Source organism: Pseudophryne corroboree, chromosome 1 (assembly GCF_028390025.1).
Source record: "Pseudophryne corroboree isolate aPseCor3 chromosome 1, aPseCor3.hap2, whole genome shotgun sequence".
Taxonomy (NCBI): domain Eukaryota; kingdom Metazoa; phylum Chordata; class Amphibia; order Anura; family Myobatrachidae; genus Pseudophryne; species Pseudophryne corroboree.
In genome coordinates this window covers 488,418,506-488,562,684 of record NC_086444.1, presented here as the reverse complement: position 1 = coordinate 488,562,684, position 144,179 = coordinate 488,418,506, and positions in this window count along the sequence as shown.

The window sequence follows — 144,179 nt, the reverse complement described above, 5'->3', positions numbered from 1 at the left end:
CTTGTCTGTGTTGAAGCGCATTCTCCATTTGGCTGCCCATGCTTCTAATTTAACTAAGTCGTTCTGAAGAGACTCGGCATCCTCCTCTGTATTTATAGCCTGTACTCCTCCTATATAATACAGCTGCTCCCCAATCCCCACAATTAAGCAGTGTGAGCACAGATATATGCAGCACACTGAGCACAGATATGGAGTGTTTTTCAGGCAAACAACGTATACTGGTGGTCACTGGTCAGCAAAACTCTGCACTGTACTCCTCCTATATAATACAGCTGCTCCCCAGTCCCCACAATTAAGCAGTGTGAGCACAGATATATGCAGCACACTGAGCACAGATATGGAGTGTTTTTCAGGCAGACAACGTATACTGGTGGTCACTGGTCAGCAAAACTCTGCACTGTACTCCTCCTATATAATACAGCTGCTCCCCAATCCCCACAATTAAGCAGTGTGAGCACAGATATATGCAGCACACTGAGCACAGATATGGAGTGTTTTTCAGGCAGACAACGTATACTGGTGGTCACTAGTCAGCAAAATTCTGCACTGTACTCCTCCTATATAATACAGCTGCTCCCCAATCCCCACAATTAAGCAGTGTGAGCACAGATATATGCAGCACACTGAGCACAGATATGGAGTGTTTTTCAGGCAGACAACGTATACTGGTGGTCACTGGTCAGCAAAACTCTGCACTGTAACATAGTAACATAGTATCTGAGGTGGAAAAAAAGACAATTGTCCATCGAGTTCAACCTATTTGTGGTCTCCTATGCATGATGATTTGACTAAAATTTCTGACTGATGCTGCTGTCAGCCGTTACATTTTATCCCTATTTATAGTAACTATAATGCATGACTATGCACCATACCCCTGGATATCCTTATCCATTAGGAATTTATGTAACCCATTCTTAAAGGTGTTGACAGATTCCGCCATTACAACTCCCTTGGGCAGGGAATTCCAAACATGTATTGTCCTTACCGTGAAAAAGCCTTTACGCCGTATTGTGCGGAATCTCCTCTCCTCTAACCTGAGCGAGTGTCCACGAGTCCTCTGTGTTGATCTAACCAAAAACAGGTCCCGCGCAAGCTCTGTGTATTGTCCCCTTATATATTTGTAGATGTTGATCATATCCCCTCTTAGTCTCCGCTTTTCCAATGTAAACATGCCTAGTCTTTCAAGCCTTTCCTTGTATTCCATCGTCTCCATGCCCTTAATTAGTTTGGTCGCCCTCCTCTGTACCTTTTCAAGCTCCAGGATATCCTTTTTGTAGTACGGTGCCCAAAATTGTACACAGTATTCAAGGTGTGGCCTCACTAGTGATTTATATAACGGGAGTATAATACTCTCGTCCCTAGCATCAATACCCCGTTTTATGCATGCTAATATCTTATTAGCCTTCTTTGCTGCAGTCCTACTTTGGGTACTACTGCTTAGCTTGCTATCTATGAGGACACCTAAGTCCTTTTCCAGTACAGAATCCCCTAATTTTACCCCATTTAGTAGGTAGGTGTAATTTATGTTCTTGTTACCACAGTGCATTACCTTACACTTGTCTGTGTTGAAGCGCATTCTCCATTTGGCTGCCCATGCTTCTAATTTAACTAAGTCGTTCTGAAGAGACTCGGCATCCTCCTCTGTATTTATAGCCTGTACTCCTCCTATATAATACAGCTGCTCCCCAATCCCCACAATTAAGCAGTGTGAGCACAGATATATGCAGCACACTGAGCACAGATATGGAGTGTTTTTCAGGCAGACAATGTATACTGGTGGTCACTGGTCAGCAAAACTCTGCACTGTACTCCTCCTATATAATACAGCTGCTCCCCAGTCCCCACAATTAAGCAGTGTGAGCACAGATATATGCAGCACACTGAGCACAGATATGGAGTGTTTTTCAGGCAGACAACGTATACTGGTGGTCACTGGTCAGCAAAACTCTGCACTGTACTCCTCCTATATAATACAGCTGCTCCCCAGTCCCCACAATTAAGCAGTGTGAGCACAGATATATGCAGCAAACTGAGCACAGATATGGAGTGTTTTTCAGGCAGACAACGTATACTGGTGGTCACTGGTCAGCAAAACTCTGCACTGTACTCCTCCTATATAATACAGCTGCTCCCCAGTCCCCACAATTAAGCAGTGTGAGCACAGATATATGCAGCACACTGAGCACAGATATGGAGTGTTTTTCAGGCAGACAACGTATACTGGTGGTCACTGGTCAGCAAAACGCTGCACTGTACTCCTCCTATATAATACAGCTGCTCCCCAGTCCCCACAATTAAGCAGTGTGAGCACAGATATATGCAGCACACTGAGCACAGATATGGAGTGTTTTTCAGGCAGACAACGTATACTGGTGGTCACTGGTCAGCAAAACTCTGCACTGTACTCCTCCTATATAATACAGCTGCTACCCAGTCCCCACAATTAAGCAGTGTGAGCACAGATATATGCAGCACACTGAGTACAGATATGGAGTGTTTTTCAGGCAGACAACGTATACTGGTGGTCACTGGTCAGCAAAACTCTGCACTGTACTCCTCCTATATAATACAGCTGCTCCCCAGTCCCCACAATTAAGCAGTGTGAGCACAGATATATGCAGCACACTGAGCACAGATATGGAGTGTTTTTCAGGCAGACAACGTATACTGGTGGTCACTGGTCAGCAAAACTCTGCACTGTACTCCTCCTATATAATACAGCTGCTCCCCAGTCCCCACAATTAAGCAGTGTGAGCACAGATATATGCAGCAAACTGAGCACAGATATGGAGTGTTTTTTCAGGCAGACAACGTATACTGGTGGTCACTGGTCAGCAAAACTCTGCACTGTACTCCTCCTATATAATACAGCTGCTCCCCAGTCCCCACAATTAAGCAGTGTGAGCACAGATATATGCAGCACACTGAGCACAGATATGGAGTGTTTTTCAGGCAGACAACGTATACTGGTGGTCACTGGTCAGCAAAACGCTGCACTGTACTCCTCCTATATAATACAGCTGCTCCCCAGTCCCCACAATTAAGCAGTGTGAGCACAGATAAGTGCAGCACACTGAGCACAGATATGGAGTGTTTTTCAGGCAGACAACGTATACTGGTGGTCACTGGTCAGCAAAACTCTGCACTGTACTCCTCCTATATAATACAGCTGCTCCCCAGTCCCCACAATTAAGCAGTGTGAGCACAGATATATGCAGCACACTGAGCACAGATATGGAGTGTTTTTCAGGCAGACAACGTATACTGGTGGTCACTGGTCAGCAAAACGCTGCACTGTACTCCTCCTATATAATACAGCTGCTCCCCAGTCCCCACAATTAAGCAGTGTGAGCACAGATATATGCAGCACACTGAGCACAGATATGGAGTGTTTTTCAGGCAGACAACGTATACTGGTGGTCACTGGTCAGCAAAACTCTGCATTGTACTCCTCCTATATAATACAGCTGCTCCCCAGTCCCCACAATTAAGCAGTGTGAGCACAGATATATCCAGCACACTGAGCACAGATATGGAGTGTTTTTCAGGCAGACAACGTATACTGGTGGTCACTGGTCAGCAAAACTCTGCACTGTAACATTGTAACATAGTATCTGAGGTTGAAAAAAAGACAATTGTCCATCGAGTTCAACCTATTTGTGGTCTCCTATGCATGATGATTTGACTAAAATTTCTGACTGATGCTGCTGTCAGCCGTTACATTTTATCCCTATTTATAGTAACTATAATGCATGACTATGCACCATACCCCTGGATATCCTTATCCATTAGGAATTTATGTAACCCATTCTTAAAGGTGTTGACAGATTCCGCCATTACAACTCCCTCGGGCAGGGAATTCCAAACATGCATTGTCCTTACCGTGAAAAAGCCTTTACGCCGTATTGTGCGGAATCTCCTCTCCTCTAACCTGAGCGAGTGTCCACGAGTCCTCTGTGTTGATCTAACCAAAAACAGGTCCCGCGCAAGCTCTGTGTATTGTCCCCTTATATATTTGTAGATGTTGATCATATCCCCTCTTAGTCTCCGCTTTTCCAATGTAAACATGCCTAGTCTTTCAAGCCTTTCCTTGTATTCCATCGTATCCATGCCCTTAATTAGTTTGGTCGCCCTCCTCTGTACCTTTTCAAGCTCCAGGATATCCTTTTTGTAGTACGGTGCCCAAAATTGTACACAGTATTCAAGGTGTGGCCTCACTAGTGATTTATATAATGGGAGTATAATACTCTCGTCCCTAGCATCAATACCCCGTTTTATGCATGCTAATATCTTATTAGCCTTCTTTGCTGCAGTCCTACTTTGGGTACTACTGCTTAGCTTGCTATCTATGAGGACACCTAAGTCCTTTTCCAGTACAGAATCCCCTAATTTTACCCCATTTAGTAGGTAGGTGTAATTTATGTTCTTGTTACCACAGTGCATTACCTTACACTTGTCTGTGTTGAAGCGCATTCTCCATTTGGCTGCCCATGCTTCTAATTTAACTAAGTCGTTCTGAAGAGACTCGGCATCCTCCTCTGTATTTATAGCCTGTACTCCTCCTATATAATACAGCTGCTCCCCAATCCCCACAATTAAGCAGTGTGAGCACAGATATATGCAGCACACTGAGCACAGATATGGAGTGTTTTTCAGGCAGACAACGTATACTGGTGGTCACTGGTCAGCAAAACTCTGCACTGTACTCCTCCTATATAATACAGCTGCTCCCCAGTCCCCACAATTAAGCAGTGTGAGCACAGATATATGCAGCACACTGAGCACAGATATGGAGTGTTTTTAAGGCAGACAATGTGTACTGGTGGTCACTGGTCAGCAAAACTCTGCACTGTACTCCTCCTATATAATACAGCTGCTCCCCAGTCCCCACAATTAAGCAGTGTTAGCACAGATATATGCAGCACACTGAGCACAGATATGTTGTGTTTTTCAAGCAGACAACGTATACTGGTGGTCACTGGTCAGCAAAACTCTGCACTGTACTCCTCCTATATAATACAGCTACTCCCCAGTCCCCACAATTAAGCAGTGTGAGCACAGATATATGCAGCACACTGAGCACAGATATGGAGTGCTTTTCAGGCAGACAACGTATACTGGTGGTCACTGGTCAGCAAAACTCTGCACTGTACTCCTCCTATATAATACAGCTGCTCCCCAGTCCCCACAATTAAGCAGTGTGAGCACAGATATATGCAGCACACTGAGCACAGATATGGAGTGTTTTTCAGGCAGACAACGTTTACTGGTGGTCACTGGTCAGCAAAACTCTGCACTGTACTCCTCCTATATAATACAGCTGCTCCCCAGTCCCCACAATTAAGCAATAAGCAGCACAAATATTTTTAATAAATGGAGAGGACGCCAGCCACGTCCTATCCCTAACATTTCCAATGCACGAGTGAAAATGGCGGCGACGCGCGGCTGCTTATACAGAATCCGAATCTCGCGAGAATCCGACAGCGAGATGATGAAGTTCTGGCGCGCTCGGATTAACCGAGCCATACGGGAGAATCCGAGTATGCCTCGGACCCGTGTAAAATGGGTGAAGTTCGGGGGGGGTTCGGTTTCCGAGGAACCGAACCCGCTCATCACTAATTTTAGGAAGCTAAGGAATACAGGTTGAGTATCTCATATCCAAATATTCCGAAATACAGAATATTCCGAAATACAGAATTTTTTAAGTGAGACTGAGATAGTGAAACCTTTGTTTTCTGATGGCTCAATGTACACAAACTTTGTTTAATACACACAGTTATTAAAAATATTGTATTAAATGACCTTCAGGCTGTGTGTATAAGGTGTATATGAAACATAAATTAATTTTGTGAATGTACACAAACTTTGTTTAATGAACAAAATTATTAAAAATATTGCCTAAAATTACCTTCAGGCTATGTGTATAAGATCATGTATATAAAACATAAATGTATTCTGTCCTTAGACTTGGGTCACATCACCGTGATATCTCATTATGGTATGCAATTATTCCAAAATACGGAAAAATCTGATATCCAAAATTCCTACTGGTCCCAAGCAATTTGGATATGGGATACTCAACCTGTATGACCATTTTGTGGAAATATAATTGAATTATGGGGGTTATAATAATGTTACATTTTTTGATTGGGCTTTATTGCTGTCATAGATATGACAGAGATATATGGGTAAGAATGTACAGTGGTAAAAGAAAGTGTGACCATCAACTGGATTGTGGATCCCTGATGCTGAGCTGTTGCCTATTGTCTGAGCTGCAGGAAATCACAAAATCCAACTCCTCCGGTAGCATTTCCTTCTAGTCGTTAGTGCTAAGTTTACTTACTGTATCAGCATCCCTATAAATGCCTGTATTCTAGATCCTGATTGGCTGCTGTATAATGTTTTATGTCTATAGACTTTTTCATGCTGATGAGCCTGTGAGCATATTTGAGTAGTACCTCTTCCTCTGAACCTGTTTTCTGGATTATTTTATTTTTATATATAGTTTTATAGTTACTATATTGCATCATGCTTAAGGGTATATTGTATTTTACGTTCTGCAGGAATACATATGGTTTATGTCACAAAACTCATGCACTTGATAAATTATCAGAAGCAACCTTAGTGAGGCTTTCACCTATAGCAACCTCCTTCCCTATATAACACTATGAAGTACATTTACTGAACAGTGCTTTTCATCTTCAGCTGTTTAATCATCTGGATTTAAAGGGACAATCATATTATATACAAAGCATGCTTGGCCTAAACAATTTTACTAGGTAGTCTATGAAAACAGAAAATGTGTTTCCCAAAAATTGGAGCCAAGGTTTTAGCAGAAGGAAATTTGTATAAAAGAGCAACATTTGCTATTTTACCAAATTGTTCTACTACTATTACAATTATAACCTCTAGCTACTGTAAGATATGTGTCCAATGACTGCTAGGAATAAATTAAATGGTCCAGCGGGTATCTAGATGTGTATATTGATTCTCAAAGAAGTCTTAAAGGCATGGTTAAACTTTGACATGTGACTTTAAATAAGACCACCAGACTGTACAGCACAATAACTTTATAGTTCTGTTGATATACCGCAGTTTATTATCATGAAATGCAATGAATACAAAATTTTTGTTGCGCTTAAGTAAAATATAGCAGCCTATAATAACCAAACAGGGGAAACACCTTATTGGCCAAAATAGAATTGCTTCAATAAAATGTGGTAAATACACTTGGCGCAGAATATCTTAAACAGAGATGGTAACAATGATCTATTATCAAAGATCACTCAGTGTCTGATACCCAGTGCAGTACTGGGGCATGAAGGGCTATGAAATATAACTAGAGATGTGCACTGGACGCTTTTCGGGTTTTGTGTTTTGGTTTTGGATCTGGATCTCCTTTCATGTTTTGGATCTGGATTGGTTTTGCCAAAACTACCCTTTTTGGTTTTGGTTTTGAATGTTTTTTTTTTTTTAAACCATAATTTTTTTTTGTTCCTACAGTATTGTTAACCTCAATAACATTAATTTCTACTCATTTCCAATCAATTTTGACCACCTCACTGCTCACAATATTGTTCACCAACATAGTCCAAAGCCTGGCTGGCTAAACTAAGCAACAGAGCAGCGGCACAAACACACAGCAGTAATTTAAACATTTGTTCTGTATTAGCAATAACCAATCAAACCAACTCACAAGGACTATCAATAGAAAACAATCAAACACAGAACTTTCCTGAGAATCATGTGTACAATATCATTGCTCTAAAGTAGTTACCAAACTGAAAAAAAAACCCTGAAACCATGTGTAAATAAGCAACAGCAGACATTGATGCCCCCTACACAAGTGCACATGCCCCCAGCACATGCCTCCCTCTTGGTGGCCCTGGGTCACTGATAACTGGCACTTTGTGCCCATGTAAAGCCCTGATAAATCAGCCTTTTGTCCAGCAGCTCCCCAAAATCTCCCCAATCACAAAAAACAGCATTCTGTACCTGCGCAGTACAGTGCGGAATACTTTGGGACACACAGTTAAATATTGACCAGGTTACAGTGCTGGTTGGAAACAGTGCGGTTCAGACACAGTGTGGGTTACAGTCCAGGGCCAGTATTTACTAAAAATCCGAGTTTGTCTGATTTGTGTTTATTTTTCTAAGTCCCAATCCGGGAATTCACTAAGCACCAATCTCGGCAGCGTTTGGATTATTCGTAATGGTTTGATTTGCAAAGTTCCGAAATACGAATGAATAGACCATCGGTCAAACATGGCTGTTATTTCATACAATACGGGCATTCACTATTCATTCGTATTTGGGTGTTAGTTTCTGAGTGCTCAAGTGCGGGTCTGTTTTTTTTAGATTCGTTAAAAAAAGCAGCAAAAAATAGACCTGCTTTTTCCAGTCGAGTTTGGATAACCATGCACGGATCAGTGAGATCTGTGCATGGTTATCTATGGGAAAGGGTCTGTTTAGTGTAAAAACTGAAAAAAAAATTGTGTGGGGTCCCCCCTCCTAAGCATAACCAGCCTCGGGCTCTTTAAGCCGGTCCTGGTTGGAAAAATATGGGGGGGGAAATGACAGGGGTTCCCCCATATTTAATCAACCAGCACCGGGCTCTGCGCCTGGTCCCAAAAATACGGGGGACAAAAAGCGTAGGGGTCCCCCGTATTTTTGAAACCAGCACCGGGCTCCACTAGCCAGGTACATAATGCCACAGCCGGGGGACACTTTTATACTGGTCCCTGCGGCCCTGGCATTACATACCCAACTAGTCACCCCTGGCCGGGGTATGCTGGAGGAGTGGTAACCCCTTAAATCAAGGGGTCCCCCCCATCCAGCCACCCAAGGGCCAGGGGTGAAGCCCGAGGATGTCCCCCCCATCCAAGGGCGGCGGATGGGGGGCTGATAGCCTTTTGAAAAAAATGTGAATATTGTTTTTAGTAGCAGTACTACAAGTCCCAGCAAGCCTCCCCCGCAGGCTGGTACTTGGAGAACCACAAGTACCAGCATGCGGTGGAAAATCGGGCCCGCTGGTACCTGTAGTACTACTACTAAAAAAATACCCCCCAAAAAAACAGGACACACACACCGTGAAAGTATAAGTTTATTACATACATGCACACCTCCATACATACATACTTACCTATGTTCCCACGAGGCTCGGTCCTCTTCTCCATGTAGAATCCTTGGGGTACCTGTGAATAAAATTATACTCACATAATCCAGTGTAGAATCAGACCTTTGTATAATCCACGTACTTGGCAAAATAATAAAACGGAAACCCGACCACGCACTGAAAGGGGTCCCATGTTTACACATGGGACCCCTTTCCCCGACTGCCAGGACCCCCCCTGACTCCTGTCAAAGAGGGTCCCTTCAGCCAATCAGGGAGCGCCACGTCGTGGCACTCTCCTGATTGGCTGTGTCCTCCTGTAGTGTCTGTCAGGCTGCACACGGCAGAGATACAATGTAGCGCCTATGCGCTCCATTGTAGCCAATGGTGGGAACTTTGCGGTCAGCGGTTGACCGAAAGTAACCTCACCGCTGACCGCAAAGTTCCCACCATTGGCTACAATGGAGCGCATAGGCGCTACATTGTATCTGTGCCGTGTGCTGCCTCACAGACAATACAGGAGCACACAGCCAATCAGGAGAGTGCCACGACGTGGTGCTCCCTGATTGGCTGAAGGGACCCTCTTTGACAGGAGTCAGGGGGGTCCTGGCAGTCGGTGAAAGGGGTCCCATGTGTAAACATGGGACCCCTTTCAGTGTGTGGTCGGGTTTCCGTTTTATTATTTTTCCAAGTATGTGGATTACACAAAGGTCTGATTCTACACTGGATTATGTGAGTATAATTTTATTCACAGGTACCCCAAGGATTCTACATGGAGAAGAGGACCGAGCCTCGTGGGAACATAGGTAAGTATGTATGTATGTATGGAGGTGTGCATGTATGTAATAAACTTATACTGTCACGGTGTGTGTGTCCTGTTTTTTTGGGGGTATTTTTTTAGTAGTAGTACTACAGGTACCAGCGGGCCCAGATTTCCACCACATGCTGGTACTTGTGGTTCTCCAAGTACCAGCTTGTGGGGGAGGCTTGCTGGGACTTGTAGTACTGCTACTAAAAACAATATTCACATTTTTTCAAAAGGCTATCAGCCCCCCATCCACCGCCCTTGGATGGGGGGGACATCCTTGGGCTTCACCCCTGGCCCTTGGGTGGCTGGAGGGGGGGACCCCTTGATTTAAGGGGTTCCCACTCCTCCAGGGTACCCCGGCCAGGGGTGACTAGTTGGGTATGTAATGCCAGGGCCGCAGGGACCAGTATAAAAGTGTCCCCCGGCTGTGGCATTATGTACCTGGCTAGTGGAGCCCGGTGCTGGTTTCAAAAATACGGGGGACCCCTACGCTTTTTGTCCCCCGTATTTTTGGAACCAGGACCAGGCGCAGAGCCCGGTGCTGGTTGATTAAATATGGGGGAACCCCTGTAATTTCCCCCCTATATTTTTTCAACCAGGACCGGCTCAAAGAGCCCGAGGCTGGTTGTGCTTAGGAGGGGGGACCCCATGCAATTTTTTTTTTGATTTTTTAAGACTTTAATCAACTTTTTAAGGTACACAATGAAGCCCTGCACAGATCTGACAGATCCGGCCGGGACTCCTTGTGTTTTGTCAGGCAGTGTTTTACTCATCACTCCTGTAAAACACTGCCTGATATTACGAATCACATCGACATCGTAAAAAACGATTGTGCAAAACTCGGCACACTTAGTGAATGATCGTGTCAGGATTCAAAAAGTTGCAGTAAAATGCACCCGATACCATTCGAGTTCAAACATCCTTCAAAACGGCCAAAACACGAATCTTTGTAAATATACCCCCAGGTTGGATACAAAGCGGGTCAGATACAATGCAGGTTACAATGTGGGTCAGATACAGGGCATGTCGGATACAGTGTAGGTGGAATTCATTGCGGGTTGTACACAGTGCAAATCGCATACAGTGCGGATCTGATACAGTGTGGGTTGGATACAGTATGGGATGGATACAGTGCAGGTTACAGTGTGGGTTGGATACAGTGCAGGTCGAAGTGCAGGTTGGATACAGCGCACGTTGGCTACAGTGCAAGATCGGATACAGTGTGAGATACAGTGCAGTTCAGATACAGTGTGAGACAGAGTGCAGGTCGGAGAGCGGGTTGGATATAGTTCATGTTGGCTACAGTACAAGGTCAGATACAGTGTGAGATACAGTGCAGGTCAGATACAGTGTGGGATACAGTTCAGGACGGATACAGTGCAAGTCAGAGTGCGGGTTGGATACAGTGTGGGTTGGATACAGTGTAGGCTACAGTGCAGGTTGGATACAGTGTGTGTCGCATACAGTAAGGATTGGCTACAATGCAAGGTCAGATACAGTGCACATAAGATACAGTGCAAGATACAGTGCAGGTCAGATACAGTACTGGTCTCCTACACTGTGAGTTGTATATATTGTGGGTCAGATACAGCGTGGGCCAGATAAAGTGCAGGTTACAGTGTGGGTCAAATACAGTGTGGGTTGGATACAGTGTGGGTTGGATACAGTGTGGGTTGGATACAGCACAGGTAAAATACAGTGTGGGTTGGATACAGTGCACGTCAAATACAATGTGGGTCAGATACAATGTCCATCAGATACAGCACGGGTTACAGTATAGGTCGGGTACAGTGCAGCTTAGATACATCAATAGTGCACTTACTGTGAGAGAAGGTCCTCAGTGCAGGGGTGTCCGCGGTGTCTTCAGTGCGGTGGTGCCAGCAGTGTTGGTAGTGCAGAGGTGCCAGCGATGTCCTTAGAGCAGTAGTGTCGGCAATGCAAAGGTATCAGTGGTGTCCTCAGTGCGGTAGTGTCAGCAGTGCAGGGCTGTCAGTGGTGTCCTCAGTGTGATAGTGCCAGCAGTGTTGGCAGTGCAGGGATGCCAGCAGTGTCCTCAGTGTAGTGGTGCCGGCAGTGTTAGCAGTGCAGGGATGTCAGCTGTGTGGTGGTGCCAGCAGTGTCCTCAGGGCAGGTTTGCCAGCAGTGTCGGTAGTGCAGGGGTGTCCTCAGTGCTGTTGTGCCGGCAGTGTCAGCAGTGTGGGAGTGCTGGTGGTGTCCTCAGTGCAGGAGTGCCAGCAGTGTCCTCAGTGTGGTGGTGCCTGCAATGTTGGCATTGCAGGGGTGCCAGCGGTGTCCTCAGTGCAGTGGTGCCGGCAGTGTGGGCAGAATGGCAGTGTTGGAGGTGTCCTCAGTGGAGGAGTGCCGGCAGTGTTCTCACTTTGGTAGTGTCAGCAGTGCAGGGGTGCCAGCGGTCTCCTCAGTGTGGTGGTGTCAACAGTGTGGGAGTGCTGGAGGTGTCCTCAGTGCAGGGGTGCAGGCAGTGTCTTCAGTGCAGGGTGCCAGCAGCGTCCCCAGTGCAGGGGTGCCGGCAGTGTGGGTGGCGATGTAGGCACTTGTCCACAGTAGCTTATGGGGAGATGCTGATTGGCTGAGAGTTGTGCCAGACAGCTCTCTCAGCCAAATAGCGGTCTTCAATAGGTTACTGTGGAGACCGTCATCTGAGGCAATACCTCAGGATCCGACAACGGCATCCTGAGGTCTTGCCTCGAATGGGGATCCAATTCAGGCAGGGAGATCTGAGCCTGACTCGGACCCGGGCTGAAATCCCCAAGTTTGGGCGGGTTCAGTTCCCAGGGAACCGAACCCGTCTCATCCCTAAATATAACCTGTTTTCTAATGTGTTGCAGTGTAGATGACAAGCTTAACACATATGAAAGTTAGTGAGGAGCTAAACAGAACTTGCTACTGCTGAATTAAGGGACTAATTCATAGCCAAACACAATGGAGATGTTCATGAAGTTGAGTGATTTTTTATTTATTTTTTGCAACTGGGAATGCATCTGCAAAAATTCCTAATAATGTGTGCGGTGCATGTGTTACACAGTGTCTATGCATAAAGTTGTTGTTGCGATTAAGACTAACAGTATTAGAAATGTTGTTTAAAAGCGATAGGCATTCCTGGACAGTGAATGGGAGGTGGCTAGAAACAGTGTCAGACTGGAGCACGAAGGGCCCACCGGGGGTATGCAGTGGTAGGGGCCAATGATTAGAGAAGTGGCCAGCCTCCAAAGGGGGTGTGGCCAGCCACCGCAGAGGATTGGCTAACCATTATAGAGTACCTGGTCTGGACTCCTTGATAATTTATATAGTAATTAATGCTATTGAATGCATGATAATGTGCCAGATTGATGACAGCAATGTACTGTAGAGAATTCATCATAATCCTGTGCAATATAAGGTAAGATATGTATAATATATAATTCAAGTGCACAGTCTAGAACCTGATCCCTAGAGGAGGAGGGCTCCCCAGGCAGTGGGGCCTACCGGTGGTTTCCCCTGTACCCCTGTGGAACAGTCTGAGACTGTCTAGAAATGCATGCAATAATGATCTGGTTATTGGTCATGTTATGGGAGTGTAATGGGTGTGTCATTGAAAGTGGCAGTGTACACAGATGCACAGCCACAGGCATAGGAGGCCATAGTCAGATGAAGAAACTGGACCTGCCATAGGGCTGGTACACGTTTTAATTGTGTGCCAGATGGTGACGTCTAAGGATGCACTATTCGGTATTACTGTATGTGAGTATGTGTGGACACTGACAGTGAGCGTGCCCACAATTGAACTGCTGATATACTGTATCGATCAGTGTGTATTCAGCAATACAGTGCTATAAGCAGAAACAGTGCAAAAGAAACAATACAGAAATAGAAATAGAAATACAAAAGACAATTAGTGCATAAGCAGTCATAATACCCAAAAGCAGCACAGGCCAAAAACCAAAGAATCAGTGCTATTGTTGGCAGTGGGGAGGAGATTATGATATAAGTGAGGGAGGGAAACATGAGGGAAATGGGCCCTTATCGTGAGACCCTATAATCTAAAGAGCAGAGAAAGTGAGCAAGGAGCATAGAGTGATGGGCTAGGATGAGAGATGGAAAAGTTTTAAAAAGCAGGTTTTAGAAAAGCTTATTTGAAATTTTGTAGGGAAATTGAGAGTTAGATAGATAGTTAGATAGATAGATAGATAAAGAGAGAGAGAGAGAGAGAGAGAGAGAGAGAGAGAGAGAGAGAGCATTCCAGTGGTGGGAAAAGGTATTCATCTGGGAGGAGAGGTGGCAGCTATTGGTGGGTAAGCAAATTGGATAGAGATGTAATGGGAAGAGGATTGGATGAGGGCTTTATAGGTTAAGTGTGATGAGTCACTGTAGGGGCTGGTGGAGAAGGAAGGCAGAGCTAATATGTTTGGAAAGGAAGATGAGCTAAGCAGTAACACTGAGGATACACTGAAGTGTAGAGAGGTGAGAGTCAGGTAGGCCAGATAAGAGAAGGTTATAGTCTGTTGATGACCATTGAGTATACAAGGGCCCTCATTGCCTTCAGGGCAAGGAAGGGTTTGATTCTGGAGATATTTCAAAGGTGTAAGCATCAAGAATGAATGGAACTAATTATGGGGTTGAAGGAGAGAGCAAAGTCAAGAATAACTCCAGGACAGTATACTTGTGAGATTAAGATGATGGTGAGGTTGTCAATAGATAGTGAAATCAATCGAGATGAGGGGACTCTAATGTGGGAAGATTATTAACTCAGTCTTAGACATGTGAAGTTTAAGAAAGTGCTGGGACATCTCGGAGGAAATAGCAGAGAAACAGCTGGAGACATGAGTGATGAGAGAGGGGGTAGGTCAGTAGTGGAGAGGTAGATCTAATTATCATTAGCATAGAGATGATATTGTGAGCCAAAAGAACTGATAGACTCTCCTATGGAGGATGTATTGGATAGCATGAGAGGATAGCATCATGCAGTCCAAGGGAGTGAAGGATTTGCAGTAGGAGAGTGGTGACCACAGTGTAATAAAGGTCAAGAATGAGCAGAGAGAAGTGGCTCTTGGATTTGACACCAAGAAAGTCATTATCGACTTTAGTAAAATTTATAATGATAATAATAATAATAACAACAACAACAACAACAACAACAACAACAACAACAACACTTATACAAAGAGTAATAACAGTATGAGAATAATGTGAACATGTGTAAATAGCCATAGATATTCCCATGTCTTGTGGAAAAACAATATTTATTACTACTCTCTACCTAGAGATAAAGCTCTGTAGGACAGTATTTCCTTATAGTGATTTCTAGTGCACAATGCTAATTTAATAGCCTTTTGTGTTAATTAACTTTTCAGTCTATAGAAAAATCAAGTTAATTAAATTAAATTTCTCTGTAACACATCTATGCATACAATTCTTACGTATATAACTGCATTTTTACATCGCTATATATAAGTAAAACACATTTCATTTATGTAGTCATCTCTTGTAAAAGAAAAGGTTAATATGAATTTTTCTCAAGTATGAAAGTACCTTAATGATGAAGTGAAAACTTGTAACATTTGGTTTGGAGGTTGAGCTCGACTAATCTTCCCATATTTTGCTTGGCGCTTCATGATTGGTTTGGTGGGTTAGTGGCTGAATGGTTAGCAGACTGTGAAACACAAGCCATGTTTAAAGGTTTAGTTTGGCTGCATGTAAAAAATTTACAAAAACCATGATATACTTTCATTCTTCTTCCTTAAATAAACACTTCTACCTACTTAGCCACTTATGGTTTGGCAATAATATTTACACAATCTAAATAATTATGAAACTCTGACCGCCAGCAATCTTATGTGGCCAAAGAACAAATCCATATAAAAACATATTCAGAAAAAAAATCTTGCAGCTCTTTACACTGTTCAATTTTAATATTTGTATAGCTGCACATATTTCATAATTGTATTGTTAACATTTTATTCTGACAGAGCAGTATTCAGAATAAAGCCTCATTCATACTTGCTGAAAGAGCATAAATCTGTGTTTTATAAATACCAAAGAAGTATGTGCGAATGGGCTGACGTGCAGACCTAAAGCTAGCTGTGTTTTTATAAATCTAGAATAGTAAGTGACCAAATTCTACCTTTAGAAGGACACATTTTGAAAATGCAGATGTGCATAAAACTTTATATTGGAATATTTCCCCACCATTACAAATACAAATGTTTTACAATGCAGAAAATGAAATTAAAAGTCAATACTAGAAAACAGTATATTGAACATAACCAATAAAACCAAAACCAAAGCTATAATAAATATGCAAAATAAACTCAAAACACATTATATGAAAGAATACAAATCAAATTGTGTTTGACTGTTTGAGAACTACAGTATATTGCTTATATAAAATCTTGGACCAAAATTAATTAAGAAAGCTTGAATGAACTTCAGTAATTGTTTTTTTTAGCAAAGGTATTGTTTTAATTAGTTTAATTTAGTATGTAATAAATGTTAAGATTATTTATTTAGCAGTGAAATAAATGTAAAGTGTCACTTATAATAAAGATGGCTACCCATAGACTTAACAGCAGTAGCACAGCATTCTTGACTGAAGAGGGTGTTCCTTATGTGAATCTGAGCCGATCTCCAAATCTTCTAAGTAATGTACTTTGGTTGTAGGAGTCCATCCCCGAAAGTTTCACAAAAAGTCCCATTGTGCTATTTCATTTTCTAGATTTGCATATATTTATATTAAAATCTGATCACAGTTCCTGAATGCAATGTTACTGTAGTAATATTCAACTGATGCCATTTAAAATAAGAAATAGACTTTAATTCCACTAGACAATGCACTATAATGCCTAAAATGGATTGTTATGTTTTCTATTTCTAAAATATGAATGTTTATCATTAGACTCATTGGATTGAATGTTCTACCTGCATATCTAAAGTGCTTTTCACACACATCTTTTTACAGCAAACCCATTTTTATTTATTATTAATGAAGCAATATCTATGCATACAAATGTACAAATACAAAAGCACAATTCATTGCATGATTACCTGCAGAAAATGTGCTGGATCACACTTGATTACCCTTGCCTCCTCACATTATGATGTTTCAAGATTCTTTCATGGTCTTAGCATAAGGTCAAAACATTTTAGGGAATCGACTTTCAGATCAGTATATGGTGCCTTCTAGTAAAACATCTTTGGGTCTCATATGACAAGTAATTCCTTAGTTCTAGTGTAAGGACATGCATGACTTGCAATTTTTATTGAACAATACACTAAACATGGTACTGTATATTGTATATGAAGGTTGTCTAATCCGAATGTAGTTAACATCTTAAATGCATGGATAGAGCATCAAAATGGACATTTTGGAAGTGGCTAATATACACAGAGCTGTAATTTACCAGAGAGAGGGGTTTTGTTTGTTATATTTGCTGTTTTTCTTCTTTTATGTTTATCTTCTTTAAACTCCACAACAACAGCAGCAGGGGATTGTGCAATAGGGCTTTATGTTTATATCAACTGCCTGCTGATGGGGGAAGGAGCATTGCAGATCCTGTTCAGCTGTCCCCTATAGTTCTGCATTAGTAGATCACTGATTATAACAGAGGTTCCCAAACTGTGTGCCGTGGCTCCCTGGGGTGCCTTGGGACACTTGCAGGGGTGCCCTGGGTTGGTGGTCCAGGACCAATTCAAATTATTCATGGTCAATATAATAGGCAAAACCAGTGCTGGTGGCTGCAAGTCATAAAATAAGTGGCCAAACAGAAGCAAATCTTGTCCCTCACCACATAACTGACCCTAAGGATGACATATAAACGCAATCTACTTAATGTAATATTTCTTTATAAATTTTTGGACTAGGGGTGCCGTTAAAAAAAATTCTGATATTCTAGGGCGCCGTGATTCAAAAAAGTTTAGAAACCACTGGATTATAATGATCTATTGCTAGCTGACATACAGGGCCATATTTAGGGACACATGGGCCTATGGATGAAAATTATCAATGGTCTATATACCCCTTTCATATCTCCAATGCCAGATCCCACCCGGGAATTGGAAACGGGTCCTTCCCGGGTGGGCTAAGGCATTGGAGACTATTTGCTGGCTTCCCGACCCAGCAAATTTCCGTGTCGGTTGCCATGGCGGCAGGGAGCGGAGCTGTCAGCGGGGGGTGGAGGTGACGTTGGGAGATGAGCTCATCTCCGCGCTGCCTCTCCCTATCTAGTAAACAGGTCCCGTCGGCCCGGGAATCCATTTACGCTGCCACTGACCTGGTATTCAACCCAGGAATAACCCTTCTTATTACTCAGGTTGAATTACCGGGTCAGGCAACCCGGGAATTCTCATGGGTCTCTTTCACATAGCACACTGACCCGTGTCGAACCAGCAATATGCCGGGTCGATACCGGGTTACTTTTGCAATGCGAAAAGGGTATAGATGGAAGGGGAAGAGCTGTGACAAGGGCTGTGTGGGTGTGGCCAGAGCCATGTGGATGTGTACGCCCCCTACACTCCATGTGGGTGTCTACACCCCCTACATTATCAGCCCCAGTGTCTCCCTAAATGTGTAAAAGCAGAACAATTGCATCACTTTGTTAGGAAAATAGAGATAAAAGTTTAATACTATGATTTATGGCCAACTGTGTGGCAAGCTGGACATCTGGTCATCATCCAAAACCAAACAAGAAACCACTAGCCAAAATCAACACACATCGAATTCAATGTCAAAATTGTTTCCAAATCAAATGTTTTATAAATGAACAATTTGGATGGTGAAAAAGAATATTGATTTGATTAGATTTAAGTCAATTTAATTCGACCTTAAAATCAAATACAAAATCAAACATTAATAAATATACCCCAAATCTGTATATGAAATGCTATGATGCAGCTACCACTGCTTTTTTCTCAGGTTCCGTTGTGCATCATCTGCGACATTGTACGTGCTTAAAACGAATTCCTGTGTAGCTAAAGTCACAAAACAGTGTCTGTAGTAGTTTGAGGGTGTGTTGCTGCTTCTGTGATGCGAATAAAACAGAATTAAAAGAAAAAGCTGAATAATTGCATAATTTTGTGAGGAAAATAGAAATACTAGTTTAAGATTCTGATTTATAGCGGTTCGTGTGTCAAGCTGGGTAGGTGGTCATCATCTTGCTATCATGATGATGGGCATATTTTTATGTGCAGGCCTAGAGCTTTAGTCCCATCCCATGGTTGCTGACATGTCTACATTGATCTACTGTATTACCAATTAATAGTACAGAGGAAATATGCAAAGGTTCCAACCATGTGTATAGCTATAGTTGGTGTAATGAGTACCCATGCAAATGGGCCCAGAGACTTAGGGGGCCTATCTCTGGGGCGGGTGTAGTATGGTATGCCGGCAGCCGGGCTCCCGGCGGACAGCATACCGGTGCCGGAATCCCGACTGCCGGCATACCAACAGGTGGGCAAGCGCAAGTGAGCCCCTTGCCGGCTCGCTGTTGGCACGGTGGCACGCTATGTGTGCCACGCTCTCTATTCTACCTCCAGGCGGGTCGTGGACCCTCAAGAGGGAGAAAAGGTGTCAGTATGCCGGGTGTCGGGATTCCGGCGCCGGTATACTGTGCACCGGGATCCCAACAACCGGCAACCTAAATACCACCCCTCTGGGGCATGACTCAACTGCACCCAAGTTCCCGGAAGTGCGCACTAAACACTGTGTGGCATAATGTGAACTGTGGGAACGTGTACTGGAGGCAGTGCAATGTGGCATATTGCTGACTTGGGGCACTACAATTTAACATTAAAAGAACTGTGAGCACTACGTGGTACAATGTGAGCTACTGTAAAGTGCTATTATACTGTAGGTCACTAAATTAACTAGTGTACTAATATTGAGCATAAAATGAATAAATGCTGTGAAGAGAGGTGTCTCTCTAGAAGGCGGAAGGGGCCTCTTTATAATGTTGCAATGAGACTTACAAAGTTCTGGATATACCCCTGGTTCAAACTGCACTGTAATATGAAAAGAGTCTAAGCTACAACAATAATAAAAAATCATATAAAAACACAAGCATAAAAATGGTTCCAATTTCCTTTCCCAGCCCACCGAAATGATGACCTAATAACTGTGTCACTGACGAAATTTGCTTAAGTGTTACATTAACATTTAAAACTGTGTGACTGTCACACAGAATCTGTGTAATTCAAAAACTTACTATACATCAGCACAACTGTTAACAACTCAGTCCGGGCCATATACCTATTTACTGTGGGCCTTAAGATTTAGATGCAGATTCCTTTAGCTATGGTGCTTACCATAGGCTTATAGTCTTGAGCTTTGATGCCTGGATATATTTAATTAAGAACCCATCTCCTCACTTGGTGGCTAAAGCATGTTAACCAATAGATTCCAAATGAAGTACCCATAGCTATGGGTTCAAACACTCGCAGCAGCAGTGGTAAGGGCAATAAGACCTACTTATTGTGAATTTCTGTTTTCACCTCAGGAGGGTGCAAACAGAAACACAGTGCATCCTGTAAGCTTACTGCTGGCTCCAAGTGAATAGCCCTGGCACTATATTTACACACAGAATCATAAGTATCATGGAAATTTTTTTTTTTTTTTTACATTTTCCACAATTTTCCTTTCTAAAGCTTGTAAAATTAAAATATATTTATTGCAATATGTTACACATGCTTGGCTAGACTTATATAATGTGGAAGTTATTCCCTACAAAACCAACTCATATGCAAAGCATAAAAGAATTGATCTATTAATGAAGCGACCGACATCTTCTCGTCATTAAGTAGCTAAATATTGTAAATAAAACATTATTGGTTAAAGAAAATTTTGATGGAAAACATATTTTTTTCCCATAAAAAATCTATTACAGTATTATGAAATTCCTGAACTCATGTTAATAAAATATTTGTTTCTATGTCACAAAGGTGAACTGAAAAGAAGTTGTTATTTTCACTCTTTAGATGTCCATCTGCAGCTATGTACTTAAAAGGTTTTTCACTTTAGATTATATAAAAGCTTTTCTACATTCCATGCAAACTACCATGCAAATCTCTTCATATTTGACCCTGTAATTAAGAATTAAGGGGGAAATGTATCAGACCTTCTAAAGAGTGGAAAAATAGGACAAATGGAGAGGTGCCCATAGAAACCAATCAACTTCTATCTACCATTTTATAGCATGTACTTGATAAGTGCAAGATAGAGGCTGATTGGCTGATATGGACAAATTCTCCATCCAACGTCTTCTCCACTCTTTAGAATGTTTGATACATCTCCCCATAGCTGGTACCAGTGATGGCTCCAGAGGTAGGGCAGTAGCACAGTCCAAAATTCAAATAAGGGAGCCATACCTAAGCACTTCCCCCCTTAATACACTTGTAGTAGATTTGGTTTTCAGTACAATCTCTATGTCAATGGCACCCAATGCAATATAATACATTTACTATAACATATATTATTATTATTATTATTATTATTATAAATTGTGCAATTAATTGATCACACTGATTCACACTGTATCACATATTAGTGTCTCCACTAGTAATGATCACATCTTTGAAAGTCTAGAACCGTGGTGATGTTATAATGAATGTTTACTAACATTCAACTAATATTTAGTCTTTAGAACTTTGGGCCTAATTCAGACCTGATCGCAGCAGCAATTTTTTTCTCTAATAGACAAAACCATGTGCACTGCAGGGGAGGCAGATATAACATGTGCAGAGAGACCTAGATTTGGGTGTGGTGTGTTCAAACTGAAATCTAAATTGCAGTGAAAAAATAAAGCAGACAGTATTTACCCTGCACAGAAACAAAATAACCCACCCAAATGTAACTCTCTATGCACATGTTACATTTGCCCCCACTGCACTGCACATGGTTTTGCCCATTAGAGGAAAATGTTGCTGCTGCGATCAGGTCTGAATTAGGCCCTTTATACAGTGCTTTAAGTTCTGAACTAACTTATCCTAGGTTATTCCAAGATGTGTTGTCTTGTCAGTGCCTTGACATTCATATTGACATTCATGCATTTAAGAGCAATATTATCAAGGCCTGCAGTCAGGACTTGGCCTGCTTGCAATTGTGAAGATTGCAATTGTTAAGAATGTGATTTAAGAATGGAGTTAGAACCGGAGTTTGAACTGGATTTGGACTACGCTAAAATCTCGAATAATACAATTTCCCCAAACACTGCAACTCAGGACCATCATGTGGCCTCTCCTCACCTCTGCCTTGAGAACACCAGGACCAATGCCTACTACTTCTCTGTCCAAGAACATCATGACTGCCCCCAAGACTACCCCTCAAGCTGAGCAGGGAACTGAGGGGCGTGCGCATCAGGACCAGATTTTGCTGGGTCAGTTCCATTGGACATTAGTGTGCACTCCACATTCTTACACCCACCCGCACTGCTCCCCACACTCTCACACCCACCCGCACTGCTCTCATGAGACCAGGACATTTATCATTTTCACAAATTAATGTTTTCCTGCAAATGTGTCTTTCTCTTCTTTCTTCTTACAGGGTACTTTCCCCCCACTGTGTGCTATTCCTGTAATGTGTACCTCCATTGGTTGCACACCCTGCCAGCAGTAACCTACACAGTGCGGCGCCTCACATGGCTGCCTCGGATGGTTCCTCCATGGGCAGGGTGTGCTTCATTTGGATCTTTCCATGCAGGGTATAGCATACTCCTACACTCGTGTCAGTTTTCCCGTGAATGCATTTGGCCCTTGTATGGCTCATCTCCCACTGTGTAACCTTCGTAGTGCGCCCAACATGGCTGCCTTATCTGGTAAACTTGTGGATGGGATGAAAAATACATGGACCTGATGGTTTTATTGGAACCCTACTCTGAACCTAAGGACTCTGCAATCTCCCCGTTTTGTGTTCTCTTCTAGGGGTGGACTATTCCACCCTGGGTAATCCTACGCAGAGCGCCTAAGATGGCTGCCGCACCTGGCACCTTGTGAGGGTGGAATACACAACCCCTGGAGGTTATTACCCAAAATGCTTACACCAACCCTGCATTATGCTTTCTGTCTTTATTGTCTGTGTGGTTTATCTTTTGATGTAATACTTAAATCTTCTGTATTATGTGCATTGTTTGAGTTCTAGTTGGCGCCGCGGATGGCTGCCTCGGTGCTGCTCTGCCAAGCAGCCTTTGTGTTTAGTCCTACGTGTATAATATGTCTAATATGTTGAGTCTATTGTACAGTTGCAATGTGCAGTATCAACTCATACGTGTAATGTGTGTAATGTATGCTATGTTCTTCCCCCTTCGTATGCTATGTATTCCCCCTTCATGTTGCTGCTTGGCGATGCATTGTACCACAAAGAATTCCTAGTGTACGTGAGTACACCTGGCCAATAAAGCTGATTCTGATTCTGATTCTGATATGGATATTAAAGATTGCAATGTAAATGTATCCACCTATTTGTAACATTCTATTGGCATCAAGCCCAATTTTGCAAAGTACAGTATGACTTGCTACTGCTGAGCATCATAATATTGACATGACAGAAACAGAATTGTTGATTTTACAGGGAAGTGCAAGGGGTGTGAAGGCATGATGTCACATCTGCACAGTCTTTAAGCAGGCACCCAAAGGAGAGCAATAAAAGCAGCACATTACAGTTATCTCTAAGGAAGTCTATGCTGCTGTAGCTTACTTTATAAGACATTCAGAAACGCATATGTTCATGGAGCATTTAAAATTTTCATGTGTTGTTTTCATACAGTGTCTGTAATAAATAATGATAATAATAATAATAATGTTCAATCTAGTAGAATTCTTAGTATGGAAAAACTGGATTCTGTTTGACAATAGAACTCTGATCCCCAACTCTTAGGCATACAGAATTGTTATGTGATATGGCCAAATCTCCAATGGACTGTTTCACCAATCTTAACACAAATAAGAGTATTCAGATTTTTTGACAACATTCTTATTTATTTATTAACAGTTTCTTATATAGCGCAGCAAATTCCGTTGCACTTTACAATTGGAAATAACAATTATTTAACAAAACTGGGTAATAACAAACAGTCATAGAGGTAGGAGGGCCCTGCTCACAAGCTTACAATCTATAGGGAAATAGACATGCATACACAAGGATAGGTGCTATCTATTGCATAGTTGTCCACCAGATTGCAAACGTTCTTGGTGGGCTGTATGATATCGTCACACAGCAATGATGAACTGGGGTCGGGATGAAGGGAAAGTAAAGAATGAGAAGACATGTGAGGATATGTGTGGACTGTGCAGAGTGGATGCAATTTGAAAGGAAAGTTTCTGAAAGTTATGTGGGCGGTTCTGGAATTTGATACGCTTGCCTGATGAGGTGAGTTTTCAGGGAACGCTTGGAGGTTTGGAGACTAGAGGAGAGTCTTATTGTGTGTGGTAGGGCATTCCACAGAGTGGGTGCAGCTCCAAGAAAGTCCTGCAGTCATTAGTGGGAGCGAGTAATGAGTGTGGATGAGAGACGCAGATCTTGTGAAGAGCGAAGAGGTCGGGTTGGGAGATATTTTGAGATAGGCGAAGTGATGTACGTTGGTGTAGTTTGGTTAATGGCCTTGTATGTGAGTAAAAGTATTTTATATTGAATACGGTAGAATACAGGTAACCAATGGAGGGACTGACAGAGTGGATCTGCAGACGATGAACACCTAGCGAGGAAGATTATCCTCACAGCTGCATTCAGAATGGATTGTAGTAGTGAGAGTCTCGTTTTGGGAAGACCAGTTAGGAGACTATTGCAATAATCAATGCGGGAGATAATGAGAGCATGGATTAGAGTTTTAGCAGTGTGTTGTGTAAGGTATGGTCATATTTTGGATATGTTTTTTAGATGCATGTAACATGATTTTGAGACAGATTGAATGTGGGAAATAAAGGACAGATCAGAGTCGAGGATGACACCTAGGCAGCAAGCTTATGGGGTAGGGTTGATTGTTGAGTTTTCAACAGTGATAGAGATATCAAGTTGGTGCCTACTATTGGCCGGTGGAAATATAATTAACTCTGTTTTTGAAATATTAAGTTTGAGGTGGCGAGATATCCAAGATGAAATGGCAGAAAGGCATTCCGTGAAACTGCCCAGTACAGATAGAGACAAATCAAGGGAGGATAGGTAGATTTGAGTATCATCTGTGTACAGATGATACTGAAATCCAAAAGAGCTGATTAGTTTACCAAGAGATGAGGTATAGATTGAGAAAAGCAGAGGACCTAAGACTGAGGCTTGCAGTACTCCAACTGAAAGAGGTAGCAACATTCTGAAAATAAGTGTCTGAAAATCAATATTGATACTTCTGAATTGATACTTTAATTAATTCAGCTGTTGCCCAAGTTCCTGTTCACACAGGAAGGACCTTTCACAAGACTATTTAAGACTCCCATAGAGGAAGGGATTTTTGTATTATTGTTTTTGCTACTCTGATGCTTACAGGAAGTTCCTAAATAGAAGTGAGTTAGATATTGATTAGCAGTAGTATAATATGTAATGACATCAACATCTGCCTGGGTAAGATGCCAGCTGGTATAATTGTGATCTAATATCTCACATTGCAGGGAGCAGGATGACAATCATTCAAAAGATATTAAAGGTACAACTAATTAAAACAACATATAGGACCAGTGGTGGCTCCTACCTGTATTTTTGAGGGGGGCTGCCGCAGCTCTGTCTGCCTAAGCAGCACTGTGAGTGTAGGGTAAGAAAAAAAAAAGGGTTGAGTATGCTCACAACACCATCAGTGAAGTGTAGCGGCTTCTAGGGACTGCAATGGATGCAGTCCTTAGAAGCATTTAGAGCTGCCAGAAAGGTAGCCCATTGGAAGCACTGTTTGCCAATCACAGTATAGACTGCCTTTCTGGCATGTGATTAGCAGATGGGGCTTCCAAACACATGGCTGAAACTAGAATTTTCATCACCCGGGACAATGCCTTCATTTAGCACTCCCCCATCTGTCACACACTGTCCCCCCAAACATACAAATTGTGCCCCCATACATATACATACACTGTGCCCCCAAATAATGTACACACACATTGTGACCCCCATATACATAGCTGGACTCACCCTCCCTGTATGGTGGAGCTGACTTTTCCTGGTCATGACCGCTCAGTTCCAGGCAGTCGCCATAGATGGCCATGCTCCTTCCCACTGCTGGTCTTGCTCATCCTCCAGCCCTTTCAAGTCTTTCTCTGCCTCCTCATCTCCCTGCTGCTCTTCTGTCCCAGAGTGAGCTCTTTGAAACTGAGCCTGGTTAGGAAATTCCCCATCGTGCGGCCACAATGGTGTGCTGCTACTGCTCAGGATGGGAGCAGAGCCCCTGAGCTCTCCTACTAGTGCTGCAGCTGCCTGTGCCTGGGGACAAGAGGAATACTGTAATCCCAAATCCCAGAGCTCTCCTGCTAGTGCTGCAGCTGCCTCTGCCTGGGGACAAGGTTGCCCCTCTAATCCCATGCCCCCCTCGAATCCGGCAGTTGAGTTGTGTGCCCCCTTAGCCCACTCCCCCCAGCTGCAGCCCTGCTAATGGGAAGCCACAGCAATCAATGGGGATCACTGGTGGTGGCCGATTTTTTACAAGTGGACTACCACCCTTAAACCCCTAGGTAAAATCTAACACTGGTCTTGTTGTAATGCAAAATATGTTTTTATTTATTATTGTATTGATGTAGTGGCAGTGATGTATAGTATCTTTGGAGATTTATATAGCTCTCCCTGATTGGTCTAGTTGAAGCTGTAATGGGATTCACCGGCACTTCACTTTAGTGTCTTTGAAAGTGTACCTAATGGTTCAAAATATGCCGGCATGGAGTGCTTAGTTTGTTCCTGTAGTTCTTGTTATCCTTTCTCTGGTTAAGTTGTGGCTGCTATAATTTTACACACACACACACACACACACACACACACACACACACACACACACACACACACACACATATATCCAGCATAGGGTTACCAATACTAAAAAAAAAATTCATCTTATGATACCTAATGGCAATGAGATATATGGGATATACAGTATTCTGCCCTCTTCCTTGCTGTGGCTGTGAGCTGGGATTATAGGAATTACTTCGATGAGACTCATGTGCCCTATCAAACAAGTGTGCAATATTAGGGTAGAGAACCAACCATAAGTCTGTAATGAGCTGCTATTGCCTAAGACTTATATAGACATAAACCATTTTGTGTGAGCCACAAAGTAATCAGTTGGGAGTTTCTGAGACTTCTGTAATTGTACCAGCATTGTGGATAATTCTAGTGGTAGTTATATTCATTTGGCTTAATATTTCTCATTTGAGTTGATGAGGGGATATGGTTTTAATTTTTTGTGGACATCAAAACTTATTGTAGGTGCCAATTATACGTACAAGTCTGCCCACATGCTGGCATAAGTGTTTTTTTTACAATTAAGTTTAGGACATGTGCAGATCAGGAGGTGTTTGTGATTCCCTCTGACTGCTTGTGGCATTGTTTTTGGTAATATGTCTCCATTGCATAATCATGAGATTTAGACTATATAGAGTTTCTGTTTCCAACTGCTCAAGAATATTACTGAAACAACTTGGGCTTTATTGTCCTATGGCATATTTATAAAAAAATGTTAGCGGGATATCACCCAAAACCACTTTTTTTTTGTACATAGTACTCGCAAATTTTAAGTACATCTGAGATGTATCTAGGAAGGACAGGAGCAGAAATCAGATATATTTTTCACTGCAAAATAAGCCAAGTCTGCTAAATGTCAAATTTACCAAGCTGCATTCTGGAGCTTTGTCCTCTGTAGCTAATGCCATCTTTAAACAGCATTACCATTGTAGCCTTGCTACACTGCACATTATTTGCAGAGAAAGGCAGTGGCTGCTCGCACATGTATGGTCTGATGATCGCGCATGCAGGGTTGATGACAAGCAGGCATGGGCCCGGGTATTGGGGGCGTAACCAAATAAGGGGAGGCATGACAGCTTTCTTCACTGCTGTTCTGACTGCATCATACAGATCAGTAAAAAAGCAACACAATCTAAATTTATTATGTAGATATAGGTATATCTAAATCTATATAAGAAACCTATAAATAAATTTACCGTACATGATTTAGGGGCCTGTTCATCATTGCATATGGGCTTGTTAAACATGAGGAATAAATAGTTTCTGCATTTTTCTTTGTAACTGGCATATCCATTATTAGGGGCCGCCTAATATTCGGCAAAGTACGAAAACTGAAAGTTGATGGACTTTGCTTTTAGGGAATCAATGTCATCTTCAGATAATGCTGACTCCAGGAGCCCCGGCTTGAGAAGAAGGTCCAAGGTTGCAAAGAGGGAGCCATTGCACTGTCATGCCTGCGGACATGTGCATGAGTGACCTCAGGTCACCAGTCCCTCCATGGTAAGTAACACTGCTCCTTCGGTAGCAGTGTTGCTGATCATGGGGACAGATTCCCGACCCCTGATAATGAGTAGGCCCCATAGTATGCTGCAGCATGTTTGATGTGATGTTAACATAAAGTCATACAAGCTGCTAACTACTAACATATCAATGCCAAGCAGAATGTTTATTACTGTTGAGGTTTTTTTTTTTGTGAATTACTATTTTTTATTTATTGCACCTGAAGGTTTTTATAATGAGTGAGATCAGGACATTGTAGGAGTGTGAAATTGTTTAAATATGAATGTCCTAGTCACTTTATATAGGAAGCATCACCAAGGCACAGTACACAGCATTGTGGGCCTGATTCTGAGTCATGAAAAAAACATGAAAAAAGGTCACAACTGAATCAGTACCTATGAGAAGGGAGTTTCCCACCCGACTCAACAGACTGCACCCCCATTAGGTCTGCTTCCAGACTTTTCCTAGGCTGATTTTGAATCCTAGCCTGCCCCTGGTAACAGGTTGGGGCTGGAAGATGGCGCTGGGGATCCCGACGGTCAGCATACCGACCCTGGGATCCTAGCAGCAGAATGCCAGTGGTGGGGGGGGAGCAGAACAGGGCCCCTTTCGGGCTTGGTTGCTTGCTGCGCTCGCCACAGGTTGGCGAGTGCAGATCGCAGACACACATGAGTAGGAATAGTCCCTGTTAGTTGGCATGCCGACTGTCGGGCTGGTAAGCGGGCATGATCCTGGCATCGGCATGGGGACCGCTGGGATCCCAAGCGCTGGTCACATGACCGGATCCTCTGGTAACATGTGCTATCCCAGGAACATAGCCCAGTCACAACTAATGGTGGGTACACACTGGAAAGACATATCTGCAGATCAATTGATCTGTAGATATATCTATGGACGGATCGGGCAGTGTGTTGAGCATACACACTGCCCGATCCGTCGGGGACTCACGCCACGAACTGGGCGGGCGTGTACACACGCCCACCCAGTTCAGCTGTCAATCACCGCCGGCCGCCGCAGCATGTGTACGGGCGGTCGGCCGAGCACCGTACACACACAGCGACACGCCAATATATCATTATATATATTGGCCGTCGGCTGTGCTGCGGGGCCGACGCGATACGTCTGTGAACGACGGAGTTCACAGACGTATCGGCCGTACACACTGGCCGACGGACCCGCGATATATCAGCCGTTCAAGAGAACGGCCGATATATCGGCCAATGTGTACGGGCCTCAACTCTCTTGTGCTTGGTGCTAGCCAAGAACATGTTTTCCGATATTAAAATTCCCAAACTATGCAGGTGAAAATTGTTTAAAGGATTATAATAGGTGACTGTTAGGGATTTATCCCCATAATATGCATCTTCATTTTTTTTTTAATGTCAGAAAACCCCACATTTCCAGCTCATTTCCTGTAGCAAGGTTATAGACCTCATTTTTTCTAGGAGCAAAGACCATCACATTGAACTACCTGTCCCTTGGTGCCAGTCACCCATTATTCCTATTTCTTATGAAAACTTACATGAAGGTGAATCACAAATTTGTACCTGATTGTAGCATTTGAACACTTTACATCCATATGCAACAGACACAAGCACATACATATTCATGTAATGTATACATTTGACTGTATATTTGAGTATGCAAATCAAGCTATGAACTGGTCTTTTATGTTCTAGCTTTGTTTATTGATTATGTTTTTGCAAAAGTTGAACTTATTTGGTCATAATATAATTTCCAGCACTTTGAAATATACCTGCAGTTGCACTTTATTAATTTTTGTGCTTCCTTTTTACTTTTTAGCACTTTATTATTATGTAAACATTGATCCTGGTGGAACATTCTGTTTTTGTTGCTTATTTTTTATATGGGAAAATATGTTATACATTTTTAAATATTTAAACACAGGTTAACTATAGTGACTTTGTTATTACATCTTTAACTTTAGTATTGATACAAACTGTACCACTATATGTTCCCAGTTAAAATCTTGTTTTCTGTACTATTTCTTTGTCAAAGTTGTTTCATATCATTTTATTGATTTTGGTCATGTCACGGTCACGAGATTGAACTTGGATTTTCCTGTACAGCAAAGCTTATGAACTCAGTGTGTTAGATCACAACACAAACTGGCAAAAGGAGGTCAATGCCCCTGGTCAAAGAAGTAATGAAAGTCAGGCGATAAAGGAAAACAAACCTTGTAAATTAACCCTGCTAGTTTACTGTCAAACTGAAAGAATCTAAGTAAATAATGACATGATTTGGACTACAAGTGCTCTAGTTTTCTGTGTGATGGGTAAATAAATATACTGTTTGAACTTGAAGTGAGTACAAAAGGTTAGTGGCTGCTGTGTTTATCTTTTTTGCCATCTACAGTATTTTTCCAAGATAATCATATCTCTTTTTTTTTATCTGTGGTAATACAACATTGTTGCAACATAAACGGTACTTTTTGTTCAGATTCTTTACTTATAATGTGCGTTTAGGTCAAAAGAGTTATCTACTAGAAATGGGTGAATCAATTTAGGCGATACTGAATTGAGACAAATTTCAAAGAATTGCCTGCAGAGAATTAATCATCACATCAGTCCCAAGTTGACAAAAACGTACAGAATAAATAGAGCAACAAAGCTCTTCCATTACTTTAACATTATCACTTGTATCGGATCGGTGCAGTTTAAAGTGGAGAACATATTAAATTTGTATTATTTTTTTGTGTCATACAGGAATCCTGCCCCAAAATAAAATTCTCAACCACTCTCAATACTAGGGAGACATAGGAGGGAATTCAGTTACCGGCAGGGAATGTGAATTGCTGTTGTCGCAGCATTTAAATGTCGGCTATGGTACCCCATCTTGCACCGTTCACCCAACTGATTCACACCTCCATTCACACAGAAGTGCCCGCTACCCTATAAGGGCAGGCGCTGTAAAGATCTGGCAAGGAGAAAAATGTGCAGACGACACTAAACTGTGTCGAGTAATTAATTCAGACAAGGATGTTGAGTTTCTATGGAATGATTTATCCATACTGGAGGTCTGGGCAGACAAATGGAGAATGAAGTTCAATATCGAAAAATGTAAAGTTATGTACTTTGGGACTAAGGGCCTAATTCAGCAAGGATAGCAAATTCTGCTAATCAGCAGAATTTGCTATCCTTTGGATCATATGCTGGGGGCCGCCTATCGCTGGACAAGGCCACCCAGCATGCTGACCGGAGCCTCCCCCATTGAACAAGCAGAAATTGCAATGCGTTCACAATTTCTGCTTGTTAGCAGAAACTAAGGTAACCTCCTGCTGGCGCAGCTTAGCTGCGGCTGCAGGAAACTCGCCGCCATCTTCCTGATCGCAGCGGCTGTGTGTGACGTTGCACCGGCCCCATTCGTCCGCCTCCACCCCCGCAATGCTCCATTTCCTCCATAGAAATGGAGTGTTGCCCCCCCCCCGCCACACGTCCACCTCATCTTTTTCTCACAAATTGCGGTTTGATCGCTTATTGTGATCCAACCGGAAGTAGGCCCTAAGAACAATCGGGCAGCCTATGGGCTGTATTCAATAACTGTCGGAAGCTGCCGTCTTGTCAGAAAGATGGCAGCTTCCGACAGAAATAGGTTGGAAGGGGTTCCGACCTATTCAATAAGGGCTGATTTTTTCCGACAAGTCAGGAATTCCCGACTTGTGTACACATGTACAGATGTGTACACATGTGTACACATGGGTATAAATGTATGTGTCAAATGCCTTGTGTGAACCAGGTGCACGTGCTCTTGTGGGGTTGGTTGCTGCTTTGCATATACTGTACACACAATTCTGACTGATTTTTTTTAGCCAACAAAGTTTACGCCTGCCTTTCGGTTTACAATTGTGGCCAAAAACAATCAAAAGTAAATAACATAACTTGATGAGAAATTATGAATTGTAGATATTGATTTATTATACTTCTGTCCATTTTTTATTTCATAAACAAAGACCAGACATTCTTTATGACAAGGAATGTATACTTTAGTTTCTATCTAGAAGAGCTGGAATATTTCACCCAATTAAAAGCAGAACAGTTTGATTCTATTGGCAAAAATTGGTTTCACCAATGTAATATTTAAAAAAATATATCTCAGAGGTTGAGAGCCTCTGTTTAAGCCAGGTGGGGTATAACGGATCTATATAAAACAGATAGTCAATAGGCCGACCCCATATATTCGACATGCAAAAGGTCAACAGAGCCAAAAGGGCGATAGGTACAAAAGTTCGACCGGGTTAAAAAGTCGACATGAAATGGTTGACACAAAAAAAAGGTTGCCACAAGTTTATTTGGGTTTTTTGTGTCCAAATTGTGTCCATTTCACAGTGTGTGACCACGATTAGTAAAAACGTATGCCCTTGCAGGCTCGCTTTGCTTGCCACACTTTGAGCAAAGTTACTCTATTCCCATTGTAATCCACATGGATGATAAACAAAACAAAGGTTGAATTTAAAAAAAAAAAAAAAACTAGTGTCAACCATTTGTGTGTAGACCATTGTCATATAGACCTTTGACCCTGTTGGCCTTAGACACAGTCGACCTTGTAATCATTAATCTTTTGACCATGTGGACCATATTGGGTTGACCTATTGATTGCCTAAATAGAGACACTGTTTATCCATTGACTGGAGCCCGTTTAAGCCACATATCAAGAGTGCATTTGCTTCTATGTGATCTATTCTTCCAGCTATTGATGTTTTAGATTGTCTTTAGGAGTAGAAGATATAACACATCATATACTTTTGTTATAAAATATATTTTTCACTTGGTCAAAAAACAAGAATTGCGCTCCATACACACACACACACACACACACACACACACACACACACACACACACACACACACACACACACGTATATCAGTGACGAGCGGTGAGGTAAATGGCTGAGAAGGCACTGGCTAGTACCAAAGCCAGATTTACACACAATGTTTGAGCCCAAGGGTACATGTTGGCATTATACACAGGTGCAGCAGTATATACTGCTGGAAATTTGGTGCATCTTGGACAAAGATGTGTGGACAAGGTAGGCAGGGGATTCACCTGTCATAGACTTTTTACTCCAGAGTTTTTTACTATAAAAATGATTATAATTATACAAAGAAGATATTTGTAATACATTCTCTGTATTTTTAATATAATCAAAACTCAGGCATATACTTTAGTACGACAAGAAAGGCTCTGCCTCACCTCACCGCACATCACTGATAGATATATATATATATATATATATATATCAGGGCTGGTTCCGGGGCTTCTGGTGCCCCGGGCGGCATTAGGGGGTGTGGCTTCATACAGTGGGCGTGGTCAGTTACGCCACCTGTACTGTTGTAGGATGTGCGGTGCGCGATGACGTCATCGCGCACCGCACAGCAAAGGTCCTCTCCACAAAGGTAAACTAGACGCTAAGTGTCTAGTTCCCTTCGTGGAGAGGACCTTTGCTGTGCGGTGCGCGATGACGTCAATGCGCACCGCACATCATTACAGTGAAGGTCCTCTCCAGGAAGGGAAATTAGATGCGTTGCGTCTAGCTTCCCTTCACAGCGGGCAGCCCACGAAGGGAAACTAGACGCGTAGCGTCTAGTTTCCCTTCACAACGGACAGCGGGACAGCGGGCCGTGGCAGCGGGGGGCACCACAGCAACAGCGGATCTTGCCATGGTGCAGCGCCCTCCGGATGGCGCCGGCGCCCTCCGGAAGGCGGCGCCCCAGGCAAAAGTCCTGCTTGCCCGTGGCAAGATCCGCTACTGAGATATATATATATATATATATATATATATATATATACAATATCCTTGAGACAGGCGGCACTCAGAGACTTAAACACTGATCTCCTTGGAGAAAAAAAGCCCCACAGGGCAAATTTATTGTGACGTTTCGGGGTGCTGAGGAAGGGGCCAAGCACCCCAAAACGTCACAATAAGGAGATCAGTGTTTAAGTCTCTGTCTTAAGGATATTATTTACAGATGCAAATCTGAAAGGAGGGCACCGGAGCAGGTTATGCCTAAGCCCGGAGTGCCAGGGACATTGTTTGCATTGATATATATATATATTAGCCTAGAAAATTATATCAAGTGTAAAAGGGTTCCAAGAGGCCTCAGATTCAGCAAAAATCCGATTGGATATACAGAGAATGAGAATTTTCTGAAAGAATGGTTTCGCATCCAGGATGAATGTTCATTAGAATGAATGAGACTACTAGTGTCTGAAAAGAAAAAATGCCTGGATGCAATAGAAAATGAGCTTAAAGATATAGATCAGAAAGTTATTTCCATTAAGGACACAGAGAATTTTGTCTCTATTAAAAAAAAAGCATAGATCTTAAAGTGACAGCTATAGAGGAGAAAGTAATAGCTACCAAATCTAAAAAATTCTCTAGGGATAAAGCAGATTATGAAAAGGGACAGGTTAGAACATGGAATGAGTATAGAAGACCACCCAGAAATTTTTTTTCATCCACTGCCCGTACACCGGTCAGAAGGGCCAGCCCAATAAGACGTGACCAAAAGAGAAGGAACCACCTAGAATATAGAGAACAGTATACAGAGAAAAGAACCCCTATCCATGAATCTAGATGGCAATTTCCTAAAAAAACAGCACCATATAAGAGATATGCTGATGATCGTTCTGATCTCACAGAGTTGAGGCATACTAATAGGTTTGATAACCTCCGTCGCACTGGAGATAGAGATCATTTTTTAGGGGTCAGATCACATCAAAATCAGGAAAACATGTAACACGAGAGGTTTCACAAAGAATAGCGGACACCATTGGGAATAAAGCGAAGATTAGGGGAAAGAGAGGAAAGGGACTTACCAGGAAGAGAGTCCAAGTTGAGGACCCTCCAGCGAGTGATTTAGATAAGGGAATATTTAACCTATCTAAACTAAATCTAAACCCCCTAGAAAAAAGGGTTTTGCAGAAGGGCATGTCTTATGCACCTTCATGCAGTTTGGATAAAGTGAATACATATATTGATTTAAACTTGTATGTGAGGAACATCACACTTAAAATACACTTTCTGCATAAAAATTATGCCCCACTAAGAGACTGGGAACAAATCCCCAATGATTCTGGCTTGAAACTTAAGTCCACCTTCTATCCCCTTGAGTCGAGGGGACCCTACATTGAGATGTTTAATAATATAATGAAGAAAGATTTAGATACCCTATCAGTTGGTAAGAGAACTTCTAATCTAACTATGGCTGAAAATCAGACTCTTAGAAAGTTGGCTTCGAATACTGACGTGGTCATTAAGAATGCTGACAAGGGGGGTGGATAGTGCTTATGGATCGGGAATATTATGTTGGAGAGGCACATAGATTGCTTAAGGATGAAGAATCATATATTAAACTTCAGGGAGATCCTACAGTGGGTTTCATTGTCATTCTTGAAAATCTGCTAAAAGAAGGTTTAGTCTCTAAAAGTATCTCCTTGAATGAATTCAATTATTTGTTTAATCAACATCCACGTATAGCTACGTTTTATCATATTCCCAAGATCCATAAGAGTCTATCCCATCCCCCAGGAAGACCCATCATTAGTGGGATTGGATCACTCACCTCGAGGATTTCTGAGCTTGTTGACAGCTACATTTAGAAATATGTTTCAAATTTACAGTCATATATCCAAGACTCTACAGCAGTTTTGCAAGTCTTGAAGGATATACAGTGGCTAGAGTCATACAAATGGTGTTCAATAGACGTGCAATCACTATATACGTCTATACCACATGACAAAGGGATCCTATCCGTTGAACTTAAACTCAAGGAGGATTTAAGTATAAGTGAGACTAAATGTAGGTTCATTTGTCAATGTTTGGGTTTCGTGCTTAAATACAATTATTTTACATTCCTGGATGACTGGTATCAACAGATATGTGGCTCAGCGATGGGCAGTATCTGTGCTCCAAGCCTTGCCAACATCTATATGGGACAGTGGGAGACTGAGACTCATTCATGAGCTCAGGTCTAACATTGTCCTATATAAAGATATATAGATGATTTACTGATTGTGTGGAATGGAAGTGAACAGGAGTGGAACGAGTTCCTCGCCAAAATTAATGTAAATACCTTCAATCTAAAATTTACTGGCACTTTTCATCCTAACCGACTGGAGTTTTTAGATCTAGTACTGTCTACTGAGAACTTTGACAACACAGGGGGGATTGAAACATCTACATTCTTCAAGCAAGTAGATTCTAATAGTTATCTTGAGTTTAGTAGCTGCCACCTTTCTAGGTGGAAGGAAAATATTCCTTACTCTCAATATATAAGGCTAAGGAGAAACTGTACCAGTTTGACGAAGTTTGACGAACAGGCAGAAATCTATATTAATAGATTTCTACAGAGAGGGTACCCTGAGGAATTAACACATAAAGCAATGGTAAGGGCCAGGAATAAGGAGAGAGATGAACTTGTGAATTATAAGAAAAAGGATGAACAGGGCAAAAAAAAGTTCTGCCCACTAGTTACACAGTTCAGTACTGGCTTCAGAGAATTAGAAAAAATTGCCAAGAAGAACTGGCATATCCTGCAGTTAGATCCGATTCTTGGTCCAGAACTTCCCAATAAACCAGACATTATTTATAGGAAAGCTAGGACTGTCAAATCGATCATTTCTAAAAGCAAACTAACCACAGCACAGAGTGAGAAGACCAACCACTTTTTGACCCCACCTAAAGGGTTTTATCACTGTGGAAATTGTAAGATATGTACTCTGGCAGAAATAAATGTAAAATCTTTTATTGGTTGTAATAACCCACGTCCTAATATCATTCGATCCTTCATCAATTGCAATACAAATTTCTGTATATATATTCTAACATGCCCTTGTGGCTTAAGATACGTCGGAAAAACTAAAAGGGTGCTGAAAATTAGAAATCTAGAGCACACTCATAACATAAAAAATCGGGTTATGAATCATAGTATCCCACGTCACTTTTCTGAGCTACATAATGCGGATCCCTCTCTCCTGAAGTTTGTGGGAATAGAACATGTTACAGTGCCTACTAATGGTGGAAATAGGGAAGAACAACTCCTTTGAAGAGAAACTTTCTGGATACTCTCTCTTAATACACTTATGCCCCATGGGCTTAATAAGAACTATGAGATCACCCCCTTTATTAAGGAGAGATGAGTGGGGGTCTCATACTATTCGTTCTGAGCTAATGTAGAATCCCTGTGTAACTTTTACATACTTGAGGATCGTTCTTTTCTCTGTGAAGATGGTTATATAAATACATAGGGTACTGGAGGTTTTCTTATATGCTCATGTCACTTTAGTGCTTGTAGCATTTATGGTATGACATGGACTTTATAGTTAATGCTTTATGCATGTTATTAAGTATGTGTATTAATGTTCTGTATATCGGATGTATTACCGCTGAGATGATACTACATTGCTGTTTTCTAAAAAAAAATTCTATATCGGTGCTTTTTAAACAAAATGCTTATATCGGTGTGCATTAATTAATTTTTTATTGCATTTTTAAATAAGTCTATTTGTATTCTGTATTTATGTATTGTGTTAAATTGTGTGTGCTTATTAGCTTTGAAAATTGCCGCTGACGAGCCACTAGTTTTGTAGCTCTAGCGTAGTTTTTATTAAATTAGCCGTCTAGTTACTGATTTTTTTTATCAGATTGTATTAATGATTGCTGTCTAGCACTTTTAAGTGAGGCTGCTGCTGCTGAGAATTAGAGCAGCTGATGGTAATTAACAATTAATGGTACCATTATTGATATGTGACTGCTATATAAAGCTCGTGCTGACGTCTGGTAAGCCAACCTCCTGACGAAGTGATTACGAAATGCATTGAGGTGTGGCTTACCAGGCGATACCTGTTTCACATGAGCTGTCATCCCCGACTTCACCCGGTACAGGTGTCCTGACGGAACGGTCGCTGAAGCTGGTGCGGTGCGTGGTCCCAGATCCAGGTGCAGCGGACTGCAGCTTTTGTCTTGTGGTTTTACTTTTCATGTGATACACAGCCCACAGAGTGGGCTATCAGGGTACGAGTCCACTGCTATTCATTTGACCTATCCTGTGTATATATGTGGTTTATGAATTAAATTGATTTGCACTATGAGCGCATTCTCCTTCTTTTGATATTTCCATATATACATATATATATATATATATATATATATATATATATACACTGCTCAAAAAAATAAAGGAAACACTTAAACAACACATCCTAGATCTGAATGAATGAAATATTCTTATTGAATACTTTGTTCTTTACATAGTTGAATGTGCTGACATCAAAATCACACAAAAATTATCAATGGAAATCAAATTTATTAACCCATGAAGGTCTGGATTTGGAATCACACTCAAAATTAAAGTGGAAAAACACAATACAGGCTGATCCAACTTTGATGTAATGTCCTTAAAACAAGTCAAAATGAGGCTCAGTAGTGTGTGTGGCCTCCACGTGCCTGTATGACCTCCCTACAATGCCTGGGCATGCTCCTGATGAGGTGGCGGATGGTCTCCTGAGGGATCTCCTCCCAGACCTGGACTAAAGCATCCGCCAACTCCTGGACAGTCTGTGGTGCAACGTGGTGGATGGAGCGAGACATGATGTCCCAGATGTGCTCAATTGGATTCAGGTCTGGGGAACGGGCGGGCCAGTCCATAGCATCAATGCCTTCGTCTTGCAGGAACTGCTGATACACTCCAGCCACATGAGGTCTAGCATTGTCTTGCATTAGGTGGAACCCAGGGCCAACCGCACCAGCATATGGTCTCACAAGGGGTCTGAGGATCTCATCTCGGTACCTAATGGCAGTCAGGCTACCTCTGGCGAGCACATGGAGGGCTGTGCGGCCCCCCAAAGAAATGCCACCCCACACCATTACTGACCCACTGCCAAACCGGTCATGCTGGAGGATGTTGCAGGCAGCAGAACATTCTCCTTGGCGTCTCCAGACTCTGTCACATCTATCACATGTGCTCAAGGAGAACCTGCTTTCATCTGTGAAGAGCACAGGGCGCCAGTGGCGAATTTGCCAATCTTGATGTTCTCTGGCAAATGCCAAATGTCCTGCACGGTGTTGGGCTGTAAGCACAACCCCCACCTGTGGACGTCGGGCCCTCATACCACCCTCATGGAGTCTGTTTCTGATCGTTTGAGTAGACACATGCACATTTGTGGCTTGCTGGAGGTCATTTTTTCAGGGCTCTGGCAGTGCTCCTCCTGTTCCTCCTTGCACAAAGGCGGAGGTAGCGGTCCTGCTGCTGGGTTGTTGCCCTCCTACGGCCTCCTCCACGTCTCCTGATGTACTGGCCTGTCTCCTGGTAGCGCCTCCATGCTCTGGACACTACGCTGACAGACACAGCAAACCTTCTTGCCACAGCTCGCATTGATGTGCCATCCTGGATGAGCTGCACTACCTGAGCCACTTGTGTGGGTTGTAGGGAGATCATACAGGCATGTGGAAGCCACACACACTACTGAGCCTCATTTTGACTTGTTTTAAGGACATTACATCAAAGTTGAATCAGCATGTAGTGTGTTTTTCCACTTTAATTTTGAGTGTGACTCCAAATCCAGACCTCCATGGGTTAATAAATTTGATTTCCATTGATAATTTCTGTGTGATTTTGTTGTTAGCACATTCAACTATGTTAAGAACAAAGTATTTAATAAGAATATTTCATTCATTCAGATCTAGGATGTGTTATTTTAGTGTTCCCTTTATTTTTTTGAGCAGTGTATATACATACATACAATTCCATAGGTCCGGCACGCCAACTCATTATATTAACTGACCAAAATAGTCACTACAACTCCTCCATAGGCGCGACACTAAGGGCACATTGAATAAATACACAGAGCTTGTCAACGTTTCAGTTTATAGACAACTGTTTATAGACAACTGTTTTCAAGACATAGATACATACATACATATACACACACACACACACACACACACACACACACACACACACACACACACGTCCAATGGTATGAGCTCTGCAGATACACATGTGCAGATCTTGTTCTATGAGATCACTCATAGGGCCTTGATACCAGAACCTGATTCACAGGCTGTGACCATTTGGGGGAGGAGCAGGGGTGGTGACAGGCAGCATTAAGGAAAATGGGGTACATGTCAGCCCCATTCTCTGGGCGTGCTGAAGCCAGTGGCTGCATCCTTGGATTTCACTTTACTGGCTTCAGCGTCATGAAAACCCAGCTATCCTGAGTAACTTGAAGGTTGCTCTGAATACCAATGTTCACACAGATGATCCGATGCTGCATCTATGCATGCAGCAGTGGATCAGAGGACCCAGAAGGAGCCGTCTATTTCCACATGACACCTCCTGCGGCATTAGAATATTATTGTGCCACAGCTGCTTTAAAAAATGCAGAGGCTGTGTGATCTGCATAAATCTCTTAATAAGGCTCATATTTATTTGTGATTGTTACTGCTAAATCTTTCATATAATAAATGAGTATGTTAGGATTAGCAGTAAAATTGCTTTTATATTTTCTGCTAACAGCATTAGTGCAAGTGGACACTACGCCGCATTCTATTTCATTCAGTACAGTACCTAGAAAATCAGGAGCTTAGCCGTGTTAAATGACGTAGACACTGCACAGACCCCAGCAACAAGACAACTGTTGTTGTTTCTGTGAGGCAGGATAAAAATAAGGTCAGCACAAGCTTGGAGGGCTTGGTAAGGTTTAGCCTGCTTGAATTATTTCATGCTTGTGAAAGCTAAGCAGATGAGAAGCACATTAAATAAGATGACAGCATTCAGATTATACTTTTTTTTCCCTTCTTCTCATTCCTGGTCTTTAGCTCGCTAGATGAATTCTCCCTTTTTTCAATTTGCTAAGATGGTGAAATCTGCTTTGTGTGATTTATGAAGGAACTTGAAGCGATTAGTTTCATAGTGCATAAAAATTCCTCAGGTTCAGAGGGATGTCCAATCTGTTACACCGTGAGCTGTTGACTGGATGAGAACATGAGCAGCTCGGAGCCATAAGGAGATTGTGTTGAGTTATTAAACACTTGTGCTAAAGCTGCTTATTGTTAATTCCTCAATGTCCTGCTGAAGCGATTGGATAAGATCAGATCGGATTAGATCAAAGAGCCTGGGAACCGGTCTTTTGAGCAGATTCATTTAATCAATAAAGAGGGTTGAGAGAGAGAAAGGGAGAGGGGGATAGATGGAAATACAATGTAAATAGAGACTAAATAAATATACAGTATAAATAAGAATGTTCAGTGAATGATCTACCAATTTAAATATGATATGGAGTACAGACTTTTTATTTGATGATTTACAAAGTGAGAATGTGTAAGAGAGAGAAAAAATTAGGTAAGAAACCATGCACAATAGAGATAGCATGAATAAAAATTAGATGTGTCTTGTTCCATTATGGCATTCTCAAATAGGCATTACTACATTAAGCACACCTTCTCATGATGAAGCTTCACAGTATTAACCGTCAATGTGCTGTGCAATTAGTGACTGTGGAACAAAGTGCAGAGAATTGCACATCCTCTAGCACAGTGACACTGACACCACAAGTAGAGAAAGACAACAGAAGGAGATGTCATTGAGTTTGCAATATCCTGACATTGTAAAGCCTGGTAGCTTCACAGTTCAATATTCTTAATTAGGATATGTTAGACTTAATCTGTGGATTCCTGCTTAATCTTTGTGTTAAATAACAGTTCTCGTAAACATTATAATGATACAGTTGAACAACACTGTAATAACCAAATATATTTGAAAATGTACTTTGTATAAAAAACACAAAACATAAATGTCTTTCAAAATGTCAACTAGACCCTAAAATATGTGATTCTGTATCCCATCATGCTATTTGCACACCACATACTGCTGAAATATTATACTACTGACGTGCTTGGTTTTTATGGTAGCTGCACTTCACTAATTATTAAGTGGTACAGACCATCCACAGAGTGATTTGTAAAGGTTAATATGAGAATGTCTTAAATAGCTGGACCTTTTCACTAATTAATACATTACTACTTTTACTAATGTCATTTGCTGGCTTCTAGCACTATTTTAATACATATTGTAGCACTTTGCCCTACATTTATAGCATGTTTTAAATAACCATTAAAGCTGAAAAGTAAGCCAAGTAAAATTCTGTTTGGCATTCGAAACTGATGGTTTTAATAGAATATTAAAATGTATGCTTAGAAAGTTTTTCTATTCATTGATGTGGTATGTGATGTTACTATTTTTTGTTTTGTTCTCTGGGAGGTGCCCTGGGTTTCTACAGCCTTTTTCCTAGAAATTTATATGCAAGAAGAATTTAGGGAGTTACAGTATGTAAATTGCATTCATCTATGGATGAAAATGTACTTCAGTATGTCTTTCAAAGGAGAAAAAGTTTTCATTTGCTCGGGCCTTAAGATAGGATAATTTAACAAAGGCACAACAATCCCATTCAAAATCTTACCATACTGATCAGTTAATGGTTTTTTCCCTGGTGATGTGATGCTGATGCTCCCAGACCCTGATTTCCTATTGTGATTTAGGTTGCAAAGTTGAAAAGTGAGTCTAAAGCTGATTTCATGAATGGGAAGCATCTTTATCATGTTCATACATATATATGTCTCCTAGGGAGTTGGTCTGTTCCAGGCCTTGTAGGTTGCCTGAATATCAAAGGATATCAGAAAGTCTGGTAATTACTGGTATTACAAATTTATACTGTGATGATATGCATAGACTATTGAAAGATCAGTTCATTTTCCCACTTTAATGCATATTTCATAATTGAGCTGCAACAAAATTAAATTCAAATAGGGGACCCTAACTGCCAGTTAGTCCAGGCTGGTGATGTTTGGCAACATTTGGGGTGGCAGTTGGTGTGGCTACCCTATTTGAATTTTGGACTGTGCTGTAGCCCCATCTCTGGAGGCACCACTGCATCCAAGATTGAGTTTTAAAAAGGTGGTTATGAAAAACACTATGGGATTGACCATACTCAGTCCCCCTTCTTCCCTCAATCTGTAGGTGATACATGTTTTGAATAAATTCATCCAATTTTCTAATAATAACAGAAATAACTGAGAATTTAACCTGGACCACATAGACTGAAACAGAAAAAACACATAACGGACAAAAAAAGAAAATTGGAATCAAGAAGATTTTGCACAAGTCAACCCTTTTCTTGAGAGACAATTTCCATTTTCTCCAACACTTTACTTTCAGGGTTGAGTTACCCAGTTGTCTTTCCCAATTTAGGGTAGCATAATCACCAAGACTGAATTGAATGTCTAGAACTTTAATCTGCATACTTGCACTGAGGAGGCTATCCAGAAGGCTGAACTCATCAACTTCTTCTTCAGATATGTTGGTCTACATCACATGCCTCGTCCACTGATGACCAAACCACTGTGATGTCATCTGCATAGGGGACAATGGGCCCAGCTTCCCCCCTTTCTTGCACTGCCACTCTCTATCATTTTGATGAAGGGGTCAAGTGCAAACACATACCAGGAAGGGCTCAGGGAACACCCCTGGTGAACCCTGCAAAAGTAGGCCCTACTCAACTATTTACAAGTTGGAAGTTCTAGGCCCAACGGTAAATTACACGTAGCCAATTCACCACCCGCTCTGGGAACCCATACCTTTCCAGCAAAGTCCATAAGTACTCATGGTTCACGCGCTCAAAAGCCTTGGATTGATCCAATGGCTGTAAGTATTTTTCCCACCTCTCAGCATGGCATTGTTCAATGGCCTCCCAGATATCAAGGACTGCACTAAAGGTGCTATGGCCAGTCACTGTGCAGAGACAGGGAAAGCAGCTAATTGGAAATCTCACACTGTTAAAAAGTATTTTTGTTAAGATCTTCCTGTCTTTATTAAGAGCTAAGGACTGCCAGTTCCAAATATGGAAAAGGTCCTTACCTTTGGATAGTAGTATATGATAGTAGTATAAGGGCAGATAACCTCTCGGAGGGAAGGAGCTAGCACTCTCCCATGCGCACATTAAACACATCCATCAGGTGTAGAATCAGGATTTCAGAAAAGGTTTTTAAATATTTAGATGTTAACCCATCTGGGCCAGGGGATTTCTTGAAGAATAAGCCATAAATGCCTCTACTGACTTCCCCTGCTGTTATATCATTATTCAAAGCTTCAAAGAGGCATCAGGGTTGTCAAGGTCTCTGATAAGTGGCTTCTCAGATAAGAGATTAGAGTAATAGGATCTAATGAAACCCAAGATGCCCTCCTTCTCCTTTTGGAAGACACCCTGATCATCATACAGACCCCTAACCTCCCTCACCTCAAATGTATTCCTACAGCTCTGGTAAGTATCTGGTGAGTTGTACTTCCCAAATTCCTTTCCAGAACCAAGGAAGCCAATGGGCTATACTGAAATTCTTTCATTTGAACCTTCACCTGGGATATTTTCCCATCATCTCCATGCTCAAAAAACAAGAAATCTAATTATCTTTTAGAGAATGGTAGGCACTCTGTTTTTTAAGTTATTCTTAGCTATTAGTCTCAGAAAATGATTCAGAGTCCTTATCTTAATTTTACGCCACCACTTGGATCTACTCCAGCCCACCCCCAGAAGTGTCTCCTGTGCTTGAAAGAAATCCCTAAGACTGTCTGAAACTCTCTTCATTTAGGAGTTCATAATTCAAAAGCCGTAGGCCCCTTCCTTTCTGAAGACATTGAAAGTAATACCCAGAAACCCATGGTCAGAGAACTGTACTAACCTTATGTCCAAAGGCACAGATTTCAAGGACTTACAAAAAAAACTATCTATTCTTGATCTATGACTACCAGCAAAAGTGCATGAGCCCAGTAAGGTCTGGATAATAGTGAACATGCACATCAACTGTCACTGCCTTTCTAATCTACTAAAAAAATGGAATCATAGCCCAGGGTCATCTTTGAACCTTCTTCTGCCGTTGGGCCTATTAATGGTGTTAAAATCCCCTCAAAAGATGATCTGCTAGGCTATAAAAAGGAATGGTTTTATTTCCCTGAAAAGTCATGTCCTGTCCCATGTTGACTGGCGCCTGTAGATCTTACTCAGCCTCAGGTCATGCCCCCTCAGGTTAAAATCTAAAATCATACTGTACATCTTCCTATCTGTAACTCTATAACCTTGTGCATGGTTACCATATCAGTAAAAAGTACTGCCACTCCACTGTACGACTTAGCCACAAGAGACCAGTGAGATGGGATGTGTCTCCACTTGCCACATAGAGTAAATGATGTCCGCATTTGTGCCATGGAAAATGACATACTGTACACCACCAGATCACTTGATGATGGGAACAGGTGAGTAGTCCCTCTGTCCCACAATCGGCATCTACTCACAGTCTCAGGGGGATTTTTCCATTTCTTTGACCTGATGGTTAACTTGAAAAAAGGTTTTCATTTTCAAAGCAAGGCACCTAAGGCCTAATTCAGATCTGATCACAGCAGCAAATTTGTTAGCTAATAGGCAAAACCATGTGCACTGCAGGGGAAGGGGGGCAGATATAACATGTACAGAGAGCGTTAGATTTTGGTGGGGTGTGTTCAAACTGAAATCTAAATTGAAGTGTAAAAATAGAGCAGCCAGTATTTATCCTGCACAGAAACAAAATAACCCACCCAAATCTAACTCTCTCTGCACATTATATCTGCCCTCCCCTGCAGTGCACATAGTTTTGCCCATTAGCTAACAAATTTGCTGCTATGATCAGATCTGAATTAGGCCCCTAATTGCAATGAGCAGTGCAGTCATGTATTGTAAAAGTGGGAAAATATACAGTTACAGTTAGTTCTGGTATGATTCTTATTGCTATTGTGTACCTGATTTCATAAGAACATCACCCTTAACTGACCTAATTTTTGGTTTTGTTATTTTTTTCAACTTAATTTGTCAAATTTTGTCTTGGGTTTCAGGAGACATTTAATTATTAAATCTGATCTGACTTTGTATCCTGCTTTGGGGAGGCCTGATTTCTTTTACAGCATTTTTTTTGCAGACAAATTGCTTTTATTGTGGGAATAGGAGTGGTCTTGTCCAAGATTCGGTCAAATATTGAACACCCATGGCTCTTTAATATTAAGAAATTATTTGTTGGGAAGACAAAATATTTAGTAATTGAGAGGGAACATTTGGCAATAAAATGGACTTTACAATCTTGGAAATATTATTTGAATTGGGTTAATTTTTAGTTGGTAACTAGCCATGCCTTCTTGAAATGTTTAAAGTCCATGTAAAATTGAGGTGCTATTTGTACACAATAAGAACTGTATGTGTGTTGCCTCTTTTTGGCACTTTTGTTAAAGATAAGATGGTGGTCCCTTGTTAGTGTTGTCCAGTGTCTGACCTGACCAACACGGTTACAGGGGAAACACCCGGTGGGCCACACTGCCTGGGGCCCCACCTCTTCCTCTAGTGATCAGGCTCCACGCTGTGCACTTAAATTATACATTATTCATGTGTTACCTTATACTGCACAGGACTGTGGTGTATTCTCTACAGTACATTGCTGTTATTAATCTGGTACATTATCATGCATCTACTAGCAATATGCTCTCTAATAGTTAGCCAAATCGCTGAAGACTGGCCACACCCCTAAACATGGGCCCCTACAACTGTATTCCCCTGGTGGGCACTTCATGCCACAGCCCGACGCTGGTGCTGCCTTTGGAAGGATTCTGGATTTTGCTTATGGTATGGCATCTATATATTAGCCTGTGGCTTTTTCTTTTACTCTGCTTTTTCATCGTTTGGTGGTCAGTAAATGACAGTTTTAAAACTGTTTTATGCAATGCCTTTTGACACAGGTGTAGAGCTGGTTCAGTAGTGTGTAGTTGGTTCTAAGTTGGCAAAAGACAGTAGGTTGGGGCAGTACGGATGGTGTAATGGTTAGCATTACTGCCTCACAGCACTGAGGTCATGAATTCGATTCCCACCATGGCCCTAACTGTGCGGAGTTTGTATATTCTCCCCGTACTTGCGTGGGTTTCCTCCGGGTACTCCGGTTTCCTCCCACAATCCAAAAATATACTGGTAGGTTAATTGGCTCCCAACAAAAATTAACCCTAGTGTGAATGTGCCTGTATGTACATGTGATAGGAATATAGATTGTAAGCTCCACTGGGGCAGGGACTGATGTTAATGGCCAAATATTCTCTGTAAAGCGCTGCGGAATACGTGTGTGCTATATAAATAACTGGTAATAAATAAATAAATAAAAAACAGATGTTGAGTTTGTTACAGTACATACTGTATGTTCTTATTGCATCATTGTGTTGTTGTGGGGATTTTTTTGTGCATTACTCTCTACAGAAGCAAACTTTTTGGATTGTGTGCTTTTTCATTTTTTCACTACTGCTGTGACTTTTGTGGGTCATAATCCTTCAAAGTAGATTCAAATTTGTAGGCCACTTTGAGAAGCTGATGAAATATTTTGAAGTTTCTGTGATATCTGATAAGATGGATATCCTATCTAGTTTTTGAAGTAATTAATTGTCTAGATTGGCACTTGTATTCCAGCTTCCAATCACCTAATTATAGAAATTAAAGTAGCTAACTGTGTTGTCATTGACTGAAAGAAGGAATGTTTGCAGGAGTTCCAGTCTATATATGTCTGAAACTTTGCCATTACAGGCCCATTACAGGCCCACGTAATGCCCATGTACAGGATTTGTGGACAAGTTTTTGCATTGATGTCTAGGGAAGCTGTTGCAGTTCTTGATCAATCAATTGGAGTTGCATCCATCAATGCAATAATGTAATTATGGGCATTGGGAGAAAATCCTTGGTCTGTAGGTTATGTGAGGTTAAATAGAATTCTTTACGTTCTATACCTTTGGGCACTGTGCTCTATTTCAATGTAGAAAATGATATCATATGCGCTAACACACTTGATGAGTATGAACAGTGTTCCAAACCGGTTTGTTTCCAAATGTCCCAGAGTTCGTGATACCGGACTTGGCTGATTTTCTCCAATGGTCAGTACATGTAGAAAGAGAACAAAGATCTCCAATGTGTAGTAATTCTTTTGAACCTTATAATAAGAGGTAGTGGGGGTCTAGGAATATGAAGTATCCTCTCCTCTATGTGTTTATACGATTCTATGGGACCACCCAAAAGATGTGATGATCGTAAATGTGATGTGCTCACTTTTTTGCTTACATCAAAACAGGCAGGTGGACACCTATAAAGGTATCTTTTGAACTCTTAGGAAACACCAGGTCTATTGGATTTCTCGCTTTCTAGGTTTTCTCCAATAGTTAGTACATGTAGAGAAGAGAACAAAGAACTCCAATGTGTAGTAATTCTTTTGAACCTTATAATAAGAGATAGTGGGGGTCTAGAAATATGAAGTATTCTCTCCTCTGTGTCTTTATACGATTCTATGGGATATTTCATATTCCTAGAACCCTACTATCTCTTATTATAAGGTTCAAAATAATTACTACACATTGGCATTCTTTGTTCTCTTCCCTACATGTAATCAAAAAAGTGAGCACATCACATTTACGATCATCACATCTTTTGGGTGGTCCCATAGAATCGTTTAAAGACACAGAGGAGAGGATACTTCATATTCCTAGACCCCCACTATCTCTTATTATAAGGTTCAAAAGAATTACTACACAATGGAGTTCTTTGTTCTCTTTCTACATGTACTGACCATTGGAGAAAATCAGCCAAGACCGGTATCACGAACTCTGGGACATTTGGAAACAAACCGGTTTGGAACATTGTCCATACTCATCAAAGTGTGTTAGCGCATATGATATCATTTTCTAGATTGTGGTATTTTGTTGTTTCCGGTAGATAACTCCGGAATATATCAATTGTTGCAGCTTTCACACGTCCAGCGCAGGGAAGTACTATTCTATTTTACTGTGCTCTATTTGTATTCAGCTCTTACATGGGAGGGTATGTTTGGTTAAGATCTGGAGGTATCTTCTCTGCATTTGTGTTCTATGGGGGGTGATTCAGAGTTGATCGTAGCTGTGATAAATTTACCACAGCTATGATTAGGCACATTGACATGCAGGGGGACACCCAGCACAGGGCTAGCCCACCCCGCATGTCTGTCCCTGCCCCGTTGCAGAAGTACAAAAGCATCATACAGCGGCGATGCTTTTTTACTTCAGGGGTAGCTCCTGGCCAGGGTAGCTCCTGCTCGCTGGCCGGGAGCTACTTGTCACTGCCCGGGTCGCAGTGGCTGCGTATGACATCACGCAGCCACCGCGGCCTGCCCCGACACGGTCCGGCCACGTCTGCGTTGACCGGACCGCGGCCCTCAAATGGTGGCTTAATGCCGCCGCCCCGCCCCCTCCCGCCCAGCGACCACCTCTGCCTGTCACTCAGGCAAAGGCGATCACTAGCTAAAGACAGCCAGCGGCTGTCTGGCATGCGCTGGCGCACTGCGGCGCTGGTGCATGCGCATTTCAGACCTGATTGTTGCTGTGTGAATACGCACAGCACCGATCAGGTCTGAATTAGCCCCTATGGGCATTAGCTGCAATTAAGATGAGGAGCACTAAGCTATGAATATATGCTTACTTTAGTGCGATCGTGTATGAAGTTGCAAATATTGATTTAACTGTTTTATTTTACATCACAGAGAGTGTGCACTCATAATAGGCTTGCTCACATGTTTAGACTTGATATCAGTTTGGAAACATACCTGCGACTAGTGAATATAGATGTCTCTTGCACTAAAATTATTTGTCTCATTTAGAGTTGAGCATATGTTGACTTTGTTTGAGTAAGATACAGATGTGTACTCATACTTTTAGCCTCAATGGGGGCAGATGTATTAACCTGGAGAAGGTATAAGGAAGTGATAAACCAGTGATAAATGCAAGGTGATACACGCACCAGCCAATCAGCTCCAATATGTAAATTAACAGTTAGGAGGTGATTGGCTGGTTCGTGTATCACCTTGCATTTATCACTGGTTTATCACTTCCTTATTCCATCTCCAGGTTAATACATCTGCCCCAATATGCCATGCAGTGCAAGAAGCTTGGCACCAGTGAGCCAACAGGTGCCATACAACTCTACTAGCATCAGGCATCTTTTTTGCTGGAAATGCATCTTAGGGGTCTATTTATTAAGCCTTGGATGGAGATAAAGTTGCTGGAGATAAAGTACCAGCCAGCCGGATCTTAACTGCTATGCCACAGTCTGTGTTTGAAAAATGACAGTTAGGAGCCAATTGGCTGGTACTTTATCTCCAGCGACTTTATCTCCATCCGAAGCTTAGTAAATAGACCCCTAAGTCACAAAGCTGTTTGCAAATGATACACCAGGAAACTGTGGTGATTACTATGATACATGACACTTGTATATCTATATGTGTCTGAGTCTGTATATGAAGCACAATGTACTGTAACTTTGCATTGAAAAAAAGACATGGCCACTAAGAAAACACTGTAGCATAGCATTTCATATGCAGATGCGCACCGAGAATGTAGGCATGCCACATATAATGTTTTATAAGCAAAAGCTGCTTGTGCATCATTTTGCGAATACGAAGAAAAAGTTGCTTGGCGCTACCAAGGCATGCCAAAGCATGACGTAACTAGAAAGACTGTTTAACATGCAGGTATAATAGATGTACTGTAAGTGGTCACATCTGGTATAAAGCATAATGATGCATGATGCAGGTTACTCGTATCAGACTTTTTTTTTTTCCTTTTTATACAGACTGCATACTTTTTCTACAATTTTGCATTCCATTCTACTTTTTCATCAACTACGTTTCCATCCATTGTGCTACTTTTTTTCTCATTTTTGTGTCTTAGTTTGCATATAGGTGGTTATTCAGAGTTGGTCACAGATTTAGCAATCTTAGCAAAATTTGCTATCACTAAAATCACAAGCTGGGGGCCGCCTAGCACATGGCAAGGTGGCCCACCATGTGTGGATCCGCCCCATGATGCGATTGAAATACAATTGCGATATTGCAAAAACCTCAAATAGAGGTTTACCCCCTCTTACGCAGAATGGCTGTGGATGCAAATGGTCCTGCAGCATGTTTCCTATAGTAGGAAATGCAGGCAACATCATTGGTCTGCCCTGAAAACGGTCATGACATGCCTGCATTTCCTGCTCTCCTCCCCCCACCCCCAATGCTGCGTTGCCTCCCCCAATGCCTGTCACATCTCAATCACTATGTGACTGCATCCTTCCGGGATGCGATCACATAGTTAAGGGCCATGCACTAGCACTGTAGCAACTATGTGTGCGCAGATGCATGGAATGCCGCCAAGCATGCGAACGCATCGGCTGCGTCCCACTCTGTTTAAGGCCCATAGTGTAATACATACCATTGTTTTGGGGTGGATAACTAGCAAGTCTGTGGCATGCTAAATTGGGCTATTTGATGCAATTTGAGGACAGGTGTATTTGGACAGATATGTATATAATTTTTAGCCTCTTAGGCTACATCAATACATCTGCAAATATTCCTTTTCAGTGGTGTAGCATGTGTGGGTAACGCAGGCCTGGTGCAATTATATGCAAAGATAGGCAATTGCTATCTTAGTAAAATCTGCGACCACTAAAATTACATGATGGAGGGCACCCAGCACAGGGCATGAATCATTTGTTACAACTACAATAATGCAGTATTCCAATTATAGGAAAACTGCACATGTACATGACCGGTACTGCGCATGTTTGGGTCCTTTGTCCTCAAACGCAGTAAGGCTACATATGTCAGGTGATTGACAGCCTGCAGCCATTTGAAGGGGTGGCAATGGTCTCCAATTCACAAAATAGAGGTATGTCATCTCCATTTTGTGGGAGTATGAAGGCCAGGGTTTCAGTTTTCCAATGGAGATTTCCTGGCCACAGGAATAGAACTGCGGCAGCTGGTCTGCATAACCTCAGGGTTACTCAGCTGACCAATGGTGTTGCAGAGTGATATGGTGCTGCGTCCTCAGATACAGCAGTGAATCACATATGAATGCATGAGGCATCTATACCAGATACTTCCTGTTACATTACCATATCTAAGCATCGCTCTGCTTCCCATCACTATGCTAAATCCAACCAAACCTAAATCAGGCCGCAGTGCTTTGTAGTCCCACAACACTGAAGAGCCAGAGGCACAAGTATCACTGATTGATGGTCCACCTACTTTTAAACTTGTGCAATATTCTGTTCTGTCTGCTTTGCATCATCAGCTTCTCTGGGACATTGGAGGGTAGTGGTGTCCATTTGTTTGGGAAGCTAACATTGCAAGACAAAGTAAAAATGCTATATTATAGGAAGTCAGATATTTTAAGACCCCTGACACAAAAACAAAAAAAACTTTTATACAAATAAAATGTTTTCAATTCTTTTAATTTGTTATCGCTATTTTGAGATGCCAATAACAGAAAACATATTGTGGCAATACAGTTTCTAAAAAATATTTTTTTTACATTTACATTGAGATTCAATCACTGGTGAAAGATGACCGATCTTCATAAGCAGGGTTGGATTGTAGGCAGGGCAGATTGGGGGGTCATCAAGGGCCCCCCGCACATTGGGGCCACCACACTCCAACAAACATTGCCCCGGTCTGGCTCCACCTGCACCCTTCCTGGCTATTTCCAAGTCCCAGCAGCACAGGATGGTTTTTATCTTTGAAATGGAGACAGTTTTGTCTCTTCAGTAAGCCCCACCGCTCTGCAGACATAATGATGCAATTTGCGGGTGTATAGATAAGGGGGTAGGGTCTAATGCAATGAAATGCCCACCCTCATCAATGACCTGATGCTGCAGCCTAACAGGTAGTGTTTTTCCTGCTCTATTCCACCCACTCCCCCCTCACTGGCAACGTCACTCCTTTCTCTCTCCCTGACAGCCTCTTTGTCTCCTCTCTCTTTTGCTCCCTTTTCTCTCTGTCTCTCTCTCTCTGTCTCTCTCTCTCTCCTGACACCATCTTTATGTCCCTCTCTCTTGTTTTCCTCACTCTCTGTCTCTTTCTTTTCCTGACACCCCCCTCCCTGCCCCTGTCACCCTATTTCTCTCCTGCTCTCTCTTGCTCCCCTCTTTCTCTCTCCTCCTCTTTGTATCTCCCTTAATTCTCTCCCTGACACTATATTTCATTCTCCCCTTTCTTTCTCCCACTCACCCCCCCCCCCTCTCTCCTCTCTTCCTGACTATCTCCCTCTCTCTTGCTTCCGTCTCGGTCTTTCTCTCTCTCTTTCTGACACCATTTTCCCCTCACCCTTTCATATGCCCTTATCTTCCCCTGTCTCTTTCTCTCTCCCTGTCAACCTTTTTCTCTCTCTCTCTCTCTCTCTACCTCTCTCTCTTTTTCTTCCTCAACCTCTTTCTCTCTCCTTGACATCTTCTCTTTCTCCTCGTTCTCCACCTCTATCTCTTGCCCCCTCTCTTTATCCCTCCCTGACACCCTCTTTCTCTCTCCATCTCTCTCTTGCTCCCCTCTTTCTCTCTCCTCCTCTTTGTATCTCCCTTAATTCTCTCCCTGACACTATATTTCATTCTCCCCTTTCTTTCTCCCACTCACCCCCCCCCTCCTCTCTTCCTGACTATCTCCCTCTCTCTTGCTCCCCTCTCTGTCTTCTCTCTCTCTTTCTGACACCATTTTCCCCTCACCCTTTCATCTGCCCCTATCTTCCCCTGTCTTTTTCTCTCTCCCTGTCAACCTTTTTCTTTCTCTCTACCTCTCTCTCTTTCTCTCCCTCAATCTCTTTCTCTCTCCTTGACATCTTCTCTTTCTCCTCGTTCTCCACCTCTATCTCTTGCCCCCTCTCTTTATCCCTCCCTGACACCCTCTTTCTCTCTCCATCTCTCTCTTGTTCCTCTCTGTCTCTCTCTCACTGACACCTTCTCTATCACCCTCTCCCTGACACCCTCTCTCTTTCTGTCATTCCCTCTTTCCCTGGCTCCCTTTCTTTCTCTCTCTTTCTCTCTCTCTCTCTGTCGTTCCGGCACTCTCTCTCTCTCCCTGACACCCTCTCTTTTTCTGACACCCCTTTCCTCTCACTCATATCTCTCTTTCTAATAGAGACATACAGTAGAGACATATAGTAGTGACAGTGGTGGGTGCAGTCAATTTTATTTGTGGGGGACCCCCCCACACCTTTTTTGCCTGGGGCTGTTACTAGCCTTAATCCAGCCCTGTTTATCAGGTTTATTACTGGTGATAGCAGGATTATCACTTATAGTAAACATTTGGGCAAAACAAAGACCTTTTCATTGCAAAAGCCCCAGCAAGAAATAATAAATTAGAAGATGCTTAACTGTGCTTAACTGCCATTTTCAGGTTATATGGTGTTGGAAATAATTGTCCCTTCATTCATCCACTTTGTTTACGATTACAGCCACCAAGTCTCCATAGACCTCAGCAAAAGATGGGGCGGGTGAAGGGTGATGAGGTGATAAGCAGAAGAGGGAAAGTTGGCTGTGACTGACACAGGAAAAGTAGGTGATGGAGCAAATGATATAAAACATGGAGTATAAGAGTGGCAATTTGAGACAGATAGAAACATAAAGAGTAGATAGAAAGTACAGGCCCCACAATACAAAGACGGACAAACACATGGGGCATTGGGCAAATAGAGACCTACAACAATTTTAGACAGATACACTAATAGAGGCACAGAGTTAGAGAGACATAGTGGAGACAGATGAAGGAATTGGGGAATAGAGAGGTAGACATACAAAATTAGAGACCGAGAGCCCAACACAGGTGGACAGAGAAAGGGAGATGAAAGTTAGAGATATAAATAAGTTAATGAGGAGGAATGTGTACATTTTATTCATTAAGAAAATGGTAGAGCATGTAATGTGCTCAATACTGTGTGCTGAGAGGAGAAGAAGCAGTGGTTAAGGGAGCATGCATGCATGTGCTCTGTGCTCTAGAATAGGCTGCGCCCCTTTTGTACACAGAGTGGCTGTATGTTGCCTCAGTATGACTCAGAGAATGCAGTCTATTGTGCAGATGAATGGGAGTTGTCCCACTGACAATCTGAGCATGCTGGGTCCCATGGAGCACACCAATCCAAAATGCAAATCCAGAGTGCACATAAGACATGAACTGTAGGATTGCAATAAAGATTAATATAAGGAAGGTAACCCACCAACCTAGCTGAAGGCAGCCAATATGATAATGACCAGGTAAATCCTGTATCTACACTTACATTATGCTATCATGAGGAGTAAATATAGAATTAGGCCCCAAGACCCATTTTTTAAGAAAAAGTTGCATAGGACAGCTAAGTCACTAAGTCAGAGCTATTTGGTGTGATTTGAGGATAGGAGTATATAGACACATCTATACTGTTTCCTACATTGTATTATACCAAATCTGAACTAAGCACTTTTATGGTCTGTAGACACTTGTTCAACCTTAATAATGTAACTATCCATGTCCTTGAACTTGAACAAGCGAATCAGTATACGTATGTATGTTTATTATTCCAGCAAATTCTCTTTGGGTAGCATGCTAGATGCTCTCAGGTGACATAACTGCTAAGAACTATGGGGTTGCTAGTCCTTTAGTTTTCTTATTTTTCCAAAGGGCCTAATTCAGAGATGTATGCAAACCTGATGTTTTACATATATTCCTGATGTTTATTGAACTGCGCATGCGCAGGACCTGTAGTGTACATGTGCAGATCAGGCCCTACACTGTCGGATGCAGTGCGGCTGCAGACATCAGATGAGTGACAGTCTGCAGCTGTTTGGTGGCAAGGAAGGGGCGGCAACAGGGAGCATTTTTATAAAACAGGTCAAGCCTAGGTATCCACCTGATACCTGCTGCTCTCCACTACCCACCTAGACCTGCAAGATTCAGAATTAATATTTACTAAAACACAAATAAACATATAACCGATCATGTTTTATTGTGACTACTCCACCATCACTATAAGATAGAGGAGGAGGTGAATAGTCAGACACTAATTTAATTATCTTGTGTGTCATCCTGAGTGTGAAGCACACCAGAGAGGTTTAAAATACAGTTAGAAGGGAAGGAGTTCCTCCCCAGTACTTTTAGCTCCACCTTTACCAGTGTATTTCCTAGACTGATCCAGAAGAAGTCACACTGGGCCTGATTCGGATGTGGTTGGAGGTGCAATCGCTGCTGGATACATGCAAGCAGTAACTTAGCAATGCACTAGTATGGTAATGTAGCAGATGTCTTACATAAGTAGACACCTCCTGCTTTCATAAGTGATCCGTGTTGCATTCAGGGTTGCAGCATTGGATCATTTGTAAGACCAGCAGCCAGCTGCGTATCCCATGATGTCACACAAGCTGGCTACTGCAGATCCAACAAAGAGGCAAGGAAATCTCTGTCTTCCGATGGAGATCCTGACCGTGTAATTTCCCTCAAAGAGAGGCAACACACCCTCAATGCCCCCAAATGTCAATCACTGAGAGTCTGCAGCCAAGCAGTTTCCAACATTGCAGACCCATACGGCACAAGCGCAGTATGGGTCCAGCACATGTGCAAAGTACTGAACATCAGTACTTTGGGACCTGAATCAGGCCCATTGTGATTTTGTCATTCATTGACTAGTCACTGTTGATAGAGTAAAATGGTTTGTTCAAATTCATGATGACTTGTAGAAACAGGAATTTGACCTTCAGGTTCATATCCTCAGATATTTTGTCAGAATTGCTCAATTTTGATTCCCATGAGCTTAGCAGGTGCGAGGATATACAATGTTGTACTGAAACTTATCTATGTGTTCTCAGAGATAGCAGAATAGTCTAGAAAAGTAGTAATTATTGCTTATTAATAATAATGATTTAGGCAATACTGTCCCCTGCTGCTAATATAAAATACAGCTTATAGTGTGTACATGACTTGTTTACATTTTTGGCAAAGCTACATACATGCTTAAATTATGATATGATGCCTCTATAAAAAGGTATATAAAAGTCATCCATGTTTAATAAAGATAGAGTACTGCTAGAATATCATAAGTGTGTGTGTGTGTGTGTGTGTGTGTGTGTGTGTGTGTGTGTGTGTGTGTGTGTTCTGTTACTCTCCGGTTGTTAACCCTTTCTTTTACAGATAAGCCTTGTTATATAACAACTTGTCACTGTCACTGTTCACCCCTTTTTACCTCAGAGTGACAGACAGCGAAGGGCACCAGAAAGGTAGCCGAGTGCCCCGTCATGGATACTCAGCCAATATAAAATAGGCATGACCCATTCAAAAACTAAAATCATTTATAATTAATAGTAAAATATATACTGTCCACAACAAACATGCTTCCACCTGAAGCAGAGTAGAAACCTCCTGATTAAATTTTGATACAACTTTCTGGAAAGTGCTGACATCCAGTTAAGAAACAAAAACAAAAAAACTTGAAGTCTCCATCACATTAAATACAGTACCATCCTCTTCCCTGATAAGGTTTATTTAATTGCCCCACCATGAAGCACTGAAGGGCATTCCAGACATCTGCTATCCATGTGTCAGGAAATAATGTATATAGTGAATACCTGTGACATTTCTCTAAAATATGCTATACAATATACAATCTAAATAAATTGTGTTCATCTGCTTATTCAGACTGTTTTCAAAATGCAAGCATTTATATTTAAAAGGGCAGAAGTTAGGGTTGCCATCTCATCTCTTTAATTCTGGACACATATTAATTACATGGGTTCTGTGTCTGATTAAAACCAGGTGAAATGGAGTCTTGAAGTCAGCCAGCCACAGAACCTGTGTAATTAATATGTGTTCAGAATTAAAGGAATGAGGTAGCAACCCTAGCAGAAGCACATGTACAGTATTTTCTTCTGTAAAAATATATGATAAACATCCCTTGCAATGGTACAAAATAGGAGGGCCTAGATATCTTCATTATACTCTTCTTATATACCTTTGCTGGTAGTTAATTGCAAGAGGCTGGTTTAATATCATTTTCTGAAGCATCATGCATGCAGAAAATGACTGCAATCAAATTTGACACATTATTAGTGATGATTATTGTTATAGATAAATTAGATTGAACAGAAAAGAACCTTCATCTTTAGCATGTTTTAGCTCTCAGAATTAATGTGATTTGGTGAACACATATAAATAAAAATGTGATGAGTCCCTACTGACTGTGAGGTCTGCTGGAGCTGAAGTGTATTAATTTCATGCAGATGATGAATTCCTCACGCATTCAATGATAATCATGCTTGATTTGACAAGACTTTCTCATGCTATTTTAGGGCCTTAATTTTGTGTGAAGTTCTGTCAAGTGCTCATCAAGCACCCACTTATCTCCCTATATTAACCTGGCATCCAATCACAAGGTTGCCTAACAGTGTTTCTGCCAAGTACTGAGCCATTATTATTCTGGTCATGTGATTGTCCAACAAGAGAAGCCAATCAATGGCTGATTAATATTCAGATCACATGACTTCCAAGGAGAGTAAATGAGTTACACAGTAAGACATCAAACAAATTTTTTATCTTGAAAGAGTGATTGCTTTTCCTGCTGCTGTGATGTTTGTCAAATTCGCTCTAGCCTTGTCCAATTAAGCTTCATGAGCTGAATTAATAATGAAAAGATGTGAGCTCTGTGCCAGGACAATAGCTAGCAGAAGCATTTCGGCTGAAAAACATTGACAAAATGATTGAAACACATCTGTATAACTGAAATAATTGCTTTCACAATTCTGTTTCCTGTGTTGTAATCTCTAGTGCAAAGTGTGAATTGATGTTAGCAGTTAGTGAGTACTTTGTGAAGCACTTAAAATATCGAGAGCTGTTGTCTGTTTGCTCACAGACTTGTAATCAGCCTAAATAAATTAAACAAATATAGGTTAATTGAGACATTCAGAAAAAGTACTTTAATAAATGAGTTCCCATTGTTAATGACCTGCCAGGAGTTAACCACACATTTCTGATTCACTATAATACTGAATGTTGATTAAAAAATAATTTCACATAGTAAATACCATAAATAACAAAGCAATTCAGGCTCTAATCACCAAATCTTTAAGCACCATTTATCTATCAGGGTAGACAACAAATACGTGACAGATAAATGCTGACGCAGCTGAATTGTATTTCTAAATGATGCTAGTAGGTTAATATCTTTAGTTATCGGAGATAAATAAATGAACATGTTCAAATGATTACAAAAAGAAAGATAGAAAAGACATGCGGTACATAACTTAAAGCAGAGGTTGCCGTTTCGGGTTTTAAGGATATCCATGCATAAGCACAGGTAAATGAGGGCCTGATTCAGAGATGGTCACAATGTTTTCACAAATGGGTGGTTGTTTTGTAGTGCACATGGGCCCTCATTCCGAGTTGTTCGCTCGCTAGCTGCTTTTAGCAGCATTGCACACGCTAGGCCGCCGCCCTCTGGGAGTGTATCTTAGTTTAGCAGAATAGCGAACGAAAGATTAGCAGAACTGCTATTAAATAATTCCTAGCAGTTTCTGAGTAGCTCCAGACCTACTCCTAGACTGCGATCACCTCAGTCCGTTTAGTTCCTGGTTTGACGTCACAAACACGCCCTGCGTTTGGCCGGCCACTCCCCCGTTTCTCCAGACACTCCTGCGTTTTTAGCTGGCACGCCTGCGTTTTTTAGCACACTCCCTGAAAACGGCCAGTTTCCACCCAGAAACACCCACTTCCTGTCAATCACACTACGATCACTCGAGCGTTGAAAAAACGTTGCTCGAGCTTGTGCAAATCTCCAAAGTTTTGTGTTAAATTACTTAGCACATGCACGCTGCGTACCATGCACATGCGCATTTTTGCCGTTTTTCTCTTGATCACTGCACTGCGAAAATCGGCAGCGAGCGAACAACTCGGAATGACCACCATGGATTGGAGTCGCACAGAGGTCATTCAGGTTCGGTTGGAGGTGCTATCACTGCAGCTTCCTTGGAAATCGCAATGATAGCGCTGTATGGTAATGCAGAAGGAGGCGTTTATTACAAGCATACATCTTCTACTGCTGTAGTGATCTGAGCTCTGTCCTAGGACGCAGCATTGGATCAGAGCACCCACCATTAGATGGCTAGCAGCACCCATGGTGCACGCAATCCTCCTATTGCAGGGGCCAGGAGATCTCTGTCCTACAACGGTGATCCCTGGCCTCTTCCCACCCCCTAAATGGCGGCAACACGCTTCCATTTTTCCAAATGGAGCCCGTCTCTGTCCCCTTCTTGCTCCCGAAACAGCATCAGATCCTCAATAAATGAAAATATGATGCCTTCCTGCATCCTGTGCCACAGGACCCATTCGTGCATGCGCAGATTGGGTCCTGCGCATGTGCAAAATACTGAAAATAGGTACATCACAATAATGGGTGCAGGTGACCTCCACTGTGCATGTGCCATGATGGTCTTGCAACGGTGGTGGCAGTGAAGATTTAATCTCAAAATGATTGACAGTCTGGGACCATTTGTGAGTGGTAACAGGGAGGGTGGCTATAAAAACACAGAACAGTTGTGACTATTTTGGGGGAGTGTGACAGCTTGTTATTGTGATCCTGAATGAGTTAAAATGGCTCCAGCATCTTTGTTCCAACAGCCATTCTGCGAAACCATAGGTTCACTCGGAACTTTGATGATCGACCGATGGTGTGTCTTTGTACATAAGCACGCAGATCTGAGATGAGGATTGTGGACAGATCTCGGTAACTGTGACATTTGCATATATTCGCACAGCTGCATAAGCATGGTGCTTTACCATCATATTTAAAAGTATAATCTCAACACGGTTACAATGCTTTAAATCGCATAACTGGAGCAAATGACACATCACTGTCCTAATAGCATACAAGAAGCCTACAAAAATCTTCCCTCAGGTCATGTCTGGTATGCATGTTTGCTAGATACCAAGAGCCAATGGTGGTCATTCCGAGTTGATTGCACGTAGCAACTTTGTGCTGCTCATGCGATCAACTTGACGCTGCCTATGGGGGGACTGTATTTTAGCATAGCAGGGCTGCGATCGCTTGTGCAGCCCTGCTATGCTAAAAAAGTTTCCTGCAAAACAAGACCAGGGTCAGACCTACTTACCCTGTGTGACAGATCCAGCGACGAAGGTCCCGGGATTAACGTCAGACATCCACCCTCCAAACGCCTAGACACCCCTGCGTTCGGATCTCCATGCAAAGAAAACGGCGAGTAGACGCCCCGGAATGCCTCCCCACTGTCAATCTTCTTGTGATCGCGCCAGCGATCACTTTCTTCTTTGCTGTAGCCGTTGCCTGGCGACGGCCATCGCCGGGCAACGACACGCATGCGCAGTTCTGACCCATTCGCACCGCAGCAAAGAACTGCTGCGTGCGAACTGATTGGAATGACCCCCAATATGCCTTATGCAGCTAAACCCACTGAGCAATGAGGAGGAAGCTTACAAGTATAGTCAAGGGGACCAGATTTGGTAGAATTAATCTTTTAGTTTTTTTCTATATATATAATTTGTATTGAGACATCATGAATCAGTTATACAGCAATACTTTGTATACATTTCTGTCACAGCAAGACATGTACATTATCTAGTAAATGTATCTTTTTTATTGTGATTTTTTCCCCACCTGTTCTAAGAACCAAATAAAGTATTTCAGAAAGGTAATTATAGGAGGGTCAGCCTATTTCCAGGATTTGGTAATTAAGCACTTGGCTGCTGCCAAGATGTGAGAGGCTGGATTACCAGAGTGTGAGTCAGTGTCTGGGATAGGGTGACAAAGTAAGAATGACTATGGGTCCTTTTGTATAGGGCATGGGATATAAGAGGAAATATTGTAAAGACTCGAACTTTGTCCCAAAAGAGGGAGATTATCAGTCACAACCACAATATATGAATAAAGGTACATTTTTTTTTACCACAGCCACACCAGCTTAGGTGGAGGAAGAGGGATACATTTTGTTAAGTCTGTGGGGAGAGGGCAAGGGTACCATCAATAATAAACCTTTTATGTGTTTTCTTTCGTAATGATGGATCCAACTAGATTGCACAGCAGCCCGAACAACTTCCCATGAATCTTCATCCAGGAGTGGGCCTAAGTCTTGTTCAAGTTTGTTAGTGTTAAGACCATGCCTTTGCACAAAGGAGTAGAAGGGCAGGGTTGTTTCAATGGAGATGACACTGGGAGGGCATTCCCAGACAGGAGGGACTCCAAGAAAGTCCTCAGTTGGATGTATTTGTAGAACTTTTGAAACAAAGCAGGAAATCAAGTATGGGACTCTTCAAATAAAAGCGTTGTCCCATGGTTAATCAGACTATAAGCAATCTATTACTAGATTCACATCATCTCTTAGAGAAGGCAGTAGAAAAACCTGGGAGATAGTGTAGATTACACCACAGGGAAAGGATAGCCAAAAATGTGGGAGAAATTGACAGGTGGCACTTATACTGTAGCTCTCCCAGATGCTTACTTAGAAAGCTAAAGTAGGGGAAAGCTTGGTAAGGGAGTGCCTAAGGAGTTTAGATAGATAGCAGACATATGATAGGGAGGTACTATTAAGAAGTGTGGTCTCAATGTCAACCCATGGTAGAAAGTTTGGTGGAGTTGGTGATAGTAGCAGCTACTGTAGGAGCTCAATTACCAGTGTAAAAATGAAATGTGACGATGGAGCCATTTGAAATATGTATGTGATTAGAGGGGGAGCCATTCACCATGAATGTCACAGAGGGGTATGAACAGAGAGCCCAGATACAGGTGAGAAAGTGTCCTGACAAAATGAAGTGGGCTAGAGTTGGCTTAGCGGTGTGGGATAAAGCCAACCTGGTTGTAATGAACTAGGAAAGGCAGAACCAAATTGAGCTGATTAGCATGCCTCTTGGGAAAGAGTTTATCATCATTACTGAGTAAGGAAATAGGGTGATAGCAAACATAGCTGAAAGTATCTTTCCCTTTGTTGCTACAACTATCCAGCAAGAATTGCTAATTTGTTTATGTTTGCGCTGTAGTTACAGGGTATAATATTTATAACACAATAGGGGGATGTACTAAGATTTGAAAAGTGATACATTTCACGGTGATAAAGTACCAGCCAATCAGCTCCTGACAGCCATGTTACAGGCTGGGTTTTAAAAATGACAGGAGCTGGTTGGTTGGTACTTTATCACCGTGCAATTTACTACTTTTCAAGCCTTAGTACCATCTGGCCCTTTAAGAGTAGTTTATCTCTTGAGTAACATAACATTTCTTTGTATTGCCAGGGAACCACAAAATGTTAAAGTTATAATGAAACAGATATGAAGACATAATTTGCACTAAAATGAAAGTTACGTTTTTAAAGGGTTGCTAGTGGCAACAGCCAAGCTAAAGTGTTTTATTCAGATAATGTAATGTTCTCCATATTGTGACTAATTACTTGATGCTTTTGGCCTTTTGCATGTTGTGTTAACCTTTGACTTGAACAGATACAAAGTGATGGAGTAACTATGTTGATTAAAACCGAGGTCACTTCACCCATAGGTTTCGTCACTGCATGGGGAACCAGGGTAGTGTCCTATGTCTCTGCTGTGGTGGCAAAGTACGATCCACACCAATACACAACAACACCACTAGGGATGTTAAATTTATATGATACATTTTACAATGTCAGTGTTCCTTTTGGAGTTCAAGCAATATGCCCATAAGCTGTCAGACATGAGCCAGAGGGGATTCTGTGAAGCCTCTATGCAGTTCCACCAATGAAAAGTAATGTGTACCGCCATCACCAGATGGCATTAACTAGCAGTGTAAATCACTGATCTCTATGAAGTCAGTATCCCTCTTCTCAAATAGGATTCAGTAGTGATAACCTCTTCCTCCAGCAAAAAAAAGCTTAATAAAATGGGATACTGTTGCTTCATAAATAAACCTGCTGCAGTGTGGTTGGGTATGAGAAAACTTAAGGCCTAATTCCACCTGTCAACTGTGTCAAATGTCTAAATCAAATACAGAATAACTAAATTGAAAATTCCAAAGAACAGTTTTGGCAAGTGATTTTTTTGTGCCATTGTAGGCAAGTGAATTTGGATTTAGTTTACCACAACCTAAATCTTACTAAAACCCAATAGGATTAGCCTGAATCTCTGGACAAATCCTGGAATCATTGAGTCCTTATTATTCTAAATATGACATATGAAGACTTTTGGGTATACATGAACACCATTGTATATTGTATCCATAACAGTAGATGGTATTGACAAGATTTAGACGAGTAACTGGGCGATGATTATAGTTTGGAAACTGTTCTTAGAATGGAATTAGTATGTTTTACTGACAGATGGGATGACCGCTGTCAGTATACAGACAGTGGCATCCCGTCTGCCGGAATCCCGGCAGTGAGGCATCAAGTCCCCTCGTGGGCTCGCTTCACTCACCACAGGTTATATTGGATACACGCCACCAACCGAGTGGGAATACCCTGTGGAAGTCGGGATTCTGTCTAGCGGTATTTCAACGGCTGTCAGGATTCCGGCGTCAGTCTCCTGAATGCCAGGATCCTGACAGCCAGTATTTTAACTGCATCCTCTTAGAATCAAGCATGTGGAAAACTTACATACAGTATGTGCTTTACAATTTTTAACAAATTCAGTGCTATTTAACCAATGAAAAAGAAAAATGAATGAAAAAAACCTTTACTGTGCTTGTATGGATTTGTTGTTTATCATTTCTACCTTGCTCTTGTGAAAAACCTCCGCTGAAATTCCAATAACACAAGAGTTTATGAAGTGCATTAAGTGACTGAATCTTGTTTATTAATGAGAAGGTCAGATTTGACAAAAATGTACTTTGTATTAGACAGTTCCATGTAAGTAAAACAGTATATTCCAGTCTGATCTCATTAAACAAATAACACAGTTATGTACTCATGCTGTCAGATTCTGAATAATTCCTAAGTAAAGTCATGTTATGAAGGGTAATAATTATGCTGTAATAACATAATTGAGAAAGGTTTAAACCCAGCCTTACATGGGAAGCTTTTTCTTTAAGTGCATTGCTAACTAACTGGAAAACACTACAGTACATATAATATACATACATACAATATCAGAGGCGTTTCTAGAGAGGAGGGGACCCATGTGCAGACTCCGTATGTGTAGCTGTTACCGCTGCTGTTAGCGCTCTCAGCACTGAGACTATGGCACAGTGCCAGAGTCTACAGCGCATGCCGTCACGCCATTTCTTTGGAGTCCTGCGCATACGCTGTAGACTCGGGCACTGTGCCACAGTCTCTAGTACTCAGTGCGCCAGCAGCGGCGGTGATGGCTACGGGAGAGGAGGAGGCAACACACAGTCACGATGGATGCCGGAAAGGTAAGTATAGAAGAAATGGGTGCAGTGTGTGCGGTGTGGGCTCCCTCTGGACCCAGGGGCCCATGTGCACCGCACATACTGCACCCATTATAGATACGCCAGTGTACAATATGCTTTAACCCACAGCACTCATACATCCGCAGTGCCATTGGTATGTGACCACAATATTTAAATAACGAAATCATACAAACTCAGCAATCACCCAATTACATTACAAACTGTAATTCATCTGAATTCAGGGAATTTTAGTTCCAAAATATTGCACTAGTTTGTTACGCTGACCTGCCCCTTCATGGCCATTCTCTTTTGGTCAGTCCCTGCACCGACTTTCAACAATATGAACATTGCTCTCAGGCATCAGATGATTTTAAATACACAGTATGCTTCTATCATGGGGTTAGGCCCTGTCCCACTCACTTAAAGAGACAGGACCACACCCAAGCATATCCGTTAATGAACACCTGGAGAATATCTGACATCATTTGACTTACATATGGAAAATAGGGGTGCAGGAGAAAGTATGACCACAAAAATGTTTTACAATCTTGACGCCATAGAGGTTGAGTTATTTTCATTGGTTTTAGTGCATTTGTGGTCTCCAGAAAAATGTCTACCTCCTGTACAACTCAGTTGATAATTGAGACATTCTGTAAGGTGGAAGTTAATTCACCTGACACTGATGTGCGAAAGAATCTATTTAACAACTGCTATTTTGCAGAATTAACAAGCCAGGAGTGCTACAGATAGGTACATTATGAGCAATATTTCTGCATAATGGATGCCATTCTCTGTCTACTTTCTATGTCTGTGTCATTATGCAGTCATGATGTCAACATTCAGAATGTTGTCATGGACAAAATGTCAACAGTGAAAATGTTGACAATGACAATGGCAACATTGTCATAATGCTGACATTGTGAATGTTGACAGGCACAAGATTTACAATTCATGCTAGTGTTACATGTAGGATTCGATAAGGGCAAGGGCGTAGCTACTATAGGTGCAGGGAGTGCAGCTGCTATTGGGCCCAGAGCTGAGAGGGGCCACCTTCCCAGTCCACATTACATGGGTTATATGTATTTATTATTCACAGTTTCTTATATTGCGCAGCAAATTCTGTTGCACTTTACAATTGGACACAATGATAAAACAAAACTGGGTAAAAACAGACAGACATAGAGGTAGGAAGGCACTGCTCGCAAGCTTACATTCTATAGGGATCTATTTCACCCTTGGGGCCTGCGATATATATCTAATTATGCCCCTGGACCTGTTCATTTTAATGTGGTATAAAATTAACTTAAGGGCATTATAATGTTTCATAATATGAACTAGGGCACTGTAATGTGGTACAATATGAAGTGGAGGCACTATAGTGTGGCATAATATGACCAGGGTGCACTGTAAAGTGGCATAACATGAACTCAGAGCACTGTAATGTGGCATAATATGAACTGGGGGGCACTGTATGTCATAATGTGAATTAGGGGTATCGTATTGCATAATGTGTACTGGCAGCTCTATAATGTGAATTAGGGCACTACTATGGTTCAGAAAATTAACTAGGGCACTATTATGGGGCATCAAATTAACAACAGCTGCGGAGTAGTGTTTCTCTAGAAGCATTAGGACAGAGGTCCCTTCCAAATGTTGCTTTGGGGCCCACAAAGTTTTGGCTCCACCCCTGGGTAAGGGTTAGGTTTCGGCTTACAGTTAGGATAGGATTAGGGCTCAAATACCTGACAAACACTATGTCAAAATGCTGACTGTAAACATGCACAATGTGTAAATCATTTGTACACATTCTGCATGTCAACATAAAGTGCATGTTGACATTCTGGTGCTGACATTCTGAATGTCAACATGTTGGCCACACACATCTGTGTCAGTGTGTTTATCTGTTTCCCATGATAGTTTGGGACATGGGAGAGGTTGGGGACACAGAGGGTTTAGTATTGGTTTCATGTTTCATTTGTACAGTACTATGGGGGTAATTCCAAGTTGATCGCAGCAGGACATTTTTTAGCTGTTGGGCAAAACCATGTGCACTGCAGGGGAGGCAGATATAACATGTGCAGAGAGAGATAGATTTGGGTGTGGTGAGTTCAATCTGCAATCTAATTTGCAGTGTAAAAATAAAGCAGCCAGTATTTACCCTGCACAGAAACAAAATAACCCACCCAAATCTAACTCTCTCTGCAAATGTTATATCTGCCCCCCCCCCCCTGCAGTGCACATGGTTTTGCCCAACTGCTAAAAAATTTCCTGCTGCGATCAACTTGGAATTCCCCCCTATGCTCTACAATTTCTGATGGCAGCCCTGATACCATGCAGTTGTATGAGTCAAAAATAGAGCAAACCACAGAAAAAAATGCATTTTTTTCTGGAATAAACGCTGTATTGTATTGATAAAGGGCCTAATTCTGATTTTGAAGTAAAGCAAAAAAAAAAAAACCACAGAAAAAAGCAAGTACTGTAACTTTGTGTCTGGAACAAACCATGTTGCACTGCAAGGGGAACAAATACATTTATATTTCTTCTGTGCAGGGTAAATGCTGGCTGCTTTTGCATGTGGCCCGCAAATGTTAGCTTTATTTTTATCCTGCAATTTACATATGAGTTTGTGCAGACACCATTCAATCTAAATCTATCTACACATGTTACTTTTGCCCCACCTATAGTCCATCCCGGTTTTGCCCAGTGCACATTTACTTGCTTTTGAATCGATATCCTTGATATCAGAGCCGCTTGCAGCAAATAAAGGGGGTGTGGCTGCGAATAAAGGGGACGTGGCCTCATGCGATCATTACTACGGGGGCATGCCTAGCATCTCCGGAGATGCTGTGCTGTACTGGGGTGCCCCTGGAGACTGTCTCCCAGCGCTGTCGGCTCCTCTTCTATGACAGGAGCTGGGTGATATAGCAGGCTTCCACACTGCAGCAGCTGGCTCCTGTCACTGCGGTGGAGCCCACAGTTTGGTGTCATCCCTTCCAGGCATAGAAACACAGAAACATAGAATTTGTCGGCAGATAAGAACCACTTGGCCCATCTAGTCTGCCCCTTTTTTTACATTAATTTTTTATCTCTAACCTTATTTGATCCTTATTTCTTTGTAAGGATATCCATATGTCTATCCCATGCATGTTTAAATTGCTCTACTGTCTTAGCCTCTACCACCTCTGATGGGAGGCTATTCCACTTGTCCACTACCCTTTCTGTGAAGTAATTTTTCCTCAAATTTCCCCTAAACCTCCCCCCCTCCAGTCTCAGTGCATGTCCTCGTGTCCTATTGCTTCTCTTCATTTGGAGAATGTTTCCCTCCTGGACTTTGTTAAAACCCTTGATATATTTGAAAGTTTCTATCATGTCTCCCCTTTCCCTTCTCTGCTCCAAACTACACATATTGAGATTTCTTAGTCTTTCTGGGTATGTTTTGTGATGCAGGCCATGCACCATTTTAGTTGCCCTCCTTTGTACAGTTTCTAATGTAATAATATTCTTTTGAAGATACGGCCTCCAGAATTGAACACAGTATTCTAGATGAGGCCGTACCAATGACCTATACAGTGGCATTATTACTTCTTTCTTTCTGCTGCTGATTCCTCTCCCAATGCAGCCAAGCACCTGACTAGCCTTCTTCATTGCTTTGCTACATTGCTTACCTGCCATTATGTCACCTGAAATAGTGACTCCTAGATCCCTTTCTTCCTCAGAAGTTTCCAGTATAATGCCATTAATACTATATTTAGCCTTTGGATTTTTGAGACCCAAGTGCATAATTTTGCATTTTTTGGCATTAAACTGTAATTGCCACACTCTTGACCATTCCTCTAGTCTACCTAGATCCTCAATCATTTGTTTTACCCCAGCTGGTGTGTCTACCCTGTTGCATACCTTTGTGTCATCTGCAAAAAAGGCATACTTTCCCTTTAATGCCATTTGCAATGTCACCAATAAAGATATTAAAAAGCACTGGTCCAAGTACAGATCCCTGGGGTACTCCACTGGTAACATTTTCCTCCTGTGAATGCACTCCATTTACCACAACTCTCTGTTTTCTATCCTTCAACCAAGATCTTATCCATTCAATAATCCTAATATCCAATCCCAAACTTTCAACTTTATTTAGCAGTCTGCGATTTGTAACAGCCTTACTAAAGTCTAGATAAGCTATATCCACGGCTCCACCTTTATCCATCACTTTAGTCACACAGTCAAAAAAGTCAATAAGATTTGTTTGACATGATCTCCCCCCAGTGAATCCATGCTGTTTGGGATCCTATAAATTGCTGGATTTGAGATAATCTACAACTCTTTCTTTTAAGAGTGTTTCCATCAATTTCCCTACTACTGATGTAAGACTCACTGGTCTGTAGTTGTTTGCCTCTTCCTTGCTTCCACGTTTGTGCAGTGGGACTACGTTTGCTCTTTTCCAGTCCTCTGGAATTACTCCTGTAGCTAATTACTGGTTGAATAATTCTGTCAATGGTGCTACCAGCACCTCTTTAAGTTCTTTTAGTATCCTTGAATGTATCCCATCTGGCCCCATAGATTTGTCCACTTTCAGCTTTGAGAGTTCTGTTAGGACCTTCTCCTCTGTAAATGTACTTGTTTCATTTTCCTGAATATCCCTGCAACTTAACTGTGGCCCCTTCCCCTCTATTTCAGTAGTGCGGGTGCGGGCCGCACCCGTCTTGTGACGCCACTGTACGTACACATACTGACTAGTGCATGTTTGCTACCCGTATTCAGTTTTGAACAAGTTTAATCTGAGAAAATGCTGAAACATCCCAAATAAGATAGCTGGGAGGAATAAAGAGAACTGAGCTAGGACTGGGAAGAGAGGTCAGAGGTTGTGAGTAAATTTGAACATCATCAGCATAAAGGTGGTTTAGGAGACTGAAGGAACTGATGAGTTTACTGGGTTTTGATATGTGAGGTTGACAGTACATCTACAGTAAGTATGTCAACCTCACAATGCCAGCTGTAGATGTTAAAACTTTAAACATGCTACATATTGGCATGTGTTTTAAAGTGAGAATGGCATGTATTAGAGTGGGGAGTAGATAGGGAGAGCATTGTTGGGGAAGGGGGAAAGGTACTGTAAGAGCGAGGACTGGGTGGCATGGAGAGAAAGTGGAAAGGAATGTGTCAGTACAGTATGGCAAATAAGAGAAGGGGAAGGAATATAAGTTCACTAATGACTGAGAATTGAGAATATGCTTTATTGAGTTGTTTGTATATTAAGGGCCTAATTCAGTTAGGATTGCAGTTGTGCTTTGCAAAAGCAATCCTTTGCAATGCAAATGCAGGAGGAGGTGCATACCACCTCCTTTTCTGCATGTTCGATGCAATTGCATGTGTGATGAACATCGCGACCATCAATTGCGATGTTCACCTCCAACGGCAGGGTGAGTAAGGCTGAACATACTCAGGCTTGCTGTCGCAGTGTAGCTTGCGAGGCCAAGGAAACTGTGTATGCGACGCAGTCCTTGGCCTCGCCACTTCCGGAAACTGGGGCAACACGCGCTGGTTTTACCCAAGGCTGGCCGCCACCACCACCTCTGTACCGCCTTCTGAATGCCTTTGCTTGTCAATCAGGCAGAGGTGTTCACATCTCTGCAATGCGATCGCAGAAACCGTTCTGCACATGTGCAGAACGGGTCCGTCGCGTGCGCAGTTTCCTGACCATCGGGATACTGCAATAATGATCCCATTAGCGATCCTTACTGAATTAGGCCCAACGTTATTTATGACAGCAGACAATGGAGTGGCAGCAGATGAGGAATAAATAACGGGAGTGCTTGTAGATTAAATTAAGCAGAGCCATAAATACCAAGCAGGCTAACTAAAGATAAAGCATAAGGTGTGGCTATAATAATATATATATAAAGAATAAAATAAGGCAGTAAAACACAGTTAAAGCATACACAACAATAAAATGATGTGGCAGAAATACGCAGTATTATATACTTTAGAGCAGAGCTGGCCAAACCAGTCCTCGAGATCTACCAACAGTTCACATTTTCCAGACCACCTGGCCGGTGCACAGGTGCAGTCATTACTAATTAAGATGTGGTGCATTCATTCCTAACTGACAATTCTACAGATCTCCAGGAGGCCTGGAAAACATGAACTGTTGGTAGATCTCGAGGACCGGTTTGGCCAGCCCTGCTTTAGAGTAATACATTCAAAATGAGAATAGAGGAATGTAAACTACAGATGTGTCCTCTTACATACTTGCTGCAGGCACACTAAACAGCCTTTTGAATTTGTGCCATGCCGTGGCGGGACTCAGTAGCGCCAAGCGTCTTTTTTGTGTTTTTAGGAAATGCGTCTTGGATGCAAAGTTATGTCATAGGACACACTGCTGATTAAAATGATATGCAGCATGCCTATATGCTGTGTGTAATTGCGGCTCTATCTGCATCCGAAATGCCACGTTACAGCATTTGAGGTCAGCAGAGCATTTTATATGCAAATACAGTCACAGTCACACACAGAATATAGGAGGTAATTCTGAGTTGATCGCAGCAGGAACTTTGTTAGAAGATGGGCAAAACCATGTGCACTGCAGGGGAGGCAGATATAACATGTGCAGAGAGCAGTGGCGGAACTGTGGAAGGCAGTGGAGTCAGCTGCCGCCGGGCTCCTGACCACAAGGGGGCATATCTCCTCCACTGTCTCCCGCTGCCTGAGGATCGCTCGCTGCTATTGCAGACGGAGGAGCTGTCTCGGTGACACGGAAGTTGCCTCCTGTGTATACAGAGAGATGGCACTGGCTGCAGCTAGGGGAAGCTCCAGAGCGCAGCTCCTCCCGGGCCCTTCTAGTTAAGCAAGCCAGCTGAGGGAAGCTCAGAGCTCTCTGCTCTTCGGTCAGCCTGATGATAGCCAAAGGTAGGCACTGTGGGGGGGGTGGGGGGTGAATGATATGTGTGTGTAAGTGAGAGGCATGTGTGCAAGTGAGAGGCATGTGTGTGTGTGTTTGTAAGTAAGAGGCATGTGTGTGTGTAAGTGAGAGTCATGTGTGTGTGTCAGTGAGAGGCATGTGTGTGTGTGAGAGGCATGTGTGTGTATGTAAGTGAGAGGCGTGTGTGTGTGTAAGTGAGAGGCATGTGTGTGTGTGTGTGTGTGTGTGTGTGTGTAAGTAAGAGGCATGTGTGTGTGTAAGTGAGAGTCATGTGTGTGTGTCAGTGAGAGGCATGTGTGTGTGTGTGAGAGGCATGTGTGTGTATGTAAGTGAGAGGCGTGTGTGTGTGTAAGTGAGAGGCATGTGTGTGAGAGGTGTGTTTGTGTGTAAGTGAGAGGTATGTGTGTGAGAGGCAATGATTAAAGGAGGCATTTGAGCATTTCTACAGGACTATGTACAGAGCACACACCTGGTCTGGGTACACTATACCTTATAAATATATGGAGGGGTGTCCGTTCTGAATGTGTGCGTGTGTGTGTGTGTGTGTGTGTGTGTGAGAGAGGCATGTGTGTGTGTGTAAGTGAAAGGCATGTGTGTGTTTAAGTGAAAGCGGCGTGTGTGTGTTTTTAAGTGAAGGAGGCATGTGTGTGTGTGTGAAAGCGGCATGTGTGTTTTTAAGTGAAGGAGGCAAGTGTGTGTGTGTGTGTGTGTGTGTGAAAGCGGCGTGTGTGTGATTAAGTGAATGAGGCGTTTGTGTGTTTTTTTTTATATCTAGTGTTCACGATAGGTGTCTTTCACAGGGTGCTGCGCCCTGCCCCTTTTTTAGACAGCTGAATCCCCTCCTGTCTGTTTTTGTGCGCCCTGCCACCCCGCCGTTTGCTGCCTGCCGGACCCCGCCACGCCGCCGGACCCAGCTGTGCGCCGCTGGACCCGGTAAGCACGAGAGTCCCCCTGGGCTAAATTAACCTTGTAAGTACCTTGCAGCTGTAAACTTCAATCTCAGTGCTCTCTACCTGGTGCAATGTTTCTCAGTGCTCTCTACCTGGTGCAGTGTGTCTCAGTGCTCTCTACCTGGTGCAATGTGCCTCAGTGCTCTCTACCTGGTGCAGTGTGCCACAGTGTTCTCTACCTGGTGCAGTGTGCCTCAGTGCTCTCTACCTGGTGCAGTGTGTCTCAGTGCTCTCTACCTGGTGCAGTGTGCCTCAGTGCTCTCTACCTGGTGCAGTGTGTCTCAGTGCTCTGCCTAGTGCAATGTGAATAACATGCTCTATCTGGCGCAATATGTATAGCGTGCTCTATCTGTCGCAGTGTGTATAGGAGGCTCTACCTCTACCTGGTGCAATGTGTATTAGGTGCACTACTGTGTGGTGTAATGTGAATTGCCACTATTATGTGGCCACGCCCCTTCCCCACGAAACAACGCCCCTAAATTTTTGTAAACTGTCCATGTTTTGGCCTATAGAAATGGGAGCACCAAGCATTATAGTATGTACCTAAGTTTGCCCAACTAACTTAAAAATGTGCCCTCCCGAATGGAAAAATGTGCCCTCCCCATGATCAGCACCCTGCTCTAAAAAATTCCTAGAGTGAACTCTAATTATATCGGCACACCGCTGCGCCAAAGCATCTCCATCGAGACCTGCTGGCGGGTGAGGAAGCACTGTAGTTGTACTATAATGGTATGCTAGTGTCTGTTTTATTGTAATGACTGACTTGGAGTACTATTGGGAAAGGTACCTGAGCACGCTGCTACTGTTCACCCTTAGTGCCGGATAGCTACATATGGTATGTGTGTGTATATGTAGGGGGGCACCAACATTTATCATGCCTCCGGGCGACTGGGACGAACTTACGCCACTGGCAGAGAGAGTTAGATTTGGATGGGGTGTGTTCAATCTGTAATCTATATTGCAGTGTAAAAATAAAGCAACCAGTATTTACCCTGCACAGAAACAAAATAACCCACCCAAATCTAACTCTCTCTGCACATATTATTATCTGCCTCCCCTGCAGTGCACATGGTTTTGCCCAACTACTAACAAAGTTCCTGCTGCGATCAACTCAGATTTATCCCCATAGGCATGCTGCATATCATTTCAATCAGCAGAAGCTACTTGTACAGTATGTCCTAGTACATTACTTTGCGACTAAGATGCATTTTATGTAAAAAAATGCAATAAAAGACACACAGAGTTACAGAGTCACACGGCACTCACGTGTTCTCTGTAACGCGACTTGTAGTACACAGAGCAAAGATGTAAGAGAACACATCTGTACCATAGGTTGTACCATTAAATAATTGAGAAGGAACTACCAGCAATGGGGCAACTTGCAAGGCAATTAGGTCAAGTCCAGGGACAAGGAACAAGAACTAGGTCAAGGGGCTAGGATCAAAACCAATCAGGGGAATGGAGAGAGTATATCGTCTGTGGGGATCCCTGAGGCTGGTTAAAAGAAAATCAGCACATGACTGTATGCAGGACACAGGAGTGGGGTTCAGGCACATTCAGGATGAATTTTGGGGAGCTATGTACCAAGCCAGGATGCAGAGAGTCAAGCAGGAGTCATGGGAATGCTGGAGGTGGCACCTCAGCTAGTGACCATTGACCAGTGTTTACTCATGGAAGTCAACATGAATGTAAACAGGGTGATGATGCAAATTTGGAGGTGGGTGTGGGGAAGATAGTAGGTGCAAAGTCTGTAGCAGTAGCAGGTAGAGGTCTGTGAAGATGTGATGAAGAGGAGGTCAGCAGAGCAGTGCCAGTTGGACAAAAGGGACAGTGGTTATCAGGTCGATGCCACTTTCTAAAATGGAAGCAGTGGTCCAGGACAGTATGGATGTAAGGTGGTCTGTGTGCAAATCAGTAAAAGTCTCAGTAAGGGCCCTGGAAGCAAAACCATTGAGATAATTACTCTGCAGGCAGACAGCACCTAGACTAGTCTGCAAGGTATCGGCAGAGATCACAACAGGAACATGCACATCAAAAAATTGGAGCAACATGCTGGAAGTGAGCATAACCTTGAGACAAAAAATAGTAGGATGGAACTCCAACCAATACCATTTAACATCGTGGTGCAAATTGGTGGAGGGGGCTGTGATCTGACTGTAGTGTGACAGAAATTTTGACATGTAGTTGGTCAGACCCAAAAAGTGCTGAAGACTCAACTTATCTGTGGGCAAATGAATGTGTTGGATAGCCTATGTCTTGGTAGAATCTGGCTTAATATCTTCTGAGGAGATGACCAACCTACAGGATCTCAAAAACACTGAAATGATATTAGTCAGGGTTTAACTGCATGTTGAATTCACATATTCTTTGAAGGACTGGTGGAGGCACATGTTGTATCTTCCATGGTGCGGCCTCAAATGAGGAGGTCATCCACAATGATCTCACAAGAGTATCCTTTGAAGAGATTAGTCAAGCAATTTTGGAATATGTCTCTGCCAGTACATATGCCATACGGTATTCGGAGAAAGGAGTTACTGTCCACAGGAGTCATGAGCATGGTGAGCATGGATGATATCTTGTACAATGTGATCTGCCAGAATTCACATTTGACATCCAGAGTGGTAACTTTCTTTGCATTTTACTTATCAGCTATTATTAGCTCCACAGTCCTGAGAGGCTGATGTGGTCTCATCATAGCATTGCTCAGATACACAGAGTCAATACGTACCGAACCACCTTTTGTTACTGCAGCAGGTTGCATCCATAGCAGAAACCCACAGGGTGGCTGCTATCATTGTAGCAATGTCATGTGATTTAACTCTGCTGTCACTTTGTCTTCCATGGCCAGAGGCACAGGACTTGGAGCACATACTGTGGGAGAAACTTGTCTCGCCTAAACACATGATAGGTGATTGGCAATTTTCCAGTGGTATTACAACTGAACTCATTAGCAAAGTCTTTTCATTCTGCAACATCCTGTTTAACAATATGCATATCATAACATAAAATAATTAAGCCCAGTTTTATGCCATCTGGTAGACCTAGGAGTGGTATGACATTACTGTCCACTGTATGAAATTGCAGCTAGAAATTTGAAGATTGCAAAAAGTAATCAGGTTATTTATAACGAATTCTTAACATTAATTTTTCGACCCCGCAGGAATGAATGTGCCATCGTACAATAACCAAACTTCATCAAGAAGCATAACTTCATAAAACCACTGTAAGGTAACATTACTTCGTGAATACCCTACATACAATACCATTCACATACCATAGGTCCATAAAGACTTGTCCTTGTAAAGATTGGGGATGTACTAACCTTAAAAGTACAGGCAAACCTCCAGAAACTGCAGTTTTCAGAGGTTTGTCACAATTTTCTTATGCAAAAAAGTGGTCCACCGGCAGTGCAGTGTTTATAGAATTCTGTTGTGCAGCACTGGTCTGGTAGGAACCAAGCTCAATAAAGAAGCCTGTGGGAATCTTTATGCAGAGTTTCCCTGAGAGGGCTGCATTTGGCATTTCTATAATGGATGCAATGTGTGTGGTGCATGCGGGCCCCTGGATCCAGGAGGGGCCACACTGCACACATTGCACTCATATTTTAATACTTACCTTTTCGGAGTCCAGTGTCGGACACTGCAGACACATTGAAAATCGCTGCCAAAATGGCCACCGCGCTTGCGCAGTAGTGATTTTGGTCTCCGGAATATGGTGGGCATAATGTTGCCAGAGACCTGCATATGCGCAGTAGACTTTGGCACAATGCCGGAGACTACTGCGCTGTACAGACGAGGGGGACCACCCAGAGTCTACATCGGGGCCCCCTTCCTCTGTTAAAAGTAAAACTCCCCTTGGGTGCTGTCATAGTCCTCTGTCCCATGGGACAGCTCTTATCAGAAAAGCGTCCCCTTGCATAATTATTTGTGCATACTCCATAAATAAACACCGATATGCATGTGATGAGAGGCAGGATGTATCATATTGAAAATATGATATTGTACATTATACATCCCGCACTGGATCAGTTCACTTCCATTCCATATGTGCATATAGCCTATTGAATATTTGTGTGTGCGCACATTACCAAAATAAACCTCACAAGTTATACTCAATCTACAGTTATTTCTGCATGACTGAAAGGACCAGATATAGCTTTAACACAACAGGTAACATTTATGAATGCAATGTAATAATAAAATAAATATACACATACATTGTTTGTATAGCAAATATGCTTTTGTTAACATATTACAAAAAAACAATGGTTTGACTTTGAGTGTGAAGACTGCAACTGTAAAATGCTATTGCTTAAAATGTATTTTTAGCATATGCTGTATGTTGCACATTTATAAAATCTGTTAATACAGACCATTAATGTTTGTTGAAAGGATGTCAGATTATACTGTATTTATCCCCACACAACTTCTTCCTTATTAGCCCTGCCTGTATAAACAGGGAAGATGTCTCTGTCTTGTGATTTATTGAACATTGTATACATTATTTAAATACTGAAACACCCAGTTATATGTCAGATCAATACATATTATTTCCAAGTTTTTGTCAGCATCCAGCAATTGCAGAATCTGGAGCTTAAAAAGGAAGCAAGCTGCAATTTAGAGTGAATGATAAATCAGAGAATAATTCTCTGGCACATATTACACAACTATACTATAATTATGCTGTGTAATTAGAGTTTAGAAACCTACACACTTTAATCATGTCTTAGATTCACAGATCAATAACATTTAAAAAAATGCATTTAAAAGATCTCAAGCTATGACACAATTTGGTGTATATATGATGTACTCTGAATAAATTATTATGTGAAACATACTGTAATCATTCATGATAAAGTCAACATGTTTTACATGAATAGACTTATAAGTGGACTTCCTTTGCTTCAGACAAGCTGTCTTACATAAAATAAATTACATTTTTAAAGCATTTAAGGCTCTACATGTAAATGTGAATTTTTTCAATTATCATTAGTAATGTTTAATATTGAGAATTTTATATTCTATTATTTTATATAAAAATACATTGTATACTTACTATAATTTCCTTTACCAACTTAACTGCACAACACTTAGGGTCCCATTTAATAATGATGCTTCTTACCAGCGACATACTGTATCTCAGTGATACTAATGCATATGCAGTTCGTATTTAACATTACTTACCTCTCCGGCGAGGTCCAGCATGGTGCCTCTCCTTGGTGGTATCCTCCGCTCTGTTGTTGGCAGCTTACCACTGCCAGTGATGGGCTGCAGTTTCATGCGCATGCATGACGGCTGGTTTGTGCATGCCACTTTCCCCTGGCAGGAACCTGGCAATGACTGGGAGGTTATACAAAGATGGCATAAGCTGTACAGTGACAAACAGAAGTAAACTGAGATTTCAGCTTTTTGTTAAACACTGAAAGGAGGCTATAACTCTTTCAGCAAGTGCTAAAGGGCTCATGTCTCGTTGTTAAATGGGGCCCTTAAAGTCTCATGTATAGTTGGACATTTTAGCACAAAGAGGATAATATATTATCAGAGAGCGCATATAATTTTATATCCAATTTATTACATATAAAATAAGAATAATTACAATTATAAACACATGTACACATTAAAAATAAAAATAAAAACTCCCCCTACTGCAGCAGGTAAAACCTTAATAATGGGACACTTCCACCACATCCAGATTAATGATTCGCAGTAAGGAATACTCCTATATTAAAGTCCAGATCAAGGTGTCAGTCCTGGAATAAAGGAACAACTGATAGATTTAAACGTTTTGGTGCAGCTGTGAGCATTTGCACATGCTCTCTGAGATCTCTGTATATAAGGGCCGGGCGGCCGGCTTTCAACTCCCGCTAATTAAAGCCGCAAAGCGGCCAGGTGTATTTGCTGTTGAACTTTAGTGTCCATGCATACATACAAGGCTTGTATGTCTACTCCCGCTGTGCTTAGGGCCAAATAGCAAAATGTCCACTTTACTCACGGCCAGCAGCGTGTTTGCTTGTCATCTGTGGACGGCCCCCGTTATCGATAGCTGTCACAGTCGGGAGGCGGCACTGTTCCTTTCCATAGTGCGGGATACACCGGAGGATCTCATGAGATTATCAGCTTCCAAAAAGCAGTTGTTGTAAAGATGTTGGTAAATAGGTATCGCTGAAATGTAGGAGGGCATCAGTGAAGAATAAGCCCCAGTCCTTACGCATTTTTCCGCTATTGTAAGTGTGCGGTTTCGTCAGAGGATGAAGAGGGGCTGTCCTGCATGATATTTAAACTCCAGGGAACCAATCGCATTGTAAATTACTTGCATAGTCACACCTGAGTAATTACTAATTACATCTCACATGTGTTTAGATAGCTTTTATAGCGACCAACATAATAAAAAATCATAATCTTACATCATAAATATAAATAGACATGGTGGACTTATTGTGTAACAGAGATATAATCAAAAATTGGTTACAATAATTTCTAAATCTTCTAAAAGTCGGAAGACAAAGGTGATGGCACACACATACTAATTGTAATCAAGGATAGCAAATCCATAAAAACCTCCTAACCCTTGCATAGCTTCCACTATAGTCTAGTGGTATAATGCTCTGCACCACTGCACACACGGTCCCAGGTTCAATTCCCATCACAACCACACTAGACCACAACCTCTCATAAAACTCTTTGTTATTTTCGTTATTATTAGTATTATTAATTATTCATTAGTATATGTAAGTTACTTTATGTATACATATAATAAATGCAGTATAGTCGATTGGTATATATCCAATGTGTCTATGATGAAAGATAATGGAGATAATTCTCACTTCACCTTACACTTCTAAATATTAGATTGAATTCTCAGATTTCATTTAGTGGCAACGGACCACCCTACAGTATAACAATCACACCATCCTATTGGGATCCTTGTTAATCTCCAAAACATTTCTCACTGATAGGTGAGTATACAAAAAATTATAGGTTATAGGAAAAAGAGAAAAAGAGGACAGAAAATGGGGGGTGAAAGGAGGCAACCAATTATGTAGCTCACACTTGAAGGTTATCTAATGTTATTGATCTCCATATTTTCATTTAAACCATCAGGCATCAGAGTGCCTAGGTTAAAAATCCAGAATGCTTCTCTAGTGCATAATTTATTGAATCTGTCGCCACCTCTAGGGGTAGGGGCCACAGATTCAATACCCTGTATTTTCAACAGATCTACATTGCCGTCATGCTGATGGGTTACATGTCTAGATACGCTGTGATGAACATTCTTCTTTAGAACATTTCTTCTGTGTTCGAGAAACCTAATATTTAGGCTCCTAGTCGTCCTCCCCACATACTGTTTACCACAAACGCAACTTATCAAGTAAATGACGTATGTCTGCTGACAATTAATAAAGGTCTCAATGGCAAATTCGAGTTCAAGTGCTGTTGATTTGAAGCAAATGCTTCTATGTATTATAAACTTACAGGTAATGCAATTAATCTTACCGCATCTAAAACAGCCCACCATTTGATTTAACCAAGTTTTCTTGACCAATGATTGTGCATTGGCCTGAAAAAAGCTGGGAGATAGGTGATTCTTTAAGTTCCTAGCCTTTTGGAATACTACCCTCGCCGAATCTCCTAGGCAAGGGTTAAGAACTTTGTCTAGTTTAAGAAGTCCAAAATTTTTCTTAATAATTTTCCTAACATCCTCTGCATGTGTATTATATTTGGTGACAAAGGGCATAATCTGGTTGTTGTCATATTTTTCCCTTGATGCTCCCAAATGGGTGGTCGTGGAGAGGAGAGAACTGTGTATGCATCCCAATCACTATATGCATTATCTGAGTCCTTAGAAAAGTGGGTGTGTAGATTTTGCCAAAGTACAGTAAGCTTCACACAAAACAGGCACCTATGGATCTGCTTGGAAGTGGTTCTCTTGTGAATATACAGTCCCTGGTGCAAATTGCACACTGATTAGGATCAGTGATGGACTGGGGCATAAAGGGCTCACCCGGGAAATGCAGTCATAGAGGCCCACTAAGGGGTGTGGCCAATTGCTATAAGGGGTGTGGTCATCCAATAAGAGAGAAGTGACCAACCATTAATGGAGCACCATAGTATAAATAAATTCCTTATCATATTAGCAGGACATAGCTTCATCTTTATCACAGTAAGGGGAGTAGCAGCAGAATGGAAGCAGCGGTTCTACAATTGGGGGCAGGAGTTCTGGGATTCCAAAGGAAAGTGACAACAGATTTGGAGAATGTGTGATGACCCACTTGTGTGATGTAGTCTCACTTACATAGTGAATGAGTATGTATACTGCACAACATATTATTCAATCAAATAATTAAAATGAAATATGAATACATTCTTAGTTATAACACAAGCACATAGGTTAGTAATGGGCAGGGGCAGACTATTAGACAGCTGTATGACAAGATGCTTTATGCTCATTACAGATGAATGAATCTCTGTGTACAGACACAAACGGTGAGCTTTAGCAGACAGTGCATGCATGTATGCACATTATGTATTTTTACAACTGTCTGTCCTATTCTGAGTCTTATTGAACTCGTATGGATCTGTCTTTCTGCATTTTGGCGTGGCAACTATTTGAATGCACAGAACTGCCCAGTCTTGAAGGAATGTCATGGGCGTATGTAAAGCTTTGTGTTTTTCTGAGTTGTATGTGTGGGTAAAGTAAACCTGTTTCTGATGGATCTCTAGCATCTACCATTTTGCTGGAGCGAGTGCTTATATCAATGATGACAGTCCATAGCATCACAAGGAGGTTACGGGGGGTCAGCCTTCATGGGTAACACATGAGGGGTAGCACCAAGTGAGAGAAGAGTCTCCGGAGGAAAAATCAATGGACTTTTCGCTTGCAGATGCAGCTGCCTACAACTACAGTCACGTCACGTGTGCTTCTGGATCAGCCTGCTAGCCTATACATCCTACTTTACATTAATAGTATGTTTGTTTGGTAAAATGTTCATCTGAAATTTCAACATATTACTATCTCTACAATTCCCTAGTACTCATAAAAATTTCCACCACCAAGTTGTGCTATATTATTTACACTGGGATCTTTGCTAAAACCAATGGGAAACAGCAAATAGTGCTGAGCTATATAATATTCCCGGAGTCTGTGCAGTGAAACCTGTGAAAGACACTAATCACACTGCTGACATATTGAAGGAATTTGATACCACTCAGACTACTTTTTTTTGTACATTCGGTGTAGAATTATTGACTAAAGGGCTTCTATGTAAATGGCATTTCCAAGAAGTAATCATGAACAAGAGCCACTTATTTCAGTAGTGTCCCTTAGGAATCAGTAGAAACTTACCCTAATCCTCTTCATTGCGGCTATTTAATGTTATAATAACTGGGTGTAGTGTGGAGTCATCAAATAATGGTTATACTATTTTAAAGACCTTTTATGAGACTGTAAAAATTCTCAAAATTAAATTTGTTTATATATGTACAACTTGTAGCAGCTTTATAAGAATGAAAAAGGTCATAAATTATATCTCATGTTAACTACTTTTAAAGGAATTTTTACATGAACATCTGTCTTAACTAAATTGCACAATACTTTTTATCTAATGCTTTTAGCTGAATTATTGATAACAATGTTAGCATGGAAGCAGATTCCAAACTCAGTCTTTCAGTGTACTTGAAATTAAAGCCCGCATTGGAACTGTCTTTGTATGCATTAGTCTTTTCAAAGAAACACTGCCCTATACCCTTATAGCTAAATTGACCCAACAACCAATCAATGCTTTGATTTCCTGAGTGGCTCTTGCCCTGAAAGGTCCTATTGCTCAATCCAAACAGTAATCAAAGCTCTGGCATTAGACGGTACCAGTGACATAAATGGCCAAACTTTCAACATTGTTGGACTGATTCCAGTGACACCATTTTGATGATACAAAGAGGCTGTGTTGTGCTGTGGAATTCATTTTCTTGTTTACTTCCTACAGAAACAAGAGCATAATCAGCACTCAGTGCATCGGATCAGACTGCTGAGTTGTTGACAGAAGCTTGGAGAGGCTTGCCAGCTTTCCACATGAAACGCTGGCTTTCTTCTAATACATCCCCTACCGTCTGTGTCTTTGCCAATTGTGGCACATCAGAGCAGCCATTGAGATAATGACCGTGAAGTCTCATGATACACTTTGATGAAGTGTAACATTTTTAAAGGATTGTTGTCTGTGCCAAACTGATAGAGACAGCTGACTAAAAATCATCCCATCAAAATCAAGGCTGATAAACAGCAGGCAAGGGCACGCATCCCTACAGAGAGGAGCAAACAATTCCTGAATCATTTTTTTTCAGGGGAAACACTGACAGAACAGAATAAATTACTTTTACTGGAGCTTCTTTGCCGTCTATAATATATATATTTATTGCAATTTTATAGTGAGTGTTGACAAAACAAATGATATGTTCATAGAATAACATCTTTATGACAACTAGTCTGTTAAAGGATTAGAATCATTAGCTACACTATTGCTCTCCACTGAGTGAAATAATCAATTATTTTACCTCAAATTAAAAACATTGGATGTCATTTTGAAATGTACAGACGGTGTAATGGTTAGCATTACTGCCTCACAGCACTGAAGTCATAGGTTTGATTCCCATCATGTCCATAACTGTGTGGAGTTTTTATAGTCTCTCTGTGCTTGTGTGGGTTTCCTGCGGGTACTCCGGTTCCCTCCCACAATCCAAAAATATACTGGTAGGTTAATTGGCTCCCTACAAATTAATGTTTGCGTGAATGAGTGTGTGTGTGTACATGTGGTAGGGAATATAGGGGTACATTTACTAAGCAGTGATAAGAGCAGAGAAGTGAGCCAGTGGAGAAATTTCCCCATCAACCAATCAGCAGCTCTATATCATTTTATAGTATGCAAATTGTAGATATTACTTCAGTGCTGATTGGTTGCCATGGGCACTTCTCCACTGGCTCACTTCTCCGCTCTTATCACTGCTTAGTAAATGTACCTCATAGATTGTAAACTCCACTGGGGTGGGGACTGATGTGAATGGCCAAATATTCTCTGTAAAGTGCTGCGAAATATGTGTGCGCTATATAAATGACTGGTAATAAATAATAATTATAAAATGTAGAAGCAAAAATATTGAAGTAACCAAACTTAAATATGTAGAATCTACAACAAAAACATGTGTAAAACATAAAGGGCTAGATGCATCATCGCTTCGCTAGTGATAAAATGGAGAAAGAAAAAGTGGCAGCCAATCAGGTCCTAACTACCATGTCACAGGCTGTGTTTGAAAAATGGCAGTTAGGAGCTGATTGGCTGGTACTTTTTCACTCTCCATGTTATCACTTTCCAAGCGATGATGCATCTAGCCCAAACACCCCATATTCATCATAGAGGAAAATGGTTACCGAAATAAATACTGTGGGGTAAATTTACTAAGATGGGAGTTCTACTTAAAATGGGATGTCGCCCATAGCAACCAATTATATTCTGCTTCTCATTTATCTAGCACCTTCTAGAAGATAATACCTGGAATCTGATTGGTTGCTATGGGCTACATCCCATATTAAATAGAACTCCCATCTTAGTAAATTTACCCCTACGAGTATATTCAAAGTAACTACAGTTTCATCAAAATAAAAACTGTGAGAGATAGCTACAGTAGTCCATGATTTGACACTGTGTAAGCATACCCAAGTGCAGGCAATGTTGAGTACAGTAGTACGTAGCGCAGTGGCATCTCCACATATCAGCTATGGAGCCAAGTGTACAGATAGAGTTGATCTGCTTGCAGACATGCATACTACTCTACATAAGGTCGAATATAGGCATTAAGGCCAAGATTTATCAAGACTCGGAGAGTGATAAAGTGCACAGTGCTAAAGTACCAACCAATCAGCTCCTAACTGCCATGTTTACAGGCTGTGTTTGAAAATGAGTTAGGAGCTGATTGGTTGGTACTTTATTGCGAAATGTATCACTTTCCTAGGCTTAATAAATCTGGGCATTAGTTCTATGCACGCAATGTGGGAGTAATTCCGATTGCCTTCAATTTTGATTTGGTCCCTTTGTTTCTCATTTTCGCTCCACATAGAGGCCGCTTTCATTGGCGTTTCTATAGTGAGCGCATTGTGTGCTGTGCACACAGGCCCCTGAGTCCCGTGGGGGGCACACACCGCACGCACTGCACCCATTTCTCCTATACTTACCTTTCCGGAGTTCATCGTTGACCTTGTGTGGGCCCCCTCCTCTCCCGTAGCCACAGTGCCGCTGCTAGCGTACTGACCACTAGAGACTCTGGCACAGTGCCAGAGTCTACAGCGCATGCGCAAGACTTTGAAAAAATGGCGCGGTGGACATTTTTCTGAGTCCTGCGCATGTGCTGTAGACTCTGGCTCTGTGCCAGAGTCTACAGTGCTCAGAGCGCTATCAGCGGCACAACGGTTCCGGGAGAGGAGGGGGCCCACACACGAAGTCTGTACACGGGTCCCCTCCTCTCTAGAGACACCCCTGGCCGCTTTATTAGATACACCTATCTTTTATTAGGCCCAACCCTCCATTGTCCATAGAACAGCTTGAAGTCTTTCGGTTTGTTTTATGGATTCACTAAGGTGCTGTAATCAATAAGGTGCTGGAAAGATTCCTTAGAGATTGAGGTTCTTGCTGACATCATCACACAGTTGCTGCAGATTCATGCTGCAAATATTCCAATATTTCATCAAATCAAAATATTTGCACACATTCATGCTGCAAACATTTTGTTTTAATCACATCCCAAAGGTGTGAAGAATGGAGTTCTTGGATTGAGATTTGAGGACATTGGTGTACACTAACTTGATTGTAATGTTGTGGAACCAGCTTGAGATGAAGTGTGCTTGGTGACATGGTGGATTATCTTTCTGGAACATTGGTTGACTGTGGCCATAATGGGATGCATATGGGAGGTAATACTGAGTTGATCGCAGCAGGAATTTTGTTAGCAGTTGGGCAAAACCATGTGCACTGCAGGGGAGGCAGATATAACATGTGCAGAGAGAGTTAGATTTGGGTGGGTTATTTTGTTTCTGTGCAGGGTAAATACTGGCTGCTTTATTCTTACACTGCAATGTAGATTCCAGTTTGAACGCACCCCACCAGAGGCGTAACTAGCATGGGGCGAGCAGGGCACGTGCCCTGGGCGCCGTGACAGCCCCAGCAGAAGGGGGCACCACCGGCACCTGCACGGGCCGCTCGCCTCATGCTGCCTGCCGCTGCTAGTCCGCCAGCGCCGCTATGAGACCTCCAGACATGTCGTTCCGTCCTGGGCCCTCCCTCTATTCACTGCACTCGCAGACGCGGCCAGGAGAGTGCAATGAATAGGGCCCAGGACCTATCGTTTGACTCCCGCCCGCCGGTGTGAGCGGCTGAGCGCCAGTGTGTGCCGCGAAGGGTCTTTCTTCCTGGTATGACTATGGGAGCAGGTGTTAGGCTCAGTGGCTCTTTGCTGCTAACTTGCTGGAGGTGTGTCTGGACAGGGGGGAGGGGGGGATGCAGGTAACTGGTAGTGATGAGCGCCTGAAATTTTTCGGGTTTTGTGTTTTGGTTTTGGGTTCGGTTCCGCGGCCGTGTTTTGGGTTCGACCGCGTTTTGGCAAAACCTCACCGAATTTTTTTTGTCGGATTCGGGTGTGTTTTGGATTCGGGTGTTTTTTTCAAAAAACCCTAAAAAACAGCTTAAATCATAGAATTTGGGGGTCATTTTGATCCCAAAGTATTATTAACCTCAAAAACCATAATTTCAACTCATTTTCAGTCTATTCTGAATACCTCACACCTCACAATATTATTTTTAGTCCTAAAATTTGCACCGAGGTCGCTGTGTGAGTAAGATAAGCGACCCTAGTGGCCGACACAAACACCGGGCCCATCTAGGAGTGGCACTGCAGTGTCACGCAGGATGTCCCTTCCAAAAAACCCTCCCCAAACAGCACATGACGCAAAGAAAAAAAGAGGCGCAATGAGGTAGCTGACTGTGTGAGTAAGATAAGCGACCCTAGTGGCCGACACAAACACCGGGCCCATCTAGGAGTGGCACTGCAGTGTCACGCAGGATGTCCCTTCCAAAAAACCCTCCCCAAACAGCACATGACGCAAAGAAAAAAAGAGGCGCAATGAGGTAGCTGTGTGAGTAAGATTAGCGACCCTAGTGGCCGACACAAACACCGGGCCCATCTAGGAGTGGCACTGCAGTGTCACGCAGGATGGCCCTTCCAAAAAACCCTCCCCAAACAGCACATGACGCAAAGAAAAAAAGAGGCGCAATGAGGTAGCTGACTGTGTGAGTAAGATAAGCGACCCTAGTGGCCGACACAAACACCGGGCCCATCTAGGAGTGGCACTGCAGTGTCACGCAGGATGTCCCTTCCAAAAAACCCTCCCCAAACAGCACATGACGCAAAGAAAAAAAGAGGCGCAATGAGGTAGCTGTGTGAGTAAGATTAGCGACCCTAGTGGCCGACACAAACACCGGGCTCATCTAGGAGTGGCACTGCAGTGTCACGCAGGATGTCCCTTCCAAAAAACCCTCCCCAAACAGCACATGACGCAAAGAAAAAAAGAGGCGCAATGAGGTAGCTGACTGTGTGAGTAAGATAAGCGACCCTAGTGGCCGACACAAACACCGGGCCCATCTAGGAGTGGCACTGCAGTGTCACGCAGGATGGCCCTTTCAAAAAACCCTCCCCAAACAGCACATGACGCAAAGAAAAAAAGAGGCGCAATGAGGTAGCTGACTGTGTGAGTAAGATAAGCGACCCTAGTGGCCGACACAAACACCGGGCCCATCTAGGAGTGGCACTGCAATGTCACGCAGGATGGCCCTTCCAAAAAACCCTCCCCAAACAGCACATGACGCAAAGAAAAAAAGAGGCGCAATGAGGTAGCTGACTGTGTGAGTAAGATAAGCGACCCTAGTGGCCGACACAAACACCGGGCCCATCTAGGAGTGGCACTGCAGTGTCACGCAGGATGTCCCTTCCAAAAAACCCTCCCCAAACAGCACATGACGCAAAGAAAAAAAGAGGCGCAATGAGGTAGCTGTGTGAGTAAGATTAGCGACCCTAGTGGCCGACACAAACACCGGGCCCATCTAGGAGTGGCACTGCAGTGTCACGCAGGATGTCCCTTCCAAAAAACCCTCCCCAAACAGCACATGACGCAAAGAAAAAAAGAGGCGCAATGAGGTAGCTGACTGTGTGAGTAAGATAAGCGACCCTAGTGGCTGACACAAACACCGGGCCCATCTAGGAGTGGCACTGCAGTGTCACGTAGGATGGCCCTTCCAAAAAACCCTCCCCAAACAGCACATGACGCAAAGAAAAAAAGAGGCGCAATGAGGTAGCTGACTGTGTGAGTAAGATAAGCGACCCTAGTGGCCGACACAAACACCGGGCCCATCTAGGAGTGGCACTGCAGTGTCACGTAGGATGGCCCTTCCAAAAAACCCTCCCCAAACAGCACATGACGCAAAAAAAAATAAAAGAAAAAAGAGGTGCAAGATGGAATTGTCCTTGGGCCCTCCCACCCACCCTTATGTTGTATAAACAAAACAGGACATGCACACTTTAACCAACCCATCATTTCAGTGACAGGGTCTGCCACACGACTGTGACTGATATGACGGGTTGGTTTGGACCCCCACCAAAAAAGAAGCAATTAATCTCTCCTTGCACAAACTGGCTCTACAGAGGCAAGATGTCCACCTCATCATCATCCTCCGATATATCACCGTGTACATCCCCCTCCTCACAGATTATCAATTCGTCCCCACTGGAATCCACCATCTCAGCTCCCTGTGTACTTTGTGGAGGCAATTGCTGCTGGTCAATGTCTCCGCGGAGGAATTGATTATAATTCATTTTAATGAACATCATCTTCTCCACAATTTCTGGATGTAACCTCGTACGCCGATTGCTGACAAGGTGAGCGGCGGCACTAAACACTCTTTCGGAGTACACACTTGTGGGAGGGCAACTTAGGTAGAATAAAGCCAGTTTGTGCAAGGGCCTCCAAATTGCCTCTTTTTCCTGCCAGTATAAGTACGGACTGTGTGACGTGCCTACTTGGATGCGGTCACTCATTTAATCCTCCACCATTCTTTCAATGGGGAGAGAATCATATGCAGTGACAGTAGACGACATGTCCGTAATCGTTGTCAGGTCCTTCAGTCCGGACCAGATGTCAGCATCAGCAGTCGCTCCAGACTGCCCTGCATCACCGCCAGCGGGTGGGCTCGGAATTCTGAGCCTTTTCCTCGCACCCCCAGTTGCGGGAGAATGTGAAGGAGGAGATGTTGACAGGTCGCGTTCCGCTTGACTTGACAATTTTCTCACCAGCAGGTCTTTCAACCCCAGCAGACTTGTGTCTGCCGGAAAGAGAGATCCAAGGTAGGCTTTAAATCTAGGATCGAGCATGGTGGCAAAAATGTAGTGCTCTGATTTCAACAGATTGACCACCCGTGAATCCTTGTTAAGCGAATTAAGGGCTCCATCCCCAAGTCCCACATGCCTAGCGGAATCGCTCCGTGTTAGCTCCTCCTTCAATGTCTCCAGCTTCTTCTGCAAAAGCCTGATGAGGGGAATGACCTGACTTAGGCTGGCAGTGTCTGAACTGACTTCACGTGTGGCAAGTTCAAAGGGCATCAGAACCTTGCACAACGTTGAAATCATTCTCCACTGCGCTTGAGACAGGTGCATTCCACCTCCTATATCGTGCTCAATTGTATAGGCTTGAATGGCCTTTTGCTGCTCCTCCAACCTCTGAAGCATATAGAGGGTTGAATTCCACCTCGTTACCACTTCTTGCTTCAGATGATGGCAGGGCAGGTTCAGTAGTTTTTGGTGGTGCTCCAGTCTTCTGTACGTGGTGCCTGTACGCCGAAAGTGTCCCGCAATTCTTCTGGCCACCGACAGCATCTCTTGCACGCCCCTGTCGTTTTTTAAATAATTCTGCACCACCAAATTCAAGGTATGTGCAAAACATGGGACGTGCTGGAATTTGCCCATATTTAATGCACACACAATATTGCTGGCGTTGTCCGATGCCACAAATCCACAGGAGAGTCCAATTGGGGTAAGCCATTCCGCGATGATCTTCCTCAGTTGCCGTAAGAGGTTTTCAGCTGTGTGCGTATTCTGGAAACCGGTGATACAAAGCGTAGCCTGCCTAGGAAAGAGTTGGCGTTTGCGAGATGCTGCTACTGGTGCCGCCGCTGCTGTTCTTGCGGCGGGAGTCCATACATCTACCCAGTGGGCTGTCACAGTCATATAGTCCTGACCCTGCCCTGCTCCACTTGTCCACATGTCCGTGGTTAAGTGGACATTGGGTACAGCTGCATTTTTTAGGACACTGGTGACTCTTTTTCTGAGGTCTGTGTACATTTTCGGTATCGCCTGCCTAGAGAAATGGAACCTAGATGGTATTTGGTACTGGGGACACAGTACCTCCAACAAGTCTCTAGTTGGCTCTGCAGTAATGATGGATACCGGAACCACGTTTCTCACCACCCAGGATGCCAAGGCCTCAGTTATCCGCTTTGCAGTAGGATGACTGCTGTGATATTTCATCTTCCTCGCAAAGGACTGTTGGACAGTCAATTGCTTGGTGGAAGTAGTAAAAGTGGTCTTACGACTTCCCCTCTGGGATGACCATCGACTCCCAGCAGCAACAACAGCAGCGCCAGCAGCAGTAGGCGTTACACGCAAGGATGCATTGGAGGAATCCCAGGCAGGAGAGGAATCGTCAGAATTGCCAGTGACATGGCCTGCAGGACTATTGGCATTCCTGGGGAAGGAGGAAATTGACACTGAGGGAGTTGGTGGGGTGGTTTGCGTGAGCTTGGTTACAAGAGGAAGGGATTTACTGGTCAGTGGACTGCTTCCGCTGTCACCCAAAGTTTTTGAACTTGTCACTGACTTATTATGAATGCGCTGCAGGTGACGTATAAGGGAGGATGTTCCGAGGTGGTTAACGTCCTTACCCCTACTTATTACAGCTTGACAAAGGGAACACACGGCTTGACACCTGTTGTCCGCATTTCTGTTGAAATAGTTCCACACCGAAGAGCTGATTTTTTTGGTATTTTCACCAGGCATGTCAACGGCCATATTCCTCCCACGGACAACAGGTGTCTCCCCGGGTGCCTGACTTAAACAAACCACCTCACCATCAGAATCCTCCTGGTCAATTTCCTCCCCAGCGCCAGCAACACCCATATCCTCCTCATCCTGGTGTACTTCAACACTGACATCTTCAATCTGACTATCAGGAACTGGACTGCGGGTGCTCCTTCCAGCACTTGCAGGGGGCGTGCAAATGGTGGAAGGCGCATGCTCTTCACGTCCAGTGTTGGGAAGGTCAGGCATCGCAACCGACACAATTGGACTCTCCTTGTGGATTTGGGATTTCGAAGAACGCACAGTTCTTTGCGGTGCTACTGCTTTTGCCAGCTTGAGTCTTTTCATTTTTCTAGCGAGAGGCTGAGTGCCTCCATCCTCATGTGAAGCTGAACCACTAGCCATGAACATAGGCCAGGGCCTCAGCCGTTCCTTGCCACTCCGTGTGGTAAATGGCATATTGGCAAGTTTACGCTTCTCCTCCGACAATTTTATTTTAGGTTTTGGAGTCCTTTTTTTACTGATATTTGGTGTTTTGGATTTGACATGCTCTGTACTATGACATTGGGCATCGGCCTAGGCAGACGACGTTGCTGGCATTTCATCGTCTCAGCCATGACTAGTGGCAGCAGCTTCAGCACGAGGTGGAAGTGGATCTTGATCTTTCCCTAATTTTGGAACCTCAACATTTTTGTTCTCCATATTTTAATAGGCACAACTAAAAGGCACCTCAGGTAAACAATGGAGATGGATGGATACTAGTATACAATTATGGACGGACTGCCGAGTGCCGACACAGAGGTAGCTACAGCCGTGGACTACCGTACTGTGTCTGCTGCTAATATAGACTGGTTGATAAAGAGATGTAGTATGTATGTATAAAGAAGAAAGAAAAAAAAACCACGGATAGGTGGTATACAATTATGGACGGACTGCCGAGTGCCGACACAGAGGTAGCTACAGCCGTGGACTACCGTACTGTACTGTGTCTGCTGCTAATATAGACTGGTTGATAAAGAGATGTAGTATGTATGTATAAAGAAGAAAGAAAAAAAAACCACGGGTAGGTGGTATACAATTATGGACTGACTGCCGAGTGCCGACACAGAGGTAGCTACAGCCGTGGACTACCGTACTGTACTGTGTCTGCTGCTAATATAGACTGGTTGATAAAGAGATGTAGTATGTATGTATAAAGAAGAAAGAAAAAAAACCACGGGTAGGTGGTATACAATTATGGACGGACTGCCGAGTGCCGACACAGAGGTAGCTACAGCCGTGGACTACCGTACTGTACTGTGTCTGCTGCTAATATAGACTGGTTGATAAAGAGATGTAGTATGTATGTATAAAGAAGAAAGAAAAAAAAACCACGGGTAGGTGGTATACAATTATGGACGGACTGCCGAGTGCCGACACAGAGGTAGCTACAGCCGTGGACTACCGTACTGTACTGTGTCTGCTGCTAATATAGACTGGTTGATAAAGAGATGTAGTATGTATGTATAAAGAAGAAAGAAAAAAAAAACACGGGTAGGTGGTATACAATTATGGATGGACTGCCGAGTGCCGACACAGAGGTAGCTACAGCCGTGGACTACTGTACTGTGTCTGCTGCTAATATAGACTGGTTGATAAAGAGATGTAGTATGTATGTATACAGAAGAAAGAAAAAAAAACCACGGGTAGGTGGTATACAATTATGGACGGACTGCCGAGTGCCGACACAGAGGTAGCTACAGCCGTGGACTACCGTACTGTACTGTGTCTGCTGCTAATATAGACTGGATGATAATGAGATGTAGTATGTATAAAGAAGAAAGAAAAAAAAACCACGGGTAGGTGGTATACAATTATGGATGGACTGCCGAGTGCCGACACAGAGGTAGCTACAGCCGTGGACTACCATACTGTACTGTGTCTGCTGCTAATATAGACTGGTTGATAATGAGATGTAGTATGTATGTATAAAGAAGAAAGAAAAAAAAACCACGGGTAGGTGGTATACAATTATGGACGGACTGCCGAGTGCCGACACAGAGGTAGCTACAGCCGTGGACTACCGTACTGTACTGTGTCTGCTGCTAATATAGACTGGATGATAATGAGATGTAGTATGTATAAAGAAGAAAGAAAAAAAAACCACGGGTAGGTGGTATACAATTATGGATGGACTGCCGAGTGCCGACACAGAGGTAGCTACAGCCGTGAACTACCGTACTGTGTCTGCTGCGACTGGATGATAAATAATGATATAAAAAATATATATATATCACTACTGCAGCCGGACAGGTATATATTATATAATGACGGACCTGCTGGACACTGTCTGTCAGCAGAATGAGTTTTTTATAGAATAAAAAAAAAAACACCACACAAGTCACACGACGAGTGTTTAACTTTTTCAGGCAATCACAATATAGTATACTACTAACTATACTGGTGGTCAGTGTGGTCAGGTCACTGGTCAGTCACACTGGCAGTGGCACTCCTGCAGCAAAAGTGTGCACTGTTTAATTTTAATAATATGTACTCCTGGCTCCTGCTATAACCTATAACTGGCACTGCTCCCCAGTCTCCCCCACAATTATAAGCTGTGTGAGCACAGTCAGATATATACATAGATGATGCAGCACACTGGGCTGAGCAGTGCACACAGATATGGTATGTGACTGAGTCACTGTGTATCGTTTTTTTCAGGCAGAGAACGGATTATATTAAATAAAACTGCACTGTCTGGTGGTCACTGTGGTCAGTCACTAGTAAACTCTGCACTCTCTACAGTACTCCTAAGCTCCAGTAAATCAAGTGTCTCTGTCTCAAATCAATCTCACTCTCTCTCTTCTAATCTAAATGGAGAGGACGCCAGCCACGTCCTCTCCCTATCAATCTCAATGCACGTGTGAAAATGGCGGCGACGCGCGGCTCCTTATATAGAATCCGAGTCTCGCGATAGAATCCGAGCCTCGCGAGAATCCGACAGCGTCATGATGATGTTCGGGCGCGCTCGGGTTAACCGAGCAAGGCGGGAAGATCCAAGTCGCTCGGACCCGTGAGAAAAAACATGAAGTTCGGGCGGGTTCGGATTCAGAGGAACCGAACCCGCTCATCTCTAGTAACTGGCCTACATGTTTCACCCAATACTGATCTTCCTCAGGGTCATGACTATGGGGTTGATCATATTATAAACGAAGGGTGTGTTTTAACACTGGCAACGGCACCCGAGCTCTCAACCTTCATGAGATTACCTCAGGCTGAATTTGCGCCAAATTGCTCTGAGCTCTGTGGGACAGTGAGCACTTTTGTGTGAATTCCTAAAGTGCGGATACTGTCGCGATGATTCACACCCACAAAATCATTGCGACTAATAGAATTGACCACAATGTATCTACAAAGTGACACATATTAGCACTGGTCACATATTTTTAGTATTAATGCAGTGGATTTTGAGTATCAAGATAATTCCTTTGATGTCTCTTGTTAAACAAATTTATATTTTTAAAGGTGATATTAAACTATTATTTTTTATAAGGTATATAATTTCTCTTTACTAGTTGCTTGCATGGCCAGTTTGTATGTAAACGTAAAGCGCAACGGACTTTGCTGTGCTATATAAGAAACTGTTAATAAATAAATAAACATCTGTTAATAAGAAGAATCTTTGTGCACTCAATAAATGTATTTATTTTTTAAATAAATATTTTTGGGCAGTATGTTTTCCATACAGAAAGTAATCTATTTGTCAGTGATGCGGTTATGTGACCAGCAGTCACAATACTGATGCTGGGATCCCGAACCCTGAATATCTCGCCATTCGGCATGCTGACCAACAGGGACTATTACCACTCATGGATGTACACGACACTCATAGAGTGGGAGTAGAACTTGTGGCGAGCACAGCAAGCCACCAATACCGCAAGGGGCTCTGTTACCAACGCCGCCCTTGCTGGCTATCTAACACCTGGAATCCCAGCGTTGGTATTGTGACCGGCGGTCTCCTGACCACTGGTCACACATACTGAACCCATTTAATACTGTGCTTTAAAGCACAAGGGACACAAAAACCTATATTATTTACCATGTATCAAGATCCTGGGGAACACTTGACCAATTATCCCTAAAGACAGCTATATATGCACATATATTACCTGCAGGAGAAGCACCAATATACATTTATACTGTTATTTGTGCTGAATGTGACTGGAGGCAGCTGAGTTGCTCCAGGACCGCAGGTTCCTTCTTCATATGGCTCCTCTGCATGTTGCAGAGTCTATACTTTCTGCCTGGAGCAGCTTGGGGCCAGGTGCCAGCTGCAGGGCCTGCTGGCTGCATGGTAAGAATGGAAAGAGTGCCCTTCAGGCACAGAAGACTGAAGCCTGCTGCTATTATTGACTGTGCTCCCCGGCTCCACCGCAGCGCCGCATAAGCAGAGACATCATGACATGATGACGTCTCTCCACACGCAGGGCGCAGAAAGGAAGAACTAGAATGGAGATCTGGGGACAGCAGGGGCCGGGCGCCGTTAGCGTATACACACTGCAGCGGGTACCCTGCAACTGGCCTTTAGCTGTGGCGGTGGCTATTAGACAATGGTAAGCCGGGGCGCACTGCGTACATGTATGTGATTTGTTGTGGCAGGCATCTGGCACTTCAGACTGGCATGCATCCAGAGCATGCAGGACTGTGGGCCTATTTTCAATGTGGGGCCTGGAGCTGCAGCTACATCCGCACCATTGTTAATACGGCCCTTACTGCATGTAACTAAATCGGCTACTAATGTTCAGCTGTCCAGTTTTGGAGAGCCTGTGCTCACTGTAGTTTCAATTTTCTCCCTTAACTGAAAAGACTGTCAGCTGGTATGGATTTCTACTGCTGTAACACATCCACTTCACGGATTGACATACTGTGAATTCAGATGGGCTATTTTGCATACCACTCTTGTAAAGCATGGTTATTTGAGTTACTGTCACCTTCCTGTTGTTAGGCGCCGGGGTCCGCTCGTCGGTACGGCCCGGCGCCTAGCAACCAGGGACGCCGTGCGCGTACAGCCGCCGGCTCCCTGGCAACGCTAGACGCCGGGCGCACAGAGCCGCTCAGACCCTAGCAACGGGGACGCCACGTTCGGGCCGCGTTCCCCGTTGCTGGGTCTTTTCTAATTGTATAATGGTGTGCTGGCCGTGCAGCATGCAAGCTGCACGGCATTACTTGTGATTACCCAGTCTGGCTCCTGATTGGGGAGCTCACAGTTATAAGCACCCTTTGGACTTCTCACAGACGCCGGTGATAGCTTCCTGTTTGCCTGTGTTGGTTACAGAGAGTTTCCAGTCCTGCTCAATCCGGTTGTTCCTGTCCTCAGTGATCCTGTACTCGGAAATTGTCATCTGTTCCTGGAGTCTGACCGAGCACCTTTAACATCCTGTGGTGTTCGTGAGTCGCGGCGTAGCCGTGTGTTGCGGCTTGACCGCTTACTGTTTATTATTTTGTATCTTTGTGTTCTGGAGCTTTTGCGGAGGATTCCGCTCCCCCTGATCCACTCTGGTATCCAGCGGTGCTGGATAGGAGTTACGGATCAGTGGATCTTTGGTTGTCCTTTTCCCTGGCGGCTAGTCCGCACATACTTTTTGGTTTAGTTAGTTAGCTTGTAACCCCTGGCCTGGTTGCTTAGTCAGAGGGCCCCTTGTTATCACCCTGTCTCGGATTTCCCTTTGTCTCCCATTAAGACCTGAGGGGGCATCGGGGTTGGGCAGACATAATCCGCCCTTCGAACGCGGCTGCCATGGGCTCAAGCAGCCATAGTCTCGCAGGGGATTTCTGATAACACGGGCGAGACAACGGAGTTAGGGCGCCAGGGGTTACTAGGCTCTCCTGCTCCCACAACCAGTATATCTTTCCAGTACTCAGACCTCTGCCATAAGATCTCCTCTGGTCTGGAGTACGGGAATCATAACATTATCACCGGCCAGACTAAATTTAAAATTAAACAGGAGTTAATTTTTTCCCTTGTTCAGTTGGGAGATTTGTCGGCCTCATGAATCCCACCGGTGTCGGGCCAAATCCTGGCCAGCTTCTAGTTAGCCAGATTCAAGAGCTTACTCAGATGGTTCAGGATCTGTCTCTTCGGGTGAGGTCACAGGAAGATCTGTTACGGACTTCCCCGAGGGTCATTCCTGAACCAAAAATGCATCTGCCTGACCGTTTTTCTGGGGATAGAAAACAGTTTTTTAATTTTAAAGAGTCTTGTAAACTTTATTTTCGTTTGAGACCAGTCTCCTCAGGTACGGAGGCTCAGCGGGTTGGAATTATTATTTCTCTGCTTCAGGGGGATCCTCAGACCTGGGCTTTTGGTTTAAAGACAGACGATCCGGCTTTATTTTCTGTAGACGCCTTTCTAAAGTCTTTAGGGCTATTGTATGACGACCCTGATAGAGAGGCATCCGCCGAGAGTCAGTTGCGTGCTCTCAGACAGGGTAGGAATCCCGCAGAGATTTATTGTACGGAGTTTCGCCGTTGGTCGAACGACTGTGGATGGAATGACCCAGCCCTGCGCAGTCAGTTTCGCCTCGGCTTATCTGAGTCTATAAAAGACAGTCTCCTTCAGTATCCCGCTCCTGAGACTCTCGATAAACTCATGGAGCTCTCTATTAAGATTGATCGTCGGCTCAGAGAGCGGAGGGCTGAAAAAGGAGCATCTGTCGGGTCAACTCCTTGTGTTTTTTCCATCCCTGTGGACATAGAGTAGCCTATGCAGATAGGTCTCTCCAAACTGTCTTCTGAAGAAAGAACCAGAAGGCAAAATTCTGGTCTTTGTTTATACTGTGGAGGTAAGGGACATTTTGCCCGTAGTTGTCCGAACAAGTCTGGAAACGTCTCGACCAAGTGAATTGTGAGGGGGTTCACTTTGGTCTGCAGCTTATCTCCTCAAATAATTCACTGTTAGTCCCAGCTAAAGTTTCCTTTGGCAGCCTCTGTTCCTCGGTCTCTGTTTTTGTGGACAGTGGAGCTGCAGGGAACTTTATGGATTTGACATGGGCCAAGACCTTAGGTATTCCTCAGTTAGCCTTGGGTAGGTGTATCACCATGCATGGTTTAGATGGGAGTCCCTTGTCCAATGGGGTTATTTCTCTCTGTACACCTCCTGTTCTACTCTCGGTAGGAGCTCTGCATTCTGAAAAAATTGAGTTTTTCCTCACCCATTGCCCAGCAGTTCCAGTGGTTCTGGGTCACCCTTGGCTGGCCTTTCATAATCCCATCATTGATTGTCAGTCGGGGGAGATCTCACAATGGGGTACCATCTGTAATAAGGAATGTATTACGCTTCCCATCAGAATAGCTGCTGCCATTCCCGCACCCATTCCTGTGGAATACCAGGATTTTGTTGATGTTTTTTCCAAGGGCAATGCGGATATTCTGCCTCCCCATAGGCCTTATGATTGTGCTATTGAGCTAATTCCTGGTGCCACTTTGCCTAAGGGAAGGTTATATGCATTGTCCGGACCTGAAACTGTGGCCATGAATGAGTATGTTAAAGAAAGCCTAGGGAAAGGATTTATCAGGCCATCTAAATCCCCTTTAAGTGCAGGCTTCTTCTTCGTAGAAAAGAAGGATGGTTCACTCAGACCCTGCATTGACTTTAGAGCCTTGAATAAAATATCAGTAAAAAATACTTACCCTCTGCCACTGATCTCTGTCCTCTTTGATCAGCTACGTTCGGCTGTGATTTTTTCTAAGATTGACCTGAGAGGAGCATATAACCTCATCAGAATCAAGTCAGGGGATGAGTGGAAAACGGCATTCAGTACTCAGTCAGGCCACTATGAGTATCTGGTTATGCCATTCGGCCTGTCTAACGCTCCGGCAGTTTTCCAGGATCTCATTAACGATGTGCTACGTGAATTTCTTGGAAAATTCGTTGTAGTCTACTTAGACGATATTTTGATTTATTCTGACTCTGTAGAACAACATGTTACCCAGGTGCGTCATGTTCTAAAAAAATTACGTGAAAATCACCTATATGCCAAGCTGGAGAAGTGTGAATTTCATGTCACGGAGGTATCCTTTTTAGGATACATTATTTCCCCTCGGGGATTCCGTATGGAACCAAAGAAGCTCCAAGCCATCCTTAGTTGGGCGCAACCCACCAACTTAAAAGCAATTCAGCGCTTTTTAGGGTTTGCGAACTACTATAGAAGATTTATTCACTCTTTCTCTGACCTAGTTGCTCCCATTGTGGCACTGACTAAGAAGGGAGCGGATCCTACCAATTGGTCACGTGAAGCCGAGCTATCTTTTCAGGCCTTGAAACAAGCCTTTGTCTCAGCCCCTGTCCTCAGACACCCCAACCCAGAATTGCCTTTCATTGTTGAGGTTGATGCCTCAGAGGTTGGAGTAGGGGCTATCCTATCTCAGAAGGATCCGGATTCCCTTGAATTACACCCTTGTGCCTTTATGTCCAGAAAATTCTCTTCTGCTGAATCCAACTACGATGTTGGTAACCGGGAATTGCTGGCTATTAAATGGGCTTTCGAGGAGTGGAGGCATTGGCTTGAGGGAGCGACTCATATCATTTCAGTTTTGACTGATCACAAAAATCTTCAATACATTGAATCAGCTAAACGACTGAATGCCCGGCAGGCTCGTTGGGCTTTATTTTTTACTCGTTTCAAATTCATTATCACCTTCAGGCCAGGTTCCAAGAATACCAAGGCAGATGCCCTGTCACGCAGTTTTCTTCCAGTTCAAGACAACAGTCCTGTTACTCCCATACTTCCGTCTTCAGTCATTCGGGCAGGCCTCACACAGGATTTATTTACCCAGTTAAAGCTGCTTCAACATCAGGCTCCTGGAAATACTCCTGCTGGTCGTCTTTTTGTCCCTGAGTTTTTGAGAGCAACTGTTTTGACGGAGTTTCATGATAGCAAAGTTGCCGGGCATCCGGGAATCGCTAAGACTTTGGAATTAGTCTCCCGCTCAGTATGGTGGCCTGGTCTTTCCAAAGACATTAAGGAGTTTGTTTTTTCGTGTCAGGTCTGTGCACAGCATAAAGTTCCCCGTTCTTTGCCTATCGGTCAGCTTATGCCCTTGAATGTTCCTCTTAGGCCATGGTCTCATATCTCCATGGATTTTGTGGTGGACCTCCCTCTGTCAGCCGGATGCCGAGTCATATGGGTGGTAGTGGACCGTTTTAGTAAAATGGCCCATTTCATTGCTCTTCCCCGATTGCCATCTGCCCAGGGATTGGCAGTCTTGTTCCTCCGCCATGTTTTCAGACTCCATGGGTTACCCACTGATATTGTTTCCGATCGGGGTCCACAATTCATTGCACAGTTTTGGAAATCTTTTTGTGTCTCATTGAAGATGAAATTATCTTTAACGTCAGGCTACCATCCCCAATCCAACGGGCAGACTGAGCGAGTTAATCAATCACTAAAACAATATTTGCGGTTGTACTCGGCCAAACTCCAAAATGACTGGTCTGAGTTTCTTCCATTGGCGGAGTTCGCTTACAATAATGCCTGTCATTCCTCCACCAATGTGTCTCCATTTTTTGCAGTTTTTGGTTTTCACCCCAGAGCTAATTCCTTTTTTCAACATTCCTCTGTCTCCTCACTGACCTTGACCTCTCATCTTAGGCTCATTTGGAGAAAAGTGCACCTGGCTCTCAGAAAAGCGGCATTTCAGGAAAAGAGATTTTCTGACAGGCTCCGGCGGCCGTGCACTTTTAAAGTAGGAGATAGGGTGTGGTTGTCGACTCGCAACATTAAACTTCGACAAACCTCAGCCAGATTGGGTCCTAAATTTATTGGACCATTTCACATTATCAAAAAAGTCAATCCAGTTGCCTTCCGGTTACGTTTACCAAAAACTTTACGGATCGGAAATACTTTCCATTGCTCATTGCTGAAACCATATGTTTCGTCCAGTAGATTTCCTCGTAAGATATCTCAGGGGAGATCACCAATTGTTGTACAGGGTCAGCAGGAGTTCTTGGTGGAGAAGGTTCTCGATTCCAAGTTGTCCCGGGGTCGGCTTTATTTTTTGGTGCATTGGAGAGGTTATGGTCCAGAAGAAAGGTCTTGGGTCCTGGATAAGGATCTCCATGCCCCGAGGCTCAAGAGGGCATTTTTTCGAGAATTTCCTCGGAAACCGGGCTTTAGGGGTTCCTTGACCCCTCCTCAAGGGGGGGGGGTACTGTTAGGCGCCGGGTCCGCTCGTCGGTACGGCCCGGCGCCTAGCAACCAGGGACGCCGTGCGCGTACAGCCGCCGGCTCCCTGGCAACGCTAGACGCCGGGCGCACGGAGCCGCTCAGACCCTAGCAACGGGGACGCCACGTTCGGGCCGCGTTCCCCATTGCTGGGTCTTTTCTAATTGTATAATGGTGTGCTGGCCGTGCAGCATGCAAGCTGCACGGCATTACTTGTGATTACCCAGTCTGGCTCCTGATTGGGGAGCTCACAGTTATAAGCACCCTTTGGACTTCTCACAGACGCCGGTGATAGCTTCCTGTTTGCCTGTGTTGGTTACAGAGAGTTTCCAGTCCTGCTCAATCCGGTTGTTCCTGTCCTCAGTGATCCTGTACTCGGAAATTGTCATCTGTTCCTGGAGTCTGACCGAGCACCTTTAACATCCTGTGGTGTTCGTGAGTCGCGGCGTAGCCGTGTGTTGCGGCTTGACCGCTTACTGTTTATTATTTTGTATCTTTGTGTTCTGGAGCTTTTGCGGAGGATTCCGCTCCCCCTGATCCACTTTGGTATCCAGCGGTGCTGGATAGGAGTTACGGATCAGTGGATCTTTGGTTGTCCTTTTCCCTGGCGGCTAGTCCGCACATACTTTTTGGTTTAGTTAGTTAGCTTGTAACCCCTGGCCTGGTTGCTTAGTCAGAGGGCCCCTTGTTATCACCCTGTCTCGGATTTCCCTTTGTCTCCCATTAAGACCTGAGGGGGCATCGGGGTTGGGCAGACATAATCCGCCCTTCGAACGCGGCTGCCATGGGCTCAAGCAACCATAGTCTCGCAGGGGATTTCTGATAACACGGGCGAGACAACGGAGTTAGGGCGCCAGGGGTTACTAGGCTCTCCTGCTCCCACAACCAGTATATCTTTCCAGTACTCAGACCTCTGCCATAAGATCTCCTCTGGTCTGGAGTACGGGAATCATAACACCTGTCAGCTAGAACCAGTCTAGCTATTTTCCTCTGACCAATCTCATTAGCAAGGAATTTTCAGTAACAGAATTGGTACTTTCTACATGTTCTTCATTTTGTTCACAATTTTCTGTAAATTCTAGGAGATCAGCTGTTTCTGAGATACTGAAACTGCATACTCCGTGTGGCACCAACAATAAATCCATGGTCAAAGTTACTTAGATCACATTTCTTCCCCATTCTGGTGTTTAGTCTGAACAGCTGATCCTCTTAATACAGTGTTTTATGCTTTCAGCTGCTGCCACATGATTGGCTGATTAGATACTGTATTTGCATAATTGACCAGATGCACAGGCGAACCTACATTTGGAAAAGGAGGAATTACATTTTTAACAATGTTCTGCACACGTATCAGCCAGGGGTTAAGTACAAAATGTTGACAGTCATAATGTCATTAGACAAAACAATTCCTCCTACGGCGCTGCACAAGGAAGCAGCACGAGATGGTACAGAATAGGTAGGTACCAACATATAACAAAGCATATAGAAAAAAAGGTACAATCTCACTTGCACTCCAAAATGTCCCAAACTTATGATGGTCCTCAGTGTGATGATTTCACAAAAGGATCAAATGATGTAATGTCCGATGGTGAACACATGAAAAGTAAAAATCATAAAATAGTGTAATACTGTAAATACACTCAATTCCACCAGTAGGTGATTGAAGGAAAGGAGAGTGTGTAGATAGTCCCAATACAATTCTAAGTCCTTCCTTCCTTTACATCGACACCCAAAGTGGTGAAAGATGCAAACTTGAGCAGATTCTTCTTACATGTATGCTTACTTGTAGCATAATTGGTGTATCTAGAGAAACAACTTTTTTGTTTCTCTAGATACACAAACTGGGAACAAGCTGCTAGCTGTCATATCAGTACTTACAACACTGCTGTCAACTTGCTAAAGATACCGCAGAGCGTCAAAACGCTAGTCGTGGCTCTGTCTGTGCCTGGGCATGCCCGCCTGGGTGCACCTAACGCCGAGAGTGTCTCCGGATGGCCGGGCACGCATGCCTGTGACGGAGATGCGCCCCATTCACTAGATTGGGAGAGCATCTCCGTCGCACGCCCAGATGGAGACGCTAAGAATGGGAGCGTCTCTGTGGACTCCCGGTGTGACTAAGCAGACGGATCGCTTAGTCACGCCGGGAGTGCACGCCTGTGATGGAGCCGCCTCAGACATCATGTAGACAGTGATGAAATGTTGACATGTTAGAATGCTGAAATTTTTTCCCTGTTGGCCCAGCATTGATTTACCTTCTCCTGATGGCTGCAGCAGCTTCAGCTGCATTTTCCGGGTCCTGTTGGTCATGTTACTTCCACTTCTGGGTCAAACCCTGATCCTCCGGTGTTTTGGTAAGTATTTCTCCACTATCCCTAACCCTTCATCTAATGCCTAACCGTAACCCCCCCCCATGCAGCCTAACCCTCCTGCCTCCAGCCTAACACTAATCCTTCTGTTGATATTTTGCCTGTCAACATTTAAATAATGTCAACATCATGACTGTTGACACTGTGGTGTTGACATTTTTATTGTCAACATTTTGACTTCATCCCATCACCAGTTACAGTACCAGTTACGAAAGCCTATACATTGCAAGTTTTCTATCAATGGCACCAGATGCAATGTGGCATTCTGGAACTACACATCACGTAATTTTCTGGGAATGGAATTCCTCTTGAGGGACTGATGAAAAGTTGGTATTAAAAGGTGAGCAACTCCTAGAAAAAGCATAGGTTTTATACTGTAAAACAAATTTCAACAGAGCTGCAAGGCTAATGTTCAAAAAAAATATATATAAAAAAACAGGCCATCAAACTATAATAAAAGGCTAACGCTGCTCCTCACCTCTTTGGGGGAAAATCAAGTGTTTTTGCACTGGCGGCCTCTAGATGGTGCCCAACAGAGCAATTCAATTGTGCTGCCGGCACTGACATTACTGTTATGTTGTTAAGTCATTTTGACGGGCTGGTAACTAGTCCTGTAATAACTGGCTGTCTTGTCAAACTATAAAGTACTAGTTACTAGTGATGAGCGGGTTCGGATCCTCGGGATCCGACCCGCCCGAACTTCACCTTTTTTTTACACGGGTCCGAACGACTCGGATCCTCCCGCCTTGCTCGGTTAACCCGAGCGCTCCCGAACGTCATCATCCCGCTGTCGGATTCTCGCGAGATTCGGATTCTTTATAAGGAGCCGCGCGTCGCCGCCATTTTCACACGTGCATTGAGATTGATAGGGAGAGGACGTGGCTGGCGTCCTCTCCGTTATATTAGAAAAGAACAGAGTAAACTGAGTGACTTAGTTATGTGGGGAGGATTGGGGACGGGGAGCAGCTGTTAGGGAGTACAGTGCAGGGTTTACCACCAGTGAGTTAGTTTAATCCTTTGTTTCTCTGCCTGAAAAAAACGCTCCACCATATCTGTACTCAGTGTGCTGCACTGCTGCATGATATATCTGTGCTGAGTGCACTGCTCACACTGCCTAATTGTGGGGACTGGGGAGCAGTTATAGCAGGAGTACAGTGCACAGTTTTGCTGACAGTGACCACCAGTCCAGTATACGTTTGTCTGCCTGAAAAACACTCCTGTGGTGTTTTTTTTTTCTTCTTCATACTAGTTTAGCAGTCTGCTGACAGTGTCCACCAGGTCCGTTATATACAGTATATTATATATATAAGCAGTACGGTAGGCCACGGCTGTACCTACCTCTGTGTCGTCAGTGCACTCGTCGTCCATAAGTAATATAATACTATACTTACTATCCATCCATCTACATTGTATACCTACCTGTGGTGGTTTTTTTTTTCTTCATACTAGTTTAGCAGTCTGCTGACAGTGTCCACCAGGTCCGTTATATACAGTATATTATATATATAAGCAGTACGGTAGGCCACGGCTGTACCTACCTCTGTGTCGTCAGTGCACTCGTCGTCCATAAGTAATATAATACTATACTATCCATCCATCTACATTGTATACCTACCTGTGGTGGTTTTTTTTTTTCTTCATACTAGTTTAGCAGTCTGCTGACAGTGTCCACCAGGTCCGTTATATACAGTATATTATATATATAAGCAGTACGGTAGGCCACGGCTGTACCTACCTCTGTGTCGTCAGTGCACTCGTCGTCCATAAGTAATATAATACTATACTTACTATCCATCCATCTACATTGTATACCTACCTGTGGTGGTTTTTTTTTTCTTCATACTAGTTTAGCAGTCTGCTGACAGTGTCCACCAGGTCCGTTATTATTATACAGTATATTATATATATATAGCAGTACGGTAGGCCACGGCTGTACCTACCTCTGTGTCGTCAGTCACTCGTCCTCCATAAGTAATATAATACTATACTATCCATCCATCTACATCGTATACCTGTGGTGGCTTTTAGTTGTGCGCATTAAAATATGGAGAACAAAAATGTGGAGGTTAAAAAAATAGGTAAAGATCAAGATCCACTTCCACCTCGTGCTGAAGCTGCTGCCACTAGTCATGGCCGAGACGATGAAATGCCATCAACGTCGTCTGCCAAGGCCGATGCCCAATGTCATAGTACAGAGCATGTAAAATCCAAAACACAAAAGATCAGTAAAAAAAATGACCCAAAAATCAAAATTAAAAGCATCTGAGGAGAAGCGTAAACTTGCCAATATGCCATTTACGACACGGAGTGGCAAGGAACGGCTGGGGCCCTGGCCTATGTTCATGGCTAGTGGTTCAGCTTCACATGAGGATGGAAGCACTCATCCTCTCGCTAGAAAAAAGAAAAGACTTGCGGCAAAAGCACAGCAAAGAACTGTGCATTCTTCGAAATCCAAAATCCCAAAGGAGAGTCCAATTGTGTCAGTTGCGATGCCTGACCTTCCCAACACTGGACGGGAAGAGCTTGCGCCTTCCACCATTTGCACGCCCCCAGCAAGTGCTGGAAGGAGCACCCGCAGTCCAGTTCCTGATAGTCAAATTGAAGATGTCACTGTTGAAGTACACCAGGATGAGGATATGGGTGTTGCTGGCGCTTGGGAGGAAATTGACAAGGAGGATTCTGATGGTGAGGTGGTTTGTTTAAGTCAGGCCCCCTGGGAGACACCTGTTGTCCATGGGAGGAATATGGCCATTGACATGCCTGGTCAAAATACAAAAAAAAATCAGCTCTTCAGTGTGGAATTATTTCAACAGAAATGCGGACAACTGGTGTCAAGCCGTGTGTTGCCTTTGTCAAGCTGTAATAAGTAGGGGTAAGGACGTTAACCACCTCGGAACATCCTCCCTTATACGTCACCTGCAGCGCATTCATAATAAGTCAGTGACAAGTTCAAAAACTTTGGGCGACAGCGGAAGCAGTCCACTGACAAGTAAATCCCTTCCTCTTGTAACCAAGCTCGCGCAAACCACACCACCAACTCCCTCAGTGTCAATTTCCTCCTTACCCAGGAAAGCCAATAGTCCTGCAGGCCATGTCACTGGCAAGTCTGACGAGTCCTCTCCTGCCTGGGATTCCTCCGATGCATCCTTGAGTGTAACGCCTACTGCTGCTGGCGCTGCTGTTGTTGCTGCTGGGAGTCGATCGTCATCCCAGAGGGGAAGTCGTAAGACCACTTTTACTACTTCCAGTAAGCAATTGACTGTCCAACAGTCCTTTTCGAGGAAGATGAAATATCACAGCAGTCATCCTGTTGCAAAGCGGATAACTGAGGCCTTGACAACTATGTTGGTATTAGATGTGCGTCCAGTATCTGCCGTTAGTTCACAGGTAACTAGACAATTGCTTGAGGTAGAGTGCCCCATTACCAAATACCATCTAGGTTCCACTTCTCTAGGCAGGCGATACCGAGAATGTACACGGACGTCAGAAAAAGACTCACCAGTGTCCTAAAAAATGCAGTTGTACCCAATGTCCACTTAACCACGGACATGTGGACAAGTGGAACAGGGCAGACTCAGGACTACATGACTGTGACAGCCCACTGGGTAGATGTATTGCCTCCCGCTGCAAGAACAGCAGCGGCGGCACCAGTAGCAGCATCTCGCAAACGCCAACTTGTTCCTAGGCAGGCTACGCTTTGTATCACCGCTTTCCAGAATACGCACACAGCTGAAAACCTCTTACGGCAACTGAGGAAGATCATCGCAGAATGGCTTACCCCAATTGGACTCTCCTGTGGATTTGTGGCATCGGACAACGCCAGCAATATTGTGCGTGCATTACATCTGGGCATATTCCAGCACGTCCCATGTTTTGCACATACCTTGAATTTGGTGGTGCAGAATTATTTAAAAAACGACAGGGGCATGCAAGAGATGCTGTCGGTGGACAGAAGAATTGCGGGCCACTTTCGGCGTACAGGCACCGCGTACAGAAGACTGGAGCACCATCAAAAACACCTGAACCTGCCCTGCCATCATCTGAAGCAAGAGGTGGTAACGAGGTGGAATTCAACCCTCTATATGCTTCAGAGGATGGAGGAGCAGCAAAAGGCCATTCAAGCCTATACATCTGGCCACGATATAGGCAAAAGAGGTGGAATGCACCTGTCTCAAGCGCAGTGGAGAATGATTTCAACGTTGTGCAAGGTTCTGCAACCTTTTGAACTTGCCACACGTGAAGTCAGTTCAGACACTGCCAGCCTGAGTCAGGTCATTCCCCTCATCAGGCTTTTGCAGAAGAAGCTGGAGGCATTGAAGGAGGAGCTAAAACAGAGCGATTCCGCTAGGCATGTGGGACTTGTGGATGGAGCCCTTCATTCGCTTAACCAGGATTCACGGGTGGTCAATCTGTTGAAATCAGAGCACTACATTTTGGCCACCGTGCTCGATCCTAGATTTAAAACCTACGTTGGATCTCTCTTTCCGGCAGACACAAGTCTGCAGAGGTTCAAAGAACTGCTGGTGAGAAAATTGTCAAGTCAAGCGGAACGCGACCCGTCAACATCTCCTCCTGCACATTCTCCCGCAACTGGGGGTGCGAGGAAAAGGCTACGAATTCCGAGCCCACCCGCTGGCGGTGATGCAGGGCAGTCTGGAGCGACTGCTGATGCTGACATCTGGTCCGGACTGAAGGACCTGCCAACGATTACTGACATGTCGTCTACTGTCACTGCATATGATTCTCTCACCATTGAAAGAATGGTGGAGGATTATATGAGTGACCGCATCCAAGTAGGCACGTCAGACAGTCCGTACGTATACTGGCAGGAAAAAGAGGCAATTTGGAGGCCCTTGCACAAACTGGCTTTATTCTACCTAAGTTGCCCTCCCTCCAGTGTGTACTCCGAAAGAGTGTTTAGTGCCGCCGCTCACCTTGTCAGCAATCGGCGTACGAGGTTACTTCCAGAAAATGTGGAGAAGATGATGTTCATTAAAATGAATTATAATCAATTCCTCCATGGAGACATTCACCAGCAGCAATTGCCTCCAGAAAGTACACGGGGACCTGAGATGGTGGATTCCAGTGGGGACGAATTAATAATCTGTGAGGAGGGGGATGTACACAGTGAAAGGGGTGATGAATCGGACGATGATGATGAGGTGGACATCTTGCCTCTGTAGAGCCAGTTTGTGCAAGGAGAGATTGATTGCTTCTTTTTTGGTGGGGGCCCAAACCAACCAGTCATTTCAGTCACAGTCGTGTGGCAGACCCTGTCGCTGAAATGATGGGTTCGTTAAAGTGTGCATGTCCTGTTTATACAACATAAGGGTGGGTGGGAGGGCCCAAGGACAATTCCATCTTGCACCTCTTTTTTCTTTCATTTTTCTTTGCGTCATGTGCTGTTTGGGGAGTATTTTTTTAAGTGCCATCCTGTCTGACACTGCAGTGCCACTCCTAGATGTGCCAGGTGTTTGTGTCGGCCACTAGGGTCGCTTAGCTTAGTCGTCACACAGCTACCTCATTGCGCCTCTTTTTTTCTTTGCGTCATGTGCTGTTTGGGGAGTATTTTTTGGAAGGGCCATTCTGCGTGACACTGCAGTGCCACTCCTAGATGGGCCAGGTGTTTGTGTCGGCCACTAGGGTCGCTTAGCTTAGTCACACAACGACTTTGGTGCAGCTCTTTTTTTCTTTGTATCATGTGCTGTTTGGGGACTATTTTTTTAAGTGCCATCCTGTCTGACACTGCAGTGCCACTCCTAGATGGGCCAGGTGTTTGTGTCGGCCACTAGGGTCGCTTAGCTTAGTCGTCACACAGCTACCTCATTACGCCTCTTTTTTTCTTTGCGTCATGTGCTGTTTGGGGAGTATTTTTTTGAAGGGCCAATCTGCGTGACACTGCAGTGCCACTCCTAGATGGGCCAGGTGTTTGTGTCGGCCACTTGGGTCGCTTAGCTTAGTCACACAACGACTTTGGTGCAGCTCTTTTTTTCTTTGCATCATGTGCTGTTTGTGGACTATTTTTTGAAGTGCCATCCTGTCTGACACTGCAGTGCCACTCCTAGATGGGCCAGGTGTTTGTGTCGGCCACTTGTGTCGCTTAGCTTAGTCACACAGCGACCTTGGTGCGCCTCTTTTTTTCTTTGCATCATGTGCTGTTTGGGGACTATTTTTTTGAAGTGCCATCCTGCCTGACACTGCAATGCCACTCCTAGATGGGCCAGGTGTTTGTGTCGGCCACTTGTGTCGCTTAGCTTAGCCATCCAGCGACCTCGGTGCAAATATTAGGACCAAAAATAATATTGTGAGGTGTGAGGTGTTCAGAATAGACTGAAAATGAGTGGAAATTATGGTTATTGAGGTTAATAATACTATGGGATCAAAATGACCCCCAAAATCTATGATTTAAGCTGTTTTTTAGGGTTTTTTGAAAAAAACACCCGAATCCAAAACACACCCGAATCCGACAAAAAAAATTCAGTGAAGTTTTGCCAAAACGTGTTCGAACCCAAAACACGGCCACGGAACCGTACCCAAAACCAAAACACAAAACCCGAAAAATTTCAGGTGCACATCACTACTAGTTACACACACACCTCACAGGCTTAGTGGGATGTATGCAAGGTGTAAAGTACCTGACATTAAATCTGTTGCGCAATAGCAAGAGCAAAAAAGTCACTAAATGAAAATGTGCTGTTGTGATCTAATAACATAGGTGGTCATTCCGAGTTGATCGCTAGTTGCATTTGTTCGCTGTGCAGCGCTGAGGATAAAAAATGGCACTTCTGCACATGCGTATGCGGAACAATGGGCACACGTGACATGCTATTACAATGAACGATGTAGTTTCACACAGGGTCTAGCGATGCATTTCAGTTGCACTGGTTACCGCAGAGTGATTGACAAGTGGGCGTTTCTGGGTGTCAACTGACCGTTTTCAGGGAGTGTTCAGAAAAACACAGGCGTGCTAGGAAAAACGCAGGTGTGGCTGGGCGAACGCAGGGCGTGTTTGTGACGTCAAATCCGGAACTGAATGGTCTGAAGTGATTGCAAGCGCTGAGTAGCTTTGAAGCTACTCTGAAATTGCACAAAATGATTTTGTAGCCGCTCTGCGTTACAATCATTTGCACTTCTGCTAAGCAAAAATACACTCCCAGTGGGCAGCGGCATAGCGTTTGCACGGCTGCAAAAAAAACTGCTAGCGAGCGATCAACTCGGAATGATCACCATCAGGGCCGGATTAACAATGGGGTGGATGGAGCTGCAGCTCCAGGCCCCCCACTGAAAATAGGCCCATAGGCTCCAATGCAATGCAGCCAGTGTTGACAGGAAAATATATTCCTGTCATCACCAGCAGCACAGCTCCCTCATCTCCCGGCTGCTCAGTTACTTCCATACCAAACCAGCTGGGCGAAGTTCAGTTCAGACCACGAAGATGCCCGGAGAGGAGAAGCAGGTGGGCGGCGACGAGGGCGGGACTGAGATAATTACATCATTAAGCCCCGCCTACTCACCAGGAAAGGCCACAGTAGGTTAATATTTGCATAGGGGCGGAGCTAAATTATGCGATTAGCATATAATTGCGTCATTAGGCTCCGCCCCCTCCACCAGTCCGCGATTTTGCTCTGTCTTTCTCCACATTCTGCCCACTTCACTAGGAAGTGGGCACAATGCGGGAGGTGTGCCCACTCTTCCGGGGCTGCGGGGGACTACTCGAAAAACCGGGTGTCTCCCGCAGAATCCGGGAGAGTAGGTAAGTATGCCACGAAGCTGGCTGTCCCACTCCCTGCCTGAATCGGCCTGAAGCCCCGCCCCGGACCCAACAGAGGCCCCACCCCCACCCGTCCAGAAGCCCCGGAGGCTCCGCCCCCACCCATCCCAAAGCTCCGCCCCCTCATCTGATGGGGCACTGGCTGCACAGTAGCATATTCACCATTTACCCTGTCTGGTGGCACAGCACATAATGAATGTAATAGGACAGCAAAAGAGCAAGGTAGGTGGTGGGGTAGTGTCAGTACTTCAGTACATATATAATGTAACAGGACAGGGGGCATAAGTTAAATAATTATATTATAAAGAAGGGGACAGGAAACTCAATATATATAAAGAAGGCATCATTTGCATAAGTGAAATAAACATATAAGGCGGCACAGGCTCACAAGTTCAATATAAAGGGGGTCAGCAGGTGCAACTAAAATATCAAAGTGGTGATGTGGTTATAGCATAAATAAATATAACTGGGGCAGGTGACAACATAAATATGAAAGGCTAGTGCCACACATAGCGGCCGCGAGGAGACTGCACATCATACTTGCCTACTATTGAAAAAGCATTTCAGGGAGATGTGACAGTAGCACCTATCAGTGCGGGCGCGTACTGCTACATCTGAGAGGCGTGTCATGAAAATGACTTACATCCAAATGTAAATGAGCCCCAAAGTCAGTAAGAGCTATTTGTTGAAGAAAAGACTCATATTTTGCAGGATTTGTCTGTGTATTGTGTTTTACAAGAGCTTCCATATACTGTAAGTGGCCACAAGAAACCTTTAAAATTCATGTAGCCTTATAACCAATACAGGGAAATGGCACTGATGATACCATTGAAATGTATGTATCTATGATTTATTTTTGTTCAGGGAGATTGAGGGGCCATTCAGGGATTGAGGGAGATTGCTGCTATTTCAGGGAGTCTCCTGCAGAATGAGGGAGGGTAGGCAACTTTGCTGCACATGGGTGCCTATGCAGGTGCCCACACATGTGCAGCAGTCCCACTGCCGCCAGGATGACAGGACGGCGGGATTTCAATGTGAACACAAACATTTCAATGTATGTGTTTACACAGTGCGGCTGAAATCCTGTGTGTCACTGGCCGGATCCTGTTCTGCAGCATCGCGCAGAACAGGATCTGTGTGTGCACACAAAATCCCCTCCCGGGTAAGCAGGACTCGCTTGGCCGCTATGTGTGGCCCTTGCTAAGGGCTCATGTGGCATAAATTAATAAAATGACCATTAATCAAAGATGGCTCCATTTATTCACAGCACTGAGGTTGTGGGTTTGATTCCCACCTTGGGTCTGTGCGGAGTTTGTATATTCTCACCTTGTGTGGGTTTCCTCCGGGTACTCCGGTTTCCTTCCACAAGTTGTTTCCCTACATAAATTAACCTCAGTGTGTAAGTGTGTGCATGTACAGTACATGAGGTAGGGAACATAGACTGTAAGCTCCACTGGGACCAGGACTGATGTGGATGGCCAAATACCGTATATACTCGAGTATAAGTCGACCCGAATATAAGCCGAGGCACCTAATTTTACCACAAAACCTGGGAAAACTTATTGACTCGAGTATAAGCCTAGGGTGGGAAATGCAGCTCTAGCTGTACACAGCCCTCATAGTGCCAGATATGCCCTCATACTGCCAGATATGCCCCCACAGTGCCAGATGTGCCAGATATGCCCTCATGCTGCCAGATATGCCCCACAGTGCCAGATATGCCCTCATGCTGCCAGATATGCCCCACAGTGCCAGATATGCCCTCATGCTGCCAGATATGCCCCCCAATGCCAGATGTGCCAGATATGCCCCACAGTGCCAGATATGCCCTCATGCTGCCAGATATGCCCCACAGTGCCAGATATGCCCTCATGCTGCCAGATATGCCCCACAATGCCAGATGTGCCAGATTTGCCCCACAGTGCCAGATATGCCCTCATGCTGCCAGATGTGCCAGATATGCCCCACAGTGCCAGTTACCGTACTTACCCTCCGTCGCTCCCGTGCTGTCCTCTGAAGAAGGGACATGGAGGGCACAGCGTGCGGTTCTCCTGTGTCCCTCCTGCGTCTCTGGCGGCAGCAGCGTGTGTGTGTTAAAGGAAGTGCCGGTTCGTGCACTTCCTTTAACACACACATGCCATTGCCGCCGGAGACGCAGGAGGGACACAGGAGAGCCGCGCGCTGTGCCCTCCGTGTCCCTCCTTAATACTGACTTGAGTATAAGCCGAAGGGGCTTTTTCAGCACAAATTGAAGTGCTGAAAAAGTCGGTTTATACTCGAGTATATACGGTAGGTATGGTTTCAGATTTATTTAAAATTCATTTAAAAAAATTGTAAAAATCAATAAACATTGACAAAAAAAATCGATATTTATTTGGACCCGTTTACAATCCAAAACCAGAGTTCTGTTTTTAAATCCAAGTTCCAAACTGACAACAGACACTGATGGAGGAGGGGAGGTGCCAGAGTATGAGGGATGGAGGCGAGGGGGAGCCGGAGTGTGAGGGAACAAGCAGGTGATGGAAGAAAGGAGGTGCCAGAGTATGAGGGATGAAGGAGAGGAGGTGCCGAAGTATGAGGAATGGAGGTGAGGGGGAGCCAGAATGTGAGAGGACAAGCAGGTTATGGAGAAGAGGGGGAGCCAGAATGTGAGGGAATAAGCAGGTTATGGAGAAGAGGGGGAGCCAGAATGTGAGGGAATGAGCAGGTGATGGAGGAGAGGAGGTGCCAGAGTATGAGGGATGGAGGAGAGGATGAGCCGTAGTATGAGGGATGGAGGAGAGAGGGAGCCAGAATGTGAGGGAATGAGCAGGTGATGGAGGAGAGGAGGCGCCGCAGTATGAGGAATGGAGGAGAGGGGGAGCCGGAGTGTGAGGGATGGAGGAGAGGGGGGGCCAGAATGTGAAGGAAGGAGCAGGTGATGGAGGAGAGAAGGTGTCGGAGTATGAGAGATGAAGGAGAGGAGGTGCTGGAGTATGAGGGATGGAGGAGAGGGGTAGCCAGAATGTAAAGGAATGAGCAGGTGATGGAGGAGAGGAGGTGCAAGACTATGAGGGATGGAGGAGGGGGGGGGGGGCGGAGTGTGAGGGATGGAGCAGAGGGGGAGCCAGAATGTGAGGGAATGAGCAGGTGATGGAGGAGAGGAGGTGCAAGACTATGAGGGATGGAGGAGAGGGGGGGGGGCGGAGTGTAAGGGATGGAGCAGAGGGGCAGCCAGAATGTGAGGGAACGAGCAGGTGATGGAGGAGAGGAGGTGCAAGACTATGAGGGATGGAGGAGAGGGGGGGGGGGTGCGGAGTGTGAGGGATGGAGCAGAGGGGGAGCCAGAATGTGAGGGAACGAGCAGGTGATGGAGGAGAGGAGGTGCCGGAGTATGAGGGATGAAGGAGAGGAGGTGCCGAAGTATGAGGGATGGAGGAGAGGTGGGGTGGAGGAGAGTGTGAGGGAGGGAACACGTGATGGAGGAGAGGAGGAGCTGGAGCGTGAGGGATGGAGCAGAGTGATGGAGAAGAGGAGGTGCTGGAGGCCATAGGGCGATATGCGGGTCATGGGGCAAAGTCTCAGCTTTAGCACATTTTTTATATGCCATCAGACCATCCAGATGCCCCTTACATGCTTTCAGACACCTTCATATGCCCATATATGTCATTACACATTTTCACATGCCCCTTATATACCATTAGACCCAACTAGGTATGCCATCAGACTCTGCCCCCTCATAGACTCTACCCCCTGTTTAGGGCTACTTCAGAAATGTCCCTGGCTGGTTTTCCATCCCAATACGCCCCTGCCTCCATGAATGTCAGAGCAAAGCAGGTGTGCAAAACCCGGCGAGTTGCAGCATACACCAGGCCCTGGGGTCTCCTCTCCCATATTTAAGTGGTGTCTGTCAGTAAGTTTATCTGTGTTTTGTGTATGTGTCTGTCAGTAAGCGTTGTCTGTGTCAGTAAGTTTATCTGTGTTGTCTTTGTCAGTAAGAAACATCTTTCAATAAGTGCGTGTGTTAGTAAGTGGAACCTGTGTCAGGAAGGGGTGTCTGTGTTAGTAAGTGGTATCTGTAAGGGGTGTTTGTGTCAGTAAGGGTGTCTGTGTCAATAAGGGGTGTCTGTTTATGTATGTGTGTCTGTTAGTAAGGGGTGTTTGTGTCAGTAAGGGTGTCTGTGTCCGTAAGGGCTGTTTGTGCCAGTAAGTGTGTTTGTATTAGTAAGTGTGCCTATGTCAGTAAGTGTGCCTGTGTCAGTGCATTTGTGTCAGTAAGAGGAATCTGTGTTAGTAAGGGGTGTCTGTGTCAGTAAGTGATATCAGACAGTCAGGGGTGTTTGTGCCTGTATGTTTGTGTCAGTAAATTGTATCTTCCTCAGTAATGGGTATGTCATTAAGTATGTATGTGCCAGTAAGCGATGTCTGTGTTCATAAGGGCTATCTGTCAGTAAGTGGTGTCAGTGTCTATAATTGTGTGTATCAGTAAGTGTTTGACAGTAAGTCTCTGACAGTGGTGTGTGTCAAGTGGTGTGTGTCGGTGTGCCTGTATCAGTGTGTCTGTCAGTAAGTGGTATCTGTGTCGATAAGTGTGTCCCAGAAGCCCTCATTTGCCGGTTCACTCTGTATAGCCACACTCATGGCACAGGCCACACACCCTATTTATACCAAACTGGTCACAACACTAGTCACACCACAGCAGCGCTTGTCACACCTCCTTCCGAGGCACACAATAGGCCCTTCATAAGTTTCAGCTTCAGGCCCATGTGGACCTTAATCCTGCACTGATCACCATACTATAGTACAACAATTTTAATACTGATTATTTATCATATCAATTCACATAAAAAATATGAATTTACAATACATAGAAAATTCTGTAGTTGTCAAATCACAGTTTTATCAGAAAAATGCTAATCAGTAAACTCTTATTTGTGTAACAGTCTCTTTGTTGAAATACGCAGGGGACTATTCAATTTAGGGCAAACTTGGTGAAGCGCCGTTACAAAAGGGTGGTAACTGTAGATCATCTCATTCCTCTCTAGCCCCCATCTTACCACAGACTGACATGTGGCCATACTCATTCACAACCAAAGCCTACCTGTGGCTTATTCAATTGACACCTATCATATCTGCCTCAAATAAATACTTTATATTGGTCTAAAGGTGGGTACACACTAATAGATATATCTGCAGATCAATTGATCTGCAGATATATCTATGGACGGATCGGGCAGTGTGTTCAGCATACACACTGCCCGATCCGTCGGGGACTGACGGCATGAACTGGGCGGGCGTGTACACACGCCCGCCCAGTTCAGCTGTCAATCACCGCCGGCCGCCGCAGCATGTGTACGGGCGGTCGGCCGACCGCCCCGTACACACACAGTGATGTGCCAATATATCGGTAGATATATTGGGGGTAATTCCAAGTTGATCGCAGCAGGATTTTTGATAGCAACTGGGCAAAACCATGTGCACTGCAGGGGAGGCAGATATAACATGTGCAGAAAGAGTTAGATTTGGGTAGGTTATTTTATTTCTGTGCAGGGTAAATACTGGCTGCTTTATTTTTACACTGCAAATTAGATTGCAGATTGAACACACCCCACCCAAATCTAACTCTCTCTGCACATGTTATATCTGCCTCCCCTGCAGTGCACATGGTTTTGCCCAATTGCTAACAAAAATCCTGCTGCGATCAACTTGGAATTACCCCCATTGGCCGTCAGCTGTGCTGCGCGGCCGACGCGATATACGTCTGTGAACGACGGAGTTCACAGACGTATCGCCCGTACACACTGGCCGACGGTCCCGCGATATATCGGCCATTTAAGAGAACGGACGATATATCGACCAGTGTGTACGGGCCTTAAGTTGTTAACTGAGAGGAAATTTTCCTGTTCAGATGTAAGAAAACTTTCTTAATAGTCTAGCACTGTGTGTGTAAGGAACAAGTTGTTATAATGTGTAACTTACAATGAAGTGACAACAGGGGTTAAAATGGGGTGGAACGAGGTGGAACTGAGGGCCTAAATCAGACCTGATCGTAGCAGCAAATTTGTTAGCAGTTGGGCAAAACCATGTGCACTGTAGGGGGGGGGGGGGCATATATAACATCTGCAGAGAGAGTTATGGTACCCATACACTTGTGCGATTGCTTTCGGCACGATGTCGGGCCCAATTTCCCTTGAAACTCACCTTGAGACAAATCTCATCTAAAGTGCATTTTTAGTGCATTCGATGCGCATACAATCCTGAGATTTATCTCATGCCCCTTACGGCCGGAAATCGGGTGGTATCGGATGATCGAATTCGAGCACATCTCATGCTGCCCAAAAGCACACCAGATTTATCTGCCAGATTAAGAAATATATAACTAGAGGACTGGCCTATATGGGGGATATATAAACAAGCAGCATAAACGGTGTGCAGTGGCCAGTGGTATAGCCTGCCTACCTTGTGCGGTGTTTGGGAGCTCAGCAGCGTGCTTGCAGCCTCCTCTCCAGTCTTGTGCGCAGTGAGGGGAAGAGGAGTGTCCAGGAAGTCATCTCCTGTCTTCACATATCGCACATCGCGGAGTGATACATCGAAAGTGGTAAAAAACAGCATGCGATCACGCCCCGATTCGAGAAATATTAAGTGCAGCACATACTATCTTGAGACGCGAGATTCGACCGGCGTGCCCGCGCATCGCGTCGAAAGGTACCTAAAATGTGCATACAATCCCCCGATTTCTCTCACAGATCCAGTCGAAATCGAAGGTTAGTACCGATTATCTCACAAGTGTATGGGCACCATTAGATTTGGGTGTGGTGTGTTCAAACTGAAATCTAAATTGCAGTACAGGTTGAGTATCCCATATCCATATATTCCGAAATACGGAATATTCCGAAATACGGACTTTTGTGAGTGAGAGTGAGATAGTGAAACCTTTGTTTTTTGATGTCTCAATGTACACAAACTTTGTTTAATACACAAAGTTATTAAAAATATTGTATTAAATGACCTTCAGGCTGTGTGTATAAGGTGTATATGAAACATAAATGAATTGTGTGAATGTAGACACACTTTGTTTAATGCACAAAGTTATAAAAAATATTGGCTAAAATGACCTTCAGGCTGTGTGTATAAGGTGTATATGTAACATAAATGCTTTCTGTGCTTAGATTTAGGTCCCATTGCCATGATATCTCACTATTGTATGCAATTATTCCAAAATACGGAAAAATCCGATATCCAAAGTACCTCTGGTCCCAAGCATTTTGGATAAGGGAGACTCAACCTGTATAAAAATAAAGCAGCCAGTGTTTTTTTCCATGCACGGAAACAATATAACCCACACAGGGTCTAGGGGTGCTGTCCTGTCACTGTGGTGTCCCTGTGATGTAAGGGGTTCTGTCCTGTCTGTCACTGGTGTTTTATGTGCTGTTAGGGGTGCTGTAGCTGTACATGGGTGTTGCTATCCTTGCTACTGTGCTGTACAGGGGCACTGTCCTCCTGTATGCTGTGAAAATACAGGGGTGCTGGCCCTCTCTTGTATGCTGTAACAATTCAGGGGTTCTGTGAAAATAAATGTACACTGACTCTGTCTTGTATGCTGTAAAAATGCAGGGGTGTTGTGAAAATAAATGTACACTAGCCCTGTCCTGTATGCTGTAAAAATTCAGGGGTGCAGTGAAGATAAATGTACACTGGCCCTGTCTTGTATGCTGTAAAAATTCAGGGGTTCTGTGAAAATAAATGTACACTGGCCCTGTCCTGTATGTAAAATATAGGGGTGCTGTGAATATAAAAGGGTGCTGGCCCTGTCTTGTTTGCTGTAAAATTACAGGGGTGTTGTGAAAATACAGGGGTGCTGGCACTGTCCTGTATGCTGTAAAAATACAGGGTTACTGTGAAAGTAAATGTACACTGGCCCTGTCCTGTATGCTGTAAAAATACAGGGGTGCTGTGAATATAAAGGGGTGCTTGCCAGTGGTGCAAGTAGAAAAAAGGTCCTATAGGTACTGTGTGCACCTGCCGAAAAATGTGTGTGGCCAAATGCCACCTGGGGCGTGTCCAATTAAAATGGGGGTGTGATACACATATGGGGGCCAGATACACTTATGACACCAATAGTGCCAGATACACAAATGCCCCCACAGTGCCAGATATGCCCCCACGGTGCCAGATATGCTCCTACAGTGCCAGATGCACAAATGCCCCATGGTGCAGATGCACAAATGCCCCACGGTGCTAGATGCACAAATGCCCCCAGTAGTGCCATATATGCCCCCACAGTGCCAGATACACATTGCCCCAGAGTGTTAGATACACATATGCCCCCACGGTGCCAGATACACATATGCCCCCACAGTGCCAGATACACATGTGCCCCCAGAGTGCCAGATATACCTCTTCAGTGCAAGATATGCACCTTCAGTGCCAGATATGCCACCACAGTGCCAGATACACATATGCCACCGCAGTGCCAGATATGCCCCCACAGTGCCAGATATACATGCCCCCTCAGTGCCAGATATGCCCCCACAGTGCCAGATATGCCCCCACAGTGCCAGATACACATGCCTCCACAGTGCCAGATATGCCTCCACAGTGCCAGATACACATATGCCCCCACAGTGCCAGATATGCCCACCACAGTGCCAGATATACATGCCCCCACAGTGCCAGATGTGCCCCCACAGTGCCAAATACACATGCCCCCACAGGTCCAGATATGCCCCTACAGTGCCAGATACACATAACACATATGCACCTAGAGTGCCAGATATGCCCCCACAGTGCCAGATACACATACTCCCACAGTGCCAAATACACGTATGCCCCCACAGTGCTAGATATGCCCACACAGTGCCAGATATGCCCCCACAGTGCCAAATATACTTCCAGAGTGTCAGATATGCCACCACAGTGCCAGATATGCCCCACGGTGCTAGATATACAGTACATGCCTCCACAGTGCCAGAAATGCCTCCATGGTGCCAGATATGCCTCCAGAGTGCCAGATATGCCCCCACAGTGCCAGATATTCATGCTTCCACAGTTCCAGATATGCCCCCACAGTGCCAAATATGCCTCCAGAGTGCCAGATATGCCCCCACAGTGCCAGATATACATGCCTTCACAGTGCCAGATATGCCCCCACAATGCCAGATATGTCCCCACTGTTCCAGATATACATGACCCCACAGTGCCAGATATGCCACCACAGTACCAGATATGCCCCCACAGTGCCAGATACACATGCCCCCACAGTGCCAGATATGCCACCACAGTGCCAGATATACATGCCCCCACAGTGCCAGATATGTTCCCACAGTGCCAGATATGCCCCCACAGTGCCAGATACACATGCCCCCAGAGTGCCAGATATGCCCCAACAATGCAACTCACCGTTGTTGCTGCTGCCTGGGACTGGCATTATCTCCTGCTGATGGCATGCTGCTTGGAAGAGGAGAGGGCAGCACGCGCTCCTCTTGTCCCTTTCCTGCCCTCAGTCCGGTCTCCTGAAATGGTGTAGGTCAGAGAGCCAATCAGGGCTCGCGGTCCGGCAGCAGCGGCTTCTGATTGGCTGCCAGTCCGCGAGCTCTGATTGGCTCATGAACCGGCTCAGTCCATGCCGCTGCCGGATTCAGGGGACTCGCAGGCAGGAGAGGAGAGGCGCATGCTGCGCTCTCCTCTCTCCAATACCCGGTGTCTGCAAGGTGGAGGCCCGGTGGTACGGCGTACCTGCTGAGATTTTCTTACAGGTTCGCCGTACCGCTCCGTACCACCATATTTGCAGCACTGGTGCTGGCACTGTCTTGTATGCTGTAAAAATTCAGGGGTGCTGTGAAAATAAAGGGGCACTGTTGTGTGTGCTGTAATAATAAAAGAGTGAAAGATCAGGAACCACTTCCAGTTCCTAGTACTAGTGCTGAAGCTGCTGATGATACTAATGATGCAATTCCATCAGCGTCGTCTTCTGAGGCCAATGCCCAATGTCATAGAGGGCATGTAAAATCCAAGAAGCAAAAATTAAGAACAAAAAAAAAGAAATTATCTGATAAGAAATATAAAAACATTTACAGTATGCCATTCATGACACGAAGTGGCAAGGAAAGGCTAAAGCCTTGGCCTATGTTCATGACTGGTAGTTGAGCTTCTCATGAAGATGGAAGCCCTCCTCTCTCTCAACATTTTTTAAAATATAAAGCTTGTTAAAGCACAGGGAAAAACAACTGTGAGTTCAAAGATATCACAAATCCCCAATGAGAGTCCAAGTGTGTTCTGAGGATGAGGATGTCATCTTGCCCTGTAGAGCCAGTTTGTGCAAGGAGAGATTAATTGCTTCTTTTTTGGTGGGGGCCCAAACAAACCAATCATTTCAGCCACAGTCGTGTGGCAGACCCTGTCACTGAAATGATTGGTTGTTAAAGTGTGCATGTCCTGTTTATACAACATAAGGGTGGGTGGGAGGGTCCAAAGACATTTAAATCTTGCATGTCTTTTCTTTGCCTGCCACATCATTGCAGGGGTGCTGCCATATATGAGGTGCTGCCCCTCTGCCCTATAAGTCCAGGGGTGCTGCCCCACTGCCGTTTAAGTCCAGGGGTGCTATTGCCTGTCTGCTGTGCTGTGTAACCCTGCAGGGGTGCTACCTATGCTGTATAAGTCCAGGGATGCTACCTATCTGCTGTATAAATTTAGAGGCACTGCCATATAATTCCATAGGTGCTGCTGTACTTGATCCTAGGTTTAAATTAAAGCCTAGAGCAGATTATGAAACAAGCTTCAACATCACAAACAGATTTGTGAAAACATATAGTCGCAAAAGTGGACATGGAAATTGCAATTTTGATGTTTTCCAATGAGACCACATTTGTGGCAAAAGTCAGTCACACTCAGAAGAGACAGAATCATAATCCAGCGCAACTGCTGGAGAAAACTAGATTTTCCAAACACACCTATGTCTATATGTCTGCCATATAATTGCATGGGTGCCTTGCCTGATCCCGCTCATCTACAACTTCTAGTGTGTACTGTGTACCCAGCATTGGAGAGAGATTCTTCTCAATTATTTCATGTTAGGTACTCACTGAAATGAATGGCTCCAATTAGTCAACCTTAATTTTGATGAATTATCATTAATGTTCCACATTTTGGGATTATTTATTTACAAGATGTGCATTTGTTGTACAGGGTTCTTTTCCTAAGGGCTGCGTAGGGTTATCGCAAGACCTTGCGGTGTTAGAAGAACAGAGTTTCAGTGATCTTGCATTGCATCAGCTTTCCATTGCGCTGCAGCACTAGATGGGCCAGGAGCTCCTGTGAGGCACAAACAGTTACCAGTATGGAGTCTCATGGTGGCTTACAGCCAGGAAGATGTCTGGCTTGCCAGGCTGAGGCATGCTGTTGGCACAGAGGTTAGCATTGCTTCCTCCCACAGTCCTACTTATAGTATGAAATGAGTTTCGACTGTAGAGTGGTAAGCTCCAGTAGGGCAGAGGCTCAATAACAAAAAAATCACTGCACAGTCCTGCTTGGTACTTTACTGAACCCACCCGAACTTGCCCCATCCAGGGCTGCTGTGGGGGCTCAGGAGGGGCTGCTAAAACATCTAAGGGGCTGCTTTATTTAAAAATAAAATATGAATGAAATAAACAAGACACTCAGGTATGCTTACATGCGTGTAACTGGGACACACAGGTATGCTCACATGCGTGTAACTGAGAGTTGTGAAAAACAAAAATAAGACATCTGCCACTAAATATGTAAATAAAAATGCAATAAAAAAATCGGGAAAAACCCAAGAGATTTTCACAAAATAAGTATCCAGACTCCGTGTAGGGGAAAATATCCAATCTTGATCCTGTGGTATACACCAGTTTATTTGCATCCCAGCATTAAATCTAAGATTATGTTAATCTCTGAAAATGGAGAAGGGGCTACAATTTTGAAGGCTTTGGCCCCTAGTTTTTCAGTTTGTCCAGTAATGTGGTAATTATATATTTGCTGGGTTGAAGTCCTTTTCGTTCCACAAGCTTTTTCCAGGGGGATAACCTGTCGCTGAAATGATGGGTTTATTAACCTGTGCGTGTCCTGTTTAAAACAACATATGGGTGAGTGGGAGGTCCCAAGGACAATTCCATTTTGTACCTCTTTTTTTCTTTGCATTAGGTGCTCTTTGGGGCCTAGTTTCTAAAAATGCCATACTGTCTGCCACTGCAGTGCTACTCCTAGATGGGCCAGGTGTTTGTGCTGCCCACTTGTGTCGCTTAGCTTAGTCATCCAGATACTTTGGTGCAACCTTTTGGCCTAAAAACAATATTGAGAGGTGTGAGGTGTTGAGAATAGACTGGAAATGAGTGGAAATGAATGTTATTGAGGTTAATAATACCGTAGGATCAAAAATATCCCCAAATTCTGTGATTTTTGCTGTTTTCATGTTTTTTAAAAAACTAAATCCAGATCCAAACCCAAAACCCGAAAGGGTGGTTTTGACAAAACCAAACCAGATCAAAAACACAAATGGAGATCCAGATCCAAAACCAAAACACAAAACCCGAAAAGTGTCCGCCACACATCTCTAGATTGACATTTTTATAATGGAGACAGAGAGAGAAATAAGGCCCAGAATAAAATGTGTGTAGAGAAAGACTAATGTAAAAAAGTACGAACATAGGGCCTAATTCAGACTGGATCGCTGCAGTGGCAGCAATCGCAATCTGAATCCCTAAGTGGAGTGCGCCCACATCTCTGGGCTGTGGTCACACCTGCTTGATTGACAGGAAGAGGTGGTCGCGGGGCGGGAGGGGGTGTGCCAGTGGTGTTAGAATGCCGTTGACGGGGCGCAGTACGGACAACACAGGCATGTCGCACTGGCAGGGAGCTACTCACCAGGTGCAAAAGCATCACCGCTGTGCGATATTTTTGCACCTATGTGGGAGTGGGGGGGTAGGGCTTGATATGCGGGGCGGACTAGCCCTGTGCTGGGCATCCCCCCACATGTCAGAGTATCAGAGTAAATGATCACAGATGTGCTAAATTTAGCACATCTACGATCAGATCTGAATTACCCCCATAAGGGCCATACACAAATTACAACTTTTTCAAAGGATATGGATGATACAGATGATTTTGAACGATATATCGTTCAAGTCATCTAGTGTGTATGGCCATCCCGATGGCCGATGCTCGCACCCGTGATCGTTAAGTGCAGGTTGTGGGTTGGCTGTGCATGCAGGTCAATGTGAGCAATGTCACTTGTAACATCGCTTATCACCGCATGTGTGTACAGAGCCGCGATGAGCGATGTGTTCAATATGACATTGCTCCTCCTCCCCGGCAGCAGCTCCATTCTGGGCCACTGACGAGAGCCGCTGACAGTGTCTCCATCATAATTTCTCCTACTGCCCCACCAATGTATTTTCACCAAACGGTGCCACCAATTATATTCCACTGTGCCACCAACTTAATAAAAAACTTAATTATAATGGGTTCATAAATTATATATATACAGTATATATATATATATATATATATATATATATCCAGAGAAAATACAGGCACTCACCACTTCCTTAATGATGAAGAAATTTATTACCAATCACAGGTGTGTCTCACATAGAGACAGTCAACAGCATGTCAGCATATCATGTCGACGTTTCGGCTCCGTCTGAGCCTTTTTCAAGACAGATAAGATCACAGCAGGTACATACCCAGCAGCCCATAACACACACTGCACCCTGGATCGCTTATATAGCAGAGGCACCTCACAAACCCCGCCCATCAATTATCCAACAGGAAGTGGCTATGATAATGGATGTATAATATCTAGTTTATATTAAACTCGGGGACCATCCACTGTAACATCACATCAGGTAAACGTGCTGCTTATAGGAGAAAAAACAAGTTGATCTCACTTTACATGGCCAATTCCTCTCGGACTATTATAGGAATAAAAAAATTCCGAGAGGATTTCGTGTAAACAACGTACCCGCCATTGGACGCAATAGCCCCACATTTTGCACCAAATGGTGTGGTGTCTTAAACAAATGTTCACTAGACCTCATCCTCCTCGTCATTGAGGAGGTGGGGGTGGAATTAAAACAAGTGCGAGAGGACTTGGCCAGGTTTAATTCTTTGTATTTGCCCACATTGATGATTGATACTGCTGATAAATGGGTGTATCGCTTGACTGAGCAGGTTAATACTTATCAACAAGAACTTATCACGGTTAAACGTAAGAAACTGGTCACTGTAAACTCTGATTACACTAACAACCAAGTTTACAGGTGGTTAAGAGGCGATTCTAAAAGCTTTTCAGGCAGAAGACAGCGCCTTTATAATAGAGGTAGATATCAGGGCCCCCTGGATAATTCCTCATCTCAATCTAATTCTGAGAGTGAGGTGATTGATAATAGACCTCCCTCTGGTGCTTTTTTAGGGAGGAACGCCCGGACCGATTTAAACCCCAACAGAAACACAGAACGAGGTTCCCCTCGAGGAGGGGTGGCCACAAGGCGAAGGGGGCGCCCACGGAAATACCAGTAGACGCTGTCTTTAATTTGTCAACTCATAAGCTTTCAGCCGTAGAAACGGAAATTCTAGCACTAGGTCTTTCATTTGTTCCCACTGTCCCACATAATAGATTTGGGTGGGCTGTGGACCATTACAAATTTGGGAAAAGGTTAGGTTGCGGGAGTTTTTTTCCAATAAGACTAATGAAGTGACTCAAGTCACTGGATTGGCTAGACCTAGTGCCTTTGATCCTCAATCTACCAATCCAAGTATACGTACATTTCTTCGGCTAACAGACAGCGATATGCATGCCGAGACTGCACCACCGCGGTACAACAATCTCTCTCCAGTACAGAGGGATGCACTGAAGAGTCTGATGAATAATGAACAGATAGTAATTCGACAAGCAGACAAGGGTGGTGCCGTGGTGGTGCAGGATTGGTGTAAATATAATGCTGAAATACTTAGGCAATTGGCTGACTCCAAAGTGTATGTCAAGTGTAGGGGTAGCCCCATTGTTACAAATTAAAAAATTAGTTGACACTACTATTGCCCAGGCTTTAGTGTGTGGATGGTTGGACCATAAAATAGCTGGCTACTTAACTGTAGATAATCCAGTATGTCCAATCATCTACACACTACCAAAAATACACAAATCGATGAGCGACCCACCCGGTCGTCCGATTATTTCGGCGATGGGTTCGGTTTTACAGCCGCTAGCAATTTTCATCGATTCTTTTCTCCAACCGCTTGTAATCATGATGCCCAGCTATATTAGGGACACCACAGATTTACTCGACAAAATTGATTCACTTGGCCCAATACCTGATGATGCATGGTTAATAACTATGGACATCCAGTCCTTATATACAGTCATCCCGCATACGGAAGGCCTTGAAGCTATGCGTGATGCCTTGATTGCAGGGCCACATGAGGGTCCTCCATCTGAATTTTTACTCGACCTTGCTGGTCTAGTATTAAAAAAGAATCATTTTGCCTATGGCAATGATTTTTACATTCAATGCAGTGGTACTGCGATGGGGTCAAATTTGGCCCCATCGTATGCCAATTTGTACATGCACAAATATGAATCTAATAACATCATACCTAGGTTTGGGTCTAAGTGTCTATTTTTTGTTCGTTATATCGACAATGTTTTTATTATTTGGCTAGGATCTGACACTGAGTTCTATGAGATGATTGACTACCTCCACAGCCTGGATAGCCCTATTCGTTTCACCTATCACATTAATCGTGATGAGGTGAATTTTTTAGATGTGACTCTTTTCCGTTACCAAGGAAGACTTGCCTCGACCCTCTTTAGAAAGGAGACTGATAGAAACACACTCCTCCATGCCTCCTGTCACCACCCTGTCCATCTCAAAGAGAGCCTACCGATCTCGCAGTTCATGCGTGTGTTACGCAACAATACCTTGCATGAGGACACCGAGTTACAGATTGAAGTGATGAGAGAGATTCTATGAACGTGGCTATACGAGGAAAACTGTTGCAAGATGCCTCAACAAAGCAAGGTACAGGCACTCCCACTCCAACTGTCACGGTGCCAAGGGACCTGCTAATAGAATGATATTTGCATCCACGTATGACGTTGCTTCGTCACAGTCTGAGAAAGTGCTGCGTAAGCACTGGCCGATTGTGGCCTCCGACCCAGTGTTCAAAGGGTTGAATTTGCAGCCACCACTCTGTGCTTACAGACGTGGTAAAAATCTCTGACAAATGTTAATGCGCCCGACTTTACAGCCATCAGTTACAAACAAGACCTGGTTACCGGACATCAAGAAAGGCTGTTATCGGTGCCCCAACTGTACCACGTGTCGATCAATGATGACTGGGGAGAGCTTTGCACATCCACACAGTGGTCGACAGATTAAGATCCGTCACCGGCTACACTGTACTATGGATCATGTAATTTACATCATTGTCTGTCCTTGTGGATACTACTATGTTGGCATGACAACAAGAAATTTTCGAGACAGGATGGCTAACCACCGTACATCAATTCGAGCTGCATTGGTCTCTAAGGTATCCGATAAACCGGTGGCACAACACTTCGCAACTAGAGGGCACTCGATATCTAGTTTGAAGTGTATGTTGATAGATCATGTACCAAGACCTCTACGCGGGGGTGACTGGGAAAGGCAATTACGACAATGAGAAGTTAAATGGATCTATGAGCTGGACACTTTGGCTCCTTGGGGGCTTAACAAGGCTAACCCATTAAATATTTTTCTCGGATAGGGCTACCATTGAATTATTTTTTAACATTTTTTCATTAGATTCTTTTTGGGTTCATTATGCATTTTATTAAATACATGATATTATATATGTTTGTTTTATAATATTTTCTTCATAACATTCTCTATGTTGGTGATCACTCTGGATCGCTTTTCTGGCGGAGGTTATATCACGGGCCTTAAATGAGCCGCATTGTGTCTTGGGGTGCATATACCCATGTTCTTTAATTTTCATACCCCTTCCTCTTTGTTGTCCTGGTGTGCTTCTATATCTTGGGGAAAGTGGGTGGGTCATCCTTTCAATCTTTGATGACCATAAGGATTTATTGTAGAATATGGTTTCTATATGTTGTGGTAGTATTTACCTGATCAAACTAGCTGTTTAAATAAGATATAAATGTTAAGCTCTTATGTATACTGAGTAAATACCTCTATACTAATTATTGCAGCATTATATGCACCCGGGATCATTATGCGGTTCATATGCGCATTCATTAGATTCAACTATTTGTTAAATTAGCCCAGAGATGTTTTTGCCTTTTATTTGTTGGGCAGCGTGCTGATGTTATTGCCATGGGCTATTGTGTCTGCTTGTTTTGGCTGCCTAGCAACGGCTGGCAGCTGTTCTATACAGCCCCGATGTTCCGGTCACGTGGTTGCGCTGCACGGCAGTGGAGCGCATACCGCTTCCGGAAGTACGTGTGTCACGTGTGCGTTCCACGGACAATGGAACGCACGTCACTTCCGGCATCGCGGCAATTAGCCGCGATTAGCCGTTTTTGTGATATACATCAGTTGTTTTTTCTCCTATAAGCAGCACGTTTACCTGATGTGATGTTACAGTGGATGGTCCCCGAGTTTAATATAAACTAGATATTATACATCCATTATCATAGCCACTTCCTGTTGGATAATTGATGGGCGGGGTTTGTGAAGTGCCTCTGCTATATAAGCGATCCAGGGTGCAGTGTGTGTTATGGGCTGCTGGGTATGTACCTGCTGTGATCTTATCTGTCTTGAAAAAGGCTCAGACGGAGCCGAAACGTCGACATGATATGCTGACATGCTGTTGACTGTCTCTATGTGAGACACACCTGTGATTGGTAATAAATTTCTTCATCATTAAGGAAGTGGTGAGTGCCTGTATTTTCTCTGGATATATCTTGGACTTCTTGGGAGCCCTTTGTGGAGCACCACCTTTGTTGTGGACTGTAGCAGTGAGTGTGGACTTAATGGATATATATATATATATATATATATATATATATAGTAGTGTCCAAGGTCCGGCACTCCCACCCACCAAATTGCAACTTAGGCCGGTGCCCTCACATTAAACATGTAGGAAAAGCGCAGGTGCAGCACTCGGATTCACAGCACCATAAAAATAGACGGAGACTGTATTCTTCAATCAATCAAGTTGATTGATTGAAGAATACAGTCTCCATCTGTTTTTATGCTGCTGTGAATCCGAGTGCTGCACCTGCGCTTTTCCTCTCTCTCTATATATATATATATATATATATATATATATATATACAAATTTCTGTGAATCTTCATGTGGAGAGTGCAGGACTTTAAAAAAAAAAAAATATATATATATATATATATATACACATATATATATATATATATATATATATATTTCTGTGAATCTTCATGTATGAAAGCACAGGACTTTTGGGAAAAAAAATTATATATATATATATATATAGAGAGAGAGTGAGAGAGAGAGTGAGATTCCAATAAATAGGCACTCTCCAATAGTCCTTCTTAAATGTGTGTTATGGTATTTTTAATGTATTATAATACATTAAAAACACCTTGACAAACAGTTAAGAAGGACTATTGGAGAGTGCCTATTTATTGGAATCTATACGTACCGGAATAGGGGATAATCTGTATAGTGCACCTCAGGGATGGACTCTCGATGTGAGTGTGGGACACCCCAATTGGATATATATATATTTCGATCCCCTGACAAAGGTCGGTATTGGTTGAAACGCGTTGGGTGTGGCTACACACCGTGGGCGTTATTACTTCAGCTGATGGGTCCGGAGCCAGTGTAACAGAATCGGACAGACGGCGCACAGCCATTACGGTTTTCAAACATTGCTGTGATTGTGATTTTAAACTGAAATGTACGTGGATATTGCATTTTTATTTATAAAGGAAATATCTTTTAACTCATAAGTGCGCTCTCCTAATTCTTCTTAGCAACAATACTCATTACTCCATTGGCCTGGAGCTGGATGTAGCTGCACGTGGAGGAGTTAAAGGAGGAAAGGAAATAACTCTGGAGCATTCGGACTAAATGCGCAGAGACTGAGTATCTATTACTATATATATATATATATATATATATTTATTTGGAGTTGGCTGTTACTTGTGTCTCTTTCCTGGTGGCTGCAGGTCCAAATTTAACAGACCCTGCATACAAACTGAAAAGAGTCTGCAATCAGGTTCATTAACTAGCTGAATACCCTTAAAGGCGTATGCGTTTATATGCGTTTATGCTTGGTTTTACCATCCTACAACCATTCTGGGTGAATTATCCATCTCTATTAAAAGTTGGTCCTATATATATGGACTATGGATGTTTTATATCCATGAAGGCCTTTGTTCCTTTTTTTGTGTTACCATACAGAACCCCCTGATGAAGTCGTTCTGACGAAACGCGTTGGGTCGAATCAGTTACGGTCTCTTATCTAGTTCATCAGGACACCCTACAGAATATACACCTATAAGGGTGAGGGTGCTCTTTAAAGGCTTGAACAGAAAACCTATTGACTGTATCTGGATGTATTTCTTTTAAGAATGTTTATATGAATGTATGGACCCTTTTATTTGTAAAAAAAAAATGTTCATATGAATTTATGGAATTCTATATGTTTTTTTAAATAAAAACAAATTGGTATCATATCTAATTTAGGCCATTCTGGCCGTCTTTTTGTTTGGGTGTGTTCTCTGGTGTGAGGGTATACTTGCAGGTGATACCAGTTATAAGAATCCACACCGTGGAAGAACAGCTACTGGAAATACTAAAATCTGAGTGTTTTAAAGTTATACCAAGCGCAATTGGTTATTGTTTTGTTATGTATATATATATATATATATATATATATATATACAAATACATATATAGGGTACGTTGGAGGTGGCACTCAAACAGACTAAGATTTTGTGCAAACAGATAGGTGTTTAATTAGACCATGGGGCCAACATGTTTCGGGGTGGATCCCCCGTCCTCAGGGCCAAACAGCTGGTCTTATTAAACACCTATCTGTCTGCACGAAATCTGAGTCTGTTTGAGTGCCGCCTCCAACGTACCCTAGATCAGTGATTACTCATCACCGGGAAGGCACCGCAGCAATTACAGCATCTTGTCACAGGACTACCGGGCTCTTGTTTCTGTTATATATATAATATAGCATGTGGATGGCGGCACTCCAGGAACTTCTTAGTAGCAGTAAGAATAGGTGACGAACACCATATGAAGCAGTTAACGTTTCAGTTTATTTACTAAACTTTCATCAGAACAATTAGCAAAGAAAACAGACCTTACCTTTATAGAAAGACACCCTGTGTTTCTAGCGATGCGTGTCTCATGCAGGACGCCCGGCCGGTGACGTCACAATCCTGCGACGTGCGCCTCATAGCGCCATATCCGGTCAGGCTGTAACCATGACAACAGTGTAAACAAATATAAAGAATCCATCACCAAGAGCATACAGAAAAGACCTGGAGCATGCACAAGTTATACACTGGAATGCAAAATAAGCCTACACAGTGCCACAGGGCGTGTGCCGACGGTGAAATTACCAGACTGCATGTTAATGAATATAAAGCATGCTGACCACCGGCACCAGAAAAATTAGGCACTGTGTCGGCTGGACCAAAAAATTACATTAGCAGGGGCTCAGAATATAATCTAAAATCATGAAATGCCAATATAGCCACGCAATGCCACTATACTCCCCCCCCCCCACAGATGAATGCTCAAAGAGATAGCCAATAATGTATATAACACTGTTATAGAAAACAATTCAAGTTCAGCTGCTCATTTAGGCCCATGGGTGCAATCGTATTCAGTTTGTGAATCCAAATGGATTCCAATTGAAGTAACTTGCGTCCCCTGTCACCACCCCTGATGTTAGGAGGGACCTGATCTATAATTTTGTAGCGCAAAGTCGCTAAACTGTGATTTTGAAGTTTAAAATGTCTAGCCACTGGCTGCTCAGAATCCGTTCCCTCCAAGGCATGGCGTATTGATAGTCTGTGATTCACCATTCTTTCTTTAAAAGTGCAGATGGTCTTACCTATATAAAATAGGCCACAAGGACAACGTATGTAGTAGACCACATACTGGCTGGAACAAGTCAGCACATATCTAATGGGAATACGCAGCCACACGAGGCGCGGCGGCCAGTGGAGGAGGGAATTCCAAAAAAAATCAAAATCAAAGAAATAGACACAGTTTTCAATCTCTCTGACCGGACCCTCACTCACAGTGAACTCTCTGTTTTGAATAAAGGACTTTCCTTTGTGCCCACGGGCCACTTTAATGAGATGCAGTGGAAAGTAGATTCTTATCGATTTGAATGCAGGGTGCGCATTAAAGAACATTTTGGTAAAACCTCTTCTCCCATACCAATCTCTACTTTAGAAACCCTGCTCAAGATCAAAACTAAATCCAGGTTTGATCCTTTTTCAAACAACATCTCTATCAAATGTTTTACAAAAACCCTGGATCAGACGACATTGACACATGCTAGGAATTCCCCATGTACTCGACATAACATCACGTTGGAAGAGAGACAAGCAATCAATAATTTATACACATATACCGATATAGTAATCAGACCGGTGGATAAGGGGGGTGGTGTAGCAGTACTCAACCTTCAGGACTACAAATCTGAAATGTATTCACAACTGGCAGATGAATCGGTTTGCCGCAACTTACCTTCAGATCCCACTGTACAATATAAACTTGAACTGGATAACATTCTGTTAAACGCTTGTCAGAATAACATAATTTCAGAAACAACTCGTGATTGCTTACAACAATCACATCCTGTAGCCCCGATACTATACACCATCCCCAAACTGCACAAAAGTGTCACCCAACCTCCAGTCAGACCCATCATTGTGGCCAGGAATTCACTGTATTACAAAATTTCACAATATCTGGATATTTATCTTCAACCCATTGTACAAAAACAAAAAATGTACTTAAAGGACACTACTACGTTCCTGTAGGAACTCAAGCAATTTACCTCTTTACCTTTAGATTGCATTCTATGTACAATAGATGTAATTTCATTATACACCAATATTCCCCACGATGAGGATCTTGAAGCCACGAGGAACCTCTTACTTAGTGATCCTGAATATGCTGTGTGTGTGTGTGTGTGGGGGGGGGGTATAATGGCATTGCGTGGCTATTTTGGCATTTCATGATTTTAGATTATATTCTGAGCCCCTGCTAATGTCATTTTTTGGTCCAGCCGACACAGTGCCTCATTTTTCGGGTGACGGTGGTCAGCATGCTTTATATTCATTAACATGCAGTCTGGTAATTTCACCTTCGGCACACACCCTGTGGCACTGTCTAGGCTTATTTTGCATTCCAGTGTATAACTTGTGCATGCTCCAGGCCTTTTCTGTATGCTCTTGGTGATGGATTCTTTATATTTGTTTACACTGTTGTCATGGTTACAGCCTGACCGGATATGGCGCTGTGAGGCGCACGTCGCAGGATTGTGACGTCACCGGCCGGGCGTCCTGCACGAGACACGCATCGCTAGAAACACAGGGTGTCTTTCTATAAAGGTAAGGTCTGTTTTCTTTGCTAATTGTTCTGACGAAAGTTTAGTAAATTAACTGAAATGTTAACTGCTTCATATGGTGTTCGTCACCTATTCTTACTGCTACTAAGAAGTTCCTGGAGTGCCGCCATCCACATGCTATTTACAATTCGCTGCAAGGCGTCTTTAGGAGGGCACCCAGGCTAATACCAGCATTAAAGATTGAGTGCCAGCCTCATTGCACCTATATATTTATATATATATATATATATATATATATACACTGCTCAAAAAAATAAAGGGAACACTTAAACAACACAATGTAACCCCTAGTCAATCACACTTCTGTGAAATCAAACTGTCCACTTAGGAAGCAATACTGATTGACAATCAATTTCACATTCTGTTGTGCAAATGGAATAGACAACAGTTGGAAATTATAGGCAATTAACAAGACACCCCCAATAAAGGAGTTGTTCTGCAGGTGGTGACCACAGACCAGTTCTCAGCTCCTATGCTTTCTGGCTGATGTTTTGGTCACTTTTGAAAGCTGGCGGTGCTTTCACTCTAGTGGTAGCATGATATGGAGTCTACAACCCACACAAGTGGCTCAGGTAGTGCAGCTCATCCAGGATGGCACATCAATGCGAATTGTGGCAAGAAGGTTTGCTGTGTATGTCAGCGTAGTGTCCAGAGCATGGAGGCGCTACCAGGAGACAGGCCAGTACATCAGGAGACGTGGAGGCGGCTGTAGGAGGGCAACAACCCAGCAGCAGGACCGCTACCTCTGCCTTTGTGCAAGGAGGAACAGGAGGAGCACTGCCAGAGCCCTGCAAAATGACCTCCAGCAAGCCACAAATGTGCATGTGTCTACTCAAACAATCAGAAACAGACTCCATGAGGGTGGTATGAGGGCCCGACGTCCACAAGTGGGGATTGTGCTTACAGCCCAACACCGTGCAGGACGTTTGGCATTTGCCAGAGAACACCTAGATTGGCATATTCGCTACTGGCGCCCTGTGCTCTTCACAGATGAAAGCAGGTTCTCACTGAGCACATGTGACAGACGTGACAGAGTCTGGAGACGCCAAGGAGAACGTTCTGCTGCCTGTAACATCCTCCAGCATGACCGGTTTGGCAGTGGGCCAGTAATGGTGTTGGGTGGCATTTCTGTGGGGAGCCGCACAGCCCTCCATGTGCTCACCAGAGGTAGCCTGACTGCCATTAGGTACCGAGATGAGATCCTCAGACCCCTTGTGAGACCATATGCTGGTGCAGTTGGCCCTGGGTTCCTCCTAATGCAAGACAATTCTAGACCTCATGTGGCTGGAGTGTGTCAGCAGTTCCTGCAAGATGAAGGCATTGATGCTATGGACTGGCCCACCCGTTCCCCAGACCTGAATCCAATTGAGCACATCTGGGTCATCATGTCTCGCTCCACCCACCAACGCCTCGTTGCACCACAGACTTTCCAGGAGTTGGTGGATGCTTTAGTCCAGTTCTGGGAGGAGATCCCGCAGGAGACCATCCGCCACCTCATTAGGAGCATGCCCAAGCATTGTAGGGAGGTCATACAGGCACGTGGAGGCAACACACACTACTGAGCCTCATTTTGATTGTTTTAAGGACATTACATCAAAGTTGGATCAGACTGTAGTGTGTTTTTCCACTTTAACTTTGAGTGTGACTCCAAATCCAGACCTCCATGGGTTAATACATTTGCTTTCCATTGATAATAGTTGTGTGATTTTGTTGTCAGCACATTCAACTATGTAAAGAACCTGTTCCTAAAGGAAATCCTCCCTCCTTGACCAAACATCATTTTCAGAAAAAATAGCAATCTAAGAAACATTCTGGCACCAAGCCACTTAACAACAAAACCAACGGCAGGAAACAATACTTTCATAAACTGCAAGGGATGCTTCAAATGCGGGAATTGTAATATATGTTAATTTCTTCATCCAAACAGGAAAAAGTTCTTAAACCATAACAATACCAAAGACTACCCAATTAAGGACTTTTTAAATTGCTATTCAACAATGGTAATATACTTATTGGAATGCACCCGTGGCTACAAACATGTAAGAAAACAAAAAGAACCCTCAAATTACGAATACAGAAGCACATTCGAAATATAAAAAATAAAGTAAAGAATCACATGGTCTCTAAACATTTTTTGGAGAAACACAAGTCCAATCCAGAAGAAATTACCTTCAAGGTGACAGAATGGGTGAAACTCGATGACAGAGTAGGTGACATCCTTTTTGAGAGTTTGTTGAGGAAGATGTTTTGGATATATGAACGCCAAACACTGTCACTGTCACTTAACAAAAGTTTTGAAATTGCTCCATTCCTCTGAACGAACCCATATCTCCTACTACAACTCTATCCCCCCTTTTTTTCCCTAAGTCACAATATTCTTTATTCTCTATACACTATTCACACGGTGGAATATATATTTATCATATATTTTTTAATATTTGGGTAATACTTCTTTTTTATACATTTGTTTCAGTGCGCATCTTATTTATTGATTGAGGACTTGGATCTGCCCTAATGGTCTTACATGCTAAGAGATGCAGCCACAAAGGACAATATATGTAAAATTTATGGCCGCTTTTATTTTGGACATTCTGCCCATTATCGTGGGACCATGAAACAAAAGTTTATTCAAACACAAAAGCTTGTTTATTTTAAATTTTAGTCACAATGAGTAATATAAAAATTCATTAGTTGTGATACCACCACTTATTCCCCCTTTTTAATAGTGTCATCTTCACCTCATAATGTCACTCTTGTTTACTATACGGTGTGCTTCATTGCATTGCACCGTCGCATTACTATCCAATATGGCTGTGCATGCCATTGCATTCCACCGCTAGTATATGTGAAAATGGCGGTGCGTAACATTGTGCTCCACTGTCTTCTATTCATAATTTCTGTCCCCTATATAGATGTATTTTTATACCCTCCCTGAAATCTGATTTATTGTTTTCCCTTCTTTGAACTAGCACACATTGGAAAAGTGCTGTGCACTCTCCGCGGCCACTTCACCGTGCGTGGTGGAAGTGACTTAATCCAAGATGGCGGTGCGTTCCAAATGCGCTCCACCGCTATCACAGGCGGCGGTGAGTTCCAGCATGCATTCTCACTTCTAACTCATTTCTACAGGTTTATTTTTGACCTACTATAAAGTATATGGTTGACACCTTTATATTCCACTACAGGGTCATTTTTTATGCAATTTATAGTGCCTGTTTCCTTGTTTATCTCATTTTACCAATTTTAATCACAGAAAGTAATGTCACAATTTCCTGCCATGTGCAGCTACCATGTTTTTAGATATTCAGGTATAAATAGAGCACTCAAGCTCATTGTGTTTATCCCCTTGATGAAGTCCAGACACAGATGGACAAAACGCGTTGGTACTGCCTCCTGATATCTCCTTTAATGGACAGATAAGCGGTCTCTGTTTTTAAATCTTGTACGTGTGTTTTTCAGCTATTGTATGTCATTGTTCTTATTAAACCTGTGTGTTTTAACCTTTCACCATTGAGGCTGCTAAGTGTTTCTTGGGAATGGCTTGTTCCCTAATATACCTCGTGAGAACATGCAGTGACAACATACAATATTTGAAAATGGTACACACTATGTTTGCTGTTTTCTTCTTTTGCATATTTCATGTTCCAAATGACGGTAATCTGACTGAAGCTACCTTAACCAGATAAGTGTTTTGGGTCTATACTGTTTTGTTCATATGTTTGTAAATCCAGTCATAAGGACACAGAGACATGTGAGTTCACTGTTGTGCTGTTTATTCCATCACCAACTCCAGGCACACTGCACACTGGACCACCCACTTCCCAGCATCCCCCTGGTCCCAGGGACCATCACTGAAGATTCAGGCTTACACATATTAGTAAGGGAGTGTCTACAAATATTAAGCATTCTAATACACTAACATCACATATACCATTGTCATTTCCTTTTAAATACTAATTTTAATTCCTACACTTTTGGACACTTATATTCACCATTTCTTGCATACAATTCTATGTGTGTACCAAACACAAATTCTGTTTTATAAGCTGCCACTCACACAGCGAATGAGTAGTGTCTAATATTTTTGAGTATACATATATTTTAACACTTGATATGCTATATTGCCTTTAAATTCATGGCTATACCTGAGCACCTGAGTTTTTGCTACTTGTGCCTATTTATTGGAATCTACATGTACCAGATTCGCCCTTTTAGGGGCGCCCCATGGATGAACTCTCGATGTGAGTGCGGGACACCTCCATTATATTTAGATGAATCTTCATGTGGATGAGAGTACGGGACTTTTGAAAAAATAAATAAATTATATATATATATATATATATATATATAATGCATCCAGATAAGCAGCACTCCTGGCATCTTGTATAAATAACTCTCCGGGCACATATAAAATTGGCAACATTTCAGTGCAGTTTACTTGTGCATCATTTTTGTCAGGAGTGCTGCTTATCTGGATGCATAGTTAATTGTGTATGCGGGCACCCGGCACACAGCATGCGCTACTGAAGAAAGAGCCGGACACTCTGGTTTTTATTATACATATATTTTATATTTTGATATAATATAATATATGATATATATATATATATATATATATACAGGTTGAATATCCCTTACCAAAAATGCATGGGACCAGGAGTATTTTGGATATCGTATATTTCTGTATTTTGGAATAATTGCATACCATAATGAGTTATCATGGCGATGGGACATAAGTCTAAGCACTGAATGCATTTATGTTTCATATACACCTTATACACACAGCCTGAAGGTAATTTTAGCCAATATTTTTAATAACTTTGTGTATTAAACAAAGTGTGTGTACATTCACACAATTCATTTATGTATCATATACACCTTTTACACACAGCCTGAAGGTCATTTAATACAATATTTTTAATAACTTTGTGTATTAAACAAAGTTTGTGTACATTGAACCATCAGAAAACAAAGGTTTCACTATCTCACTCTCCATCTCAAAAAATTCCATATTTCTGAATATTCTGTAATAATATTTCCAACAACATATCAAAAGTCTAGAAAAATCTAAGTTTGGGAAAGACGCCTTATTGGCTGCCATCTTGGATTTACTCTCGAAATCTATAAAATGCATCTATTGCTCCAATTAACTTCAAATATATACCAATCAGATAGTTTTTTGAAACAGGAATTATATAAAGACTTCATTTAATTTTGTTTCTATCATGTTCCATTTATTACAAAGTGTTAATAATAAAGGTAGTCAAGTTATGAACATTATAATGGTAAGGTATAAGTGTTGTCACACCCTAAAATGGTGTGAATAAGAAGCAAGCCATTCCAGACATTTAATCCCAATGATGACTTTGTAGTTTGAATATTCCATTGTCGGATGTTGGTTGCACCACGCTTTGGTTCTGGTTTGAATATTACTTTTTTATTCTCCATTTTGACATAGAAACTCAGGAGTATCAGGACACCAGTGTCTTCTGCAATGACAACAACATCTCTTTGTTCAGACGCAACAACTGCTGTCTGGGTGATCAGAAGGTCTGCATCTCCACGTGCATGTATTGTCTGACATCCAACACTTTCAAAGCTTTCACTAAACATCATCAAAAAACGCTGCTTATTCTTTTTGTTTGACAGAAAAATATCCTTCTTCATTATCAGTTTCATGTCCATAGAAAATAAAATGTTAAGGGAGCTTTTACCTTCACTTCTTCTAATGATAGTGGTGTCCTTAATGGAAGGACCATCCAAATATCCATCAAACACAATCTCAACTGATTTACCAAACCTTGTAAGAACGTAGTTTGTATAGCTATTACAGGAGTCTGAGAACTGCATACCAACCGACCGTGATAATCAATACAGTAAAGCACCTCCATCGAGTACATAGAGTGGATCAGAAAGTGGTGTTTCTGCTACAGCTATCTGACATTTTTCCACCTTGACCCACATGGCATTGGCCAGAGCTGATTTATTTGCTTTTCTTGGGAGGACTGAATTGGCAAACAAAGATGGTGGATGGCTAAAAAGTTCATACTTGAATATGCCTCTCTTATCTATGTCCAGTTGTTCAGAAACAAAAGCAAGTCTTTGGAATAGCAATTGTGAGTCAATATTGATGACATCTTGACCTACTGTAATATTCTACGATCCCATTGTAACAGCCTGTAAATTTCATTTGAATGAATAGTTCCAAATGTTCCGAACATGCATGGACTGGAGATTTAGATCACCAGCTTCTTTTGCTTTGTCAAGGTTGACATTACCATGAGCAAGCACTAATTTTGTCAAACTGCACAAAGGTTCATCAGTGGTGAATGGGCTTCGATCCAATAGAAATGTCAAGATTTTCCTGGTGTCTAAGCAGTCTCTTGTCGACCTGGTGTATGAAGCTTCTTTGTGTTGTTCACTTGTATTATACATGACAGTAGTAAACTCTTGCATGGCATTGTTGACCTCTGTGCATGGAATCATGGATTGAACCCATGCTTTTCGCTGTGCTTTTGTCATTCCACTCTCTCTAGTTAACCCTCCTGTACATTTGATGCTTCTCATCAGTGCCTGTTCAATGAAAAGATCACTGGAAAAACCTGCCCAATACTCGTTACTACGATGAACAACATGTAGACCTTTTTTGAACTTGCTGTACACGATCGGGTGAGACTAATTAAGTTTTTGCATCTTTTGGAGGTGTACATACACTGTGCTTGTGTACAAATTGTGCCCTGATGCTGCAAAGTATAGCAGCATATCGTTTAGAGCTAACAAATGTAGATTCCAGTCCCCGGTATGCTCTGCCTGAAGGAAATTCTTTAAAACGTCGACCATTGTCATGTACTGTACCCATAATCTACCAGTTCTGCTTTCCACCTTGTACTTGTCCTTGATACAAACAAAAGTTTTTAAATGGCTTAAAATAGCATTCCTGGTTCAAAAAACTTTCTAATTGGTATATATTTGAAGTTAATCGGAGCAATTCATGCATTTTATAGATTTCAGGAGTAAATCCAAGATGGCGGCCAATATGGCGTCTTTCCCATACTTAGATTTTTCTAGACTTTTGATATGTTGTTGGGGATATTATTCCAAGTCTAAAAAACCTTATTTTATTTCTTTTACAATTGGTTTGATGTTTAATCTTTTGTTCACCTAAAATGACTGGCCTATGTGTGTGTACACTCAATTTCATTTGTCAGGGCTCTGGGAAGTTCAAGGGAAATTGCTCATCTTCCACATTGTTCATCTTTCACATTGGTCATGTCTTCTAGTGTGTAGTGCTCTATAGTTAGGAAAGAGAAAATAATACTTTAGAATAAAATATGACACACATTTACATATTGTATCTGCTCTTAAAGACCAATCTAAGCCTACATTACTGGAGTTTGAGGGGAAAGAGTATGAGAGGCCAATCATCCAACCATCCCCAACTGTGCCACCTGGAGATAATAAGATATATCAGACAGGTTTCAATGGTGAAACTTGAAAACATCAGCACCATAAGCAACAACTTGTAAAACATCAACAGTACCTGCAGGAAATGAAGGAGAGGCAGACCAACATGAATAGCTGAACAAGAGAAACTATCATAACTTTGGCAGCTCATTTTAGTCAGATGGTTCCCCCAGACCGAGGTCCTTTCCCCAAATCTGCCCCTGAAAGCCTGAGCCTCAGGGATAAGAGGCCTCTCACCTGCCTCTTTACCTGCAGTTCCTAGTGCTAGGAACATTCAGAGTCAGGTGGAGAGATACAAATCTATTATCAGACTTAGAGGCATAAAAAGTAAAAAGTAGTTTTTTTAATGTATTGTCCCAATAACAAATTCATCTTGTATTTATAACCTTTTATGTGCCATTTGCGTGATAATGTGATATACACTAGTAAACATATTTTTTCACACAATAATCTGGATTTTTTATGAACCACATGCCTGGAGTAGCCACATCAGATGTGACCATGCCAGGTTTGGCTTCCCCTGACCAATTCTGCACACAATTCCATACCCTATATGTCCTCCCCACAGTGTCCTCCTCATTCAGCCATAGAAGGACAAACCTAACAGGATCTCTGACCCACGGCTGTGGAAAGACTATCTTCCTGCAGCCTGAGCTCAGGGAGCAACCACATACAAGCATGGGGAAACCATAAACTCCACACAGATAGGTCCTTGGTCATAACTGTATTTATGATCAAAACAATCCTAACCATGGGGCCACCATGCTACTCTAAAGCTGGGTACACGCTGGGTACACGCCTAAAGATTTTTTTGTCCAATCTGTCCGGTGGGAACAAAAATCGGGCAATGTATGGGAACAAATGACAATCAACCTTTTTCTCTTAAACCTTGGAAAAAAGTTCAGACAAATTGGTTATAGCTGTTTGATTTAACAAATTTATCTGAACAATCGTTTTTACCCATTTTCCAGCATTTGGGCGCAAATGGTTAATAGATATTTGTTCCTATACATTATTAGATTTTTGTTCCCACCAGACAGATTGGTCAGATAAATATTTAGGTGTGTACCCAGCTAAAGATCTCATGCAATTTAGTTTGGATTCAACTGGTCAAAATCTAAGGATTTGTACAAGACAAAATATTCCCCAAAAAGTTAAGTCAAATAAATCCTAAATCCAGTGCTACAAGTATGGTGGTAGGATGGTACTGCGAACCTGAAAGAAACTGCCAGCCGCTGCGTAGTGTGCATCTCTCCTGTGTCCCTCCTGTGTCTCCGGTGGTGGCGTGTCTCTCAAATGAGGTGCCGGTTCGAGAGCCAATCAGAGCTCATGGACCAACAGCTGTGGCTCCTGATTGGCTGCCGGTACGTGAGCTCTGATTGGCTTATGAAATGGCGCCTCATTTGAGAGACACGCCACCGATGGAAGACACAGAGGCGCACGGTGCAGTGAGCGGGGGAGTGTGTGTACCTGGCAGTGAGGGAGCATAAGTGTATCTGTAACTGGGGGGCATATGTGGCACTGGAGGCATATGTGTATCTGACACTGGGGGCATATGTGTATCTGGCACTAGGGGGCATATGTGGCACTGGTGGCATATGTGTATCTGGTACTGTGGGGGCATATGTGTTTATAGCACTATGGGGGCATATTTTTATCTGGCACTGTCTGGGCATATTCTTATCTGGCACTGTAAGGGCATATGTGTATCTGGCACTAGGGGGGCATATTTGCATCTGGTGCTGTGGGGGCATATCTGGCACCGTGGGGGCATATGTGTATCTGGCACTGCACTACTGGGGGCATAGGTGTATCTGGCCCCCCTATATGTGTATTGTGCCCCTATTTTCATTGGCCATGCCCATGTCTCATGTGGCCACATCCATTTTTTGGCACATGCACACAGTACCACTAAGAATTTTTTTTTCTTCTTGCACCACTGCCTAAATCCCAATAATATATCATACCTTGGGCATTGTAGTACATTTACAAAGCTCACACTTAATTCTTCTCATAAATACACCCTGTGAATGTAGATGTGCTTAGACATTCATCAAGAGATTAAATAACTGATTGAGGGTCTACACAAAAGTGTTAAATTTACAATCTACAGGTTAACCTAGTATAATGTTACAAGCAGAAGGCTCCTTTCCTGCTGGATTCAAAAATCAGGAAGTGCAGGTAAATGAGATTA